We start from the raw sequence: 144,179 nt of genomic DNA, 5'->3' as shown, positions 1-144,179 counted from the left end.
AAGTTTCTTTTGTAAAGGCTCTTTCTTCAGATAAAACTTTTGATTATAAAGACAAATTTCAAATTGTGGCTCCCTCACAGCACATTCATCTATGCATTTCATTTCACTTAAAAACATATCATCATCTACCTCAATAGCCTCTTTTTATGCATCTTTCAAATTTTGTATTTTCTTATGCTTCAACTGGAATTTAATTTTAGTTTGCAATGCAATAATAAAAACACATAACTGATTACTTTCAGTTGGTTGGCAAGCTTGAGGAATTTTACCAACACATCTATTAAATCTATCAATAAAACCTCTCATAGATTCATCATTTTTCATTTGAATTTGAAAGAAATTCAACAGTAACTTATAAGTATCAACCACGGGCTGAAATCTTCCAAGGAATTTTACCTTTAAGTCATCCCAGCTAGTAATGCATCCATCTTGCAAATTTTGAAACCATTCAGCGACATTTCCAACAAGGTTTTCGAAAAACAGTCTCACAAAGATATTCTCTTCTTGCAGTCCAAGAATACCATAGGTAACCATGACTTCTCTAATGTGATCATTAGAATCTTGAGTCTTGTCTCCAACAAACTTTGGAAAGCATTCTCATGATCCTTTAGGAAGGGCTGAATATTGGGGCAAAGCAAAAGGACCAAAATGAGTCCCCCATGGCTGTGTTACAGCCAAAGCCATGATTTCAAACTAGAATTCTTAAACTAGACATAAACAGAGTCGCCAATCTCCTTTCACACAGATATTTCTTTAAAACATGGGAAAAAAAAACAAAAATGACTGATCTTTTGATTTTAAATCCCCAGCAGAGTCGCCAAAAAGACAAAAACAAGAACCAACAGTTGAGTCACTTGCAATGGTGAGTGCAAGTGCTCTCTGAATTTTGATATGGAGGTGCAACTCCCTTCGTTGGATAAAAATGTATATTTTTTTAATATGCTTTAAATCAAAAAGTAATAAAGGCAACTAACATTTGCTCATAGCCATGACACAAATGCGAATAGCAGATTTATAATGAAGTGAATGAAGATAAGTAAAACACAGTTTAATTACCCACACCCAAGAAAACGCCATTTTAAATAGATCAAAATGCTTTGGACTCTGACCAAGTCTCTCTCATGCCTCAAAGGACAAGGGAGATAAAAAAACCCAGACAAAGAGCTAACAACACATTTCTTTCCAACATACAAATTATTTTTGAAATCAAAGTTTCAGAATTAAATGCATATACAGTTTAATGTAACAGAAAAGGCAATGAAAGGTAATCATGAGAGAAACAAAGTTCATTGTAATCAAAAGAAAATATTGACAAATCCACAGATCAATAAAATCTTCTTCATTCCATCAATGCCAAAATGTGAGCTCGCAGACTCAACTTTTTTGAAAAATAAAACTGTGCAGTCCTGAAAACAATGTTGCCCCCTCTTTTTTACAGCAAAAAGATAAAAAAAAAAAGAACCCTTGATTTTTTCCTTCATTGCATATATATAACCTCTTTTTTCTAAAGAGACTTTTAGTTATCAATAACTGATTCTTGAAAAGATTATTAATTAATCTTTTCTTTTATCTTTTATCTTCTTCCCGACAACTTCTTTTTTTTTTAGCTTCAAATCTTTTATCTCAAAATTTTTTATAGACCTGTACTCATAGATTAATAACTTTTGAACGCGATAATATTTTACCAATCTCTCTAATGAGGATTTAGAAAACTAGGTTTTCTAAAACATATCAAAAATATAGTGCGATGCAACAATTCAATTAATAGTTATGTCCCCCGCATCAAGACTGGTTTTTTTGTCTCAAAATAAAGACTCGGAAAATTTGTGGTTACAGGCTACATTGAAAAACTATAAACAATATACATGTCAATGTTATTGGATTATTGAACTTGTTGAATTTTAAACCCACACACTCTGAACCTTCATCTGATGAATCTCTGAACTCTAAATTCAAACCTCTGAAATTGAACCTGCGAACCCAAACTTTGAAACTTGAACCTGAACTTTGAACCTTGAAACCTTGAACCTTGAACCTGCGAGGTTCAATCAAAAGGTTCAAAAACACACATTGCACCCACAGTATGCTTCATTGATTGCTTTGTCTTTCCATTTTTCTGCATATTGAACCTTTGAACCTTGAACCTTGAACCAAAAAAATGTTCGAAGTTCAAGTGCAATGACCAAAAATTACAAAGAATTTACACTCATTAAAACTAAAGCTGCGATACAACCCGCTCCAGTTGAACTCAAACTTTGAACTTGAACCCGAACTTTGAACTTTTTGAAAAGGTTCAATAGTTCAAGTTCAATGAGTATTTATAGTATCACTATATTCTTTTGTATTGGTTTTAGTGATCCGAGAAGCTTAATTGATCATAACATATGATCTGGTTTTTCAGTTTGTTTATCTGATCAGTGGTTTGTAAAGTTCAATATTTTCTTCGATACATTCCGGTGCGATCAAATCTTGAGCTATGTCTTTGGGAGATTGTTTGAGATGGTCTTGTGTATCTTCATTTCAAATGGTTTGTGGTTTGGTGCTCCACAAGTTATCTTTCTTCGTGACAGTTGTTGTTGTTTGAGTGTTCTTGAAGTTCATATGTTGATCGATGAAGATTTGATAAGTGGTGTCGGTGCAGCTATTGCTAATGATTCGAACATGTTTGTTGGTGTTTCCTAAGTATTTTCTATTTGTTTTGGTGATCTGCATTGATCATTGTGCGATTTTTTGGTGGCTTTATTGAACCAATGATGTTTTTCATGTTATGTGGTTTTTTTGGTGGTGTAGCATGTTGTGGTTGATCTTGGCATGAGATTAGGTGGTGTTGCGCATTTGAAGATTTGATTTGGGTCCATGCTATGTCATGTATATCATTATATTGGTCCGGTGGTCGATCTTTGTATCGTGTAATATAATTTTGTAATTATGAGTTGAGGTTTTAGCAGACCTTGTTATCAAGGTTGATGAATTGTATAAATAAGTGATATTGTCTTGTAATTTAGGTATTGGGGTTGTGTGTGCATTATCAGAGAGTAGTGTATGTGCAAACAAGTGATTCATCCTTCGACATTATGATTGAGCAAAGAATGGTGTTGCAGAGCAGAAAATTATGCTTAATCGGAACTATCATCAGGCATTTGCAAATGTTATTATTGCAGTTCATTCCTTCTAGATTGTAGTCCAAATCTTGTTGTAAGTCCGTGAGACTTCCTTGAGGGTTGTAGCCTTCCAGGTTATTATCTTTTGAGTAGTGAGATCTAGGCAATGTGCCTGGATGCATGTGCATTCCCCATTGTAATATTTTCACATACTACTGTAGAGTATCATCTTATTGTGGGCAGGTTCCCACCATGGTTTTTTCCTTAATGGGGGTTTCCCTGTCAAAATCTTGGTGTTGTGTGTTGTGCTATCAATTTGCTTATCTTTTTTATTGTTGTAGTTTATCGGTTTTGTTTTTGTGATTAAGTTTGAGATCCAATGAAAACTGATTCACCCCCCCCTCTCAGTTTTCCTTCTTTATTGTTGCCTAACAGAGGCTCTGAATGAAGTCTCGGATTTACCATGTGATTCTCCAAAATTGATCAACTCAAGTGTAGCAAGCTTTGCAACCAACATATCTCTAGTCACAGTAGTCACACTCTAGATTTCATCAATAGCAGCTAATTTATGCTTGTAAGCAAGAGACAATGATCTCAACACCTTAGCAACAATACCATCTTCTTCAAGGGTTCCATCAACACATCTAATGTTCATGACAAGCTCATTCAACTTAGCCATAAAGGATGTTATGTTTTCATCTTCTCTCATCTTCAAGGCTTCACACTTCCCTTTCAAACTCTGCAACTTAGCAACTTTAACTTGCACATCTCCTTCATACAAGGTCTCTAGCTTCTCATAGATCTCATGTATAGTCTTCAAACCCATCACATTTGTCATCTCTGAATTAGTCAAGGCACTCAGCAATGCTTCCTTAACTCTTATGCTATGTTCAACATCCTTGATATCAACAGTAGTAACCGGTCCATTCTAAGGAACATTGTAGACATTCTTTGTAATCTTCCAATACTCATCTCTAAGACACTTCAAATGAACTTCCATCTGGTCCTTCCAAACAATATAATTGCTTCCATCAAATCTCATACTTTCCTTCTTGAACACATAAGTTGCCATCCCAGATCTCCTCAAGTGGTTAAGCTTCTTCCAGAGGATCTATCTCTGATACCAATTGTTGGCAACAACAATGAAGGAAAACTGAGAGGGGGGTGAATCGGTTTTCATCGGATTAAACCAATTAAGCACAATCTCATATTTCAATCAACTGCAACAAGAATAAAGATAGAGACAATAACAACAACACACATAACACCAAGATTTTGACGTGGAAAAACCAGTTAAGGGAAAAACCACGATGGGAACTTGCCCACAATAAGATGACACTCTACAGTAGTATGTGTAAATATTACAATGGGGAATGCGCATGCATTTAGGCACACTGCCTAGAGCTCACTGCTGAAAATATAATGACCTAGAAGGCTCCAAGCCTCAGGGAAGGTTCACTACCTTACAATAATGATCGGACTACAATTCGGATTACATGAACTACAAAAATAGCATCTGCTAATGCTTGATGACAATTTCGGTTAAGCTCATTTGTCTGTCCTACAATAATCTTTGCTCAATACACCATACCAAAGGATGAATTTTCTTATGTGCACATACACCACTCTTTGATAATGTAGATTCTAGAACCACCCTCAAATTACATGAATCTAACACCTATTTATACAATTCATCAACCTTGATTACAAGGTCAGTCAAACCCTCAACCCTTAATTACAAAATTACATCACACGATACATAAATCAATCACTAAACCAATATAAGGTCATAGACGACATAGCATGGATCTAAACTTAATATCCAAACACACATCACCACCGAAAATCTCGCCAAGAATAGCCACAACACGTTATACCATCAAAGATACCACATAACATGAAGAATATCACCAAAACAACAAAATCACCAATATCATGCACAAGGATCAATGTGGACCACCAAAACAAATAGGACACGATCAGGAAACAACAACAAGCACATTAAAACCATCTGCAATAGCAGCACCAATGCCACTTATTCAAATCTTCATCAATCAACACATTAACTCACAAGAACACTCAACAACAATAATTCAAACTAGAAAGATAACTTGCAAAGCACCAAATTATGGACCATCTAAAACAAAGCTACGCATGAACATCCAAAACATTCTCCCAAATCCGTAACCAAAGATATGATCATACTGGAGCACACTGGATCAAATACCAGAACACTGCAATACTCAACACATAAAGACTAAACTTCAAACCAGATCAAATGATATGGTCAAGTAAACTTCTGGATCACTGAAACCAATAGGGAATGAAGTATTCAACATCCCAAATAGATAAACCAACTAGATCATCTCACTGCAAACACTAAAACACCAAACAACTCTCTGCAACACCAGAACATAGGAATATGTTGACATCAATGACAACAAGATATCCTAGCAGCAACAATATCCAACAAACCACTCTTCCAATCCACATCGCTATATAATAACTTATCAGTCCTCTTCTTGACAACAAAAATATCTTTGATCTTCAAAAAGGCAAGTTGTTGTGCATTCAAGGTTCTATGCAAGGGTCAATCCATAGAAGGTAGAGAGTCTCCAGGGCAAGATGTGACAACAATGGCTAGGGGAACAGAGGGCAAAGAAGGAGAAAAAGGCACAATAGGGGAGGCAAGTGAAGAGAGAGAACTAGAGATGGGGCAGAGCCATCACCAGAAAGAGAAGATGCGACAGGGCCAACAACAAGAGGACATTTATAGGGACTAATTTTGGATGGAGATAAGAGACCACCCTTTTTTGTCTCAAAAGAGGCCAATTTTTCCTTGTATGCCCTTCCAGCCTACAAAGAAAACATGCATTTATTCCTCCCAAGTACTTCAAAGGGTAAGAGACTGATTCATCTCCAAGATCAAAAACAATTTCATTAGGTAAATCCTTCCCCGAATTATTGGAGAGTAATAATCTAGCATCAAGGTAAGGCAATAGTGAAGGGGAGTCATCCATCCTTAAAACATTACCCAAATTTTTCATGGCATTAGGGATGAAATGCCAAAGATACGAGGACACATTATGAATAGAAACCCATCTAGGGGCAAGAAAGAACAAACACCTTGTTACTATTTGCATCGGGAGACCAACCTAGGACCCTAAAACAACCTTGTCCAATATTCCAAAATTGCCTTTTAACCACTTCTTTTTGGTGATTAGCGTTTTTGATAAAAATTATAAACGAACCCCTTTGAACCATTCTATAGAAAGTAAACACAAAGCCAAGTTCTCCTTATCTCATCTGATCTCTTGTTTTAAATTTATTTTTCTCTTATATAAATTGTTAAAAGGGTTTTAATTTTTAATTTTCATGCCGAAGGCATTCATTGTATGAAGTGATCCACCTACTTTTTGAAATCAATGGTTCAAAATTGAGGAGAATGATGCAAAACTATAAAATTAATCTCAATCGTACGCTTAAATTTATATGAATTGTTTAAAAAAACTTTTGTCATAAAAAAATAAGAAAATATATATTTTAATATTATTAATTAGAAAAAGAATTTTCATAAAATAAAAAAATCTATCTTTTGTTATCTTCTTTTGATAAGAATGTATTTTAATATTATTTCTTTTATTATCTTGTTTTTTAAGTTTCTAAAAGAGAAAGAAAAAAATATTTAAAAAAAAAAAAAGAATTAGCTTTTATTCTAATTATTCTTTTTCTAAGTATTTTTTATTAAGTTTAAAATTATTTTAATTATTTATGTAGAGTTTAATGAAATTATTAATACTAAAAATTATTAAGATAATTTATAGTTATTGTCTTATTTCAATTTTTAATTCTTGTAGAATAATTATATTTTGAATTAAAAACTTTTTTTATTATTATTTTATTTTGATAATAATATATTTTAATATTGCATTCTTTTATTAGATATTCTATCTTGTTCTTTAATGTATTCCAATTCTTCTACTTTTTCTTTTAAGGATTGAGTTTTATTAAGTTAAAATTTTATTTTAATTATGCATGTCTTCTTATGAAATTACAAAGAATAATTTAAAGATATAAAATTATTTTAGTTTATATTTTTTGTCTTAGTAAAATTTAATTTATTGTAGAATAATTATATTTGAATTTTATTTTAATTTATATAATAAAATAAATTTCAACTTAAAACCCACATTAAATGTTTAGAGTGAGAGAGCAAGAGAAAACAAATAGCGTTTGATTACTTATTTCATGCCAATAATTTAAGGATAGCATGTGTCCTTGGGCAGTTATACTGAGGGTAGCATGTCATTTGATTATTGTCTCCATCGAGCTATCTCTTTCTCCTATTCATACTCTCTCTCTCTCTCTCTCTCTCTCTCTCTCTCTCTCTCTCTCTCTCTCTCTCTCTATTTATATATCGTTCTCCCTCTTTATATCCATCTCCATATCTCTTTCACTCACACACAAATTTCCTATTTCTCCCTCCTTATCTATATATCTATGTCTCTCATTCACACATACACACACTCCCTCTATCTCCCTCCCTAACTCTATCTCCATCTCTATCTCTATCTCTGTCTTTATCTCTATCTTTGTCTTTATCTCTATCTCTATCTCTATATCTCTAGATCTTATACACTCCTCTTCTTTCATTTCTCCCACTCTCTCTATATTCCTCTCTAGCCCTTCATATATCACTTCCTATATCTTTATCTTTCTATCTTTCTATCTCTCTTTCTCAAGCCCTCTCATTGTCACCCTCTTTATATCTCTATTTCTCCCTCTCACTCTTTCTCTCTCCTTCAATATCTCCCTCTCTTACCCACTTTATATTTTACAAGTTATATCTACTCTCTCTCCTTTCTATCCCTATATATTGCTCTCTCTCCCATAGGCACTCCTTGTTTCTCCATCCCTAACTCTATCAACTACATCTCTCTATCTTTCTCCCTCTCTCTAAAGTCTAAACCTTCCTCTCTATTACTTGTCTTTGCCATCTTCTTTTTCCCTCACTCTTTCCACCCCCTCTCTTTGCATCTCTCTTGTATGGTATCTCTTTTTCTCTATTTATCTCTATCTCTTTTATACATATATTTCTATCTCTCTTTATATCCCTCTCTATCTATCTATATTCCCCTTGTATCTCTCCCCCCCTCTATTTCTCCTCATCTCTCCCTCTCTCATTCCCTCCCTATCTCCCCATCTATCTCTTTATCTCTACTTCTCTCTTTTCCTTTTTATTCATCTCTCTCTCCCTCCCTAAATATCTTTATCTCTCCCTATATCTCCCCCCATTTCTCTCACCCTCTCTTCATCTCTATTTGGCTATCTCTAGTTCTCTCTATTTGTCCATGTCTTTATCTCTCCCCCTCTCCCCCTCTCCCCCTCTCTCTATAGATCTTTATATCTCTATCTCTCTAATTCTATCTCACTATCTATTTATATGTGTCTATCTCTCCCTCTTCCTTTAAAGATCTATCCATCTCTTACTTCCTATCTCCCCATCTCTATCCCCCTACCTTTATATCTTTATCTCTCCCTCTACCTTTGTCTATCTCTTTATCTATTTTTTCCCTCTTCCTCTCCCACTCTATCTTCATCTCTACCTATATCTTCCACTCCCCCCTATACCTCTAGATATGCCTCCCTCTATCTGTCCATTTATCTCTCTCTCTCTCTCTCTCTCTCTCTCTCTCTCTCTCTCTCTCTCTCTCTCTCTCTCTCTCTCTCTCTCTCTCTCTCTCTCTCTCTCTCTCATGGGTAAAAGTACAATACTATGTCACATTTCAGGCCAACTTATCAGCAAAAGTGAATTTAAGTTTTTCTAACTAAAAATTAATTTAAGTCAAACATATGGTCTATATATTCATTATAGATAAGTTATATATGAACCATAACTTTTCCAATTGGAAGTCTCTACTAAATGTATGTATTTTATATCACTTTGGGTCTAATTACCAAAACAAAAACAAAAAATTGAAAAACTTGACGTTTCAACAACTTCTACTCTTATAAATAATTTTTTTTTGAAATGTAAAAATACCCTTTTATAGATCTACAAGTGAACATTCCAAAATATATCTCTTTTAATATTTAAATTATTTTTTATATTTTACTTTTTATTTTTATTGAAATTAGGTCATTGACACTTAAATATAAGGTTTATTATCTTGACAAGGAAAAATAGTAAAAAAATATTTAAATTTTTTTAAAATTATGATGCACTAGAGAAAATAATATATGCTATGATGATATAATTATTTTCTAATTTGTATAAATAATGAATTAAAAAAAGTGGCGACAAATGGAAAGAGTTATATTTTAGTACACACAACTTTTCAAATTTATTGAAAAATATATATTTATAAAAAATAGTAAAAAGTATATCCATCCACTAAAGTTTCAAGTTATCAATATACACAAAAAGATTGAAGAAAAAAAGGTGAAATTTATTAAATAAATTGTGGCGGCTTGTGTAACTTCAATTTCAGCATTTTATCAGCAACTAAATTATAGTGTTTACTTTATACAAAACTATATTCAAATAATTTTTTTTAATTTTTATAAAAAATACAAACATAAAATACACAAAAGAATATACATTTTATTAGTTTACATCATTCTAAATTCAAAACATATATTTCACTTTCTATTGATTCAATTTAAAAAGTTGAATCAACATTTGACCATTTCCTTTAAAAAAGTGTGGTACGGCTTTGTACTTTTACCCCTCCCCTCTTTCTCTTTATCTATCCATATCTCTCTCCTTCTCTCTGTCTTCCTCTCCTCATTCTCCATCTCCAACTCTATCTATATCTCTATCTTCTTCTTTATCTCTATCTCTATCTCTTTACCCATCTCTCTCTCGCTCAAATATAACATGAGCCTGTTGGTAGTGAAACTTGATTATTTTCTCAATTTAAAGGTTTTTTTAAGTTATGATTGGATCCTTGTAAGTGGATACATAGTTGATTTGAAACTATCACTTCTCCATTAAAAAAATTGTTTCACAAACAAAATCATGGCCTACCATTTGACCTCTTGTACTACCCAAATTTATGCAAAAAATAGACCAAATTTTTTCCTAATCAGCCTTCCACACCTCTTCGGCATACCCGTTGCACACAAAGGTGCAATTGCTAGTTAATTATGTTAGAGGCATTTTCATTATATGAAATGCATTGGATGACTTAGAACAACAATGGTCCATAATGTTTCTCATGAGATGCAAGATGATTTAAAGCATCGCGACCATCAGATTTTTGCCATTAAAAAATTCTATTTTTATTCGCTTTTTCCTACGGTCAAACCCTGCAAGGCTTTTAATTCGTAGGCATCAAATTACTAGGTGTTTAAAACAGTAGTAAATTCTTTGATTAAAACAAAATATATTGAAATTCACTCTCATTTAGAATCTTATGATTTTGTTGAAACTTGGCAAGTGAATACCAATTTACTAAGAAAATATCTTTAACTCTCTTCAATATGTTGTTATCGTGTAATATTGATTTAATAGCTTTTAAATATATAAAAAAGACTTAAAATGTCCTAACCCTCTTAGATAAAGCAAAGTGAAAAAGTTATAAATTTTAATATAATTATTCTATTTTTTAATTTTTTTAAATTATTAAAAATAAAATTAAAATATATAAATTATACTATAATAATTATATATTTTAAAGTATTAAATATAATTTAACAAAATTTAATTGAAATTTATTATTATTATTATTATATTTTTTTATTTTTATTTTTTATAGATAAAAGGCCAAAGCCTGAATTTTTTTATTAATTAAAGAAAATGATTACAAAGTTCATTCAGTGTGGGCACCAGTAGGAAAGAATAGAGGAAGAAAACCTCTGGTCTCACCCAGATCCCATAAAGGAATAGAATCTAATGATACCCATAAACAAGAAAGAGGCTCTGATACAATAGCCCCTGGGAAAATCTCATTCGATAGAGCTATATGACAGAGAGATATCATTCTAGAAATTTAGAAGTTCTGAAAGAGTTGCTCCAGCCTAAAAAATGATAACTGCTTCGCCCATGATAGCTTGGATGAAATCCTCAGAAGCAGGGTACAAATGATCTGCAAAGATCTTTCGGCCAAGATTAGTGTCAAAGAAAATACTACAAAGCTTAAATAAGAGAGCAATGTCAAGAAACTCCCTAAATGAGTAATGAAGCACCCAAAACCTCAAGGGGAAGGCCCTGCAAGGCTTATCGTGACCAAACATCCAGACTAATCTTACAACAAGCACTTAACAAAATGTTATCCCGGAAAAACCACATAACTAGTGGTGCCAAACCTTCACAATTAATCTGCAACATCCTCAGAGACTATAGGAGATGTTAAGAATAAAAGCTCATGCCATAAAACGCTAAAGACCTTGAGCCAAGTTATAGGAAGAAGCTCACATAATCATCATAGAAGCTTACAATAGCAGATAAGGACAATCACCTTACTGAATCATACAATAACTTTTAAAAGAAAGCAAAGGCCAAGCACTACTTAGACAAAACCAGACAAAAACCTCTATACATTTATATAAGAAATTTTACCTATACAAATCCATCTCCAGAAATACTGATATATATATATATATATATATATATATATCAAAATAAATTTAAATTTTAAATTTATCAACTAATTAAAAGCTTGGAACGAGCTGAAATGAGCTATCAGACATCAAGGGCCAGCAATTCATCCAGGATAAGTAAATACTGCTAGAGTAAAAACGATAAACTTAAGCATAAACATTTTTCAAAATAGTAAGTCTGACTTACAAAGGAACGACTTAGCTAAAGGAAAAAGAAGCAGAACTATAGTTTAGAGTAAAATATCTTCCTTAATAGTCATATGTCTAAAAAAGTATTGACTATTCTAGGTCGAAAGCAAACTATAAACACTTGAGAGACTTAAGGAGGTGGGAAGCTTGAAACCATGACGAGCCCCTCTAACCAACCCGACCTCTCCTAACCCGCTCCTGTGGAGCCTTTTCTCCAGAGATGGCTGGCAAATTAGCAGGGGGGGAAGTAGGGGAAGGAGGAATTGCCACATCGTCCGGAACCACTTTGATAGTCTTAGCTTCTAGATAGTTAGCAAACCATCTGTTGCACATCGGTTTCTTAACCTACAGAAGCCACATAAGGAAGAAGAAATTCCTTCGCCTAATTGGGTTATAGGCTTCATAAGCTATCGAGTCCTCTATTGACAGAATTGGGTATCTCGACACCCGATTATTCATCCTGATGAGAATATCATAGTCATGAGGCTTCGGGGCAGTGAGCTCCTCGTCGATATTGACCACCACCCTCTCCAATTCACAAAGCAGTTCCTTCTTGAAGACCTTTATATAGAGTTTCATTACAACATTCCTGTCATTCTCAAAATGCATAGCCACTGCCAAGAACATTGTGACAATGTTTGAATTGGCTCTAGTGCGGTCTTCATTCATAATATAGTCATTCCCAAGGGTTTTCAAAACCGCCATGATGAACAGAGGGTTCAGATGGACCAGGATGCCTTTCAATCTCTCCTCCTTAATTTCTCCTACAAAAGCCATTTGCCGCTTGAGCCCTATTAGTCTTAGCAGAGTATCCATCAGAGTTTTTTGAAATAAACATATAAGCCAAAACCCAGGCAAAATAGACTTAAATAGAGCTAGAATTAAATGTATCAAGAAATACAACTCATCTTACCATAGAGGGATGATATATACTGATAGATGATAGAGATCGGAGGGTCAAGATACGATGAAATCAATCTCCATGATCATGATAATTATTACCGTTGCCTCTACACGAACGAGCTATTAAGCAATTGCTTGCAAACACAGAAAGGGGGTCACATCAACAACACAAGAATGTCATCAAGTTGGTACTAATCAAGGGGACTTACTGACAAGAGATGTCCCAAAAAAGGAATTACCTGCCTCTAAAAAATGGCTAGAAGCTATAGGTAAATATGATCTAAATCATTGCTAAAAATAGAATAATAAAGTAGATAATACTAACTCTTGAAGCACCATATTCTCTTATTCATATTAGTATACATTATATCTATATGAATATTAATACATATACATCCATGCAAATATATATATATATATATATATATATAATTAATTGTATGCATGCATGTCTATATAAATATGCATACTAATGGACATATAATCTTATAAGGCTCTAAGAGGTGATCTTAAGAAGATGTATGAAATTAAGCTTTCCACGAAATGACCAGAGAGCCAAAAAATAAAAACTGAGAGCTTAGAGACAAAGCTCGCTAAATTATTCGATCTCGGGTTAGCCTCCTAAGGGAGCAAAGACTCTCCTCCTCCATAAGACCACCCAAGATGACCAAGGCCAAAGGGCTGGGATAACCCAATTGGCTAAAGCAAAGGAGGAGGACCCCCTCCTAACTGATGAACTGCCCATCAGCTCCTGCATTAGCTAATTCATCCACTCTGGAGTTTCCTTCTCTATAAATATGGTTGAACGTTTTTTTCTTGAAATCTCTAAGGAGACCAAGAGCTCTAGACAAGAGCGCATTCAGCTTCCAATCAGACAAAGAACCTTTTCTAAGGCCATTGATAATAATGATCGAGTCTCCTTCAATGGCCAGTTTGCGAATACCTCTATTTTGGCAAAGAAGGAGACCTTCAATTAGGGCTAAGATTTCAGCCTTGTTGTTGGATTCAAACCCTATGGGTTTTGCTACCCTAGCCAATTCCCTCCCACCCTCATCATGCAAACAACATCCGATGCCTGTAGGACCTGGATTCCCTCGAGAGGCACCATCAAAGATTAGCTTAACCCAACCCCTTTTAGGGGCTTTCCACTTGCAGGCCATTCTTAACTCCTGATTGTTAGAGTTTCCAATTCTAATAAAGGGAGGGATCCTCAAACCAGACCACCATCCCCTCATCTTCTCATCCTAGTAGGTCATCTCTGAGAGATTACTAGGAAATTTAGAGGTTCCACTATTTAAAGTCTCCACTATTGAGGCTTCTATTTTATTCACTAGAAGGGTCCACTCCATCTTCTGCTCCTTGAAGAGTCTCCTATTGCGTTCCTTCTAGAGTTCCCAGATAACCAAAGAGGGGGCTAGGTTCCAAAGCTCCCCATAAAAGGAGTTCTTAAAAAGGATTGGCCATGCTTGAAACATCCTAAGGATGGTATTGGGAAAGGCTGAGAAACACCCTAATTTGTTGCACAACCACAACCAACACTTAGAGGCATAATTGCAATTGAGAAGGATGTGGTCTTTGTCTTCTTCATCCTCTTTGTACAAGGGACATTTGCTAGGGCCTACATAACCCATCTTTCTGAATCAGTCTGCTATTAAAATCTTATTTTGGAGAGCTAACCATGAGAAAAATCCTGCCTTTGGTAGACACATCTTGTTCCAACACAAGGCTGCAGGGACAAAGGTGGAAGAGGAAAGTTGCTAACTTGGGAGGAGATTATAACCATCTTTTGAGGTATATTGTCCCAATTTTGACCCATCCCAGACAAGAGTATCTAACCCTAAGTTGAAAGTGACCATCCTTTTCTTAAGGATGTCTTGAAGCAACAATTTCTCCCCGACAGGGATGTTTACTTGATCAAGGGATCTCCAAGACCAACCCTTAGCTAAGTCCCCCTCAGAAGGTGTGATGTAGTCCTTGACATACCTACCCCACACATATTCAAGCACTACTCTTGACGATTCCAGGTTAACTTTTTGCTGAAGGACTGGAAAACCTCCCTAAGAGTCAAACCAGAAGAGGGCTTTATCCCCCTTTCCCAGATTCCATGATAATTTGTCTAAGATGATTTTCCTACAATCCAGCATAAAGTTCCATATACACAATCCTCTTAGAGGGGAAGAATCCCTGAAGAGGCTCGTATGGTCCCTACCTCAGAGACATTTATGATAGAGGATTTGGGCCCACTTAAGATGAGGAGATCTGAATAGTCTCCATACTAATTTGTCCCCTAACGCCCTGCTCTGGACCTTAATGTCCTTAATCCCAATACCCCCTGCCGACTTAGGCCTGCAAATCTTGTCCCAGACCATTAGGGAGATCCGTTTCTTCTCTTCCGCCCCTTGCCAAAAGAAAGATCTTAGATGTTTGTTTAGTACTTCCTTTTTGGACTAGGGCAGGTTAAAACATGAAAGCTGGTAGATAGGCATAGCAGCCAGAACTGATTTAACCAAAGGAGCTCTGCCCACAGAGGATAGCCACTTACCCTTCCAGGTTGCTACCCTACTTTTAATCTTTTCTACTACTCCATCCCATATATTAGATGACGTAGAGCCCTTATCCAAGGGCAAGCCTAGATACTTACAAGGGAGGCTTCCTAGATTGAAATTCAGAATGCCACATATGTCTTTTTGTAAACTTAACTTAGTGTTAAAAAAGAAGACTTCTGATTTAGCCGGATTGATTTCCTGACCTAAAGCCTTTGAGTAAGAGTCCAAGATTTGCTTAAAAGCCCGAGCCTCACCTAGATCGCTAAGCCCATATAACATAGTGTCATCCATAAATTGCTGATGTGTTATAGGGTCAAGGTTGCTGGTGATTCTGATTCCCGTCACTTGACTATTCTCCCTGGCCCTAGAAATCAATCTCCCCAAGGATTCAACCATAATGATGAAGAGAAAAGGGGATAAAGGATCTCCTTGCCTCAAACCCCTAGAGGAACTAAAAAATCCTTCAGGAGTGCCATTAACCAGTACTGAGAATTTAGGCGTAGATATACATTCAAAAATCAAATTAATCCAAACGGAGGGGAATCCTAAAGCTTCTAAGCATCTGCATAGAAATATCCAATTCACCTTATCATATGCTTTCCTAATGTCAAGATTTAAGAGCATATTAGGATTACCATTCTTCTGGATAGAGTGGATAGCCTCCTGAGCTATAATAACCCCATCTTAAATAGATCTTCCAGGAACAAAACATGTATGTTCCTCACTAATCAACAGGGGAAGGAGTTTCTGAAGCCTATTGGCTAGAGTTTTAGAAAAAAGTTTATAAATAGTATTGCACAAGGTGATGGGTCGAAACTCATCAAAATGCTAAGGTTTATCTTTTTTGGGATAAGGGCCAAAAAAGTATTATTAATTTCTTTGAGGATATTACCTGAGTTCCTCATTCCTTCCAGAGTTGTCGTTACTTCCACACCTAAGAAGGGCCAACATTTTTGAAAGAAGCTAGTTGGAAAGCCATCCGGCCCAAGGGATTTGTCTAGGCTCATTTGTATAAGAGTTGCTTCTACTTCTACTAAAGAAAATTTAGCAGTAAGAAAATCAGTCTGGTCCTTACTCAGAAGCTTTGGGATACACTTAATAAACTTGTCCTGGACAGAGCCATGAGGGCTCTAGTTGGAATTGAGGATAAGAGAAAATAAATCTACATCCTCTGTCGCAATGGATTTAGCGTTAGCCACCTTAGAGTCGTCACTTAACTTAATCTTGGAGATATGATTTATGACTCTTCTCATCCTCACACTATTGTGGAAGAATTTGGTGTCTTATCACCCTCCTCCAGGCATGTCTCTCTAGATTTTTTTTTCTAGAAGACTTCGTCTTTGGCAAGAATAGATTCATGGTCCGCAAGGAGTTACTTTTCTCTAAGAAACAGGACCTCATCCATCCCATGTCTCATCACTTTCTCATTAACTTCTACCAACTCAGCTTCCACTTGGGCTTTATTGTCAAAAATATTACCAAAGTGCTCCTTATTCCAATGAATGAGATTTTGCCTAATAATCTTAAGTTTGCTAACAATCTTAACGATCCCAGACCGAGAGACCTTGGCCGCATTCCACCACTCCTTTAGAAGCTTGATTATGTTATCGTCCTTTAGCCACATATTCTCGAAATTTAAAAGGGCATCATTTTGGACCAACCTCGCCCTAAATGCCAAGTTGAATAGGAAAGTGATCCGATCCTGAGAAAGGTAGAATAGAGACATCCAAGGTATAGGGAAAGTTGATGAGACTACCCAATACATAGAATCTGTCAAGTTTCTTTGCAATGTTACTAAACCTTAACCTACAATTATTCCAGGTAAAGGCTTCCTTAACCATATGAATCTCAATCATGTCACTCCGATGGATCCAATCTACAAAGTCAAGAGAAGCACGAGCATTTATACCTAAGCCTCCTCGCTTCTCATGACGATGCAAAATTACACTAAAGTCCCCCCCTAAGATACATATCTGATTAAGAGTATTTTTGAAATTCTCAATTTCCTCCCATACTCTTTTTTTATCCTCATTAAGGATAGGCCCATACAGATTAATAATGACAAAATCTAGATTGTTTTTGAGGCTAGTAACCCTCTCGCTCATCCAATTATTGTGAGATTCCATAAATGAAAAGAGGATACTGCGTGGGTCCCAAATTATAGCAAGTCCTCTAGAGGCCCCATTGGTTGGGGCCCCTGTAATTTGTCTAAAGCCTAATCGCTTACCGAAGGAGACTAAATTTTTGTTCCCTAATTTAGTCTCCTGTAACAAAGCTAATTCTGGACTGAAAGAGGATAGACCTCGCTTGACTAACCTTAGTTTGTTAAGGGCATTTAAACCCCTAACATTCCATGAAACAACTTTCATAATGCCTTGGGAAGGACCTTCCCCTTCCCTACATGAAACATGTATGTGAGTTTAACCTGACCTTCCGCGGTTCCATCATTGGCTCTTAGCTTCGATAAGGATTTCCTACCTCTCTTTTTGCAAGACTTGGCACAATCCGGAGTGGATTTATCATCTGCCCAGAGTTCAATGCCTAAGGTTTCATTTTCCTTGTTATCTAAATCTAGAAAAAGTTCCTCCATGTCTGAGACCATAGGGGGGGAGAGGGCCAAAATTACCTTTCTAAGCATTTTTTTCTGAAGATCAAGTTCATCCTTATCTATTATTTCACCCAATAATTTATCCATGATTTCCTCAATAACTAAGTCACAAAGATAGTTAATAATGCAGTTAACCTATTCCTCTTTGCAGGCTACATCCTCCTCTTGATCAACCCTTTCCACAATAATGGGGCCTTCCTTCAGATGGGGAGAACCATTAAAGTTGCTTCGATCATCCAATCTAGTAGCCTGATCTAAGGAAAGAGGAAGAGCTTCCATCTCCCTACACATCCCATCTTTAGAAGCCGGAGAAAGTTCCCCCTTCTTGACAAGGGATATCACTGGATTAGTAGTCAAACCTAGCTTATCCAATGGAGATTCCACAAGGGGGGAAGGAGAGGAGGGGATCAGTCGATCATCCCTACTCTGGTCTGCTATAAATTCCCCCTCTTCTATCTCCTCAGGTTGCCTAGGCGACAAAGAGACTTCCCTAATCACAAACCCTCCTTGCTCCAAATTGAAACTAATGTATACCCCAGGAATCTTGCTAGATCTTGATTGAGAAGAGGGGAATTCTGGGATCAATGCGGGAGCAGGGTCTAAGTCTAGATCTCCTTTGTAAAATTCAGGATAGATAAGGAAAGACGACATCCCTAATTTAATTTCAATAGGTTTTAAAGTTTTAACACTAATATCCATGTTAATTATCATTACACAGTTCAAGTATTTCCTATTCTTATCACTAATCTCTACAAATTTACCCAAGTGATTACCTATTTTCCTAATATTTTCGATGTCCATTAATTCTACTCGTAAGTTAGGGATCAAAACTGGTCTATCTATCTTAAAAGATTTCAAATTGCTAGGGTTAAAATCTGAATGTCAATCTAAAAAACTAAAATCAAAACCTTTGAAAGTTGGAGATTTACCTATTAAGAATTCTTCCTTATGTCTTGAATTTCCACAATCAATATACAGAAAGCCCTCAGTCAAGATAGCTATACTTACTATCCATTTGAAGGAAGACATAAACCAGTCTACAATAACCTCTGACGAAATTCCAAGTCCTCGCCATCTAGCGAAAACCCCAAAGGCTTTACAAGACTGTTGAATCCTCTTAACCAAGTTATCATTAATCTCTAAAATATTTGTCACATCTGAATTAGGGTTCCTATTTGTAACCGTCTCAGTCATTGAGGGTTTAAGAGGCATCTCAACTATCTTGCCCTTGCCCTCAAAAGCCCTAGGTCTGGATTGAATATCAACCGACTGTGATTATTATTTCTTCTTCTTCTAACATTATTGGAGTGAGAGCTGACATGGGGAGTTGGTTTTATGAAACCTTCCTCAAGATTCTGCAACTGATAAAACCTATTAGAGATGGTTGACTTAGTATTTATGTGGCAGCGGTCATTGCCAGTCACAACCCTCAGAGAGTTTTTCATAGCTGCCCTGTGTGACCTTCTAAGTTTCACCACTTGCCATTCTGTCTGCTCCTGAGGCAGGGGAGCCCTAATCCTCAGGTTGCAAACCCTAAGTGCATATTTGGTTCTCTCAAAAAACCACTTCTATTGGGTCAAGTCTGGTGATTTCTGCAGAGGAAATCGTGATGGGAAATTCACTCGATATTTTCGCTGCATTTTCCATTTTTATTATGAAAGGAGTAAGTGTGATTATATATTTTATTTTATTATATAATGTAAATATTAAATATATTTTAATATAAAGTAATAAAATTATTTATCTAAATATATATTTAATTTAATTTAAATTAATCTGTATAATATTATATTATAATTATATTTATTATATATTCTATGTGTTTAAATTATTAAATATAATTTACAAATTTTAACTGAAATTATATATTTAGTTTACATAATTTTTTTATTATATTTATATCTATTATTATATATTTTGTTTTGTTTTGTTTTATGATGTAAATATTAAATATAATTTAATATACAATAATAAAATTATGTATTTAAATATGTTTGTTATTTAATTCTATTTATATACAAAATATTATATATTTTATTTGATCAGTAAAATATATATTTTTATTTAATTGAGATATAAGCATTACAACTTCAGAAAGATAATGAACTATCAAAAAGCTCTCAAAACAAGACATCCATGATACTCACATCACCACCCTCCCAAAAGTTGGATTTCAAAACCAGTAACCAACACCCACACATCCACCCCCATACTTAAAAGTACGAAAAAACTTATTACATCTTGCCTGTCAAAAAATAGGCATTTCAACTTGAAGTTTAAAGTTCAACTGTAAAATTAACTGAAAAAGAGAGCAAAGAAAAATGACACCTATGGGTATCGTGCCTGTAATAACCTATTCATGATTCCTCCTTCACGCCTCTTGCAGCCGAGGCACTTGATTCACCAGCCACCCAATTACGGCGAGAGCCTCCTCTTTCGGCATGTTGTCACCTCCTTCTTCCTTCTGCCTTCTTACTCGTTGCACCTCATTGTCTCGGAGAAACTACTTTGCCATCCTGTCCACCTTCTGCATCATCTCCCACCTATTTAGCTACTTCTGCGGATAGTCTCCTTGTTATCTGCCTCCTAGGGCTCGCGTTCTCCACTACTCTCCCGCCACCCTATTGCTTGATCACATCTTCTATGTCCATAATATGGACGAAGATTAAAAGCCCTTCCTAGCCTCTCTTCGCGTCATCCTTGAAACACAATTTAAATTCCTCACAACATCGAAGAAACTAAATGCATGAGTGACGCACCCTCATCTCCTCATTTTCCTCCGGGATACCTTCTGCAAGATTAAATCCCCATCCCAACACTGCCCACTCCACCAGGGATTCCAAATCTAACAGATATTCCCCTGGAATTAGTCTCTACAACACTTTTCGCACCTCTTCAACCGTGTGTCCCAGCTCTAGACCCCAAGCCATGAGTAGTGAGTAGATGTCTGCTCTACACTTATAATGGTGACCAATGACAACCACCTCTTCTCCTAAAACCAACTAGACTACTTTTAAAAGCAGCGAGTCTTTAACGAGAAACATTCTCTCGAGTTTCTTTGGTGAAACAGGACCACAAAATGTCGGCATCAGTTTGGAAGATTCTAAGGTGAAATTAGCTTCCATTTTTGAGCTTTCTGAAAAATTATAGAGATTTTTAATAAAACCATATTTAAAACTGGTTTCACCAACTTGCCAGGTCTATTCATTATCAGTGCGGGCATTACGAAATTGTCATTTAATGCATGGCTTTCCACCATCGTCGCCAATTCAGAGCATGTCGCAATAACTACTCATTAACTCACACTTGCACAGGAAAAAAGCCAGCTTCTGACAAGGGATTTGAATTTAATGTCGTACCAACTTGGCAATGTGTCTTAACTCCATTTAACGGTTTCATTTATGTCATTCTGCCACCTCACCTCCCCTAGCTCGAGGCCACATGCTTCATTTGACAGCTCATCTACAAGAGTGTTTCCCTCTCTTTTCACATGTGAGATGCAATAATTATTGAACATTTTTAGTTTTTCACTTATTATATTTACATATTTGTTTAATTTCCAACACAGAGTATGTCCTTTAACCAAAGCCTGGACAACAATTTGGGAATCACCCTCTAAATGTAATTTCAGCACCTTCAGATTAGCTGCTAAATCAACTGCAAGTAGAGCCGCCTGAACTTCCACTTCATTATTAGTGTCGTCTTGAAGTCTTCTAGCCCCCTTGCACAAGACCTTTTCCTCATCATCACAAGCCACACATCCTGCTCCTAAGATCCCTAGATTGCCTTTTGATGCTCCATCAAAATTTATTTTCACCCACCCCTTCTCTGGTTTTGACCATTTAACCGTCTCTCTATCAAGACGGTCACTAGTAGGATTAACCTTGGGGAACCCATGAACGGGTCATATACATAATATTATATTATTATTATACTTATTGCATATTTTATATATTGTCAATTCTTAAATATAAATATATGTATAATATTATTTGAATTAATAGAAAAAAATTTAACAATTTTATTTGAGAAAATATAATATTAAAATATTTTTAGTTTATTCATTAAAAAAAAGAGAATTATGGTTTGAAGGTAATGAAATCTTCAAGAAAACTAATTTTAAAGTAATACAAAAATAGTAAAATTTAATTTTTAAAACATTAAGTGAAATTGAAAAATAAAAAAAGAGTTTATTTTCAGAGTACAAAGATGTAAACAACCCTCTCTATTTCTCTTTCCATCCCTCTATCTCTCTCTATGTATCCCTCTACGTCCTCTCATTATGTATAACTTCTTATTAGCATCTTTATATCCCTTCATCTCTCCCTCTTTTTATCTCTCCCTCTTTCTACCTCTGTTTTTCATTCTCCCTCTTTCTATCTCTATTTCTCCTTCTCCCTCTTCCTATCTCCTTCCATCTCTCCTATATATTTATCTCTCTCCATCTATATCTCTATCTTCATCTATATTCTCCCCTAACTCTATCTCTCTACCTCTCCCTACATCTCTCTCTTCCCCCTCTATCTTTCCCACTACTATTTCTCTATCTCTCCTTTCTATCTGTATCTCTCTTACTCTCTCCCTCTCCTTAGCGCTCCCTCTTTCTACATTTGTCTACTTCACTATCCTCATTTTTTCTCCCTCTCTCCCTCTCTCTTAATATATTTAGATCTCTCTCTCTCCATCTCCTTGTCTATCTCCATATCTCTCTCTTTCACACATACAATCTCTCTATTTCTCCATCCTCATCTCTATCTCTACATCTCTCTCTCCCTCACACACATGCCCTATTTCTATTATCTCTCTATCAATGACCCCCCTCTCCCTATATTACTTGTCTTTATCACCTCATTTATCTCTCTCTTTCTCTCTATATCCAGGGAAAACTTTAAGAAACCCCCCCCTTGGACAAGGTGTAAAAACCTGGCGAAAGTTGTATAATTCCTGAGGAAAATTTTAATTTTACGAGCGAATTTTTGCCGTTTACAGAGAAAAAAAATAATCTCCATTGGCGAATTGTAATGTTTTTAAAACCCCAAAAATATTTGCATGGGTGAATTGTAATGTTTTTAAAACAAGAAAAATATTTGCATTGGCGATTTCAACCTATTTTCAAACCATTAAAAAAAAATATTGGCGATTTCAACCTATTTTCAAACCATAAAAATAAAAATATTGGCGATTTCAAGCTATTTTCAAACCATAAAAATAAAAATATTGGCGATTTCAACCTATTTTCAAACCATAAAAATAAAAATATTGGGAATTTCAAGATATTAACTTTGAGTCATTAAAACACGTGGCACACAATTGTCATCTCTCTGCCTGGAAGACTGCCCATTAGGGAAGCTCATGACCTAGCGACAAGCCCTTACGACTCTCTCTATCTCCAACTCGCAAGCTGAAAATGCTAAGCCTTCATAACCTCGAGATCTAGCGATTGAGGGAAACTGAACTGCCACTCGCCAATTCTCGACCACAAAATGTTAAGTCCTCATCACCGCAGCAACTTGGAGATAGTGGTAACTTTAACCCTTGTCGCGTACTCGCCAACATAAAACTGTTTATCTCTTAACCGCTAGCAATTAACTCACAAGCTCGCGGCTTGATCAGGTCTTCAGACATTTAACTTCGCAAGCTGGCAATAACCATTAAACCTAACCACAAACTGTCTAGTCGCTAGCTCATGACCTAAAAAAGCTAACATTAAACAAACATGAGAGCTAGCGACAACTATATGAAATGAGTTACTCGCTAACTCTCGCGGCTATAATGTATGACATCAGACCAACTCGAGACCTCGCGACCAAAGCAATTTCACTAACAATCTATATTGTTTTATTTGCTAAGCTCGGTGACATAAAACGCTAACACCCAAAAAACCTGAGACCTCGCGATGTAAACCCAAACCAACTTGTCGCCAGCTCGCGGCTTGATCACATCTTCAGACATTTTACCTCACGAGCTAGCGATAACCATAAAACTTAACCACAAACTATCTGGTCGCTAGCTCGCGGCTTGATCACGTCTTCAGACATTTTACCTCGTGAGCTAGTGATAACCATAAGGCTTGGATGCTGACTCATTCCTGAGGGACTAGTTTGAGTCGAGGTTGATTAGACAAGTGAGGACGACGGTTTCAGAGGCATAAAAGGATTTGATAGCTTCTGAGTTAGAGATGGGAGATCACGGATTTCTCTGAGAAATAAGAGCTCAAGTTGCTTGTTGTTAGGGATTTTGAAGCAGAATTTGTCCAATCAAGGAGGAATAAAATCAGAACAAAATCATTCACAATAGATGAGCCTTAGCAGGATACAATGGATTAAGGATTTGATAGGCATGATGATGACTTCTAGAGTCTACAGTCATGTTGGAAACCACCAAAATGATAATTTTTCACATGAATGCAGAACGAGCATCACCAAATGAAGTGTGAAAATGTTATAAATACAATGGAGTGGTGACTTAATTGGTAGAAGAGAAAATAAACCTTTTTCATTTTTTGAGAGTGGTGTTTTTCCTCAGAAAGGAAGATGATGTTTGAGCAGGATCGTGCATGGAGTTGCACTTGTTGTGTGCTATGTGATATTGGATGGGTGTTTTTTTGTTTTCTGCTATGTGAGTTTGTTTATTGTCAGAGGGGTTGTGAAAGTGAGAAGGATTGCTAGAGGGGGTGTGAAACCCTTTTCTTATCAAGAAAGGCCATGCATGGCACATCCTCTGCTTCTACTCTGCCACAGGATGGCAGGGAGCTTGAAGAAGGAGCCCGCAGAGGAATGAAAGAAGGATTTGTTTAGGTGGGGAGTGGCAGCCAGTCATCTTTGTGATGACATGGAAGCTGCAACCCCTCCCCAACATATTACATTTACCCTAAAGCTCCTCTTTCCACTTTTCTTGATTGTCGGCATGAAGGCTCGAGCTCATCTTTCCATTTTCTCTGTTCTTGGGCATGAAGGCTTCCTCCTCTATTTGGAAACGATCTATTGGACAAAACGTAACATCTCACATTCCATCCGAAGGCATCAGGGTGATAATGGCATGGCTCAAGCAGTTTTGAAAGTTGTATAGTCATTGGGGTTCCTTTTCTAGTTCCAGTAGTGATTCTTCATTCTAGACTCTAGGTGAAGGGAGCAAGTTGTATACTGTATAGTCATTTATATAGCAAATGAAAAGCATTTAGTGTCAAGCTTTGTGCAGGTTCTTGAAGGAGTTATATATAAATTATTAAATTTATTGTGTATGATTGTATCTCTTTCAAATGATCAGAATCATGAGATTTAACTTTTTTCATTTGTTGCATTGTTATGGTGTATGTAATTTTTCATTTGAATTTTCTGTTAGTCTGGAATCATAATACATATTAAGGATTCACCTCATTGTAATTGGTGGGCGGATTATAGATAGGCATAGAACAACTCCATATATATTACATAAACATCCATATCATATAAAATCATAAGACTCAAGAGTATTAAGAATGAAAGTATTACTATTAATCACCACGATAGATAGGAATACATTATACAACATAATTAGTAAAACTATTAAACACCACAATAGATAGGAATACAACATATATTACATAAACATCCATAGCATATAAAATCATAAGACTCAAGAGTATTAAGAATGAAAGTATTACTATTAAACACCACAATAGATAGGAATACATTATACAACATAATTAGTAAAACATCAAGACAACAGACCAGTGCCTTATCCTAGGGCATAGACTCTAGAGTCACTTTAAACTTACAGTTCAAGACAACCTGGTAATAAACTTCAATAATGAATAATGCCATTACATACACAACCCAGATTCATATGTAAACTAAAAAACCCTTGACCATTCAATTCACAGTGAAAACATAAATTCAACACAAAGACAATTATGTGAAGATCTCAAACTGCAAATGATATTGATATTATATTCATAATGATATCAGAAAGTAAATTAACAATGCGATTCAAGTTTTCAACTATGCACTTATCAAATTCTTGAACAGTTGAGCTATTATAAATTTATAACTATATAAGAGTTTTCAAGTTCAACATCAATAAAAGTGGCCAACTGGTCATCCCTCTCTACCGATCGAAAATAAAAAGATTACTGTGAGCAATCTTGGGTAGCAACCTTAACCTGAGATTTCTTCTTTGCCTTTGGCTTTAGCATGGCTTGCCACCTGTCCACCTCTTTGTCTATTGGCCAACTGAATGCCTTTACCTCTTCCAACTTTGCAACTGAATCTGTCCATCTAGCATCTGTAACTGCCTTGGACTCAACAATAAATTTTGCATGGTCAAACTCAACCTTGAACAGTGAATCAAGCAGACCGTTAAGGAAATCAGCATCAACCTGTTCATTTACATGCTTGATTATTTCTTCTTGCTCCAGAATCAAATCAAATTCCCTAGTCCAATCAGAAACTGATTTCAACTGTCCATTACTACCATAAATTGAAGGCACCAATTTACTATAACCTTCCCCAAATGTCTGCAATTTTTCATTTATAAGCACATCCTTCCTTGTGAAAAATGCATAAGCTGCATTCATTACCTCCACCATGTCTTTGGTGTCACTGATCTTGGGAGGGAACTCATCACTATACATCATTGCAGTATCTAGCTTATCCATTAATTTGCTTCTTCCTAACCAAACATTGAACAAAGGTCCAAGAAAAGAGACAACCTCTGAGGATGTTTTACTTGCCTCTATCAAAGAAATGTGCAAATCATGCACTACCATCAATTTTCCTTTCAATACATTAATCCTATGTTTCAGAATTCCTGACACAACAGAGATAGCCTTGACATTTTTTTCCTTTTCAAGCTTTTCAATTTTCCCTGTGTATTCCTCCATTTTTGCTGTCACATCAGCTGGTATTTCTTGTACTTGTTCTGTAATCTGTATTGGAAGGGGCTCATTTGCAATTTTTTCTTTCAAATCCACTAACTCTTCCTCCAGAGCACCCTTCTTCATCAGTGTCTCTTCATATTTTTTATTCAATCTAATCAATTGGGTATATGTTTCTGTGTATCTTCTTGACAAATCCTTTGTTTTTTATAAATCCATGAAAGAAACTTGAGTCAAAAAAGAGGCAATCTCCATGTCAGTTGTGTTTTGCAAGTTCCAGATCATTCTGTCAGTTTTATTTTCTACTTGGATATTTAGAAGGTGGGGCTTTTGAGTGGAAGGGGCCAAAGACCAAGCAGCAAGTATCTTTGACTTAGGATTAAATCCTAATCCTCTTATTACATCTCCAATTTCAAATTTAGTTTTGAACATTGGGTCCTCTTGCTTCCTATTGATCAATAATAAAAGTAGACTGGATATCCCAGTCAGGCATCATAATCATACCAGTACTCTTAATCAATTGTCTTGCTTGTTCCACAGATATTTGCTCCCTGTCAGGATCATATTGTTGTAGTGCCTCGATGATCTCCTGTTTCTTTTCTTCATTTGCTTCCTATATGATCAGATTTTGTCTTAATTGTTTTTGTTTCAGTCTTGACAAAAAACTTTTAAATTCATCTGACTTAATAAATTCATCATCTTTCATGAATTCATTTGACAACATCATAGGCTCATCAAAGCCTTGAGCAAGGGCTTTGTTTGTTTCTCCCTGTTCTTCATTCTGCCCTGCTTCTCTGAGATGTGTCCTTATTTGATGAAAGTATTGTCCTTGTTCTGTAACAATTGCTCTAGCAGGGTTTCTCCTCACAATTGTACTGACCTCACTGGTTTTTTGTTTCTTTGCAACTGGGGTAGATTGAACTTCATCCCCACTCTCTACATCATCAGCATGAGCACACACACTAAGTGGCCTCTTGCCATGTGAAGAATGTACATCTTGGGGGTCTTGCTGCTGAGCAACCACTTCGAAATCTAGAATTGGAGGCATTTGTTCCATCAGAGTTTCATATAAACTCAACATTTTGTTAATCCTCTCCAGGTACGAGCTATCAGGGCAAAAACCTGAGAAACTAGGGTCAGTAGCCTTCAATTCTGCTTCAACTCTCATCAAATTTTTCTATTTTCTTCTCCTTTCTTGTACTTCATCTTTTCTCAGCAAATTTCTAACCACATCTTCATCATCCAATGGTTCATGGTCCTTTATTGCAGCCCAAGGTGTCATTTTTGGCATTGCAATTTTAATAAATTGTTCAGGATCACAGAATCTAGACACAGCATTAACCAACCTATACTATTTAAGGAAATTGTTTACTTCATCAAAGCAACTCCTACCAATGGTAAAATCAGACACAACCCAAAGCCTAGGAAGAAAAGAACCCTTCCTGTGTTTATCAAGGTATTCTTTTTCAACTAGGGTCAATTGCCAGATAAACTCCATAAAAGCAATCCTAATTGGAACAAACTTTGGTAAAATATGGGGAGGCTGAGGACACCCATAGACTCTGATCATAGAAAAGTTATCAAAAAAATAAAAGTCCCCCCAGTTATGTGAAATAGACCAGTTTGGAACAAACTGGTAAGGTCTCAAAACTCTCCTAACATCAATTGATAATCGTTCCCTAGTTATTCCTAGCATTTCCATAAATAGCAAAACAATCCAATTTTCAAAGAAAAGGAAAGAAGAATGGGGAGAACTACTATCCCAAACCTAGGTCCATCTTTGTATTGGCATTAAGACACCGAGTTCTTCTTTGAAAAGCTCCAATTCTTTATCCAAGAACTCAACATTATAGAACAAGATTAAATGCATCAACAATGAATAATGCTTGAATGTAGGGCTGGGTGCACCACTCTGAATTTCAACTAGAGCATTATGAATGTGTTCAACCACATAGCCCACATAATCGTAATCTTTGTTAACATTTGGGTGTTGAATGTCCATGGCCATCATCAGTAATTCAGCTGACACTGTTGAATCTCCATCAAAACCCAACACTCCGCATAATCCATAAATTGTACAATGCATATAATGGTGGAAAGTTGTGATGTCAAATGGTGGTTCGATACTCTCTGGAATTATAACCGGCTTCCTATCCACCCTAGGCATGTATCTAGCGATTGCATGCTTCTTGATAACACCTTTGTATTTGTCATAATCCTCTGCAATCCGCTCCAAATCTATATCTGTACATGCAGAACCAGTAATCTGGAAAGCTTCAACAAAGCTAGCTCTGTTAATTGAAACTAGGGTAGACTGGTTCTTTCTTCTGATTACCCTAGATACTGGGCAATAGAGTTTGGCCAACTCTTTGATCAAATCCACATCAACATACACATCCGGCACAATTAACTTTGCCATATTTAAATCCCAAGGGTTTGACATCGGGACACCCTTAACCCTATTATTCCATAAATACTTAAACAGAGCATAACCAGTCATATTAGGCATGGTAGGGTTTCTGCATTGGCTAAATAAATCTCTCCATGCCAAATGATTTGTATTCAAAGCAACGAAAGTCCCTGGCATCAAATCTACAAATTCCTCTTTGTATTTCTTAACCATCATTTCCTCAGTGGCACTGGCCTTGGAACCTCCAGGTTCTCTTGCTCCACTTGTCGTGGCCTTGGGCTTGGGCTTGGGCTTGGGCTTGGAACCTCTAGTAGCACTCGTCGCCTGGCTCATTTTAGCTGCAGGAGAAAAACTTAACCAATTTTCTAAAATTTTCTGAGTTCTCACACCCAACACTCTGAATTCTCCAACGTTGTTGCAGAGCTCAATTCATTGGATTACCTCGAAGATAGAATGCATTGATGCAATTATACAAAACCTCAGCTCGATCATGCAATTTATGGTATTTACTATTTGGGCACCGTCACTTCTCTCAAGTCTCATTAATTGCCACACTTGCATGAACTAGCTAGTAGCTACAGTCTGTGGCATTAATTCAAACTTCAAACTGAAGTACTTGAGCGAAATTTGAATTCATGCCCTTATATTTGATTGGCGATTGGCATTCAAAACTTTTACAGAACTCGACAAACAAGTCCACGTGTTAGCGAGTTAGCGACAATGCTGCCAAATTCTCTTAATCGCAAGCTCGCAACCCCTTTTACGAATCCTCAAAGAATCTCACGAGTGAGTGACAACCATTGATCTAACAAAACAACTTATTTCATCACAAGCTCGCAACTAGAAACTTAACTTGACTTAAACCCTTGCGATCCCATGATAAGAAGACACTTAACCGCCATCGCATGCTCGCAACACTTTTTGACTTAAGACTTACAAACCTGCAAGCATGTGATGACCACAAAATCAGACCAAAACTAAACAACTTCAAAACCTACGAGCAAGCGACTTAACCCCATTGCATGATCGCAAATTAAAATGACCTAACCGCGAACACCTCGCGACCTTGCAATAACATAAAATCACATCTAGTCGCAACCTCGCAACATAAAATGGTATTAGGGAATGGGCGTCGTCATTAATGCAATTGTACAAATGTCAAAATCTAACAAAATAGCTTATTTCATTGCAAGCTCGCAACTCGAAATTTTCAAGTTTCTAAGATGATCTGAATTTAAAATTCCTTCTATTGGTTGTCCATTGCAATATGCATCTTTTGAAAATGTCAATATCAATTCCTCTAGTTTTTTATGATACATCTTTGCGTCATTTGGATTATCTCCAATTGAATGCCAAAATTGAGGATACACACAACCCATGGCTTCAAGTATTTCTTCTCGAGGGAATCTTTCACGAATCTCAGTTGAAAGTTCATATGCAATAGACTTCAAATTATCACTAACAGATTTAACAATCCTGTCAAAATCTTCCTTTTTAACTAGTAGTGCTTTGCCTCGCTTGCTCGTCTTAGATTGGTGCATTGGTATCTGAAATCCTTTTACAAAGACACATAGCTCATTTTTGGTATTGAAATGTAAAAAATTTTCAGCATGATTCAAATCTGTAATTATCTGCCACCTAAAAAAATTTGGGCTTTGCCCTGTTAGATCTGAATATAGACCATCCAGGCTCAAGCATGTCATTTTACGTAGAGTGCTATACTCATTAATATACATAGTTCTGTCTTGGGCTTTCTTAACAAGTTTGTTCATTGAATCCAGCATGGGGAGAAGACTAGCTAAAGTTAACAGAGTCTCTATATCACTTAACTTATGTAAGAGATCAGGAGCTTTGTCTACTGTGAGGCGTTGCTCATACATTAGATCGATCAAGGATTGATATTCTATTAGAACTCGTTCCGCTAGTCCATGCAAGAAGATCCATCTGGTCTCAACATCCTTGAGAAGCTTGTTTCCTCCTGTTACTCCCTCAGCAAAAATCTGAAATTCTACAAAACGTTTAGGACTTCGGCAGAAGTATGAGTGGATCTCGTGGACCAGATCTTCAACTTTTGACACTGTAGGGAAATTGCTTACAATTCTATATGCTAAATTCATTCGATGGGCCATGCAGTGAATGCCAACCATGTATGGTGCAATACTAGTTTGTAATCTTGCACAAAGACCGATCCTTTGACCTTGCATTACTGCAGCTCCATCAGCTCCAACACACACCAACTTCTTGGCAATTGTCAAGTCATCCATACCAGCAATTTCATTCAAAGCTTTCTTAACTTCCAAATAAATTTTTTTTGTTGTTGAATTGCCCCTCATTTTACGAACACAGAGTAGATGAGCTCGGCAGACGTGTTCTTTTACAGTATACACATGCATACAAACCCAAGTAGTGTTATCTACCGCAGTAACTTCATCTATGGATAATGAAATGAAATTTGACTCTTTTGCACTCTCTTGTAAATTTTGCTTTTCCACCTCAGCGAGACAGTTTGCCATTTCCCATCCAACATTTATTGACCAATGTGACATAGGATAGTGAGGAACATTCAAAAAAGATAATAAATTACTAAATTCTGGGAAATCTTTCATAGGACGCCCTCTCGACATAATATGAAAAATAACACTCATCTGAACAGTCTTTGCCAGGTTTGCATCTTTCGCTACATGTTCAAGCCCAGCCTTGATTGTATTTCCAAATCCACTATTACCAATCACTGTCATTTTGTCATTGTGGTTATGCTCTTCATATTCCGCGGCATACTTAACATGAAGACATTCTTCCTTTGATTTCCATCTTACTACTCGTGTTTCCTTTTTGTCTATGATATGTTTTTCATAAACCTTACCAAAATGCTTTTCTATGGTGTCAAGCTTTAGCTGCATCTTCTTCTCTCTTTTTTTTTTCCAGCTACAAATATTACACCTGCATTTTGTTGGTTGTTCTTCATTGTTTGGGACCGGTTCAATGAATGGGTACTTTGCTACCCAATCAATCTTAAAACTCCTTGTCATCTCCCACTCTCACCCCAGTTTTACTTTCCTTTTTCTTTTCTTCCTACCAACATCATCTTCAGTACTAGCATTTGCATCCGAGTGAATTACCTCATTGTGTGTATCCCTTACAACATCTTTTACCGTGTTGGTATTGCCATCCTCATTTGATGCATTTAACTTAATGACAATCCCACCTTGTGGTGGTGGTGAGCTACTGTGAATGGCTTCTGCAACTACAGAAGTTGATGAACCAGAAACTTTGCCAATTCCAAAGAAAGACTTTATGGTAGTATCTTTAAGTTTAAGTTTTGGGCATTTTGATGGCCTCTCAATCCCTTCAGTTTCACCGCCCTGAGGAGTCTTACCCTTTTCTGACATCTCAATCCCTTCACCACCCTAAGGAGTCTCAGTCTCACCCTTGTGTGACATCTCAATCCCTTCACCACCCTGAGGAGTCTCACCCATGTCTGACTGTGACATCTTGAGTCTTGACCTCTCACTACGAATTAAAAGTTAAAACTAATACTATCAAGTATGAAGAAATGATTACTCACCTTTATGCCTTCTCAATTCTCTGAATCAGGAATCAGGAATGCCTGGGCCTGTGTTGCAGGATTGTAACTCTGGCCCTCTGCTCTACAATGTGAATGAACTTCAACTTTCCAACTCAATTTGCGTAATGCGAATCGAGACTCGAGAGCTCCCAATTTACCAATCAGACACGAACAAATTGTAAGAAAGAGTGTAAGAAAGAGTGTATTTATAGCACTCCATGATTGCATTTTTGGCGAATTGCGCGGGGCCCGGGCGTCGCAATTGCCAATAAACATTTAATTTAATTGCATTTTTGGCGAATTGCGCGGGCGTGCAATGAAAATTTAATTTAAGCGGGGTGAAATGGCCCAATGGGTCCTCAAATGCTTATAATGTTTTAATTGATATTGGCAAATTTGGCCGACGCGTGCAATGAACATTTAATTTACCATTGGCGAATTAGGTCCTCGGTACATGGTCGTTCTACTATTGCTGGCGAATAACGGAGGTGATCTAATACCCGTGTCCGAGTGATTTCAGGTGAATATTACGGGCATGCACGTTGACGATGTGTGGTTAATGGCGAAGCCAGATTCTACAGTGCACTGTTAACCCCGAAATTCTGGGCGATTTGACCACGATTTTGCCCCAGACAATTCGCATGAAATTCGCCAATTGGCGAAGAATCGCCACTAAAAAACTCTCTGTCTATATCTCTGCCTTTCTTTCTCTCCCTCTCCCACTACATCTATATCTCTTTAGCTTTATATTTCTCTCGTATTCACTCAATGTATCCATTTATCTCTCCTACTTTCTACATGCCTCTCTTCATACCTCTCTATATTACTTCTCTTTATCACCTTTCTCTCTTACTCTTGGCCCCTTTATCCTTATCTTGCTACCTCTCCTCATATCTATTTGTATCTCATTATCTCTACCTTTCTCTTATTCATTCCATCTCTCTCTCTCTCTCTCTCTCTCTCTCTCTCTCTCTCACTCAATCCCCTCTCTCTCTCTTCTATTCATATCCTCTACATCCCTATTTCTTTATCTCCCTATCACTCTCTATCTCTCTATATCACCATTTCTCATTCACTCCTCTCCCTTCATCTCTCCTACACACACACTCTCTCTCTCCATATCTTTTTCTACCTTTATTTCTTAGTTTCTCTCCTTATCTCTTTATCTCTCTATTTCACCCTCTATTTATATCTCTCCCTTTCTCCCTCTTCCTCTCTTTGTATATCTTTCTCTATCTCCTCCTCTTTATCTCTCCCTCTCTATCTCCCTATCTCTATCTTTATCTCTCCCTCTATCTCTCTCTATCTCTCTATCTATTTGTTTACATCCTTTCTCTCTCTATCTTCATTTCTACCTCTACTTTACTCTCTCCACATCCATTCTTCCATCTCTCCCTATATCTCTATCATGTTCTCTTCTCTTCTCTACTCTACATCTCTCCCTCTCTCTACTTCTCTCTATATATCACTCCGTATCTCTATCTTTCTCCATCTCCCCTCTCATTCTCTCCCTTTCTCCCTCTCTATATATTTATCTCTTCCTCTCCTTCTCTCCTTCTCTATCTCCATCTCCATCTCCACCTCTCTCTCTCTCACACACACACTCTCTCACAGTCTTGACCCCATCTCTCCTTCCCTTTATTCTTATCTCTCCCTCTCTCCCTATCACAAACATAACATGAGTTTGTTTACAATAGAGTTTGATTCTCTTATGATTTCAATTTTTTTTTTAGTCACGTTTAAATCCTTATAAGTGGATGCATAGTTGATTTGAAGCTATCAATTCTTCATTAAGATTTTTGTTACACAAAGAACACCATTTTTCTAATGACTTAACGATTGATCTCATGTATTGTACAAATATATGAAAAAATAGACTATTTTTTTTTTCTAACTGACCTTCTACACGTCTTCGACGCACACATTGCACACAAAAGTGCAATTGCTAGTGACCACAAACCATAAACCTCCACTCCCAAATGAAATTCAATCTAAATTTCCATAAATCGTTGGCAAAATGAATGAATGAATTTTAATGGCAGACGTTAGTAAACTTGTCGAATACATTGATATGAAATGTTTCTGATGGCAAGCGTACAGCCGTGCTCTAAAGCCCTACCAAATCTCTGGGCGAAAAAATCCTAGAGCGCCCTCGAAAGCTTAAACCCTAAACCTCTTCAGAAAACACATTGAAAATAATGAACATAATCATGAGAACATGGACAGCCATTGCCATGGCTGAGAAAAGTAAGAGGAAAGAATGGCAATGGCAGGCGTGGCGGTTGAAGAGCAGCAATAAATCCAATATAAAATTCCGCACTAAAGATCACGCTTTCGATGACTACATGGAAGTGTGCAAAAAGGTACGAAAAGTGGTGAAATTCCAGAGCATAATTTTGGCTCAACCAGAGCAGTCCATCTGCGTGGCCAGGCTGGACACGCTTGGGCGTCGGTTGGGTCTCAAAATGTACGAGTCCGGCCGCTTCGTGCTCAAATACCCCCACATCTTCGAGGTTTTTGAGCACCCAGTTCAGCGACTCCTGTGGTGCAGGTTGACCCCCAAGGCGATGGAGCAGATCCAAGAGGAACGGGCTGCCTTGATTGCGCTCGAACGAGAGTCTGTTATCAGGTCGGTTTTCTCTGTTCTCCGCATGACTATTTGCGCTGTGATTAGAGTTCTGTGTGTCGAATTTGGGGCCGATGAGGAGGCCCATTTTCAGATGCCGTGTTAGAGTATACCTGCATTGGAGTTGCTTTTTCGGTATTATTATCGATTTGGAACTCGAATTTGAGATAAGGTATATTTGTTGCCAGCGTTTTTTGTGAGTCCTTTAGTATTTTAGCATAATTGGAGTTATGTATGTAGATAGGAAATAGAAAATCATCAAAGCAAATAGAAATTAGACTAGCTCAATCACAAAAACTAGATTGCAATGATAAGAAATCCTAAAAACATTCAATAGAGATATTGAAAATAAGACATTCAAACCAAATGTAAACCATTACAAACGCGAATATCTCCTTCAGAATTCTCCATTGTCCTTCTTTCTCCTTCAAATTAGTGTGTTTGTGGATCTCACCTACAAGTGCACAAGTATAGTATGAAAGCAAGATTGACAAGATGAGATGACAGCGTAAGGATACTAGAAGTGTGATTGATTCGGATCCCTTGATTGAAGAAATTCATCCAATTTATAGACAAATTGAAGAGAGGACAAGATTAGCATGAAGAGATTTGAAAGGAAATTCAAAACAAGAATAGCAAAATTATGACAAGTGTATGACAAATTGCTATGCAAGGTGTTATGACAAATTATGACAATTTATGACAAAATATGACAAATTGCTATGCAAGGTGTTATGACAAATTATGACAATTTATGACAATAATTTGAAAATAGAAATAGAAATTAGAAGAAATTAGAAAATTAGGTGAGAAATGATGAATTGGAAATTAGGAAATTAGAAATTGATGAAATTAGAAAATTAGTTGAATTAATTAATAATTTTTCATTCATTAATTAATTCACAAAAAGAGGGGGAATTAATTAGCCAATTAAATAAATATTTAACCTAGAGGGAAAATGACAAACAAGATTAAATGAATAAATCATAAAATCCTAGAAGATGAATTAGAAATGCAAGGACGACAATTAGGTTTTGACAAAAGATAATTGATGTAGGGTCGATTTGATCATGATTCTGACTGACAAAGAACCAGTGTTGATAAATGATTGAGATTGGTTGACAAAAATCAATGACAAATTGACCAAGATTGACAAGGAGATCAAATTGAAAAGCGCCAATTGACATGATTAAAGAAGACAAGGATCGATGACGAATCGATCGCAAAATGACAAGATTGGCAAGGACAAGGATCGATGACGAATCGATCGCAAAATGACAAGATTGACAAGGACAAGGATCGATGACGAATCGATCGCAAAAATAACGATATTGACAAGGACTAGGATCGACCAAAATCATGACTGAAGATTTGTTATCGATAAGACCTAATTCGAAAGCGATAAAAATGAGGAATGCAGAAGAAGGACTCGATGCTCGCAAATGATAAAGACCAAGTGCGCAACATAGAAGAAATGTTAATGCGACGCAAGAACCCTAAAATAAGGCAATGCGCAAATGTTAAAGTATGACTCCGCAAGCGTTGACCATTTTTAGATGTCTACAATGTACATCAAATTAGGGCCAATAAGGCCCAGTTTGAGTTTCCATGTTAGGGTACATTAGAGTTACTCTTTCAGTATTGGGTATCGATTTAGACCTAGAATTTGAGTTGAAGTGCTCTTGTTGCCAGTGCTTTTTTCGTGTGTCTTTTAGTTTGTAGTATATTTGATGTTATCTGGCAAATTAGGGCCAATAAGCCCCGGTTTTAGTTTCCATTATAGGGTATACCTGCTGTGGAGTCGCCTCTTCAGTATCGATACTGAACTAGTGCTAGAATTTAAGTCAAGGTACTTTTGTAGCCAATGCTGGAGTTACTTTTCCAGTATTGGTATCGATTTAGAACTATAGTTTGAGTTGAAGTACTCTTGTTGCCAGTGTTTTTCCTGAGTCTTTTAGTTGTAGCATATCTGGGGTGATGTATGGCAAATTAGGGCCAATAAACTCGGGTTTCAGTTTCCATATAGAGTATACCTGCTGCGTGGTTGCCTTTTCAGTATTGGTACCAAACTAGTGCTAGAATTTGAGTCAGGGTACTTTTGTAGCCAATGCTTTTGGTGAGTCCTTTAATTTTGCAGTGTATTTGGTGTTGTGCATGTCAAATTGGGACCTAGTTTTTGATCTTGATACTGGTTCATTCAGTTTATAGATTTAGTGAAAAAAAAACAGGGGGCTGGGTTCATCCCCACACACACACAAACACACACGCATTTGCATGAGGCTCTCACATTCAATGCATACAAATAGCACATAAAGATATGTCATGTCCCCGCCATGTAGAATAATCGCAGCTTTAAACAATTAACTAATTAAGTATAGGCGTTAAATGTATGCAAGGGACTGACTAAGGGTTAATTATAAGGAGGTTGACTTGGGATGATTTAGATACAGCAATCCATATATAAAATAAATAGGCAGCGAACAAAATGGGGGAGGAAAAAGAGCAATTCAGCAAATTGTAGGGAAATATCCATCCATAAACAGTGATCACAACGACTGATTAAAGGCATTGTTTTAGATAACACTGAACAGCAATTGGAATGTTAGAATATGCAAAGCAAGCAGCAGTGGTTAATTAGGATTAATTGTAGGAACTAAGATATTAGTGTAGAAGGAACAGCAATCCTTCATGAGGCCAGCGATTCAAGCATTTAATGGAATCATTTGTGATGAATAATAGTTATGAAGGCGCTTCACTAACAGTCAGATCCAAAGGACATGACCCCTTATGAAAGGGCAGATACTTCTAAAGAACACATATCTTCAAGAAATGATAAGTTATAAATGGAGAAGGCCATGAGGAGAAAAGGGGGAGACATATTGAAGAAGATCAACCAGCACTCAAGCCTATACAAGCTACAAACTCAGAGATTAACACACACACACACACACACGCACATATATATCACACAGCAGTTACATAACTAGCAGATTTTGTGGTATGAATATAATGCATTATCATATGATTTAGACAACTCATTAAATGTCTTCATTTGATAAGAAGTATGAATATTTGCAGAGATTCTATTGCTTCTAATGTATGATTAATTTGGATAAGAATTCTTTAAGCTTATAGCCAATCCACCATCCCATTATGGAGGGGAGGTAGGACATATGAGGAGGGCAAGTAGCCAAAAGGTCCATTTGAGTAGTGGCAACCCCGAATGGGGCTAGGAGGCCGGATGGCGGGTGCCATTAACGAGCTCCTAGGCTTGATGGATAGGCTCAATGTGCCTTGTATTATCCTTAATCATTTAAACTTTTGATAAACTTTATCAAACTTCAATCTGAAAATTGAAAGGAATTAAAACTGAAATCAGAAAGAGATGCAACCACACAATAAAACCAATGCACAAAAGATACGTGGAAACCCAGGATGGGGAAAACCACAGTGAGAAATGCTGCTAGGATCTACTGTTCTTGTCCAGCCTCACAATTGAAATGTTTACAAAGTTTTAGGGCACCAACCCCAAGGAATCACCAAATTCCTTATTAGAGCACCAACTCTTCCCGACTTTCCACTTAACAACTTGAGCACCAACCCAATATTCTTAAAGCACCAACTTTAAGAATGTCACAATTACAAATCACAACTGGTTTCAATCTCTGAAGTTTCATTTTACAACATTTGGAATATGTAAACAAGCAATTACAATCTGAGTATAAACAGACTTCAGATGTCTTGTACAGTTTGTTCCTCTATAACAATAATGATCTGCAAGAACTTCTCTGCAAACTGAATATGATTAATCAATATAAATCTGCAAATATAAATTGAATACTGATCTGAATCACAATCAAATTTGTTACCAGTCACAGCATTTCCACTTTAAAAGCACCTTTCTCCTTTATGACAGCATCTCACCTTCAGGTCTTAGAATATGTCTTCTTAATAATTCTCACAACTTTTCTCTCAGAATATTTTATACATATCTGTTTATAAATGATGCCTCCTTTCAATCTGAAAAAAAAACTCCTTTATAAACAACTCACATTCATTGCATTCACTGCATACAATTCTTCATATTCAGTCAGACACACATCTCAGAATAAATATTTTATTTGCTGCATATGATTCTCCACATTTGATCATACATCCTCTTTAATTGAACTCAAGTAATATAAATATAAACTTCCTTCTATCCATCGGCAACAAGAAGAGGAAGTTCTTAACTGACTAAGCAGTTACAGTTGGTTTGGAAGTTTCAACTGTCGCTTTACACCTGTCACCGACCGTACTCTTCAGTTATACATGAACCGAAGTCGAAGTATCTTTCATTGTAACTTTTTAATAGCAATAAGAAAGTTACGATAAGTTTGTTATTATCTCTCAACTACAACATAACTTCTCATAACCGATATACAATCTTAAAGGTTGTAATCAAATTTCAGTATGCTTTGAGATTAAAAATTGAACATGATCTCACCTGCAAACTTGTGACACCATCGATGGGAATAATCAAAGACCACAGTCTCAGATCGAATGCAAGGAACATAAACAAGATCATTATCACTGCATCAAGTTCAAAAATCAACATCACTGCATTCAGATAAATCAAGTTCGACATATATATTCTGTACGTGCCCAAGTCCAAATACGTTCTGTATGTTGGCAGAAGTAACCCTCACCTTTCTCTGCAAACCACATGGCTTTCATACATATGCAGCCTTATATATTGCTGTGCATAAAGGCAAAGTTCAGACTTCTTCTAACAACTGATCCAATGATGAGAATAAGAACATGATGGATGCCATTACCACTTATCATTTTATGATCATGTCTGAAAACACACAGAATTACAATGTATCGTTTTGGGACATCAATGACAACTTAGACTAACATGTCATGCTTCTAATCCTCTTCTCAGTAAAGGGAAAATTCTTCCTTGCCTTGACTCAAAGAGATAACCATGATATCATATGAGCATTGGGCCAACCAGTTCAATTTCCTGTACATACGATTGGTGATACTTCAAGGTGACCTTGTTCCTTCTCTTAGAAGATGAGAGAAAACTTGTCTTAAATTATACCTTGCTAGTTTCCAACTATTGATCACATATACAGCTTATGATATTATTGGAGTAGCACAGTGAAAGGCGGATTACGAATTAGATTCCATGATCATTCAATCATTGCCTGAGGACAATCAATCTCAAGAAGGGCAGACTGTCATGTCCCCGCCATGTAGAATAATTGCAGCTTTAAACAATTAAGTATAGGCGATTAAATGTATGCAAGGGGTCGGCTATGGGTTAATTATAACGAGGCTGACTTGGGATGATTTAGATATAGCAATCCATATATAAAATAAATAAGCAACAAACAAAATGGGGGAGTGTTGTGACGTAATCACACATCATGCCATTGCAAATGGGGACCCCTTGGTTTTTTTTGCTTCTAGGGTAGTGTTTGGGTGTCTTAGGTTTTGTCTCTTGTCTCTTGCCTTCGCAAATGAGTCCAGTTCTTCAAGTTTTGAAGAGTCATCAAATCAATAAGGAGAAAGAATGATCAAAAGAATGTTCTGATGCTACGGATGTGTTCAGACTAGTCGAAGGAGTAAAAAGACAATTTTTTGCGATTAGTTCTAACAACTTCCAATTTTTTAGGAAAGTTGTTTTTTTCTGCCTTTTGCTTTTTCATTTTTGGCATTTTGGGGTCAATGTGGGAACTTGCTTCTTATTCTGCTTTTTCTAAAAATAGAAAGTTGTTTTTTGCTTTTCTCGGGATCACAGGTAATTACTGAGTTAGAAGAAGTGTCAAGCCAAGAGAATTTATTGTCAGGAATGCTAATGGAAGATCACAAGAAAATGGCTAAGTATGAAGTTTTGTCCAAGAATCCTTAGTTCCATGGAAAGTCTGCCCTTCTTGATCTCAAGCCAAGTCCGCTCCAACTTAGAAGAAACTCCTTGTTCTCCAGTGAAGTCTGCCCTAGGAATGATGAAATTCGTTGACCTCAAGCCAAGTCCACCCTAGGCATGGGAAAATCCTTGTTAAACTATGAAGTCCGCCCCTTGGGATGGATTCCTTGACTAAGTATGAAGTCTGCCGTAGTGAGGAATATCCCCAACCAAGTGCCAAGTCCGCCTAGACATCGAGGAAATCCTTGAATAAGCATGAAGGCCACCCTCTATACATAAGGAAAATTCCTCAAACAAGTAGCAAGTCCGCCCAAGGTGGATAGAAATTGGTTGTGTTAATGAATGTGAAAAATTCAAATCAAGACATGAAGTTTTTCATAAAGAGAAGGTTTAGAAGAAAGCATAAGAGATGTCTTTGAGATTATGAAAGCAAGAGAAGGTTCAACTTGGTGTTCAAAACAAGACCAGATTCATTTCCAATAAACACAAAAACAAAAACAACAAAACAAAGCAAGAGTTTGACCTCTCTACAAACATGAGCATTGGCATTTCATTCACTCGCAAATTACTTCCCAAGGATGAAAGTTGAAGCTTAGTGTTGTGACCTTTTTCACACATCGCCCCATTGCAAATGGGGACCCTCTCTTTTCCTGCTTTCTAGGGTTTTGTTAGTGTCCTGTGACCTTTTGTTGGAGTTTGACCAAGCCTTGTCCAGTTCAGAGCATTTCAGGCCCTGACGATTGAAAGTTAGTTTTTGCAAGTTATGTGATTCTGAAGTTTTTGCAAGTTATGTGATTCTGAAGTGTGAACACCACCAGAGTGCTTAGAGAGGCCAAAGGACGAAGATCGCAATTGATTTGGACGAATTTGGACAACTTTCTATTTTTAGAAAGTTTGCTTTTTTGCTTTTTCCTATTTTTTAGGAAGTTTCGTTTTTGGCATTTTCAGCCCGATCCCCGGTATGGCTATTTTTAAAAAGTTTTTCCTATTTTTTAGGGATGTCTGCTTTTTGCTTTTTCGGGATGCAAACCTAGGGTTTACACTTGTACCACTAACCAGCTTCGACCGGAACTCGAAAATTCCAAGTTTTGACCTAAAAAAGCTAAATCCCTAGATTTTAGGCTTTTTGCTTTTTCGGGATGCAAACCTAGGGTTTACACTTGTACCACTAACCAGCTTCGATCGGAACTCGAAAATTCCAAGTTTTGACCTAAAAAAGCTAAATCCCTAGATTTTAGGCTTTTTGCTTTTTCGGGATGCAAACCTAGGGTTTACACTTGTACCTCTGACCAGCTTTGACCAGAACTCGAAAATTCCAAGTTTTGACCTAAAAAAGCTAAATCCCTAGATTTTAGGCTTTTTTGCTTTTTCGGGATGCAAACCTAGGGTTTACACTTGTACCACTGACCAACTTCGACCGGAACTCGAAAATTCCAAGTTTTGACCTAAAAAAGCTAAATCCCTAGATTTTAGGTTTTTTGCTTTTTCGGGATGCAAACCTAGGGTTTACGCTTGTACCATTGACCTGCTTCGACTGCGATCCAAAATTTTCAAGTTTTGACCCAAAAAGCTAAGTTCCTATATTTTAGGGGGTCATGGCACCTTCAAAGGATAATCAGCTCGAAAAATCATCCTGATCCTCAAATGTCCTGAAATTTGGCTAAGTCTGGAATGTCATCCTGATCCTAAAATTTGACTAAGTCTGGAAAATTGGAGATTCCTCCAAAAACTAGATTTTGCATTATTAGTCCTAGAGGCCCGAAACCACTTTGAAACATCCTGACAATATAACTTAAAGTATAAGAAAGAGAAAAGACATATTGAAATACCATTTATACTTAAATATTTTATTTCATATATAGTCTGCCCTCTTGAGAGCCTCCAAAAGTCCGCCTTGAAGAGCAAAGGTCTAGAAGTCCGCCCATGTTGGAGATGTCTAAAAGTTCGCCATGTTGGGGACACCACCAAAGTCCGCCCAAGATGAGACACCACCAAAGTCCGCCCAAGGTGGAAAGCGCCTCAAAGTCCGCCCAAGGTGGAGAGCGCCTCAAAGTCTGCCCAAGCATGTGGGAGCACTCTTCAAAGTCTGCCCACGCATGTGGAGAGCGCCTCAAAGTCCGCCCAAGGTGGGAGCACTCTTTAAAGTCCGCCCAAGCATGCCAAGTGATGGAGAAGCCTTGTCCAAAGTCCGCCCAAGAAGAGAGGTCATGTGGGAGCTAACTTCAAAGTCCGCCATGCCTTAGGAGAGTCATGAGGAGGGACCTTCAAAGTCCGCCCCATGCCTTAGTCAAATTTACACCTTGATGGAGGCCATGAAGGAACACTCACCAAAGTCCGCCAAGGCTAGAGAGGTCATGGGGGAGCTAACACCAAAGTCCGCCCAAGGTGGAGAGCCCTCCAAAGTCCGCCCAAGGGGAGGTTGCTTGAAGTCCGCTTAGGGGATGGGTTTGAAGTCCGCCAAGGTTGGGAGGCTAAGGAGGAGGAGTGATAGAAGTCCGCCCAAGTTGGAGCCGCCACCAAAGTCCGCCCAAGATGGAGGTCATGTAGGAGCTCTCTCCCAAGTCCGCCAAAGTAAGAGAGCAAGGTAGGAGGTGCCAAGTTTAAAGTCCGCCAAGGGTAAAGAGAGCTATGAGGAGGGACCTTTAAAGTCCGCCCCATGCCTTAGCCAAAATTCCGCCTTGATGGAGAGCCATGAGGAGAGACTTTCAAAGTCCGTCCCATGCCTTAGCCAAAATTTCACCATGTAGGAGCAAAGGCTAAAGTCTGCCCCATGCCTTAGCCAAAAATTTCGCCTTGAAGAGAGCCATGAGGAAAGGTCTCCAAAGTCCGCCATACCTTGGAGAAGATGGAGATGAATTTCAAAAGTCCACCTACGCATTGAAAGTCAAACAAAATCAACAAGATGCCAGTGATGTCACAAAATCCACTGAGATTTCAAAATTAAATCCAAAATGAAGAAAATCTCTAAGGATTATTAAAAATCCTAGAAATAAATCCAAAATAGAAAGTTTTCAAAAGGAGAATATTGGAAGATTGATAAGGATTTCGAACTTAAATCCAAAATGGAAAGTTTTTTTTAAAGAGAATATTGGAAGATTAATAAATATTTCGAACTTATAGCCAAATTGGAAACTTTTGGAAGATATTTTCTTTGAATTTGGAAACATGACAACACTTTCCAAAAGAATGAAGTTAAAATTGGAAACATGATTTGGGAGATTTTAAGGGTTTCTGATTGAGGATTTAACTTTATTTACAAATACTTCGTTGTAAACTTCATTTCTACATCAAGAAGTTCGAAATATTAAGGAGAGCATAGTAAAATACTTTCAGTTTGGAGTTCATCTGGAGAAAGTTTTGGATATTGCTGGAAGTTGGATAAACTTTTTTGACAAAAGTTTCACAGATTTTTGGAGAAAGACAACTAGTATAAGGACGAATTATTGAATCTCTCTTGAATTTTTGAGTATTTTTGAAGGTGAAATTAAATTCATGATGCAGATTTATGTATTTTCTGAGTTTTTCTAGAGTTTGAGAAATGATTTTTAGTGAATTTGTTCGAATTTCTAAGGGAGGAAAATCATTTTTTTGTCTAAGTATAAGAAATTTTTGGAGTTATAACACTTGGTGTTGGATTGTGATCACAATTATCTTGAAGGTTGGAGAATTTACATGTGAAAATCCCATTCTCATGGCTAAGTATGAAAATGAAGTGAAATTTTCCAAACACTTAGCCGTTCGCAGCCTCGATTTTCTTTAATCCAAGATAGATTTCTAACTTTTTTTCTTTGGTTTTACAGGTCGCAGGAGGAAATAGAAGCGGGATCATCATAGAGATCGCAGTTGGAGTTTCAAGCCAAACGAAAGATTGAGGACAAGTTCACAGGCAAGGTTCATCTGAGCGTGAAGATAGCCAAAATTTGGCTAAGTATGGGAAATGTTTCACAAAGAAAATTCCAATTTCCTCAATTATGATGAAGGCATGTTAGGGTATCGAGAATAAGGACATGATCACAGCGAATGCCTGAATAGCTTGATCCCATCATTTCATATTTGCAAGGGGTTACCCAAAGCTTTTTAACCCTCCTCCCACGCAACATAAATTGGCAGTTGAAGGCAAGATCGTCACAGAAAACACAAATGGAGTTTCGAGCCAAATTCAGAATTGAAGACAGGACCACGAGCAAGGTTCGTCCGAGTATAGAGAGGGCCAAAATTTGGCTAAGTATGAGAAAAACTTCATGAGGGGATTTGTTCTCCAAATTCGAAGCACTTGAAAGAATCTCAAGGCATCAAGAAAGAAAAGTTCTCAGACTTGGTGAAAATATGGAAAAGTTAGATAAACTTCCAACTTCTTGAAGAATTTCATCTCCTGAAGGAATTAAAAAAAAAAAGAGACAAGCTCCCAAGCAGAATCAAATGGCGACAAGAAGGAATCAAATTTCCATACTTAGACGATTTCTTGACAAATTGGAGAATTCAAGAAAGACATCCAACACGTTGAGGTGGCGCCTCGTCATTTTCCAACCAATCAGATCGCTCCAAGTCAGCATGTCCAGGTTTGATGAACCTGACTTATCCAGAAGGGCACACTTCACAATGCAACAACCTTCTATTTTCATTGATGGTTCATATTTAGCAAGAAGGACAAGTGTCCCAAATGTAATTGGTCGGGGGTAGTTAGTTTTGGGAAACCCTAATTAGGGTTTATAGCTTTCAATCTGGGCCCTTGATCACTGTTTGATCTCGGCTGTTCATTTATTCTTGAAAACTATATAAGGCTACCTCCTCTCATTTGAAAAGTGTGAGGTTTTTGATGTATTGTTGCTTAAGGTCATTTCCAGATAATATATTGCATGTGCGTTGCTTTGTAATCTCTATTATTTGAATGATTTGCATGGTTTCAATTGCCTCAACACTTAGTTAGAATTAATTTAGATTTGCTTTCGTTGTTGTTAATTTGAATGAAGGATTTGATAAGTGTCAATTGATGGTGTATCTCCGCTCATACTTTTGGTGTATGGATGATTTCCATCTCACCGTGCAAAGTTAGTCTGAGCCCATCCCCTGTGCATCCCAACATCTTGATCATAAGCACAAACCATTGAAGATTGCACCGGCCTTGTGTAGTTGTCCCTAGTGCGGTGAAGCGAGATTTGGTTTCTCGAGAGCACCCAGTTGATACCGTCTCCTGAATTCGTAGGATTAGATTAGCCTTCTTGAACCCTATCTCTTTTTCCCTTTCTTTTGAAAGTCTAAATCCCAGAAAATTTCCAAAAAAAAAAAGAGCCTAAATTGCTAAATCCATCTAAGTCCAGCAGTTCAAGATACTTGTCAAACGTAAGTCCCCCTTGAAATTTCAGCATACACTACCCAAGAAGCTATTCCACTAAAGTCGCTTGTTCGCACATATAGACCTTGGAATCAGTAGTGATTTTTCAGGAGAGGATAGAATACCTTCGGGTAACCTATCCTAATGTTTGGTAGATGATAAAACAGACACCAACACTTAAGGAAACAATTTTTTTTCTAAACTTCAAAGCATATTGCAGGTACAAGGCAACTTCTAGGAGAATTTCAGGCCACCTTCTGCACTTGGAGAGAAAATTGAAAGCGATTCCTTAAAGCAATTTAAGGGATTTCATCAAAATTCTCAGGTTTATTAAGGATTGAAGGCAGATTTTCATTTAGAATTCCAATTTCTTTCAGACTTCAAGACAACTTTCAGTCAGAATTTCTAATTTTCTAGACTTGCAAGAGAACTTTCATTTCAGATTCTTCAAATTTTACTCAAGACCATCTTGTTTTTTACGCTTTTATCCAGTTTTGGAGGCAAAAATGTCACAATCAGACTTAATTTCAATTTCCAAAATTTCACTAAGTCTGATTTTTAGTTACAATTTCTAGAATTTCATAAGTTAAATCAGAATTATCCTTTGAAACTTGTTGTGACGTATTCACACATCGCCCCATTGCAAATGGGGACCCCTACTTTTTTTTTGCTTTTTGGGGTTTGCTTTCTAGGTTTTTAGGGTTTTGTCTGTTAGCCTTTGCATTTTGAGTGTCGCCAGGGGGATCACTATGATGGCAGGCTCTGCTTGAGCCAGGGGAGTCAGCATGTGCTCCAGGTTAGGGTTTCTTTGAAAGTTTCCCTTAGGCCTAGTTTTGCTCTTGTTGCTAATTGTGTCTTGTTTGAGTTTGAGGGGGTCAATGAAGCTTGGTGAGTGAATATCCTCTTTGAAGGTCTAAGTTAGGTCAAGTTGGTGAGTGATGAAGTCTGGAATGTCATCTTGATCTTCAAATGTCCTGAAATTTGGCTAAGTCTGGAATGTCATCCTGATCTTGAAATTTGATTGTCTGGAAAATTGAAGAATCCTCCAAAAACTAGATTTTGCATTATAACTCCTGGAGGTTCGAAACCACTCTCAAACATCTTGACAGTATATATGGAATATAACTTAAAGTATAAGTGATATTTCCTTATATCTTCTTATACTTAAATGTTATATTCCATATATGAATCCTGATAGAGAGACCAAAATGTCAAATTTCGCTCCTGACCCTTCCAAAGGGTCCAAAGCGAATTTCAATTTTGCTTTTGACCCTTCTAGAGGGTCCAGAGCGAATTCCTCTATAGGACATTCGACTTTGATCCAAACTTAGAACTAACTCATTCCCAGGCATTATTGAGGGCAAAACACTTGTTTGGAGTGAAGAAATGTGAGAGATGAAGTCAAGATTTGAGCCTAAAAGAAATTTCGCTCCTGACCCTTCCAAAGGGTCCAGAGCGAAATTCTTAGAAGACACCTTTTATCCTCCTTGTTTGCACTGAAAGCCTTGTTCCTTGGTCATGGTGGGGGTAGATGGATATGTTCTTGCCTTAGGGAGTGACTAAAAGTGAAGGAGTGAAGGATTTTAGCCTAAAATAGAAATTGCGCTCCTGACCCTTCCAAAGGGTCCAGAGCGAAATTCTTCATAAGCCTCATTTGCTTCCTTGCTTAGACTACCAACATTGTTCCTTGGGCGTATTTGGAAGGGAAATGATGTGTCTTTGCCTTTTCAAGTGATAGAACGTGAAGGAGTGAAGGATTTTTGACCAAGACAAAAATTTCGGTCCTGACCCTTCCAAAGGGTTCAGAGCGAAATTCATATGAGCCCCTTTTTTCTTCACAAAGCCTTGAAGTGAATGCTAACTTGGATTGGAGGATGATCAGGAGGAGCCTAATGAGTTATATCCAAGCCAAAGAAGGGAGGAAAAAAGTGAAAATGAGCCTAGAAGGAGAATTTCGCTCTTGACCCTTCCAAAGGGTCCAGAGCGAAATTCACTTTTTCTCTATTTTTGCTCTTTGATATGGCCAAGTTTTGGATTTTTGAGGCATAGTTGAGGAGACTTGGATGCATATTTACCTTGGAGAGGAGGTTTGAGGCGATGAAATGATGGAAATCAACTTGGAAGGAGAATTTCGCTCCTGACCCTTCCAAAGGGTCCAGAGCGAAATCCTCCATTTGACCTTCTTTTTTGCCTTAGGCCCTAGAGTGACCTTGTCTAGAGCTAGTTTGATAGCGAATTGCCTTGATTAGGATGAAAGGAAGTTGAATTGATTGCGTTTGAGGAAGAATTGGATGAATGAAGTGCAAGATCAACCTGGAAAGAGGATTTCGCTCCTGACCCTTCCAAAGGGTCCAGAGCGAAAATCCTTATAGCTCTTATTTTCTTCCTTGTTTTGGCTAGGCGTTGGCATGTTGGAGGGTGAATTGGTATGTTCTTGCCTTGAGAGGTAGTTGGACGCTTTAAAAGATGAAGATTTTCCCTAAATCATGAATTTCGCTCCTGACCAAAGGGCCCAGAGCGAAATTCTTTATTAACCTCATTTGCTTCCATGCTTGGGCCTCAAACCTTGTTCCTTGGGTGAAGAGTGATGGAGTTTTACCTTGCAGATAAGATTGGGGTTGAAAAGATGAAGAGTCAAGTCTAAAATGAGAAATTCGCTCATGACCCTTCCAAAGGGTCTAGAGCGAAATTTCACAAAACCACTCTTTTCCCTCAATTTTATGCCAAGTCTAGGGTGGTTCAAGGTGAATTAGGATTGGAAGTGTCCTTAGGTGTGACTTTGACTTGCTAGTGATTATCAAATTTGAAGGAATTGAGCCAAATCATGAATTTCGCTCCTGACCCTTCCAAAGGGTCCAAAGCGAAATTCCTAAAATCACCTATTTTCCCTTCAAAGCAAGTCAACTCCTTGGTTTTTATGGCTTGGATGGGTGTGAAGTGGCGTGACCTTGCCTTTGAAAGTGGATCGCTCCTGACCCTTCCAAAGGGTCTAGAGCGAAATTCCTTAAAACTACCTTTTCCTTTCATTTTTATGCCAAGCTAAGCCTAGACCAAGGTAGGAGAAGTTGGGAGATGCCCCTAGGATTGCCCTTGAATGGATTGTCGCCTCCAAAAATGAAGATTTTAAGCTTGGACAAGGATTTCGCTCCTGACCCTTCCAAAGGGTCCAGGGCGAAATCCTAAATAGGTCCTGTCCTTGGCCATGGTTTTTGGCGAAATTCTCTTTATTAGCCATTTTTGAGGCCAAGTGTTGTCAAGTTGAGAGAAGGATTCAAATGGAGAATCAAGTAATAACAAAGTCAGAAGAGTGGAGCCAAGTAAGAGAAATCAACCTAAATCAAGAATTTCGCTCTTGACCCTTCCAAAGGGTCCAGAGCGAAATTCCTCAAAGCACCTATTTTCTCCTTGTGTCAAGCCAAAACATTGATTCCTATGTCCAGAGCGAAATTCCTCAAAGCACCTATTTTCTACTTGTGTCAAGCCAAAACATTGATTCCTATGGCATGCTTGAAGGTGGAGTGAGGTATTCTTGTCTTTTAAAGTGAATTGCAATGAAGAAAATGAAGGATCAAGTCAAAATCAAGAATTTCGCTCTTGACACTTCCAAAGGGTTCAGAGTGAAATTCTCAATTTCACCTAGTTTGCTCATGATGAAGGTCAAGAGATGGATTCCCAGGCCTTGGTGAAGAGAAGACTAGTGTATGCTCACCTTGGAAGACATTTTGGAGTGGAGAAGTGATAGAACTTGAGCCTAAATGAGAATTTCGCTCCTGACCCATCCAAAGGGTCCAAAGTGAAATCCTTAAAGACTCCATCTTGCTCCAATTTTACCTCAAACTTGGTATTGGTTGAGATTATAGGGATCCTTAGGCATGCATCTAAGCAAGCATGGTCACAAAATGAGAAGAATTTAGGCCAGGAATGCAAATTTTGCTCCTGATCCTTCCAAAGGGTCCAAAGTGAAATTCTTATAGGGCCTGTCCCAAGGGAGAATCTTGAGCAAGCTTCATTTTAATGTCTTCTTGTTGATGATTTAAGGTAGGAAATGCTATGTTAGGATGAATTCATTATGTGTCCTTAATCACCTTTTGGTTGGTTTTGCAGATGGAAGAAGACCAGGCCAGGGCAAGGATGACCTCCTCCAGTCCATCATCATCAAGGACGTTCCACATGCACAAAGGGAGGACTCAAGGTGCTCTGAAGCGTTGGAAGACTAGGGGTGTTCAAGGAGTTCAAGCTAGCCTCAAGACCTCATTCTACCACTAAAGAACCACAAGTTGACAAAGAAAGGCTTTGCCAACACTTCAAGGCAAGATATGCTACTAGAGAAGGAAGACTTGACAATAAGGAAGCCTGGTCAAGCAAAGGAAGTACATCATTCATCATATCAAAGACAGAGGAGGATCAACCAAGTCACAAGCATTAGGCAAGGTGGCATCCCAGTCATCATTCCTTCGGTCGGATTGGTCCACCTCAACAGGACTAGATCCAATGTATCTAATCTATCAGAGGCGGCACAAACTTCGGTGTACCTACCCATGCTTCCTATTGGTCCTCACTCTTGGAATGTAATTTTCTCATTGGCTAGAGGAAGTTTGTTGTAACAAACCCTAATTAGGGTTTCTATCTTGTAATCTTAGCCATTGATTCTAAGACAATCAGAGTCGTCTGTTTGTAAGGGGTTCTCCATATAAAGCCCTGGCTCCTCATTTGTAAAGGGTTAATAGTTAATAGTTAGCTAATCCGGAATAGTCAGAGAGTAGGAAATAGCTAGAGTAGAGTAGAAAGAGAAGGCAAAGATTGTTGCCAAGACATTGTTGCAAAAGACTTGTAAACTTCATTGAAGAAATGGTGAATTCTATGGGTCGATTCAACAATTTGCATGGTCTCTATACTTCTCAAATTTGATTTCATGTTATTAGGTGAATGGAAGAAATTTGTATGATCAACGGTGAAATTCGTATATCCATACTACTAGCGGTTTGTTGATTGCAGACTTGCCTTGTGTAGTCAATTGGAATCATTCAGCTTAAGCTTAATTTCAATTATGGCTTCTTCATTGATATGCATCAACTTGACGGGGTCTATGCTTGTAGCGGTGATCTGAACATCATAAAGCCATCCTTAGAAGATCGCACTAACCTTGTGGAGATGATCCTAGCATGTCAAAGCAAGACTTAGTTAGAATTTCATCAAAGGTCATTCATTGTTCTTACGTTCTTAGTGTTAGAAATAGATCCTGTTCCAACCCTTATCCTTTTTGCTTTTTTCGAAATCAAGGGCTGATGAAATTCTACGTTCCAGTAATATCCAAAGCAAATCAGACGTTCAGGTCGTCGAAAGTAAGTCCCCTTGTGATTCCAGCAAAATCACATCGTACCGCAAAGAGCTTATCCACACGTAGAGAACCTACATATCAAAACCTTGGAGTTACTTCGATTGATCCTTCGGCAAGATCTTCAACAGTCGGGGAACTTTGTTCAAGAGAGGATAAGGTACCTTTAGGTATTTTATTCTATGTTTGGTCGTGTACAAAAGACACATCAACAAAACTCCATCAAACTTTGTGCTCCAAGCTGGAAACAAACGTCAAACCCCCTATTTTTTTTAACTTAAAATTTTTTCATGTTTTTCAGATGGTAGATGTCAACTCAAGGAGGGATTTCTAGAAAGGTGCAGCTGAATTTCAATAACTGGAGTCCAAGATTGTGACAAAATGGAAGAAGGTTGGAGATACCAACCTTGGCCATGTGGACCTCGAAGACTTCAAGAAAAGAATGTACAGGCTCGATGAATGCTTTCCTTCACCCTTAGCATGCAGAATGATGAGAAATGGAATTGTCCAAGCAGCTGGATTTCCTTTCAGATATGCAATGCAACGAGCTGATAGTAGAATGTGCCATACATTACAACATCCAGGAGAGACAAGTTGTGGCATTTGATGGCAGAGTGCTGGCCTACGTTGGAGAAATGGCCATCAAAGAAGCATTTGGTATTCCAGATTACCATTCCACCATATACAAGACCAAAGAGGAGACCTTAAGAATTTTTGAAGCAAAACTTGACTCCTGTGCTGAAGTAATCAACAAGCAATGGTTGCAAAAGCCAAGGACCTATTATACCAAAATGCCTAAGAAACTTTTTAGGACAGATTTCAAAGAAGAGTGTGGAGACTTCATCCTATTGCCAAACATAGTCATGGGAAGCCCTCAAGCCTCCCTATTCGAGCCTTGAATGTTCTACTTCATCGACGAGGTCACTTCCGGTATCAAGATGATGAATTGGGCAAAAATAATCAATATTAGCATAGATGAGCAGCTGAGAAATATGGTGCAAACAAAGTCTTTTTACATGAGTTACTACATCATTTACATGGTGGCAAGATGTTATAGATACAAGGGATTGATTTGCAAAGGCGTTGTGGGAAACAAGGATGGTCAATTCAAAGCATATGACTGCTATCTGCAATTGCATATATTGGAGAAATCCCATTTCAAAAGAGTCAATGATGCATTCCTAATGTACATCACTAGGATATTTCAAGGAGCCACTCATCAACGATTGACACGGGAGGCCAAGGATTTGATAGGCAAGTTTAGATCTTGGTATATTCAATTCCCTAGATTCACATACCTAAGGGTCCAAGGATTTACAGGATGCCCATACAAACTTCCAAGATATCCTACACATAAGATGATGCTACTAGAAGTCATCAGACAATTGGAAACATATGAGAAAATCCAAGGAGGCAAGAATAAGGTTGGAATATCTTTTCCCCTTTTCATTGGAAAGATGTTAGAATCATGTCCATCAACATAGGCAGTTGATAAGGTAGATGTGGAAATGCAAGGGTACCCATTCTCTTTCTATCGATCAAGGTCCAACTTTGATCCCCATCACCATATTGGGATGGTAAACATAAAGAAGTATAAACATAGAGTTGATCTTGAGGATTTCTAGGCCAATGCGGTTGATGAGTATGAAACAAGTAAGAGAATGTGGTCCATGATATGAGTGAGTATGATTAGAACAATTGAGCTTTTCCCCATACCCGATCAATTGGAAGATGATGGAGATTACACCCAACCACGCTATGAAGAAGAAAAAGATAAACCTCTTCCTGCAACAGATTGGTCTGAACCCGAGCTCTTAGATTTGGATACATTGATGAGGCTAGTCATGAAGTACACTAAGTGGTGGGTGGATCAGCAGACTCACAAATTGAAGGAGAAGAATACTGCCTTCACCTATGATATAATAGGAAGCATGGATTCTTGTTCTTCTGATGAGGATGAAGTGACTCACAATGCTGAGAAACCAGAAAGTAGAAATTCTAGGAAAAGGAAGGATACAATAGAGAGCTCACTAAGGCCAAGAAGAAAGAGGACTTTAGATGAGGAAATAATACACAATAAGCAAAAAACAAACAATGCATCTTCCTCTACCAACACTTCTTTGGTTGATGAAGTTTCTCATCTACATATAGGAACAAAGCTCCAGTTGCAAAAAATCTACAAATTGAGACGAAGATTCCTCCTCCAATTTGTGAAGAACCAAACGAAGAACCAATCCATCAACAAATTGTTCCTGATAGCCTTGATAATCCAGTAATAGTAATGGATGAGGAATTGGAGAATATTGAAGTTGATATCTTAGAAGGAGATTTTTAGGAGGGAACGATTTTCGCACTCAAGGGAAATGAAGGAAATAAAGGAAATGAAGAAGGTGATGGCATTGAACAACCAACAATATCTGATTGGTTAATAGAAAGAATGAAAAAGAAAGCTATTATAGAAGTCCAACCTGTGGACGATTCAGTAGAGTTCTTAGCTAGATTGAACCGGCCTATGGAAAAGAAGAAAGTGAAGAAATGTTCCTTAATCCATAAAGATGGCACATGATCTCATTTAGTATAGGTGGCCATTCCAAAAGTTGACAAAACAAAAGAGGACATCACTCTTGAAGATTACAAGCTAATGACTGTGGACTTTGGTCCTGCTACAAAGGTATAGGAAGTCCAGGAGTTAGATGATTTCATGGCCGATTCAATCATGGCCATCAAGGAAAGACTAAGGAAAGAGAAAGAAAAGAAGGACAAACTCAAAGTGGAGAGTGAACAATTGAAGTATTATATCCGACATTTGATAAACCCTATTAGAAGAGAAGAGGCAACAAGCACTCCACCTTTGGCTCTTCCACAAGAATTAGTTGAGAGCTTTGAAGGAATGAAGATGGAAACCAAAGAAGCCGAGGAATGGATTGCAGAAGTTGAAGACAAGGCCATCAAATTTGTGGAAGAAATGGCATAGGTCTAATGGTTTGATCTCTTCATTCGTATATAGAATCCAAAGCATAGCTGAGTTTTGGGAAGATTTTCAAACTCTTCAAGAGAAGACTCCCATGTCTAAAGGTGCTGAAAGGAATCCCTGAACAAGACTTAGTCAATGGAAATGTAATTGATGCTAGGGCATCATATGACTTCAGCACATGGTATCACGTCTTGGTGGCTAGAGGAGAAGTCTTGGAGAAGATGAAGATTGATGGTGCCAGAATAGAAGAAACAATCAAAGTGGTTCAAGACAAGGTCTTCGTCACAATCTCCGATGTGCTTGAGCAAGAATAGTCTGAAACAAGGACATGGATGTAGAGAACTTGGAAGCCAAAGTTCAAAGCAACTTCTTCATTTCTACGAATCCAACCCAGAAGCAACATTTTAGCAAGGCACCCTCATTTCTGTCCATTGAGGATGGTTTTCGTAAACTGAAAATAGATTGGATAGCCACTTTTGCCACATGTGAAGATGATATGGACCAGATGGAATACAAGATCGACATTATGCCAAGTGTCCCAATGGAAGAGCTAGACCCCATAGTGATCAGGTTCATTGAATATGCTGCCAAAGAAAAGCGTAAGGGACACCCACTTCTAGAAGAAAGATGGATTTAATAGTCTTTTATTTCTCATTGGTCCATTTTGGATAATTGTTGTAACTTGCCTTAATTAGGGTCTAATATTTTAATCTTGGTCATTGATCTTAAATTAATCCTAGCCCTTTTTTTATTTTGTACTCCTATTTAAGGCTCTTCCCTCTCATTTGTAAAGAGAGATTTCAGAGAAATTGTTGTAGTGATACTTCTTAAGTAATAGACATAATTCATAGAAGTTTGGTGAATCTTTGTCCGCTTTTGCAAGTTAGCAATGTTTCTTGGCTCTCATTAGAATAGATTTAATTTCCAAGTTGATAGATTGAATGAAGGATTGATAAAATTGCTTAATGTGGAGTTGGTTTGTTCACACTTTCTATAATTGAATGATTTTCAATTATTTTACAAAGTTAGCCTGACCAAGTAAATGAAAACTTAACTTCTATTACTATATTCATTGTTCAATATGTTGGTGAATATAAGTGATATGAAAATCTTTTGAATACCTTAGAAGATAGCACTGTTCTTGTGTAGTTGTTGAATTTGGTGAAACAAGAATTGGTTTAAATTCCACTTTTGCAATTTATATCTCCAGAGTGCAGAGGATTAGCTTAGGATTAGAATTATCTTCCTATATCCTCCCCCTTTTTTCCTTTTTTTTGCAAGTCTTAGTAGAAGTAGGATTGGAAAGAGCTTATTGCAAAATCATTCCAAAAAAAGAAAAAAAAGCTGATTAACTCCTCAAACCATTATGTAAGCCCCCCTTGAGATTACCGGCGAATCACAACGAACCAACTGAGACTATCCGTACGCATTTGGGAACCTTGGAGTCATCATTGTGATTACACAGTTCAGCTGTTTAGCACATAGTAGATTTTGATCAAGAGAGAATAGGATATCTTTGGGTATTTTATTCTGTGTTGAACGTGCATAAAACCACACCAACATGAAGGAAAAACGGCAATTCAATTAATTAATACAAGCAACAAATTGCAGGGAAATATCCATCCATAAACAGTTATCACAAAGATTGATTAAAGGCATCGTTTTAGATAACATTGAACAAAAATTGGAAAGTTAGAATATGCAAAGCAAGCAGCAACAGTTTACTTAAGGATTAATCATAGGAACTAAGATATTAGTTTAGAAGGAATAGCTATCGTTCATAAGGCCAACGATTCAAGCATTTAAAAGAATCATTTGTGATGAATAATAGTTATGAAGGGGAATCACTAACAGTTAGATCCAAAGGAGATGACCCTTATGAAAGGGCAGATACTTCCAAAGGACACATCTTCAAGAAATGATGTCATAAATGGAGAAAGCCACAAGGAGAAAAGGGGGAGACATATTGAAGAAGATCAACCATCACTCAACACAATACAAGTTATAGCTAATCCACCATCCCATTATGGAGGGTAGGTGGTACATATGAGGAAGGCAAGTAGCAAAAAGGTCCATTCAAGTAGTGGTAACCCCAAATGGTGTTGGGAGGTAGAATGGCAGGTGCCATTAACTAGCTCCTGGGCTTGATGGATAGGCTTAATGCACCTTGTATGATTCACAGGTGCTTCATAGCGTGGATGGAATGATAAGAAAAGTCTCAAGCAAATCTCATGTACATTAATAGTATTATAATGATGAGTAGAATTCCATTTGGAACATTGTTGAAATATGTGTTTATTTTTTTATTGACGACTAACCTGGCTGAGGATCTAAATCAAGGCATTAATCCAGGCTTCAATTAGGAATTCTAGGGCAAATTCAATAAAGTCCCGATAGGGAACATTACAAGAAACCACAATTCCTCACTAGGATCTTGACATTGTACTATATACATCACACCATAGACAAAACCAACGACTGCCATGCAAAGGAACACCATCTCTAAACATATAGTTAGACTAAACCCATGTCATTATATTTATTAGATTTGCCAACTATAGTTAATGCATTAGTGTATTGGCATTATGTATGGCACGTTGAATTTGGGTTACAATGTTAGGTTATACCTGTCTGGAGTTTCCATTTGTACCAATTTTTAAATAGAGTTTGCCTCTATGTTACCTACCTTGGATGAGCCTTTTACTTTTTGTCTTGAGCTACTTGCCTTGGATATGTCTATATAGTATTTGGTTTTGATCCAAGTTTTTGATCTTGATACTGGTTCATTCAATTTATAGATTTAGTGAAAAAAAATTGGGGTTGGGTTCATTTTGGGTTTGTCCACACGCACGCGTGTGTGCACACAGATACGCACACATATTTTCATAAGGCTCTCACACATTCATTGCATACAAATATCACATAAAGATACCACAATTCCTCTCAAGGATCTTGCCATAGTACTTTACTTATCACACCATAGACAAAACCATCAACTAACATGCAAAGGAACACCATCTTTGAACATATAGTTAGACTAAACCCATTTCATTAAATCCATACAATAAGTCATTTGGAAAATATGCTGATCAATGCATAAAGTGAAAAGGTGACATACATGCATTGCACTTCATACATACATACACATACATATATATACATATATATGCAGTGTTACCCATAAACGCGTTTCCGGCCTTAAGGCACCCGTTTTGGAAACGAAAACCATTTTCAGGGACTTGGGGACGGCCGGAAACGTTTCCAAGCCGTCCTTGATCCCCAAAATTTTTTGGAAATCATCCCGAAAACTGTCAACTATTTTTCCAGGGACCGTTGACCATCCTCGGGACAGCAGGGGATGTCCAAGCCGTCCCCTAGCCGTCTTGGGGACAGGTAGCCGTTTCTGGCGCTAAGAGCAGTTAAATTTTTTTTTTAATAAAAAAATTAAAAAATATTATTTTTCAGTTTTGAAAGCAATTAATTTTTTTTTTTAGGAAATCCAGATCCCTGATTGCAGCCAGTAAAGTTTTTCTAATTTTTAAAAATTAATCTCTTGTAAATTATTATAATATTTATTATTCATAAATAATTAATTAATTATTAATTTAATAATTATTAATAAATAATAAATATTATAATAATTTACAAGCGATTAATTTTTTATTTTTTCAAAGTTTCGTTTCGTTTTGACTTTGTCACTTTGAGTCTTCTCACTTCGACATTATATGATACATTGATACATTATCTTGATATATGATATTCATATGATACTTTAAGTCTTAACTCTTTATCTATTACTTTAGCTTTTCAATGTATCATTTTGTTGAAAGTTGAAACTTGCAGCCTTTGCTTATTTAAATATTTTGATATATGAATCTATGATATGATACTTGATAGTGATACTTCTCATTGTTTCAATGAATTATATCTATGAATGTATGAAATTGAAATTTGAACTCTTATTTGATTAATTTGATCATGATGCTATCCTATGTTCTTAATCTTATTCAATGATGATTCGATTTGATTCGTTTGATGCTATGTTCTTAGTTCTATGATGATTCAATGAATGATCATTGATTCAATGATATTAAAATTAGAATCAAGACTCTAATTTATAAATGTTATTATGTTGCTATATATATATATATAGCCGCCCCTTGTTCCAGGGAAAAAAAAAGTCCTGGAAACCCGTTTCCCCGTCCCCCCGTCCCGGAAATTCGGGGTAACATAGTTTATATATAATGTCCCCTATTGAGGGAGTACCTGAATTTTGCCCAAAAAATAACAAATCCAATAATACAATTTATTTACAAGAGTATTCTTTACTAAATTACACAATAGCAATTGAATTTAGGAAAATAATAAAAAATGATAATGAAGATTCCCATTATAAACATGCACAGTATAGCTTATTCCTAATAACCAACCATATTAGAAACTTGAGGAAAGCACAATAGGGCGCCAAGAGACTGTCCTCCACAATTAAGCCCAAGAGCACCAAACAACCAACCAAGTCAATCCAACCCCTTGGCCCACAAGCATCCCAACTCAATGGGTAGTCACTCCTGCATCTCCCTATTATGTTTCCTTGCCAATTCCTAATATGATTGCTTTATAAAATCAAATGAATAATTAGTAATTTTAAGATTCTTGATGGATTGGCAAGTTAAATAAATAAATAAATAAATAAATAAATAAATAAATATGTTCTTTACTAAGTTCACAAACTAATCAATATTGGATTTAAACATATGGCATACCAATTACTTCAACAATATAATGATCCATTGTATCCTACTACCTTATAATTCAGATTATTACTGCTTATTAATTCCAACTTCTTACTGCCTTATTATCCAGATCAGATCTCTATTTCTTATTTGTCTGAATTTCTGATCTCAGATCAAATGTTGTTTTCCAATCATTCCTAAATTCATATCATAGACAACTTACTGATTCACAAATCAGATTTCTGCTTTTTATTTTCTATTTCATGATTTCTCATCCAAAACAATCTCCAGATCAGATTATTTATTTTCTGATCTCCTCCTTATTCCATTCCTTGATCCCTTCTAGATGTCTTTACCAAATGAATGGATCTTCCTTTTATACCTCATCGTATGCCTTTATGAATGGAGGTGTTGATTCAAAGGAGGGACGACTTCTCACCAAGGGTGACATCCCTTTGTTAACAACCCTTAACAAACTGAATGCTTATCGCTGCCTTCATAACAAACGCCTCTAATCGCTGCTTTAAAACTCCTTTTATATTTCTTTAACTTGGGCACTTATGTACAAGGTTTTTAATAATATTGGCATCATAATGATGGCCGGATAAGGGAGATGGTGATTCCGTAAGTCACCCAAGCATTATAAATGTGATCTATGATCTGTTTTAGTCCTGGGACATGACCATATATATATATATATATAACCTAAAAGTAAGAATTAATATTAGAATATCACATAGGATTATATAATAACTAAATCACCATAAACTTGAACAATATCATAAATGAACTTTCTATAAACATAAATGATGAATATTATAAAATAATTGTTGTACAAACTTCAAGTCCATTATTAAAATAATAATTTCAAGTTCAGCAATTAGTTTTAATCATCATGAATTTTCTAAACCATCAATATCATTGTCATCATTAATGTTAGATGATGTAAGAACATTAGATGAGCCACAAGTAGTGCTATTGCGAAAGCCACTCACATTAAAAGTGTGCCAGCTTTTGGACTCCTCAAGTGCAAAATGTTGGGAAGCACAACCATCCAAAATAGTATGCTCTGGCTCTATGTCCCTCAACTTCGTGTCCCCTTCCTTGTAGCCATGTTGTCAGTACAAAAGGATGTGCAAGTTGGAATGCACATACACTAAATTCTCTTTTCTATTTGAGTGTAATCTATTGCACTTCATTGAGTGGATGAAAGAATATGTGCTCCAATTCTTCTTAGATGCGAATGAACTAGCAACCTATGAAGACAAAGTAAAGAGATAGACTTATACATTATAAAAAAAATGTAAAAAACTATAAACGAAAGTTGAAGCTTTTAAGACTAAAAATAAAAATTTATTTAACTTGTGATAAAATTATAATTGCAAGGGGTTGCAGGTGTTGGAATTTTTTGCTATGGAAGTTTCACCAATTGTGAGCATCCTTTTTAATCCTATAACACAGTTTTACTTTGACCATTTGAGTTTACAAAATCAATGAACTCACTCATGACTATCTTGCAAATTAGGATTAAGGAAGAGTTTACAAAATGTTGTCTTGTATTCTCCAACAACTTCAAATTTCTAAATGGGGCAGCCTTTATTGACACAAAAAAAATCTCAACACTATATTATTTTTGACTCAATGTAGGGGCAAGAAGATGTAGTGGAGTGCTCATTGTGTTCCATCTTTCTTCAATAATTGTGCACTTGTTTGAAGAAAGTTTCTTCAAGGTCTCGCTTTTTTCGCATTTATGATGCTCTTCATCTTCTCAATCATTGAGTTGATGCCATCATATATCTCTCCCAAGCAAGGATTATCCATGTTAATATAACAAATCATGCTCAAAATGAGCTGACTGAAATCAAGGAGATGTTCCACACAATTCTACCAAGAGCCATCTAGGATTATCCACTTAACGTTTGTTGCCCTCTCGATGTTACTTTGCCTCCATATGGATCAATTTGGGCTAATCACCATGTTAGAAAGTGCCTCTCAAACATTCTTAAGTTGTCTCAAGACAATTGTGTTAGGAAAAACATGTCTCAACAACCTGTTAAAAAATAACAAATAAGATAATTAAAAAAAACTTTAAAGAAGAATTAGAATAGATGATGAAATTAAGACTTAAGTAACTAAGTTTAAAAAAACAAAATTGAAGTAACTAAAGTGAAAGTAAAATATAAAATTTTACACTACTCCACTTACGTTCAATAGTCAAATTTTGAAAATGATCCAAAAATGCCTTGCAACATGTGGTTGTTGGTGATGAACATTTGAATGTCCTCAACCTTTGCATACAACGCTTTTACCCTATCAATTCCAATCTTTTGTAGCACAAGATTGAGAGAGTGGACCTCACAAGATGTTGAAAAGATATGTGAATAGCGTTCCTCAACCAACAACTTAGCAGCTCTGCGATTCTTTGCGTCTTAGCAGCCCTATGATTCTTTGTGTTGTTTGTTAGGACTTTATGATTCTTTGTGTTGTTTGTTAAGACTTGAATATTGTTATAAAGTACCACTTCCTCAATGGCTGCTGTGAGAATATTAGCAATAAAGGCCATCTTTCACTTGCCCCTCACAATCCACGACTCTTTAAAATATTGCTCCTTTAGGGGACATTGCAATAACATTTATGCAGGGCTGATTTTCAGCATCTTTCCACCCACCGGAAACAATAGACACCCCTATCTTGACCCATGAATACCTTATGGGCTTTAATGAATCTTATACAAGCTTGACCTCTTTTTCCAATAAGGTGCCACACACCTTATAACTTGAGCCCTTGTACCCTATTGGAGCCTCATTAATTTTTTTCACTATTTCTTGTCAATATGGTGATTGAACAACATTGAAAGTCAACCCATTTGGGTAAATACATCTTGTTATGTGTTGATGAGTAATGTGTCAAGTCTCATTTTGAAATGCAATTCCAAAGGTTCCTTTGGTGTTTTATTTGAGTGAGTTCCTCACCTTAAACAGTGGCAAAAAATGGGTGGTTTGTTGGCATTTGGCATTATAATAGACAAGGAGAGATTGTTGGCATTTCATTAAGGATATTGAGAAGGTTGTTGATGATTATGGATAAAACTGATTAAGGATGTTTACTGTCTTAATATTATTATTTTGTCATTGATGTCAAGAAATTGATTTTCTAATTTAGTATGATGTTGCAATATCTTGAGAAGTATGATTTGATGAGTATAAAGATGTCGGTAAAAGACATAGAAAGAATATGATGAATAAAGGGAGGAATAAGTTATTCAATGGGCAACTATTACCGAGTTAGACAATGATGAGATCATGATGTTTAGATTGTTTTGATATCATACATATGTTATTGATTGTAAGGTTAATACTATAATATGTTACCGAGCAAAGAAGCTAGTCGGTAAACCCTAAGGTTATTGCTATCTGTTAATGAAGGCAGAATGTCTACCGAGTGAAGTTTAGTATTTATCGAGTTGCAACCGAGTAATAACAGAATGCATTGAATGAATAAAAACATTATTTAATGAAGGAAGCTGATGAGCTGACTATGATTAAATGATTGATATACCGTGAATGAAGTTTGTTAAAGAATCTATGGCAAAGGAAAATCGGCAGGAAGATCTACAGCTTAGATTGAACCGCAATACCCTAGCACAAGTTCCAAGGCGGGGTAAAACGTTTTCAGATCGAAGGATACATTGAACCTAGTCAAGTTTGAAGATCTGATGGCTATGATTGATCATGGGAAATGTGATCAAGGAGATTAAGCAGTTGGCGAATTGTTTATAAATAAGGAACTGTTGATAAACAATGTATGCGGACAAGTGTATGCACAGGGATGCTACATAGTGATTACCGAGCATAGAAGCTTGAAGACCTGTTTGAATAACAGAGTATAGAGCCCAGCAGATGGACAAGATAAGTCTTATATTGTATTGAGCGAATAAGAATCTGCTTTAGCATTTTAGATGTGAAGTTGCAGATAGATTTTTATTACTGTTATTTTGTGAAGTGATAGAAAATCTCTTAACCGAGTAGACTTAACAGTCTTATTTGTAAAACCCTTTAGCAAGGTGACATTCTGATTGAGTGTTTGAAATCCTTTAACAAGGTCACTTCTAACAAGGTGAAGATCCTAACAGATTTGAGGGAAATCCTTTAACCGGGTCACATCTAGTAATGTGTTTGTAATCTTTAATAGGATTTGCTTTTAACCGAGCATACTCTAGAAGAGTATATTTCTTAGTGGGTCCGAAATCCCACAGTGGTTTTTCCCTATTTGGGTTTCCACGTTAAATCTGGTGTTATGAGTGTTATGATGTTTATATGCTTTTGAGTTTGCATGTTTAGCAGTTTTGGTTATATTACTGAAGTATATGTTACCGAGGTTGAATCTGTTGTTTTTATGGAAGATTAAGTTTGTATGATTCACCCCCCCCTCTCATCTTATTAGCTTGGCATCTGTACTTAACATTAAGTATCAGAACTATCAATTGGTATCAGAGCTATCATGGTTTTCTACCATAACATTGGGATTAGATGAGGGCATTGGCGGCTTCATTCCCTTTGATCTTCATTTTGCTAGGGGATGGTTTACTCTAAATCTTGCTAGTTCATCTCCTTGCCCATTCTCCATAACATATATGCTATCACTTATTCCAATTGCACAAGTACACCATCTTTTCAGGGCAAGCTTTGATGCCTTGTCGAGATATCACACACAAATAGGCTTTCACCCCATTATATGGCCTTGAATATTTAACATCACATTCTTGGCATATCCAAATATACCTCTCACCACCTAGAATTGGTTGTATCATATCAACATACCTCTATAGAGGAGAACTTGGACGTGTTTTTATTTAGGTTGGGCTATGGAGTTAGAACTAGATGCCATTGTGATTCCTATGGCCAATTTTTTTATAAACAACACATTCAAAACAAATAAATTTAAAAAAAAAATAAAAATTTAAAACCTAGCTCTTTTGATACATTCATAGAAGAATGAAAGAAACCTAGAAAAACAAAGGAAAGAGTTTGTTTCATGTTTGTAAAACAAAGATGGAGAAAAATAAAACCTTTGCAAAAATATTCTTCTATGATCTTGGCAGTCAATGGACACTTGCAAATACGTAGGAATGCCACAATGGAATCGTTGTAGAACATTCAGAGATCAATCTTTAGCTCTTTTTGTTGATTAAACAAGCAAAAATGAATGTTCAAATTCCTGGAACAATATTTGTTTTTTGCTATAAAAATCAGATAAAATGACCCTGTTTTGGTGTTTGATATGTTTTAGAAGTGACTTTAAGGGTTTAAAATCTGTATTAGGGCAACCAAGTCAAACTTGAAGCAAAAAATAAAATTAAAAAAGCATAGAGGACAAATGGGTTTGCTTGAGTTTGTCCTAGATAAACCCAACCCCAAAATGCAGGTTTCTATACAAATCCATAGGCAAACTAGATTGGATCATGGATTCGGTTTGAATTAGACTCAGTTCTGATAACATAGTAAGAACTTATAAAAATCATAAATGTTAGATGCCTCTAATATTTTGAATGTTCAAAACTATTTACAAGCTTTATACAATATTAATAAGTTAATGTATAATATTATAATAATCTAATAATAAGTTAATATAATTATTTACTATTACTATTAATAATAATAAAATTTGCCAAATGAAATGTTTGGCTTTACATCTTCAATTGCATTTCTTAATGTTTCCAAGGCCCTTTTTGACAAATTCTTTTTGTGTACGTGCTGCAGACATGGCATTCCAAGAGACCACATGTTATTGAGGCGTTTTGTCAAACAATTCACATGCCTTTTGTATGCTTCCACACTTGGCATAGATATCTTTTAGGGCATTCACAAGTTGTAATACTTGATTAAAATCTTCTTTCTATTTTGCTTTGATGGATATCCATACCATAGTTCACATACTTGGGCTTGACTTAGGCTTGGCAACTTAAAAAGTACTCAATTTTTTTAGAAAACTATAAAATTTTATGGAAAATACAATCACAATATGTATCAAATGAGTGTGGTAAAGGTTTGGGAGTAGTTCCCTTAGTAGGGTCAAGGGGCAACACCCTTGGTGCATTCCTTGTCACAATATGAGGCGACATCTAGGGGTGGAGCCCTTGCCACCAAGCCCAAAATAAGGCTTTCAAAATCACACAGACCGGTATAGTGAATGCCATTTTTAGAATTTTCAATAAGGCAAAAAATCGTGTTTTTTGAGTGTAAAAATCATATTAGATTTGCATCGATTGGATTTCTTAAGAAGTCTTGAAGCTTCACCAAGAAGACCGTTTTATGTATATTATGCAATCGTTGTATTCCATGATTACGCTAAAAGGTGTTTACAATGGAAACATGGGGATTCAAAATGGATGTACATAATATCCAACTTTTTCTCAAATATATGGATAAAGATAAATATAATAATAATATAAAGTATATAATATAATATACTTTTTTTTGCATAGATAAGGATAAATATTGAAAGGCGTTTACAGTGGCAGCATGGGGATTCAAAATAGATGCACATAAAATCCAACTTTTTCTCAAAGATAAGGAAAAGGATAAATATAATATAATATAATATAATAAATATTAATATATAATAATGATATGATTTGATATAATTCAATTAGGGTTACAGTTATGGTTCAATTAGGGATCATTTAGGGGTATGATAATGATTACGGTCCAGTCATGGTAAGGATTAGTACGTTAGGGTTAGGGTTCTATTACAGTATTACTATTACGATTTGGATTGTTAGTTTAAAATATTAATAGCATAGTAAAATATTAGGGTAACTTTTAGGTGTAATAATGAACAAATAAAATAGCTGCCTCCATAATGATATCTTTTAACATCTTTTACATAATTGTTTTTAAAATATAGGTATGCTAGTACCACATTTTTGAGGCATTTTGTCAAACACCTCATGTTCCTTGTGTATGTTTTCACATTTTGCATACATATCTACCTGGGTATTTCCAACTACAATATTTGATTAAAAACCCCTCTTTCCATTATGGTTTGATAGATGATCATATTGTGATCCAAGGCTCTTATCAACACACAGGCTGGAGCATGCTGGTAGAAGTGAACTGATCGGTTTAGACACCTGTGTTAAATTTAAGATCAGATTATATTAGAAAACAAAATTCACCTCAAACGAACAGTATGAACACTAAGTTACCCTGGGAAAACCTTCCTTATGAAGGTGAAAACCCAGCCACAAAAATTAACAGTTATTTATATAATCAGGCCTGAGTATGATATTCAGGTAATGGCTTCACTGCTTGAAGCTTTATGCACACAACAATTACCCACACAAGGTAATAGAGAAATTGAACTGTCAAAATTCAATCTGCTGAAGGTACGTTGGATCGAATTCTTATTGCTGCAGAATGGAAACTCTTTAACTTATCAGATTCACTGAACACAAACTGCAGAAGGATAAGTCGGACTGCTACAGAAGATCACGTTGGTTTGCCAGAGAATATGTAGTATGCTTACTGATATCTATCTTAAATCCGCCTCTTGTATATTTTGATCTGAGTATTAATTTCTATCTTCCACGATATGCCAATAAGAAGGACGTATTCTCCATATATAATGAAATCCGATTTCTTTCCAATAGAAGACGTGTCTTGTCATAATTGCCTTTCAACAAACCGATTCATTAATAACACCATCTGTTAATTAAATTGATTGTCTAATGTTTATATAACAAACCCGATAACTTACTTTAATGATTAATTATACAAACCCGATGAATCAATAGGTTCGATATTAATGCATAAGTAAATCAGTTTATTAAATATGTAAGGCCGATAGGCCATTCTCATATTTGATATCTATTTAATGGCCCTGAAGGATTGCTTCTGACGCTATATCATCAACAACCTGTTCATTGCATTTGATAAAAGAGTGTCAATCCTCACGAGGATTCCTATGATTTATGTTAGCTGCAAACAAGGTATTCCATAAGAAGTCATTTCATTCTGTTATTTGGAAATAAGCCTAAAAACAGCAAGGATGAATAATGAATTAAATGCCAAATCAGAAAAACAGAATAAATCACAAAAAAAGGGGTTCCTAGGAGCTAGAGTAGAAGGAGGTGAAATTCGGGACATGTTTGCCCAGGTTCATCCTGGACAACCCACAAACCTTTTTTTGTAGAGCCCTGGCTGGATCTCCTACTGAACTAAATAAAGCCCAGATTTGTATCGGGACTGGATCAGACCTGAACCAGCAGGTTCAAGTGGCTGAACCAGTAACAAAGGTTTTGATGTAGAGTTCAGAGATTGAGTTGCCTGCCGTGGTGTAGCTTTTTTCATATTGGTTTCAATATAGACTTAAGAGTTAAATTGACATTCCTTGGAGTATCCTTTTTGGTATTGATTTTGATATAGAGATTGGATTTGAATTGCTTGCCTTGGAGTTAGCCTTTTTAGTATTGACTGTGATTTGAATTGGAAATTGAATATGGTGCATCTATTAGACTATTACCATCGATTATCTATCATACTTCAGTCTCTTCCTTAGTCCATAGGTTTTGATCTATAGGAGTGTTTTAGTTTTGATTTATGGTCTTTAAATTTTATAGCTAATTATTGCATTGGTCTCTCACGTGTCAGTGACCTTAAAAAATATCTTTACCTTTATTGTACATAGATGTATTCACCAATTGCATTCCTCACTGGCATTCATATATTTTCTTTCTCTTTTGCTACCGTACAACAGTAAACCTGTGTTAGATTAGCCTTTTGGATATGATTTTCTTCTAGAGTTTGATCTTGAGTTACGACACATTCATATAATTTAAAATTCTCTTTCTTCCTTTCTACAATGTTAGGGTATACTGCCTTTGGAGTATCCTTCAGCTTTGGTTTGATGTAGAGTTGGGTGTGATTTACAGGACATTACTTTTCCTTTATTTCTTCCTATAATGTTAGAGAATACCTCCTTTGAATTGGCTTTTAAAAATTGTTTTCGATCTTGAAGGTTAATGTGAGTTTCAGGGCATTAATGTACGCTTTCCCTCTTTTCTTTCTTGCTATGGAGTTATCGTATTGTTTCTTTGTGATCTCCCTTTTGCCTTTCTTTTGATCTAGAGTTTGAATTTGAGTTTCTAGACATTCATATAATATATTTTCTTTCTTGTTACAGTGTTAGGCCCTCTTTGGGTTGGCTTTTAAGCTTTAGTTTTGAGCTAGAGTTTGAATTTGACTCTTAGGCATTCTTATGATTTTCTGCTTCTTTCTTTCTTTCTGTTGTGTTAGGGTAATACAGTTTGGATTATCCATTTAGCTTTCATTTTGATGTAAAGTTTGAATTTGAATTGCAAGACATTCATATAACTTTCCCCTTTCTGTCTTTCTTGCCGTGATGTCAGGTTCTACCTGTTTTGGTTGGCCTCCATTTGGAACCAGGGTTTGAATGTGAGTTACAGTATTTCAATTTGTATTAAGATTTGTGTACTATACATGGATCTTTTCTCAGTCCCATTCTCCCAACTTGATCACTCAGGGAGTTTAATATAATATCTTTTTTCTTTCTTGCTACAGTGTTAGGGCACCTGCTTCTGTTTGCCCCTTTAGCTCTCTTTTTGGTTTAGAGTTTGAATTGATGCTAGCGTGCTTTTGCTATAACAAACATGTGTATTAAACTGGTATGTATGTTATGTTCAATTCGTCTTTTTTGGTCAATCATAGACATTATTGATTTAATTATAATGCAATTGTTTCCTTTTACTACAGTGCACTACGGTATTATCCACTTTTGATTACCCCTTTAGCTTTTGCTTTGATCTAGAGTTTGAAAATGTGTTTGTGTACTTCTGTAATTAACAATGGTACATTATTCTTGGAGTAAGACTAACCTACTCACAAAGGTAAAATTAATTTTTTTTTTTTTTTTCAGGCTTCAAAAGCTCATAATGATGGCTGCTGGAGGAAGGGTCTGCTTGGAGCATATTTATCATGCTCGCAAAGATTTAGGGCTACCAGATGATCTAGAAGTATCAATAATTCTTAAATATCCCCAATACTTTCAGCTCACATGTCCAAATCCAAGAGATAAAAATGGACTGATGAAGTATGTGGAGCTTGCCAATCGAGACCCTAGTTTAGCAGTCTGTGCAATAGAGAAGGTTCGAGAGAAGGAATACAGAGATCGAGGCAGCAGAAGAGAGGAGGATACCAGGTTCTCTTTTCTTATCAATTTGCCACCTTGTTTTAGGATTTCTAGGGCTTATAGAGTTTTTTTAATGAAATGGCAAAGAATGCCATATTGGTCCCCCTATGAAGATATTAGTAGGCAAGATCTTAGAACCCTAGAGGCTCAGAAGCGTTTGCAGAAGAGAGTGATTGCAACACTCCATGAATTTTTGACTCTCACTGTTGAAAAGAACATTACATTGGAGAAGATTGCCCATTTTAGGGAGTGTTTTTATTTACCCAATAAATTGAAGGATTTTCTCTTGCAACATCAAGGTATATTTTATATATCTACTCGTGGAAACTATGGCAAGCTTCATACTATTTTTCTCAGGGAGGCTTATAGTAAGGGGGAATTGATAACCCCTAATCCCGTGTATCTTGCCAGAAGGAAGCTGGTGCAGTTGATATTGTTGAGTCCCAGAAAGGCTACCCTTGATCCAAGCTTGACTTTTTATAAGAATAATGATCGAGATGATGAGAAAATGATGAGGGAATATTTTGAAAGTAGCTATAAACTGGATGAAGATTTGTTGTCCAAAAAGACAGAAGATTCAGATCACAATGACTTCCGAAGATCTCAGCAGATGTCTTTAGGTCTCAGTGGATGCAATGCCATGGAGTCCAATGATAGATTAATGAACAATATGGATATGCAGTCCCATGATAACTTTAGAAAGGAAGTTGATATGGTGACGAGAAGTCCATAGAACTGAGTAGCAGGCTCCTTGTTTCTTTTGTTGGGTGAGGAATACTGAAAAACAGATTTGGAAAGGTGATTTAAAGATCAATACGGGGACAGATTGCAATGGTAAATACTTATTCTTTTGTGAAGAATAGTATTGATTGGGAAAGAGATAAATGTGGCACCCCAAAATATGAAGTATCATGCTATAAGGTGCAAGGACCAACAACTTAACAATGTAGAGAACTGAAGATGATATCATCTTTTTCTTCGGTTGCCATTTTGGGCCTTGACATCAAATGTTGCTCATGATATTCTGGCCAGAATTCAGTATTGTAACTTCTGTTTTTGGTGAAGTATTAGGGCAAGTTTTCAAGTGGAGTGGGAAATCATTTGGAAACATGCTTTCCCAGCTTGCTGTTTTTATCAGAATCTCAACATTTTGAATATTACTCTGAAGTCTGAACAACCAGGTCTCAGGCTTTGTGATAAGAGGTTCTAACATTTTTGTTTTACAGGCAAGATTTCTCAGGATTGATATTTTTTATACGCTTTTGCATAAAATAACAATATAAAGATTTTCTCCCAAGAGTATATAAGTAAGGCAAAGTCTACCCTTTTCGTGTATGGCCAGACTGGAATCAAATACGTCCTCAGAATCCTTGCTGGACACAGAAGAAGCTTATTGTTTACATTTAACTTGCCAAAAGATGTAAAAATTGGATAGAAAATTGTATGCTTCCATACCTAGATGAAGCATTCGTACACAGCAATTGTCTTTTTCTTGTATTGTATTAGAATTCTTATCTTGGAAACAAAACCAATCAAAAGTTAAATTCAGATGGTACCGAAAAAGCAGAATTGCAAGACCGAAACTCTTGACTGCATCATGCCTACGCTTTTTTTGTTCAACAACTATATAAAGACTACTGTCAGCAATGACAGAGATCTCATGAACCGTGTTTTCATGGAACATTCAAAGTTCTTGTCATTTTGAACTTATTTTAAATTCAGTATGGACAGAAGGCTGAGATGAGTAAATCTTAGTTCATTTATGGTTCATGGATCAATTTCTCCGGGATGATGCATGCAGAAATTTAAAAATAAACAAAAAATTCCTTTATCAAGTAAAGCCTGCATCAAATTATTCTTTCATAAGAAATGGGCACAGTTAATTATCAAAAAATATCTGCACAGATTTTTTTTTTCACATGTTTCCCAACTTGTACTAGATGTTATTCAGATATTTGAGTTTGCTTAGTTATAGTCTGGTATCCAGATAAAACTGCGTCTTTCCTGCTAAAGACGTTGTATGCTGGTCAAGTTAGAGGTCTCTTGATTTCTGATAGTGAGCCTGAGTATGGTGAAATTGCAGGGTGTATGATTAAATTCTTCTTAGTAAAGAAAATTCTCTACAGGCATTGCAGTACTAAAGACACCTGACAGCATTTAGGTTACCAAGCTAGGCACAGATATTTAAATTAGAAGACTGGTACGAACTCATTTAATTTTAGCAAGGATATTTTTTCTATGCTTCTTGGTGATATCTTTTATGATAGTTTGTTGTAATTATATTATCTTGATTCAATAAAAAAAATAAAATCTTTTTACAATTTGAACCGTGAAGTAACCGGATCGCTTGCATTGGTGTAAACCTAGTTTTGAAATGGAAATTTCTATCGTTTCTTGTTCATATTTGGTTCCAATGTTATTGGATAACATTCAACCACTTAAAACATCTTTACCGAACCCCTTCTGACTCATGCAATTTACTTGTTTTGTCAGAACACTGGTTATTGCAATTCTAAGGTTGCAGTGGAAATCTTAATGATCTACAATTTCAAATTCTTCAATGTAAAACACATTCAATGGTTTTCTAAAACTCATATTCTTTCTCGTTTGAATAATGGAAAACATTTTCTTTTCCTACAATATGTAGTTATTATCATTAGAGAGAGAGAAAGAAATTAATGTCAACGAATGACCTGTTAGGGTTTAGGCAGATCCAAAGCAAATGCAAATTAACAATTATATGTAGATTTAAATACACAAAGATGAAGAAAAATACACAAAGATGAATAAAAATACACAACACAAATAACACAGAGATTTAATGTGCTTCACCTAAGGTGGGCTACATTAACAGATGACAGTGATCCAATCTTTTCTTATTATCCAACAATACATTACAACACCATTACAATGCTTTTTACATTCCAATCGCTTATAACATGCAATTTTTAGGGCAACTTACAAAGTCAGTTTTTTTAGGGTGTTTTTTTTCTTAGACACCAATTTTTTTTCCTCGAGGGTTGTGTCCCCAAACCCTTGCTTTCTTGGGGGCTGCACCCTCGAACCCCTGCTCTCGGGGGCTTCCGCTCCCAAACCCCCTCTCGGGGCTCGACCTAGCCTTGAATGTCGACAAAGATACATTATGAGTGTACAATACTTGCATGATCAGTTGCCACATACTAACATGACCAAAGGTGGGGCAATGGACTAGAGAATACAACAATTAATAAAAGAGAGAACCCTAGAAGCAAAATAAGGGTACATAAAAATAAAGCATTTTGCCACTAACAAATAGCAATGAAGGGCAAACAAGAGCCCCAAAAGTATGCGCCGAGGGAGAATGGAAAGAAATCTAATTGAATATATCCATGTCTAAAGGGGTGGAGTGGTATGAGCCATCGTTGATCCCTGTGAAAGATTTGATATTGTTTCTTAGGGAGTGTACACAATTAGAGAGCCTTGGTAGGAGCTCATAGGAGTAAGCAAAGAACTTCCATTAGATACTCCCCTAACATGTAGGCCTAGTGTACTTTTGGAAGTAGAAAAGAAACTCGTAATGCAAGTCTATCCTTGTGGTCTAGTGGGTTGCCAATAAGTAATAGATAAACCTCTCTTGAATCCACTTTCAAGAAGACATCAATCTATTCTCTTATTCGAAGAAAGAGGTAATTCCCTAACACACTATAAAGATATATTCAATCATCATATTTTGTTTTTGGCTCTAACATCTATAATCCATGTAATATGATGGTGAAAATGACATGTTGTGTACTTTTCCTCTTTCTTTTGGGCTCGTTTTTAATCGATTACTCTCTATATAATGATAATTGTATAAATGATATGATGTGTGTTGAAAGTTGGCACATAACATTTATTGTATCTACACATTCCTACAAACTAGTCTTGATCCTCAATTTATCCATTTCCTATGTATATTTAGATTTGCAATTTGTAGGATTGAAGTAGGTCAATCTTACTACTTTTAGAAATGAACACAAAACTCGCAAAATTTAAATTTAAATTTAGGGTGGACTTAACCCTTCCAACTATCCATTATGTGTTGACTTAAAAGCAAAACATTTCACATCCCACCTTTGTTATTATATACAAGGACTAACATTGATTCATATAAAAGCATCTATAAACCATTTGAGTGTATCATATTATTATCATTGAAGCATTCATAAAGTTTCATTGTTGCATGACTTGCTTGCAATATGATATTCTCCATATGATTCTTTGTTGTCTTCAATCTTTTCATAGTCTTTAAATTAGTATCATAGGGATTTGACCAAAAGAGAATTAATCCATGCTTAGCTAGCTTTCCAAAAGTGTTTCCAAACATTACCAATTAGTTGAAATGGATCATAGACATCAAGGCGAAACGAAAAGTATGAGTTTAACAAAGATCAAATATGCAATAGCTCATGTAAGTGATTGAGATAGTAAAATGATTCATTTTAATATTTTGAATCATTTTTTTGTCTACTCCTAAATTTCTTACATGCCAAAAAATCAACCAACACCTTGCATTGCATTTTTTATTGAAAAGATTCTAGTTATTTAGTCTTTATATTTATTTTAGTGTATTACTCTATTTAGTTACATGATCTAGCAATTTAGTCCTAGGCCCATTATTTGATTATTATTGTTAAATTTATGTAGGCATGATTTATTCCCTTTCATGAACTGATGATTTCAACTGCACTTACAACCTTGTAGGATTTGTATTCTAATTTTTATTGTTGACTTATTGACATGAAGTAGGATTTAGATCAAAACGAGGGAGTGAATGAGAGATAAGAGAGCCATGGATAGAGAAGAGGAGGATGGTGAAGCTTGTTTCAAGAAGAACTTAGATGAAGATATAGCAAGAATCTCCAATGTAATAGGTAAAATGGATAAGATTGAGAGCTTTATGCAAGCATTGAAAGAGAAGCTTGGAATGTCCAATCTCTTTGAGAAGGAAAGTGGACTAGAAGGGTGAAGTGAAGATTGATATACAACCATAAGATACAAAGATTGGTATAATTAGGCCTCCATAATCTCACTTTTCATCAACAAATCTCATCTACTAAGCTCAAGCTAGCTGACATGCACTCGCTTGGTATGATAGCTATGCTCTAACCCTTTAATTTCAAAACTTACCTCCATTTCAAAGTGGGGTGACTTTAAGAAACTAATGAAGAAATGACTATACCCCATTTTTTATACTGACTTAATCTTGGATATGCTGACTTATTCTTGTCCAATGCATCTCAATATTGTTAGTGTTTTATAGCTGTGGGAAGTATTTCCATAGGCAAGTTGGCCAGATTATTACCAAGGCAAGTTGGCCTATGTATCATCTCCATAAGAATAAATAAGTAAGGCAAGTCGGCTTAATCATGTTTTTTATATTCAGGTTGACCCTAGAAGAAAGGTCACCTTGCTTGTATATATAGGAGAAGGTGTCTCCTCATTTGATAATCAATTCAATTCATTCCAATTCGCATCTTCTAGCAGCAACAACAAGTTCGCCCTTCAAGTGCAGGAGATTTGACTCAAGGAGAAGAGCTATATATTTTGTATTCAAGAAATTGCACCATATATAAGTGCAGATCCATTGTATTGTATTCGGCCTTTCTAGGGCTTGATATTATTTTGATTTATAAGAGAATATCTTGCTGGGTTTTTCTCCCTCGAATAGGAGGGTTTTCCTAGGGTAAATATTGTGTTCATTGTTCTCTGTGTTGTGTTTTTCTGCTTACTGCATCTTTGATTTGAAAAGCTAACATGGTATCAGAGCGGGTTCAGGAAATCTGATCAGATTTGTCTAAGAAAACATTGCAGGTTGAGGGGAACTTCACAAAAAGTCAGAATTGTATGAAAAGCAAATTTAAGTTTCATGGCAATCAGAAGCTTAAGTTAGATCGCCGCTAGAAGACAGATATTCAAACATTCGTTATTTGCAAAAGAGCATGAGAAGACTTGGGTATTGATTTAGGAAGAAGTCGAATTCAGAAGAGACAAAAGATGTGATTAAGGGCTAGAGTAGAAACGAGTCTTTCCTATTCGCATCATCCTATGCAAGGAGTTAACGAGTATTATTTAGCACTGACTATTCACTTGTATCAGTGAATCTCTAGTGATTGTTAGTGATGAAGACTTAAGGGAATTGTAGGAAGCCCGAGTTCATTCATTGTTTCCACATATTTAAAGGAGGATTATTTGACGATGTCGTGCGTTCAATAAGGAGTTTGTGTATAACCTCTCTTCTCTTTTCTGGGAATATCGGGTGTATTGAGCTGTTAGATATTTTTGCAAACCGTCATGAAAAGATACAACCACTTATGCAGGAAATTGTGGCAATCAGGAGAGAACAATATAATATAATTCAAGGGAGTTAATGCGAACAATGGTTCAACAAGCGTGGCCATTTTGACAATCGAGAACAATATCTAGAGTCAACCGCAACTTCTTACATAACAAGTTTACCAAAATTGGAGCTCGATATCTCTTTATTCAGCTATTACATATCAAGGGAAGTGGTTACATCGTGCGGTTGCATTGGAAAAGTGAAGGAGTTAGTATCGTAGTGAAAGAAGAACTTCATAAGAGTTGGAAAGAATCGGTAAGGGATCGGTTTTCAAGTGAAGCCGTCTCATTAAACAGAGGAATGCCATTTTCTCTTGGTGCCAATTAATAATCTTGGATACGTGGGTAGTTAAAGGTGGAGAGTTGATCAAAAATAAGTCAGAGTATTAAATATTTTAATCTGTAATTAATTTTTGTCCTCATATAAATGTAATAACCTTTCAATACTAGATTGTCTTTTCGACTTCCAATGAGGACATAAATGTGGTGGCTGTTCAGCTTCTTTGAAGGCTTATAAATAAGCCCAATTTGAATCCAATTGCAAGGAGTTGGAGAGTTACGGAGTTACAGAGTTATAGGCATACGCTCCTTCACAAGATTGCCTAAATTGTACAAGCTTAGGCATACAACTCTCTTTTACAGAGTTTGCCCAAATTGGATAGATTCCAGGCATACAACTCTCTTTTATAGAGTTTGCCCAAACATGATAGATTCAAGGGCACACAACTCTCTTTCATAGAGTTTGCCAACAATTGTATGGTTCTTACATATTTTCGATGAAATGGAATTTTATATGATTTGTTATGTGTTTACAATACCGCAAATTCTGCTTTGGGTATTGTCCTCTGAATTGACAAAATAATTCAGATCAGTGGTATCAGAGCCATTTTCGATCACTGCAGGTGCATCTACAACCAATGAGTTGCTGCCCATACTACGCCAAACACTTCCTAGTCTTCGTCTTCAGTAGAAGGAAACAAGGAAGCTACTACAACATCTACCAAGGAACCAGTAGCTGCTACGCCTCAAGCTGACCATGCTCCCGCTGCTACAACAAATCAGGAAGAAGCGATTATTCTCTCGAGAGTCTCACTAGCACTTTCAAGTTACATGGCATAATTTTATTTGGAAGATGATCGAGCAATGGGGCCCATTGCCTTTCAAGAAGGGAGTAATGATAAGAAATAAGTTAGAGTATTAAATATTTTAATCTTTAATTAATTTTTGTCCTCATATAAATGTAATGACCTTTCAATACTGGATTGTCTTTTCGACTTCCGATGAGGACATAAATGTGGTGGCTGTTCAGCTTCTTTGAAAGCTTATAAATAAGCCCAATTCGAATCCAATTGCAAGGAGTTGGAGAGATATGGAGTTACAGAGCTATAGGCATACACTCCTTCACAAGATTGCCTAAATTGTACAGGCTCAGGCATACAACTCTCTTTTACAGAGTTTGCCCAAATTGGATAGATTCCAGGCATACAACTCTCTTTTACAAAGTTTGCCCAAATTGGATAGATTCCAGGCATACAACTCTCTTTTACAGAGTTTGCCCAAATGGGATAGATTCAAGGGCACACAACTCTCTTTCATAGAGTTTGCCAAAAATTGTATGGTTCTTATATATTTTCAATGAAATGAAATTTTATATGATTTGTTATGTGTTTACAATACCACAAATTCTGCTTTGGGTATTGTCCTCTGAATTGACAAAATAATTCAGATCAGTGGTATCGGAGCCATTTTCAATTGCTACAGGTGCATCTACAGCCAATGAGCCGCTGCCCATACTACACCAAACTCTTCCTAGTCTTTGTCTTCAGCAGAAGGAAACGAGGAAGCTACTGCAACATCTACCAAGGAACCAGTAGCTGCTACGCCTCAAGCTGACTAGGCTCCTGCTGCTACAACAGATTAGGAAGAAGCGATTATTCTCTCGAGAGTCTTACTAGCACTTTCAAGTTACATGGCAGAATTTTATTTGGAACATGATCGAGCAATGAGGCCCATTGCCTTTCAAGAAGGGAGTAATGATCAGAAATAAGTCAGAGTATTAAATATTTTAATCTTTAATTAATTTTTGTCCTCATATAAATGTAATAACCTTTCAATACTAGATTGTCTTTTCAACTTCCGATGAGGACATAAATGTGGTGGCTGTTCAACTTCTTTGAAAGCTTATAAATAAGCCCAATTCGAATCCAATTGCAAGGAGTTGGAGAGTCATGGAGTTACAGAGTTATATGCATACGCTCCTTCACAAGATTGCCTAAGTTGTACAGGCTCAGGCATACAACTCTCTTTTATAGAGTTTGCCCAAATTGGATAGATTCCAGGCATACAACTCTCTTTTACAGAGTTTGCCCAAACAGGATAGATTCAAGGGCACACAACTCTCTTTCATAGAGTTTGCCAAAAATTGTATGGTTCTTACATATTTTCAATGAAATAAGATTTTATATGATTTGTTATGTGTTTACAATACCACAAATTCTGCTTTGGGTATTGTCCTCTGAATTGACAATATAATTCAGATCAGTGGTATCAAAGCCATTTTCGATCGCTGCAGGTGCATCTACAGCCAATGAGGCGCTGCCCATACTACGCCAAACTCTTCCTAGTCTTCATCTTCAGCAGAAGGAAACGAGGAAGCTACTGCAACATCTACCAAGGAACCAGTAGCTGCTATGCCTCAAGCTGACTAGGCTCCTGCTGCCACAACAGATCAGGAAGAAGCGATTATTCTCTCGAGAGTCTCACTAGCACTTTCAAGTTACATGGCAGAATTTTATTTGGAAGATGATCGAGCAATGGGGCCCATTGCCTTTCAAGAAGGGAGTAATGATCAGAAATATGTCAGAGTATTAAATATTTTAATCTTTAATTAATTAATTTTTGTCCTCATATAAATGTAATAACCTTTCAATACTGGATTGTCTTTTCGACTTCTGATGAGGACATAAATGTGGTGCCTGTTCAGCTTCTTTGAAAGCTTATAAATAAGCCCAATTCAAATCCAATTGCAAGGAGTTGGAGAGTTATGGAGTTACAGAGTTATAGGCATACACTCGTTCACAAGATTGCCTAAATTGTACAGGCTCAGACATACAACTCTCTTTTACAGAGTTCGCCCAAATTGGATAGATTCCAGGCATACAACTCTCTTTTACAGAGTTTGCCCAAACGTGATAGATTCAAGGGCACACAACTCTCTTTCATAGAGTTTGCCAAAAATTGTATGGTTCTTACATATTTTCAATGAAATGAAATTTTATATGATTTGTTATGTGTTTACAATACCACAAATTCTGCTTTGGGTATTGTCCTCTGAATTGACAAAATAATTCAGATCAAGAGTAGTGTTATTTTTGCAAGCCAGTTTTGTATTAAGGGAATGTGGATGATAAGGTGTCGCCTCAACAAGGAATGGTTGCTGGGTCATTTGATGTGGAGCTGGTGTGGGGTCCACAGGCTCAATAAGAAGCAAACTATTTGTGAAGCTAGCAACGAACTCTTTCCATCTGAGGCATCGATTTCTTTGAAGATAATTCTTGTATGGTGAAAACCGGGAAGCTCGGGAATATCAAAAGACATCAAGATTGGCGTTGGAGTTATGAAGAGAATACCTCTTTATTGAATTGTTGACTATTCTACTCAATAAAGAGATACACATTTTTTTATGTTTGTACCTTTGAATGAAATGAAATTGCATTCTTTTGAGTTGAAATTCAGCTTGCTGAGTTGTGAAGAGAGGATCTGACATCGATTATTTGGATCGTGTGATTTTTAGCAGAGGTCATGATTTCTTTTTGAGTGGTGATCACTGGCATGAAATCTTTTGGAGATACCATTCATTCATTGCAAATTGTTTCATGCTAGTTGTGAAGCCTTCTGAGTGTGGCTTTGTGAACTGCAATTTTGTTTGGTATTCTGAATGAAGATTGGAGATGTCTAAAGTAGGTTCTATAGGAATGTTTTTGTGGTATTCAAGGTTATTACAAACCTAGTAATCACTTTGGTGCTCAAAGGTTGTGATTGAATAGTTGCATAGATACCATTCCCTATGTGCATGAATTGTGATGGTATCTTGATTCAGTGAGAGGCCAGGTTCTATACTGAATATGTTGGATGCATAATGTGTCTGAGAAAACTGAGTTGAGCAGATTGTCTTTGTAATATGTAGTGTTGTGATTAGCATTTCCAAGAGCAGAAATAAAGTAAAGACGAAACAAAGATATATCATAATCAACAAGATAAGTTGGATCAAGGAGCAAAAGGATGATGGATTAATTATCAGAGATTGCATCAGGAATTCAAAGGAGGAAAATATTGAGGCATTTGGTGAGGAAGTTATGCCAACTAGAGAAATGAACAAACATGAAGACTTAGCTTGCAACCGTGCGACTAAGTTGATGACAAATAACTTCACTAGAGATATTTCTCGAGGGCCCAAGGTTGGGTCAGCGTTAGATGGAGAGTTTGTATCAGCAAAGATGATTGAGAAGGATGAAGACATTAAGCATCGATACGACATAAATCCTGTCCTTCTGATAGCAGTCTATGGCTCTTGCATGATCAACTATTGGAGCCCTAGAAATAATTATGGAAAACAGTGAGACTCCTATCAAAGATCATTAGAGAAGTCATGCTATTGGATTGAGAAGTCGTGAAAGCGAGTTCGGTAAAACAATGATATGTCCGAGAAGAGGACTAAGGTTCTAAGATTCTTCAATGGAGGAGTTTACTTCCAGAGGATTTTTGTAATCTCTGTATTGAGGTAGGGATCAAGATGGAGTTCTATATTCAACAAAATGGAGTCCTATGTCTCGAGGAACTAGAGTGACTTATTGAGGAGAAGTGAAGGTGTCAGCTAAGTGGGTTGTAGTGTTCCAAGGTCAGGTGCTAAGTTCTTGAAAGACCTCTTCAGCCATAGAGAACAAAATTGCACAAGATAGTCAATCTAGATTTGACATTGGTAGCTCCGCAAACCTATTCAGAACAGGGTGATCTGGGATGAGGTCGAGAAGGACAATCCTGAACTCTTGCAAGTCAGTAGTGCCGGAGGTGTGTGTTGGAAACCGTTCCTCTAAGGCAAGCATTGCAGAAAATCTTGGACGAGGAGGTTAGGAGGTTGATGCAAGTATTTGGAGCTTTAGAGGGAGTCACATCATCATGAAGATTTGTTGTAATATATATTTCTTTAAGACAGAAAAATATGAGGTGAAAGCCCTTGTAATGTATATTTCTCTGATATGGAGAAATATGAGGTGAAAGCCCTTGTAATGTATGTTTCTCTGAGATAGAGAAATATGAGGTGCAAGCCCTTGTTCATCTCCGAGACTGAGATGGGACGTCATGTTGAGAGACTCCATGACGAGGATATCATGTACATCTCTGAGACTGAGATGAGATGTCATGTTGAGAGACTCCATGATGAGGATATCTTGTACATCTTTGAGACTACGATGTGTTTCTTTCCACACATGGGAGTAGCCATTGTGGACGACATGTTGAGAGACTCCATGACGATGTGTTTCTTTCCACAAATGGGAGTAGCCATTATGGACATCACGTTGAGAGATTCTGTGATGAACCCTTGTACATCTCTGAGACTAAGATGTGTTTTTCACAAATGGGTGTAGCCATTGTGGACATCATGTTGAGAGACTCCATGATGAACTCTTGTACATCTCTGAGACTAAGATGTGTTTTTCCACAAATGGGTGTAGCCATTGTGGGTGTCATGTTGAGAGACTCCATGACGAGGATATTTGAGAATACCTCCCTAGCTAAGAGGGAGTGTTAGTGTTTTATAGTTGCGGGAAGTATTTCCATAGGCAAGTCGGCCAGATTATTTCCAAGGCAAGTCAGCCTATGTATCATCTCCATAAGAATAATTAACTAAGGCAGGTCAACCTAATCATGTTTTTATATTCAGGTCGGCCCTAGAAGAAAGGTCACCTTGCTTGTATATATAGGAGAAGGTGTCTCCTCATTTGATAATCAATTCAATTCATTCCAATTTGTATCTTCTAGCAACAACAACAGGTTCGCCCTTCAAGTGCAATAGATTTGACTCAAGGAGAAGAGCTATATATTTTGTATTCAAGAAATTGCACCATATATAAGTGTAGATCCATTGTATTGTATTCGACCTTTCTAGGGCTTGATATTATTTTGATTTATAAGAGAATATCTTGCTGGGTTTTTTTCCCTCGAGTAGGAGGGTTTTCCTAGGGTAAAATACCGTGTTCATTGTTCTATGTGTTGTGTTTTTCTGCTTATTGCATCTCTGATCTGAAAAGCTAACAAATATAACTTTGTTGGAGTCTCTTCTGAAAATTATGTCATCGACTAGGACATAAGGGATGGACTGCAACCTGAAATGTCTTTGTTTGGTCCTATCTGGACCTTGAGGATATCTACCTTCTTGCAAAAAAGTATATATATTCACCCAACTGCTTTGAGTGTCAATGTTGGCTAGCTGGTCATCTCGTAGCATAAGAGTAGCATTTGTAGGAGTCTCAACAGATGAGACAAGTTGCTCACACATTCCCTTGCCTCTCATCAACTCGATGATCTTAATTTCTATGTCATATTCCATGACTTTGTAATCCAACTCTCTTTTTACTAATATTCTTTGATAAAAAGGAAATCCTTAATTCTAGCATGTGAAACCATGAGTTGGATCCCATTGTTGGACAACATATTTATGAATTTTTTCAATGCCCTAACAATAGCAAGGGTTCGCTTGTCCACATAGCTATACTTGAGCTCATAATATTTAAGCTCTTTAGTGAAGAAAGCAATGAACTGCTCCAAATTGTCATTGTTCACTTGTGTTAGAACAACTGATATGCTTGACTCTCCTCCAAAGGTATAGAGGATGAGATCCTTGACATAATTAGGATTGACAACAATAGGCACTTGAACAATTACTTGTTTCATGGTCTCAAAACTGGCCTTCCTTGCTTGGTCCAATTGAATGTCATATTCTTCTTTAGAATAGAAGTGAGAGGCTTTACCATGGTAGCAAGGTTAGGAATGAAACTTCTCACAAAATGAATTCTCCCAAGGAAGCTTTGTAATCCCTTTTTGTGGCTAGGATGTGAGAAGAGATAAGATAACCTTTACTCTTTCTAGATCAATGGCTAGACCCTCTTTAGATACATGTCCCAACAACTTCCCTTACTCTGTGGCAAACACACAATTGTTTGGAGTCAAGGACACATCATGTTCTTTGCATTTTTTGAATACCTACTCAAGATGGTCAAAATGCTCATTTGCATGCTTTGAGAAAATGGTAACATCATCAAGGTAGATGAGCACAAATTCTGCCAATACACTTTTGAAGGCCATATCCATCACCCTTTGTAAAGTAACTTCAATATTAGTTAGTCCAAAAGGAATCTTATAATAGGCATAGTTGCTTCATCTGGTAGTGAATGCCATTTTAAATTGGTCTGATTCTTGAAAAAAATCTAACTGTAGTTTGAGATCCATCCAATAAGGATAACCTTTTTGAACCACTTACCTTTTGCAAAAATTGTTCCATAGAGGGGAGGGGATAATTATCTTTAAGAGAGGCTCTGTTGAGGTCTCTAAAGTCTCAAACACAATATTATCTCCCCATTTTTCTTCCTCACAGAAGAATGTTTAATGGGAAAAATATATTCGATTCTATGAGTTTGGTCAATTTCTTCCTCATTAAGGGCTCAATTTTGGGATTCACACACCTTTGTTTTTGTCTAGCAGGCTTTGCATCTAGGTTTAATTCAATAGTGTGTTGGGCTAAACTTGTGTCAAATCCTTTCAATTATTCATAGGTCCATGCAACTACATCGTCATAATTTTGATAAAGCTTAACAAAAATTTCTTGTCTAAATGTATAGCATACCTTTCCCAAGTTTAAAAACTTTCCTTTAGTTACAACAACTGGTTTGTAGACTGTAGTCACCTTTCTTTGTAGCTAGGTTCATCTTCTTGTCCTTTAATTGATCATCAAATTAAATGTCTTCCAAGGTGATGGGATCCTTAGGCAACTCGTTGGAGTTGAGCTGCATGATCTAATCTCTATATTGGTCTTGCAACATAGTGATTTTTAGCAAAAATGTCTACTCCATTTTGTAGGAAGTTGACAATATGTTGATTGTTGTTAGATACTTGCCAACTTATTTGATTATCTAGGATAACATGCCTTACAAAAAGCTTGATATGTTTTTATTCTTGTTTGTAAGATGTGTCAGTATGTCGAATTGAGTGCCAACTGTTGCAAGTCTATCAACATGCTTGTTCTGATTTCTAGGAATACTTAGAATGTCAAAGCCCTCAAAACCTTCAATATAATCTCAAACCCCATGTTTGTATGATTGGAGTAGGTTATTCTTGGATATTCTCTAAGCTTTGATTTGGTTAACAAACAATTCATTGTCTCTATTGCAAATATGCGTTCTTATTCTCATTGATGTCAAACTTGTTGATCTATATGAGCAACTTGGTTATAGTCTTTGGTCCAGATGTGGTTTGGTGTAGTGGAGTAGCAATGTGATCTTGCTGATGTGTGGAATCTATTTGTGGTTGTTCCAAAAAGCCTATAATGATGTATCATGATGTTTTCAGATCTTTGGTGTTGGTTATTAGATTCGTAGTTGGTGTTTAGGCAAGTGTAATTATTCAGTGTTAATGGTGTTTGTTGATGGTATCTTGGGCATCCACAAATACCCTTAGTGATCCGCATTGAAGTTTGTGCAAAGTTTTGGTGGTATTTTTTGATAGTTTTATCTTTTGCACCCGACCAATATGTTTTGGTCCATGCAGTTGCATGTGGACCTATGGGTGATGATTTAGGATGGATTGGAAGGTGTGCCGACTTGGTGTGAAGCCTCAGACGCCTCATTTTCCCTTTCACATTGCATTGGAGGTTTCTTTTGGGCCAACAATTATGAATTTACACATTACACCTAATTAGGTCGACCTAATTGGAATCCTTGAGGTTGCAGTTGTTATATAAAGGGTGAAATCATTGTGGAGAGATACATATAAGTTGTGTGCATTGTGCAAAATAAATGTGAAGTAGTACAATGGTCCAAAAATATTATAGAGCAGTGCAAAATATATGTGAAGTAGTATAGTGGTCCATAAGTAGTATAGTGGTCCAGAAGTATTATAGAGCAGTGACGAAGACAATTTCTGATATGTTTTGAATTGTGAACTATGATCAACATTTCAATGGATGCAGTTCTTTCCTATTGATGTTATTGTTAGGATTCCCACAGATATTGAGGGGGGGGGGGGTGAATCAGTATTTAACCGGTGAATTTATTTTCTTGTCTTAAAACATGTAAAGCATATTAATACTGTATACCGGTAAACAAGAAATAATGCAATGAACAGAGATAACAACAACCACGTGAAAAACACACCATAACACAATAGTTTAATGGGGAAACCCGGTGTGGGAAAAACCTCGATGGGATTTGTGACCCACAATATTCACTTACTGGCCAAAAAGAGAATATTACTGCTACAAGAGGGGCCTGCACATGCAGAAAGGCCAAGTGCCTAGAACTCACTGCTCAATTACAAAATGGGAAGTCTCACTGACTTACAAAATGGATTATATAAATCCAATGTCTTGTACTACTTCAAAATAGCATCTACTATGCCAGATCCAGTACCGGTTTATAGCCCTGCTTCATACATAAACCCTTAACCTATAATTCGCATAATAGGTCTGCCTTATTTCGCCTAATTACATTCCTCCATGCATACCTAATTGTTCTACAATGATCTCTTATATATATGAGTCATTTTACAATTTGCCAAGTCGGCTTACAATGATTTTACAGTAATAAACAAAATGAATTACAATCAAAATTCCTGTCGGCTTCTTTGTCGGTATGCTTCCTTTCACTGCTGGTGCCGATGGTCTGTGTGCCGGTGTAGAATCTGACTTTGCTGGTGCCGGTGGATTGCCTTGCCGGTGTAATAGGATTGTAAGGTTGCCATCAATGACAAAACCTTCAATCACCTACAATGCCTCATTGGAGTGTGCATTTGCCAACAATCTTCCCCTTTGGCATTGATGACAACACTCATGAGAAAAATTCATAAGTGTATCCGAAAATTGAAGTCCAAAATTTTTTACAAAAAATGTGTGCTCCCCCTGAGCAGATGATCCCTAAGTTATTGGATTTTTCTCATACCACTACTCCCCCTTTGGCATCAATGACAAAGGTTGTAAAAGTGTCAATAGAGTGTAGTTTCCTGTTTCAACCCTGTAACCGGTTGGTTACAATCTGAAAAAGATCTGCCAAAACCAGATTCAAGCTCTCAATGAACTTTTTACTGTCTTTTTTTGTGGCCTCTGTCCTCTGAACTGTACCGGTGAGGTGTTGCATTTGCTCTGCCAGTGTTTTCTGTCCTTGAACTAGGGCATTAGATATTTTTTTCCTTAAGGTGGCGAGGTAGTCTAGTTGTGGACTTAGTCTCCATTTAAGATCCTTAGCCTTAACTTTTATTCTTTCCTTTTCTCTTTCCATCTTTAATAGTTCTTCCTCAAAACCTGTTATCTTCTGCTCAAAAATTGACAATGAATCAGATGAGTTAATGAAATTGTCAGCTAGTTGATTTATTTCCTCCTGTATCTTGCTGATCTTCTTGTCTATATCAACTGTAAAAAAGTTAGTCTTACAAGTATCTCTGTACAAAGTTTTGAATTCCTTTAATGTGCTACATAATTCTGGTAGAAGTGTGTCAAATTGCCTTGTACACTTCTTTATTTCTTCCTCAAATAATTTGTGTTTTTTCCTTCTCTAATCTCTCCTTGAATGCTTCATCTTTTATTTGTTCAACTGTCACAGTGTTTTCAGTAATATACTTAGACAATGTGTCAAGTTGACTCAAAGAATCTTTATTTTCTACATTACATTTTGGAGCTATCATCTTCAGAATTGGAATTGTATCATCTATAGCCTTGTATGCTTGTGAGCTACAATCTGTTATTTTCTTTAAGGAGTCCAAAAGAACTTCTCTTACATTAGTTGATTTGAATCTCACAGTTGAAGTGCCAACACTCTGTATCCTGCTGGTGGGAGCAATATCCTTGCTTGTGGTGACCTCTAGTAGGTCAGTTTGTGTTTCCATTTCTTTGAGCAAAGGTGCCGGTGGTACTGACTCTATGTGAACCTGTTGCTGTGATGGAGCCTTTTGCTTTGCTTGTTGTTCTGTGTTACCATCTGCCGATTTACCTTCTGTGTTATCTGTTACCGGTGACTCACTAGCCATATCCGTCTTTCCAGTTGTGTCCTTATCTACCACAATGTTAACTTTCTGAGTATCAATGTCAACTGTGTATAACACCTCAGAGTTTGGATTTGTGTCCTCTTTTGGTATCTCCATACTCTCATTAGCCGGTTGACTTTCAGTTGTAACTACCGGTGGAGTATTCAGAGGCGATGGGGATAAGTTATCTTTTATTTTTATGCTCAGAGGTCCACCAACCTTGCCTTTACCCTTATCCTTATCTTTCTGATATACTTTGATAGGTTTAGGATTTCTATACTCTTCCTGCTTTTCTTTCTCAACAAGGAATATGTCCCATGCATTAGCAGTTTCCTCTGTAACCTCATTTACTCTACCAACCATAAGTGCTACATGCCGGTGTGCAGTTGAGAATATTGTCCAGTTAGCCTCTGAGATCATATCATCTATCTCCTTTGGTGAGTTAACAGGATAAACATCAAGTAGTTTCTCAATTTTTATTTTCTTGTCAAGCTCTACAACAACTTGCCTTCTAGCTTCAAGTCTTTTAAACAGTTCTGCCGATAATTCATCTACAACTTGCATCAAAAATTTCTTATAGATATCCAAGTGTAGAATTACACTATTTTCAACTTTCTCCTTGTCATCAACTGATAATGTATCATATAATTTGTTGATGTTTTTCAGCTATCCATCCTCTGTTATTTCATCTAGTAGTTTGTCAATTGGAGCAATGTTTTGTTGAGTCTTTTTCTTTGGTGTTAACTTTTTCTTCTTTGGAGTTGTCTTCTTAGCCGGGGGCCTTACTGCCTGTTGTTTTTGTCTAGTTCTTCTAGGCGAAGGAGTGGATACCGGTGAAGGTTCTCTTTTCCTCACAACTCTTTTAAATGCAGCTGGCATGTCACTTTCCAAAGAAGTTGCTACCAGTGAAAGGTGAGTTTCTGGCTGTTGTGCTTGTAACTCATCTTCAGTGATACCAGTTTGTTTAAGTACATCTTCTTTGATAGCCTTTGCTTGCCTAGATCCTCTTCTTACTATTGCTTCTACCTTCTTTACTCTTTTCTTTGATTGAATTTGATTCTCAATAGCCTCAACACTGCCAAATACCTCTTCTTTTGGTTCCTTAGGTGCTTCCAGAAGGGCTTTTGCATATGTTTCAATTATGTTGTCATCGGTTTCATATGCCATTTCAGTAACCCAAATGGTTCTTGGGACAACTGCCTCCATCCGAATCTCATCCTTTTTAATAACAAAGCATATTTCATCTTTATACTTATTTACAATTGCTTGTGAAAGTCTGACTCTAGTATTCATCCGGGCCTTTAATGCCTGAAAGTACTCATTTATATTCTTTTCTTTGTTTTCACCCATGTTGTGCAGTAAATTAGACAATTGTTTTCCTACAGGTATGTCAAAACCTAGATTTTTGTTGCCAATACCGGGCACCTGTTTTTTTATGTGCAACATTAAACAGACAAGTAGGTTACCAAATCTAAATGTCCCCTTTTTGTCTTTCTTTATCTTTCCAAGATTATCAATCAGTTCATCCTTCAACCATTCACACACATCTATTTTTGCATTATCCTTGATCATATCATAAGCACTCTTTATGCATAAACTAGAAACTAGATATAACCTGTTTGCATGTGTGTTTTATACCCTAAAATCATGCTAATGAATTTGACATTGATGTTGGTTACATCATTCACTTTTAAAGATCTCTTGTCAGATGTTGCTCCTGTTAGGTTGGTCACTAGGTCATTTGAGACCTTCTTTGTCTTATCAGGTCTGTTACCGATGGAGGGTAACCCTGTCATAGCCTTTACTGCCTCTTTAGTTATTTTGTGAACTGAGTCTAACCAGAAAAATTCACCATGAACCCTGCTTAAAACTATCCTTATAACATCCTTAGGGAATTCCAGAATACTGAGGATTTCAGTGAATCCTAGGGTTTCGACTATTTTGTGTTCAGGTTTCACATTACCGGAATCATCACAAATTACAGTCTTATACATGTTCTTAATTTCCTCATCACCTAATTCTTCTATGTGACAATGAATGTACATTCTAGGGTCTTCTGCAAAAACTACTCCTCTGGGGATTTGAGAAAATGCACCAACATTATCATCCTTCTTAGCTATTTCAGGAACTAAATGAAATACGGGCCTAGGGCGTTTGATTACTTTGACTATAGTAGGGTTTTCTATGAATTCAGGTATAGAAGAAGATGCCATGATTATAAATACCTTTCTCTGCCTTAGGAATGATTGATTGTTGAATTGCTTTGCTACTTTGCTCGAAATGTCTTTGCTCAGAATTTTCGCGCTCTTCGAATGTTTGAATGCTCGGTGAAGTAGAATGGAGCCAAAAACACTGATTTATAATATTAATTTTGCCAACCACAACATTTAATGCTTGCTGGTTAAGTAATGACTTAACTTATCTGCTGGTATAGAAGTAATTTCAACTTCTCACCATCAACCGAGGGAATAGTAGCATGTTTCAGATTTGATTTGCCAAACCCTCAAAGAAATTTTCTTCAGTTAGATGAAGACTCTCCTGTCGGTGGAGTGTTACTTTCTTCTGCCGGTGGAGCGTTACTCTGTTCTGCCGGTGGAGCGTTACTCTGTTCTGCCGGTGGAGGAGTATTCCTATCAACAGTTAGTTCTGATTTCCTGATCCATTGTTTTGAGAATTCCTGCTTTACTTCTTCAACCTTTTCTTTACCTTTCAAACTAGCACCATTGTTGTTTACCGGTGAGGACTTGCTTCTACAAAATTTTGCAATATGTCCAATCTTGTTACAGGCATAACAAGTCACATTATTTTTCTGAATAGCTTTCCCATAACCTATGCTAGTTTGTGTTCTGCACAAACATAACATCTCACATTCATTCTGCAATTTTTAGAATTATGACGAACTTTGTTGCATTTTGAACATTGACCTGTGGGTGTATTGGTATTCTGATAATTTCTAGATCTACATTGATTTTCTCTATGACCATACTTGTTACAGTTAAAGCATTTGCCATTAAATTTATAAGCAGTCGGTTGTCTTACCGGTTTGCCATGATCTTGTGTGTTTGCAGTACCAGAGCTTTCACCAGTTTCAAAGCCAAGACCATTAGTGTCACCATTAGGTTTTTGATTCTTCAACAAGTCACCAAGTTCTTCTGAGATTTTCATGAATTTTTCTTTATGTTGATTTGTAGCAGCCTGTTCTCCTTCCAAGATACCTTTTTGTCTCATGAGTTCATTTGAGTCATTTTGTGCATGCATTAGATCTGTCTTCAACATATCATTTTCATAACTAAGTCTTGTGTTTTCATTTGCAACATCATTCAGTCTTCTAGTCAAGTCTTCTTCATTCTTCTTTCTATCTTCAATTTCTTTACAAAATCTCATAGTCATATCCTGCATCTCATTCTTTGTTGTCATGTTTTCTTGTTTCAACTTATTCATCAGATCACTAAGAGTTTCCTTTTCATCATTCTCATTTTGCATCTTTTCACAAAGTTCTCTTCTCTTGTTTCTTGAATGGTGAGATTTTCTTGAAGTGCTTGAATAATATCCTGTGCAGCTTTTAGATCATCTTCAAGTTTGATATTTTTCAGTTTTTCTGCATCATAGTTTGAGAGAGCTGCTTCTAATTGCTTCATCAAGTTTTCCATCTCTACCGGTGTCAAGATCTTCCTCAAGCTGTTAGGCTTCTGAAAATAGAGGACCAAGCTCTGATACCAATTGTTAGGATTCCCACAGATATTGAGAGGGAGGGGGGGTGAATCAGTATCTAATTGGTGAATTGATTTTCTTGTCTTAAAACATGTAAAGCATATTAATACTGTATACCGGTAAACAAGAAATAATGCATTGAACAAAGATAACAACCACCACATGAAAAACACACTATAACACAGTAGTTTAACGAGGAAACCTGGTGTGAGAAAAACCTTGGTTGGATTTGTGACCCACAATATTCACTTACTGGCCAATAAGAGAATATTATTGCTACAAGAGGGGTCTGCACATGTAGGAAGGCCAAGTGCCTAGAGCTCACTGCTCAATTACAAAATGGGAAGTCTCACTGACTTACAAAATGGATTATATAAATCCAATGTCTTATACTGCTTCAAAATAGCATCTACTATGCCAGATCCAGTACCGGTTTATAGCTCTGCTTCATACATAAACCCTTAACCTATAATTCACATAATAGGTCTACCTTATTTCGCCTAATTACATTCCTCCATGCATACCTATTTGTTCTACAATGTTCTCTTATATATATATATATATATATATATAATTTTACAATTTGCCAAGTCGGCTTACAATGATTTTACAATAATAAACAAAATAAATTACAATCAAAATTCCTGTCGGCTTCTGTGCCGATATGCTTCCTTTCACTGCTGGTGCCGATGGTCTATGTGTCGGTGTAGAATCTGACTTTGCTGGTGCCGGTGGATTGCCTTGCCGGTGTAATAGGATTGTAAGGTTGCCATCAATGACAAAACCTTCAATCACCTACAATGCCTCATTGGAGTGTGCATTTGCCAATGGTTATTATATCAGAAGTTTTGTATCTTGCCCTGAAGAAGCGATCTTCAATGTTTGCAATTCATCTCAGGGGCAGTAAGCTCCTTGGCCTTTGGCCTAAACATTGTAACCATTTTATCATATAATGAGATAGTTCTCATCGTGGCTTTTCCTAGTTTGGGTTTCCACGTAAAATCTTGGTGTCCATGTGGGGTTTCTTTTGTGATTCAAGTTATTTACTTTCATACATATTTTTGATGGAATGAATGTTGAGATAAAGGTTAAAATTGATTAAGTTTTTGTATATGCTAATTCACCCCCCTTCTTAGCATCCGGTTGTGTTCAACAGTCTCAAAATATGTAGCAATTTTATTTGCCTTTTTGTGCAATTTGGAGACCTTGAATAAGAGCCTCATATTCAACCACGTTGTTAATGCAACTAAATTGAATCCTAAAGGAGAAATAGTATCTTTTTTTTCTAGGAGACACTAGCATTACACTAGCACCGATACCATTCTTGTTTCTTGATCCATAAAAAATAATTGCCATAACACCTTTGGATCTTCTTGAATTTTTATGTGGTTAGGTATAGGAGCATTTTACTCATGAATGCAACAGGTGCCCAACCTGGTCTCTTCTACTTTATTTAATGGATCAAAATGTAAGGTGTTTCCCCACTCATCTAGCAAGAAATCAAGAACCTCCTCCAATAGAGTAGTAGGTTTATGAACAATATACTCTTCCCCTTCTTCATGTAAGGTGCAATTCATATCTATGAGGCTAGGAGTGTTGGGATCAATATGATCTTTTAAAATAGGCTTTGCTTTGATGGTAACCTTTGTACCATACCTTGTTCTAAATAGAACATGGGACCAATCTGAAGATAAGTACCCACCAATATTAGCTGTGAATTCCCTAGATAATAATATAGCAAAGGAAGGGAGGCCTATGATTGATATATCTTGCAATAGTGTAGCTAGGACATGCATGCAAGGTCCATTTTAAATCCTTAATGACCACTATTATCTTAACAAGAGTGCCATCTAATTGCACAACTCCTTTGGTCATAGGTTCATATTGAATGCCAAGAAAGTCAACTACCTTCTTAGGCATAATAGATCTACTAGCCCCCAAATTAGTCATACATCTATGAACTATATGATCTCTAATAATTAAAGACATATAAAAGGGAGATGCCTTGCTAATTTTAGCCGAATCATCCTCCTTAGGTTGAACTAAGCTAGTTGGAGTTGTCCTGTTGTTCATCACTACCTCATTTGGATGATTGATGTCCTACAATTCTTCTTGGAGAAAATCCCTTTGAGATGGAATGTAAAGAACCTCCCACATGGTCACATTTAGGTTGGCCTTTTTCATTTGATCAACTATGTTGAAAGGAACACCCCTAGCTTTTGAAGAAACCTTTGGGATAACAAGGTCCAACCTTGTTGATGGGTTGCCTTGAGGTTCACCTTGTGTCTCTTTGACTTTCCTATCAGCTTGATTTGGTTGTAGGATAATTTCATTACCTATTATGCTAGGAACCATGGTGTCTTGGGCTAACTGCGAAGTTGATGCTTGACCAACTATGGAAGATGTTCCACCTTTCATCGTCCTCTTCTTTGATCATGTGTTTTGGGCCACTACATATTACTTGGTTGTTTCAAACCTTAGAAGTATTCCTCATGCCAATTGACTCAAGAAAATATCTTGACACGTGATCTTGCCTATTAACAGTTACTTGATTTGTATCTAATTTTTGGCCTAAAATTAATGGTTCATTTTGTAGCACTAGAGATGGAATAAGTTCTCCATTTTGTCAAGAATTTTGATTATGCGACTAGTTGCATGGGTGAAACCAATCATGCTCTCGGGCTAGGTTGTTCTATATGGAACAAGTGCCTTTGAATTATTGTTAGTGGATGGTTTTACACTGTTCAAGGGCCTAGCATAATTGCATTGGTTTGGCCCTTGATATGGCTACTTATTTTGTTGGTAATTTTGAATCTGAGGATAATAAGTTTTTCTACTTTGAGCTTGTTGTCTCTTTATTGTTTCTAGTTCATTTACCCAAATTTCTGTAATAGAGCTTTAACCTTGTTTAGATCACACAAAGGTATATTAGAGGCAGATGGCTGACTTGTAGATGCAATAGGAATAGGTGCAAAAATGGGTTGTTGGGTATGAATATTTGGGAATAGGGGCATTGGTGGCCTTGGAGCTATTTTTCCAGCTTGTATCTAACAATTTTTTGCCTTTATGGCAACGTCATATGCATTTGGTAAAGTCACCCCTCCAATGGATTGTATCATAACAACCATATGAGTTAAGGAATCTTAAATAGATTAAGAAGGCATGATTGGGAGATGGCTTTATCAAAGCTGAGATTCTATTTGAGGTCTTTTGAAATATGAAGTTAAAATCTCCCATGAACTCATGGGGAGCTCTCTTGATTGTTGTCAACTGCTCAACAAGTGATAGATGATCACTCTCATCTTCAAATTGCTCACATAACTTCTCATTTACCTCAGCCCTGTTGTAAATGGAGTTTAGTTTTGTGTGATTAAATTTGTGCTCAATATGTGAATGATTTAGCAATAAAACCAAACAAAAGACAAAAATCAAATACTCAAGATAAGGCAAAAGAGGTTAGACAAGCATCTAATTTAACAAAATGAAACTATATAAAACTCCTTGTATAGATCTTTCCTTGATATTCGATTTGGATGTGCACTCACTAAAGATTTTAGTAGCATAACGACACTCCGATGTAAAATGGGCAAGAGAGTTGAGAGATTAAGAGAAGAGGAATGGCTAAGGGTTTGATAGATGTGATTTGGGATGAAAAGGATGAATGGTTGAGATTGATTGATGAAGATCATAAAACCAATTTAGAAATATCGAGAGGGGAGGAGGTGAATCAGTATTTCAAAAAACTTTTTGAAAAAATAATCCAATTGATAAGAGTTGAACATATAATCAAAAGGACATAGTAATTATCTCGTGGAAAACCCTTTCGGGTAAAAAACCACGACATACAAAAGTTATTATAAAAAATGGGCACCAACCCAACTACACACAAGAGCGCCAACTCTTAAATGAGAACCCACTCAAAACAACAAAGGCTCCAACCTCTATTTGAGAACCAACTCAAAAACACAACTAAATGGTTTGAGAGCATAATTAAAAAAAAGGTTTTCTGTCTTAGAACATAGAAAATGAAGATAAACTTCAGAACATTGTGCACCACCCTATCATTATACACCAAAACTTAGTTTCATTTCATCTGCGTAAAGAATATGACATCTTGTTTCTTAAGTCTATTGGTCATCTCCAACCATAAAGCCAAACAAACAATGTATATTTGCAACATACTCTCTGGTCTGAAAATACATACACTTCTATATATTTCATCTTTCACAGATTTGAGATAAAGAACCAACCACTCTTGTTGTTGAATTCAATCTCAACATGCTTCACAATTCATCTTTTTAAGAACAAAAACTTTACCAACAATCCTCACTCACAAATTTCACTCTTTGCTGGGATACATCTCATAAATATATCTGCCTTATCAAAATTTTTTCTTTTTACACAGGTGACTTAAGCACCCAAAAAAATATCATCAAACTTCATTATTATTTTTATTGGCCAAGACGAATGTGTTTCTAATATTGCACTTACTTTCTGGAATGGAGTCAACACCTGGATAAAAAAAAGGTTGCACTAAGCAGCTTTCTTGTCATGAAAACCCAAAGATAGAAAGCAAAAAAAAAAAAAAATGAGATTAATTTTTTTTACTTCCATCATCAACATGACCTCAGATTGCAAGAGAAAAGAAAATGGCTATGCTAGCAATGCTAGAAAATGAATTTTAGCAGCAAACATAGTTGCTCAGCACACTATCAACACATACCCCACTCTCTATGCACTTCATCACAAAAAAACTGTATCAACCCACCTCACATATGGATATAACGCTTTTCGTTACAATTCCAACCATCCACACAAAAAAGATATTTTATATATCCGCATCCAAAAATGATCATCCTCTTCTTCCCTGTTGACAAAGACAAATAAAACAAAACAAAACTGCACTGCCGAAATTTGCCAACAAAACAAGATGAATACTGTCAATGATTCTCGGATCATCACACAACACGTAAGAAAAAAACATAACATTTCAATGATTAAAATACTCCCTTTATCGACCTGACACACACATAGGTAGCTCAAGAAAGAAAACGTTGTGAGTTTTTTTTTAAAACTATAAGAAACCCCAATACGTGCACACCCTAACTTACGAGGTCCACGGGGCACGTCATGTGGACCCCAAAGCCTTTTTTTTTGCCCTCCAACTCGACCGCTGAATGGACAAACCGATGGTAGTATTTTTTCCCCCTTAGATGCATTTGCTACGTGTTCCAACCCCATTTTTCCAACGTGTCTGAAAATGCCCCAAATTGTGTGTTGTTTGAAATGTGCATGCACCCGCCTCATCAGCTTGCCCTTAAAATATCTCATATCTGATAGGGTGGCCGTGTGCAATCCAATCACATGGCTACCTTATTGACCAACTTGCTTGTTTTTACTACCCACCGCAACCCTACATTCTTTCTCTTACTTGCATTAACTCCGCGTCGCTTCACCTTACTGCCACGACATAGCTCAACCTTCTCGACTAGGACGACATTGAATGTACCAACTTTTACGCCTTTCTTCGCAACTTTTCTTTTGTTTTCTCTAGCTTCTTCTCAAGTCTTCGAGAGTTTATAGACCAGAACGAGTTCACCCAACCATCAAAACATGCTTGCCTTAACACCTAGTCTGCGTTATTCACCTACGTTGGCTACCACTCTCCCTACATGTCTGCTGAAGGGTTTGGCTCCACTGAACGACATTTCTTTCGCACGGTTTTGGAGAACCGAGGTAACCAAGCACAAGTGCTTTCCCTTAAATGTTTTTTGATGGGTTTTTTGGATTGTATAACTTGCAAGTGCATGGTTACTTCCTTGTTTTCACCTTGCAGGTAGTCGCAGAGTGGCTTGAACGCGACCATCTAGCTCACAAGGGTGGATTTGGGTTCTTTGTTTTTGACCTAGGTAAGGAATACTCCTCACTAAGGCCTTCCATTGTCCAATTTTTTCTTATGTTGTTCTGTTTTTGGTTTCGTGCTTCTTTTGTTTGTTATTTCTCTGTCTTTTATGTGCTTTGGGGTTTTTGTTAATTTTAAAGATGCTTTATGTTATCAAAATGTGCTCTATATTTTTTGATACTTCATTTGTTTAATTGTAAGACATAGGTGATCATAATGTGCTATATATTTGTGGGTTTTTTGTCTATAATATGTTTTGATGCATAATGTTGTATTCAACCATAGTGATGATTAATCCTCACTACGACCTTCCAATAGCATTATTCATTTAATAAGGTTTTTTATTGTACTCTCCAATCCAGATTTGGACACTTTGTAAGTTGTAATGTGCTCTATATTTATGGGTTCTTCGCCTATAATATGTTATGATGCATAATGTTTAACGTTTTATTGTTTACTTGGCCATTGTTCCATATTGGTTGATTTTGTTGCGAGGGTTTGTGTTTTTGAACACTAAAATATGTGTTCATGAACACAAATATCTCCAAAAGGGAAATGTGGTCTTCGGTTAAACCTCCTATGTTGTTTCACAAATGTATAAAATTGGGTTATTTGTTTCTGTTAGTTTGTAGAGGGGTTTTATTTTATTATCTTCTAAAACACAACCTACTTTTGATTTGTTGTATATGTGTGGCATAATTTCAAAGGCCTATTTTACATGATGGGGTAATTTATGTTTTATTGGTTTATGAATTTTAAATGCAATTTAATTTCTTGTTAATGGTGAATTTATAATTATACCATGTTGGCAATTGACACTCATTGGATTCATATGTTGTCATTGATGGCAACAAGATTCAGGTTTATACCGGTAGATACCAACATTTGGAGGCATATACTGGCAAATACCGACATCGACACTGACACCGACATCCAGCACTTCAGTGAATATGACATCAGTCTGGAATCTGAAAGGTTTTATTTGTAAAATCATTTTGTAATTATTGTATAGGGCGGACATTGAATATCTTTTGTATTGTAAGCAAACATAAGGCATATTGTTTGTAAAGGGTATATAAGTCAGTCTGTTAGGTCATTTTGATATATGAAAAAGATAGCAGAATAAGGTGATGCAAATGATATGTATGTAGGTCATTTTGTATGAGAAAGTAATATCATGCTATGATCAGTAGATGGTTTGTAAAGCATTCTTGGAGGAAAGGAGATATCGGTAGAAGGGTTCAGGGTTTATGAACCAGTACAAAACAAAGCTATAACCGGAACTCTTTTTAGCATGGCAGATGCATTTTGTGAGTTCACCATTACTGTTTTATCTTAGCAGAAGCTTGTAGTCAATGAGACTCTTTTGTGTTGAGCAGTGTGCTCTAGGCAGTGTGCCTTCCTGCATGTGCAGGCCCCCATGCTATGTAATATATTTCATATGGCTAGTGAATTGATATTGTGGGTCACATATCCCACCATGGTTTTTCCTCTTTGAGGTTTTCCACGTATAAATTCTGTGTGTTATGGTGTTCATTCATGTGTCTAGTTTGTTTACTTCATGTTATATGTTTCTTCATTTACTGGTTTATGTGTATGTTGCAATAAGCTAAAATCTTGTGTTACCGACAAAACACTGATTCACCCCCCCCTCTCATTGTTATTGGATTCATTGTATTCTAACAATTGGTACCAGAGCTTGGTACCTTGGAGGAAGTTTAACATCTTGAGGAAGATCCTGAAACTAGAATCATTGAACATGGCTATGGAGAAGCAACCTGAGATGACACTTGAGGATTATGATGCTGAAAGGATGAAGAACTTAAAACTACAAAATAAATTGAATTCTGCTAATGAATTCATTCTTGTTCTGTAAGAAAGGTTATCATCTGCTCAAACTAAGAGAAAGGAACTTTTGCAAAACCAAGATGATGAAGAGAAAAATGCACTTAAGGAACAATGTCAGAAACTAAGTCAAACAAACATGCTCATGAAGAATGAAATGCAAGACCTGACTATGAGGATGTTAAAAGATATTGAAGATAGAAAGAAGAAGGAAGAAAATCTTGCTATATCTCTGAAGAATAAATTTGAAGAATGTGGCAGATTGACTCATGAGAATAATCTGTTGAGAGCTGATTTGGTACAATTTCAGAATAATGAACAAGAGCTAGAGTGACAAACAATGACTCCGAGAGATGATATAACTACTCCAAGTAAGTATAAAGAAAAATTCAGGATTAGTGCTGCACAGTTGGATGATTTATTGAAAAGAGAAAGGCAGAGTGAAGATTCTAGAGGACTTGGATTTGTACAAGGCGAAAGCTCCGGTATTGTAAACGAAGATTGGACAATCGGTATGCAGAACTCATCAGACCAGAGGAAATCGATAAGGCAATCTAATGCTTACAAATTCAATGGTAGATGTTTTGTATGTAATAAATTTGGGCATATGGCTAGACAATGTAGAAATAGAGCAAACCAAAACTACAATTCAGTTCCTGGTCAATTCACAAATTGCAAGAAATATGGTCATAAGTCAGAACATTGCAGAATGAATGTTAAGTGTCATGCATGTGGAAAGTTTGGACATTTGGATAATCAATGTAGGTCAAGGAATGACATCGAATATGCCAAAGAAATTCAAAAGAACAATGTTACATGTTATGCATGCAACAAAATAGGTCATATTGCTAAGTATTGCAGAAACAAGACTACACCAATTAGCAATGATAAAGCAAATGAGAAAGGAAAGCAGAAGGTAGATGAAATACAACAAGATCACACTAAGAGATGGGTTAGAAAATATGAAGAACCAAGTGGAGAGGCAACTACATCGGTAACTGCACCATTAACTCCACCGGTAGACCAGAGCATTCCTGCACCGACAGGAAATTCAATTGGTAACTGAGGCATATGCCTTAGGGGTCGGCAAATTCATTGCAAATCTTGCATATTCCCTGGAAGAGATCTGGAGAGTGGTATTGATCATTGATGGAGGTTTATCTAGCATAAAATTGTGAAATCGACATTCGGTAGGGCATATCGCTAAGCATTTATGACAGTGATGAAATAGGGTTTACTCGCTGATAAAAAGGGAAAATGGACTCATTTTCACTCACCCAACATTCGAGCAAACCAGATTGAAGCAAAGGCGAATCATAGGCGATCAAGAGTGAGCAAAGGCATTCCAAAGAATTTCCAGCAGTTATCTGAGAAGTAATCAAAATCTTTCAACCGACGATTGTTATCTAGGTATTCCTTGGAAATGGCATCTAGATCATCATCTGCTTCTACTTTCATCACGGATCCCACTATTGTTGAGGTTAAGGATAGGCTTAGACCTATTTTCAAGGAAGTTCCCCAAATTGCTATGAAGGAAGACTCTACTGGCGCATTTTTGAGGGTTCCCGATAGCATGGTTTATGTGGAAGATGTGAGGGCCTATATTCACTGCACCTTGGAGGATTTAGGCACTGAGGAAATCAAGGGAATGTATCAATCTGAGATACTAGGCAGCTCCAGAACAATCAACCTGGAATATCAAATCATTGAAGACATAGGGTTAATTGGAATCCTGTATATACTGAAATTTAAGGACAAAGTGATCAGATATGTTCTGAGCAGGATCCATAATGAATTTATCTAGCTGGACCAGCCTCACATGATCACCAAAGAAGCAATTCAGGCAGTCACTGACTTACCCAAAGTTGGATAGGAACCAGGAATGAAGATCTCCAACACTGCGGTTGAGAAGCTCACTGACGCAACCCATGATGGAAGATCAATGAGGGTTAGCACCATCAAAGATACAAATGTGAAATTTTCCAGCATGATCATCAGTTACAAGGTAACTCAATCAAGTCGATTGAACTCTGTTGCCAGTTCCTGTATCCATGTTGCATATCAAATGATAAAGAATAATGAAAAGTATGACTTATGTGAATGGTTAAGGAGTGAATTAATGTTAAATCTTGGCAAGATCAAAGGTGTGAAGAAAGGAACTTTCCGGTTTGGCAATCTTATTGTCTGCTTGATGTTATACTTCATGAATGAGCTATCGGGTTTGGGAAAGAAACGTTGGGCTCATGACATACCGATAGGTATGCAGATCAAAGATGTAGTCATCGGTCTTGGTAGTAACAGGGATGAGAAGCTTTGGGGCTACTTTAAAACTTTTCAAGAAAACATGAGACTGAGGGAAAGAACCTCCAAACACATTATGGAGAAATAGTCCATTGATATTTGCTTCATGGTAAAAACAGATGAGACATTGATGGAAGCAGTGGAACCTTGAACAATATGGGTCATTGAATTGGGGTATGAAGTAGATGACAACATCTTGGAGCTATATGCTAAAATGCTGATTGATGCTCCTTTGGATGATAAGGCTGGACACTTTGGCACTATAGAAGAGAAGGCTCTTGAGATTAAAATTGGTTTCAACAAGAAAAGGAGGGAAAAGAAGATAGACAAAATGTTTGCATTTGTTCAAAATGTAATTCACATGATAGATACAGAACTAGGTTCTGGATCTAAACTGGTAGATCAATCGACAACAGTTAGTGCTCCTGAGGTAAAGAGGCCTAAGAATTTAATTTCTTCTATCACTTTTGACTCTGATCTAGAGGATAATCATCCTCTTGCATTCAGATTGGTACAGAGGAAGAAAGCTGACAAGCGTCCGGTAGAAGAGAAGGTGGAACCAAGGAGGAAGCTAGTAAGAAAGGTAACAACGGCATCCACACCTCCAACAAGGAAACCTACTCAAAAGAGGCAACTTTCTCCATCCACTCGTGCAACCCCCAACAAGAAGAAAAAGAGTGCGATAGATGAAGCAATTGAATCTGGTAATGTTACCATCATCCCCCAATGACTTGTGCAAAATTGATAGATGAGGTAACTAAAGATGGAATCTTGAAGAATGTGTCAAATTTCTATGAAGATTTAGATGATAATGAGAAAAATAAAATGGAAGAAGCAATTTTGTTACATTTAGATATATATAAGAAAGCTCTGGTAGAGATTTTGAAGGAAATTCCTTTATCATTGTATAATAAGTTAGATGCAAGGAGATTATATGCAATCAGGAGGGACAAAGAGATTAAAGAAGTTGAACTTTTGAGTATGTCTGGTTCTATAAATAATGAGGAAATGAAAAGGTGTATAGAAGTTGCAAATAGAACAATCTTTAGCAGCAAACCCCGACCAATAAGCTTAATGATGGGTAGAGTCAATGAGATAATAAATGAAACTAGAGATGGTTGGGCTAAATTCTTCCAAAAGAATCCTGATTTTCTCACTTCTCAAGAAGAATTTGCTAAGGCAACAACTCCCACCATTCTGGACAGATCTAAAGGGAAAGGAATTTTGGGAAGTTTGGATCAAATTTTGAATGAACCAGTAGTTAAACCTAAAACTGATGAGAGTGAATAGACTAAACCGACAGAGACTACATTTGTATAGTCTAAGCAAGGTAAAATAGATAATGTACAAGATACTGATAACATTGTGGATAATACTCCACCGACAGTAACATATATTGCACCAAGTGGCGAAGCCACTGGTGCAAAAGAGGATTTGAAAAGGGATACACCGGGAGAGGATAAGGTAAAGGAGACTGATAAGACACCCAATACCATATCGACAGTTGATTCCCCAACAAAACTTTTGGCAATTGACACTTCTCAAGTTAAGAAGAAATCAATTACAGAGATGAGTCCCATAGAGCTAATGATGATGACTACTCAAAAGATAATGAAGGAAGGATCTGCAGACAAAGGAATAATAGACCAGTCAATAACAATTTTGCATAGATTGATTCTTGATTGTATGATTGAAAATGAAGCAAGCCCTTCCAACAAGCTTAAGGCATTGACAAAACACATATCTAAAAACTTTCAATCATTGTAGCAAATTTCTGACAAGAAAGCACCTGAGAGATTTACTCTGGCCAAGAAAGCCACTTTTGACCAGATTATTGAGATAGAGAAGATGAAGGTTGAAGAGAAACTTATACTTATTGAAAATTCTTTGAAACAATGTACTAACATCTACAAGGTCTGTTGTAATATATAAACTCTTACAACAAATGTAGATAAGCGGTTAAAGGAGTTACATGAACAAATTGCTCATATTGCTAATTCTTTTGATGGACTAACTTCACTTACAACATCCATTGATGGACAAATTTTGACCTTAGAGAACCGAGTTTTTGCTTTTGAAAAGGAAAGAGACAAGATTATTTGGAGAGAAAGGAGTCTCAAAGATTTGGTGAGTCCAAGATTGGATTCACTTGGTGTACATAAGAGGGAATGTATGGATATGCTTGCGAAGCCCACATCGACAACAGTCACTGAGAAAGAAACACTTGCACATTTACTGAGTGGACTTGTATCCATATCTAAAACATTCAAAACCACCTGGGATACCTATTTACAGTTGCTAGAGAAATCTTATCCGAAAATCTTGAGATTGGTCAAGCTCCGGTAAAGTAATCTGTAATTATTCTTTCAATTCTTTCACCGGTCTTTGGCATTGATGCCAAAGGGGGAGTGTATATTATGTTAAAAATATGTATATGTATATAATCCTAGGGGGAGGATATCAGACACAGTATATTGCAGACAGAGTCAATTAGCTCAGGGGGAGCATGTTTCATATTTTAGTTGAACCGACAAGGAATCCATTTTTCACATGAGAGTTGCCATCAATGCCAAAGGGGGGGATTGTTGGCAATTGACACTCATTGGATTCATATGTTGTCATTGATGGCAACAAGATTCTATAGAAGGCTTATACTGGCAGATGCTGATATTTGGAGGCATATACCGACATATACCGACATTGGAGTAATCAGGGTCATCATCGACACCGACATCCAACACTTCAGTGAAGTCGACATCAGTCTGGGATCTGAAAGGTTTTATTTGTAAAATCATTTTGTAATTATTGGATAGGGCTGACATTGAATATCTTTTGTATTGTAAGTCAACATAAGGCATATTGTTTGTAAAGGGTATATAATTCAGTCTGTTAGGTCATTTTGATATATGAAAAAGATAGCAGAATAAGGTGATGCGAAGGATATGTATGTAGGTCATTTGAAAAAGTAATATCATGCTATGATCAATAGATGGTTTGTACAACATTCTTGGAGGAAAGGAGATACCGGTAGAAGGGTTCAAGGTTTATGAACCGGTACAGAATAGAGCTATATCCGGAACTCTTTTTGGCATTGTAGATGCATTTTGTGAGTTCACCATTACTGTTTTATCTTAGCAGAAGCTTGTAGTTAGTGAGACTCTTTTGTGTTGAGCAATGTGCTCTAGGCAGTGTGCCTTCCTACATGTGCAAGCCCCCATGCTATGTAATATCTTTCATATGGCCAATGAATTGATATTGTGGGTCACAAATCCCACCATGGTTTTTCCTCTTTGAGGTTTTCCACGTATAAATTCTGTGTTATGGTGTTCATTCATGTGGCTGGTTTATTTACTTCATGTTATATGTTTCTTCATTTACCAGTTTATATGTGTATGTTGCAATAAACTAAAATATTGTGTTATCGATAGAACACTGATCCCCCCCCCCTCTTAGTGTTCTTGGATTCATTATATTCCAACATACCATCTGTATATACACACAGTTATAAGGGTTAATGGTTATGGTTAACTATTTTAGTAATATGAGAATTACTATTAACATAGTTAACATAAATATACTTAACTGTTGTAGTAATATGAGAATTACTATTAATAGTTTACATAAACATAGTTAACTGTTGTAGTAATACAAGAATTACTATTAGTAGTTGACATAAACATAATAAGGGTTAATTGTTATGGTTAACTATTGTAGTAAAATGAGAATTACTATTAACATAGTTAACTGTTGTAGTAAGTTGAGAATTACTATGGTTAAGTTTACATAAACACAATAAGTGTCTACCCCAACTTTAATGACAATAATAATACCTCTAATTGAAATCTCAATCCGAAGTTTGGACATTCATATGGTAGAGTTTACTATTCTCATGGCTGGTGTTCATTTAGTTGTCAATCCAGGAATGTAAAACTTGAAATGGGTCTGCAATATATATGCACTAAGCTCCTTAACTGATTATTCTGAATTACTACAGGAAAGGTAGGAATGGAAATCATAAAGGCTAAATGAAAACTTTACAAAACTCTGCTGAAATGATCTAATGAAAATAACAGGAATCACACCGTTCTGCCTTAGCTGCAAGAACAGTCAAAGGATCTATTTCCAGTGGCTGTAGGAACAACCCAGTCACGAACTTCTACTGCAAATAAGTAAAAACTAACTTCAATAATCATAAACACGGGATCACTCACCAAGTGGGCCCCCTTGGATGAGTGATATCAAACTCTCAGCAAAGAACTATTAATAGATCAGAATAACATATTTTTATTCATTTCTTCCTGAAATATGATTACATATTCAAAGAGAGAAAATTCAGAATACTTAACAAAAAACTCTACTCAATCCTTTTCCATTTTGTCTAACTCTTAGAAAAGAAGGAAGAGCTTATTATAAAGAAAAGATAGACTACAATGGACAACTCCAGTTACACCCAGAAGAAGAGGCGAATAGCTGTCAGATGAAGGGGATAACAGAGAGCTTGGCTGCAGGAACTGTGGATCTGAAACCGAACCACAGTCTTTGCACGCCAAAGAGATATTTTGCAAATTAAACATGCATTGGAGTTAAACTCCAATGGTGAAGTACAACTGCTCTGATTATGCCATAGATTGCGCTCGCTTGAATCTCTTTCAACTTGACCTCCAACTATCTGAACGTGGTTCTCCAGTCCTTAGGCACGAAAGAGAATTCTCCACCGTAGCATCAATTATTATCTGCACTAAAACGTAAACAATATACAAGGACATGCATATGTATCTTACTTAACTAATACATTCATTAACTCACATATGAAATCATCCTAAATAATCTGCATATCACAGGGACAAACCATTTGGCTGCAGGAATAAATTGGCATGGCTGTAGGAATTAACAGACAAGGTTCAAACATGATTTCTTCAGTTCAGTTTTAAAACATGGATTACATATAGTCAATTCACAATATTTTACTATCACAATGCAATCCAAAAGATACCAAAAACCTAAGAGTCCTGATAAAAAAACATGTCAATACACCGACTTATCATGCCCCCCAACTTTAAGGGTTTGCTGCTCTTGCAGCAAAAGGAAAATTTCTGATTTTTGTTGATACTCTGAAATCACCAACAATGTCCTATCCGGTTCCCTTGGAAGGCAAATTCCAATAAAATCCCCTCATTTTCTCCAACTTGGACCATCTAGCTGTTTCTTCCACATCTACATCATAATTATGTTCTATTGGTTGGCATGCCAAAAGTGGCAACATAAGGATAGGAGGCTGAAAGATTAATGGAAACCAATTATTGGATTTCTCCCTTCCTAGTTGTATGTACTTGGAGGCTCTCTGTATAGCGGCATGAAAATTCTATAATGAGTAGGGTTCTCCCAGTTTTAAATGATCTGGTAGATGATTCTAGCGTTGAGTTAGTCCCTCTAGTGTTGTTGTTCTTTGGGTCTGAACCAATTGCTCATATGCTTGATAGAATTCCTCTATCATTGGAAGTACTATCTTTCTAATATCATCTCTTATTAGCAACTTTTGCCAATCATAATACAAAACCTTGGGTTCTTCTGATTCCCTCCTCAATGGCAATGGACAGTCAAGTTCCAATTTTTCAAACTCTTTGGTTTGTGGTCCTATAATCATTTCATATTGTATCCAAGACATTAGAGCTCTGAGATGGATATCCCCAATGTACAACAAAGGATTCCATTCTCTATCCTGGGGTACAACATAATTATGTAAATATAATTCACATAACAGGTTCCTTACAGAATGTGGGGAGGTTCGATAAGCATGATAGAATTCCTCAGGTGTTTCCAAAGATGGATTAAGGTCCCTTACTATGCGGTTTAATCTAAAATTCAGATACCATTCTTTCAAGTGCATTGCATAAATTCTTGGGGGAGCCCTAGACTGCATTATCTCAGGAACCATACCATAAATCTCTTCTACCTTCGTCTCCAATTCTTTAATTTTATTATCTCTCTTGTCAATCTCTTTTTGCTACTTATTAATTATCCCTTGCAACCTATCCTTCTCTATTTCCCATTGCCTAATGTTAAAGCAATTGATAAGCTAGTTAGGGATGAAGGAGTTCTTATGGGTCCTACCTTAGACCGTGGGATTTCTTCAATAACTTCCTCATTCTGGATTGGCATATTTCCCACATTTTCTTCAGGTTGTTGTGGAACATCATCAATAATCTCCTCACATTGCAATGCCACTGAAGCCAGATTTGCAAGCTTATCCATTACAATTTCTTCCTGAATTTCTTCTTAGATTTCTTCTCCTGCAGGATTTTCTTGCATTTCCTCTTCTACAGGGTTTTCTTGAATTTCCTCTTCTGTAGGGTTTTCTTCTTCTGAAGTTTCTACTGCAATCACCTCTGCTGGATTACTCACCAGTTGAGTCTTCTATGTCCTCCTTCTTGTTCTCCTCACATACACTTTTGAAACAGACGTAGGAGTTTTTGTTTTTGTTCGACGCCTCTTGGCTGCAGGAGGGATATGCACTTCCTGCGGCCGGATAACAAATTCTTCATCTGACTCCTCCTTTTCCAATTCTTTTCCTTCTCTCTGCAAAACAGGTGAACCTCCTTGAAGAGAGATAGAGGGTTGTCTTTCGATTGGCTTTGCTTCAATATTTTCTTCTAAAATAATTGTAGCTCCTTCAGCAACCAGCAAACCCTCACCTTGACAAGAAAGACCTTTTGCAACTATCTCTTCTTGAACCGACAGATTATTTTCAATAGGGGCTTCATCTACCCTAAATTGCAGAATATCTTCAAACACACCCCATTCCATCTATGAAACATCTCTCAGGGACCGTTGTACCAGCAACTTCACCAGTCCATGATGGCTAACAAAGCGATTTCCATATTTTTTAGTCTCCTTAGCACTTATAGAAATGAGATGATACAAGAAATTTGGGACATTAACTCGCCAGTCATGATGCAGATGACTAAGTAACTTGAAGTGAGGCGAATGGAGATTTGAATACCATCCTTCATAGGTAATATATTTCATAATATACAGAGCTACCTGAGGCCAATGTGCTGGCAAAGAAACCCTTCTAGTCCCTTGCCTATCCACCATTAAGGGTCTGTCAGTAGAAATTATGAACTCTGCCCTGGCACTCCTTGCATCCTTTGATTCTGGAAAGAGTTCTCCTTCCTGCAACAACCCTGTGATCTCTGCAATTCGTTGCTCTGTACCAATTACCCTCAACCCCTTAATTGTAGCTTCTCCTTCGTCAAAAGAATGCATAAATTCCACAACTATTTCATCATTGAAATCCCTGATTCTTAAGAAATAATCTAGCCAGCCGTGGTTTTGGAAATAATGCACACAAACAACATCCTGCAGCAACCCTTCATGAACAGTTGGTTCATGGTGAATCAGATCACCACCCATCTTTTACTCTGATACTTCCGCAACTTCACCAAAATGTTTGACAGATTCACAAAGGCTAAAATCTACATATCTTAAATTTGGCGGCAGAACTTATTATTCACTCACGTGAAATAATAATCATCATAAGTAATGTCAGTTAGGAAATCAGTTCAGGATAATAAATCGTACTAGGAAAAAGGACCATAAAGTACCCCCCCCCCAACTTAACCTAGCACGTGTCCACACAAGCTGACGAGATTTTGGGTTTGAAACGGATTAAAACAAAACTAAAATCATAATGAACTAATTAATGCATAATTAAAACAAAGTACAATATACACGTACTTGCAATTGGGTGAAAATGATGGCAAAATGAAATGAAGTGACAGGTAAGAAAGTGGGATGGAATGTAGTGGATGAAACTTTATGTACGGAGAACAATATTTCACATGGAAATATCTTATTATGATACGGTAAATAAGTTCACTACAGAGGCTGCAGGAACATCACCTTTATCATCATGTTCAAGTGCAACAGGAAGCTCATGAATTGTTGCCGAATCATTGGTAGTTGCTGCAGGGACAACACCAGTTGCTGCAGGAACTTGTATTTCATTTTAAGGAGTAGATTGCTGCAGAAATTTTTCTCTAGTAGCTAGCTTGTGATAAAGTCGTAGTTGGTGTCCATTCACTAAGAGTTTAAATCGAACAGGATCTATTGTGGATAACCAAACTGCTCCATTGTGAAAAACTTCTTCTACCTCATAAAAACCCAACCACCTTGTTTGAAGTTTTCTCATAGCATCCTTATATCTGGAATCATACAAGAGTGCCCAGTCACCAACTTTGAATTTCTTTTCTTTGATATATTTATCATGCCATCTGGCTCTTTGGTTTTGAATCAACTCTGTCTGTTGAACAACTATCTTTCTCCATTCATCAAGAGCATTTAACTGCTAAATGCATTCCTTCTGTGCTTCAGAAAATGTCATATTCAATTGTAGAGCTGTTCTCAAGGTTTTATGCTCAAATTCAATAGGCATCATTACTGTTTTGCTATAAACCATCTCAAAAGGTGTGAATCCAATTGGTGTTTTCCATGTTGTTCTATATGCCCAAATTGCCTTTGAAAGCCGATTAGACCAATTTTTCCTGTGGATAGACACTGTTTTTGTAAGAATGGCCTTAAGCTCTTTGTTGGTAACTTCTACTTGGCCATTAGACTGTGGATGGTATGGAGTAGATTTCCTATGTCTTATGTTATATTCATTGACCAAAGCTTTTATCAATGTTGATGTAAACTGAGGTCCCTGATCTGAGACAATTTCCCTGGGTACTCCATACGTTGTAAATATTTCTTCATAGAGAAATTCAGCTACCTTATTATCTCTTTTTTTTACAAAGCTCTAGCTTCTACCCATTTTGTCACATAGTTTGTATATACCAAAATATAAGATTTTCCATTAGAAGGTGGATCAATTGGGCCAACAAAATCTAATCCCCATTTGTCAAATGGTGTAACAGATATTTGAGGATATAGTGGCATCTCATCAGATTTTGTAGGTCTTCCCATTCGCTGACACCTGTCACACTTCCTTGTGTACTGAGCTACATCCTTGTGTAGTGTAGGCCAATAATAACTAGTATTGAGTATTTTCAGTGTTGTCCTTTTGGCAGCAAAATGACCTCCAGATGGTTCATCATGACATGCATGCAAGATGTCATATGTTTCATCTTCTCTGATACATCTTCGCATAACTTGATCAGGTCTAGTATAAAATTGACAATCAGCAATCCATGAAAAGTTAAAATTTTTTTCAACTAGCAACCTTCTTTCCTTAGGAGAAAAAGAAATTGGCATCTTAGCTGTAGCTAAATAGTTGGAAATATTAGCATACCAAGGAGTATGAGCCTGTATGAGAAACAAATGCTCATCTGGAAAAGTGTCATCTATCATTGTAGAGTCTTCCTGCAATTGAAGACATGAAAGATAATCTGCAACAACATTAGACTTCCCTGACTTATCAACAACTGTGATATCAAATTCCTGCATCAACAATAACCAGCAAGCTAATCTACCGGTGATAGATGGCTTATTCATAAGATATCTAATTGCAGTATGATCTATATGCACAAATATTGGATACCCTGTAATATAGTGTCTAAACTTGTTAAGGGCATATATGACAACTAACATTTCTTTTTCAGTAACTGTATAATTCAATTCAGGTCCTTGCAAATTCTTGCTGATATAATATATTGCATTTTCCAACTTGTCAACTTTTTGTCCTAACACCGCTCCTATAGCATAATCAGATGCATCAGTATGGATTTGGAATGACAGAGATCAATTAGGTCCTTTTAGAACTGGTGCTTGAGTCAAAGCATGCTTAAGCTTTAAAAAAGCTTCATTGCATGTTGAGGTCCATTTAAATTTTGCATCTTTAGTAAGTAGTGTATATAAGGGACTTGCAATTTTGCTAAAATCTTTGATAAAACTTCTGTAGTATCCAGCATGGCCAAGAAAACTTCTCACATCTTTCTGTTTCATAGGGTCATTAATTTGTTGAATAACCTCAATCTTTGCTGGATCCACTTGTATGCCTTGTACAGATATATGATGACCAAAGACTATTCTTTCTTCCATCATAATGAAACACTTTTCACTATTTAGAGACAAGTTGTAGTCTTCACACCACTGCAAAACTTTCTTCAAATTACCCAGTGCTTGATCAAATTCAGAACCATAGGTTGTAAAGTCATCCATGTAAATTTCCATTATGTCTTGAGAAATATAAAAAAAAATACTGATGACTGCCCTTTGAAAAATGGCTGGAGCATTACACAACCCAAAAGGAAGAACAAAATATGCATAAGTGCCCCATGGACAAGTAAATGTTATTTTCTCTTGATCCTCAGGAGCTATTTGTATCTGATTATAGCCACTGAATCCATCCAAAAATGAAAAATATCTCTTACCAGTAAGAGAATCCAATACCTGATCTACAAATGGTAGTGGAAAATGATCCTTCCTTGTGGCTAAATTCAAGGCTCTATAATCAACACATACTCTCCATTTGCCTCTCTTTTTAGGAACTATCACCAAGGGTGATACCCATTGACTGTCAGAAATAGGATAGATAAATCTAGCTTTCAACAATTTCTACAATTCTTCTTTAACTATCTCCTTCAGGGCAGGATTGACTCTTCTTTGAGGTTGTCTGAGGGGACAACACTCATCCTTTATGTAAATGCGATGAGTACAAACTGCTGGATCAATTCCATTCATATCCTTGTAATCCCATGCAAAGACATTTCTATGGAGTTTTAGCAAGTCCACCAGGCTATCCTTCTGAGTATCTGCTATATTCTTGTTGATGTTCAAATATTTATTCAATTCAACCTCTATCTTGATAGTAAGATCAATCTGATTTATATCAGAAACATGAGAATATGACGATTCCTATGGCAACAAGGTATGCAAGATATCAGTGGCTGCAGGAAAATCCAATCCTGCAATATTTGGAACCAATTCCTGCAATTCTTGGTCTTCTATTAATTCATTTGTCAGAACCTTATAAAGGATTGATTCTTAATCATATAACTGCATGAGTGAAACTCGATTAATCATCATAAGGTGATTAATAGAGTCAATTTCTTCAGATTCCTCTCCCAAAATAGGCCAAACAGCTTGCTGCTGCTCAAGCTGAGGTTGTGCAAGGGAATACAAGACCAATGTTTTTGTGGAACTGCCATCGGAAATAGTCGTGTCACCTGATCTACACCCAATATATGCATCAGCTGTTGCAAGCCATGGTCTTCCCAAAATGACTGGATATCCCCCCAATGTTGCTTTTGGGGATAAAATCATAAAGTCTGTAGGATATTCCCAAGAATCTAGAATGACCACTATATCTTCTATCATACCATCAGGTCTCACTGCAGAGCCATCGACAAGTTGAAGAACTGTGGGTGTAGCCCTTAAACTATCTATCTCTAGATGTTTCATTACTTCCCTTGTCATTACATTAATGGCTGCCCATAGGTCAACTAAAACATTCTTTATTTGACTGCCATTAATGATTATACTCACAACAGGACTACCTGGATTAGAATACTTTGGAATAACAATTTTTCCTAACATAATATTAGCCAATTGACCCATAACATGAACTGTTTGTGGATCCTTTTTCTTTCTGCCAGGTTTCTTTAGGCATGCCTCTCTCAATGCTTTACCATATATTGGAACATCCTTTATTGCTTGTAGCAATGAAATTTTAACACAAATGTGCTTCAGTTGATCAAGAATATCAAAGCTTTGTTGTGGATTAGTTGAAACTTCTTTGTCTTTCAATCTTTGGGGAAATGGTGGTAATATTTGATTCTGAGGTATCACATCATTAGGATCAGAGATTGGTTGCTCTTTTTGTACCTCAGTAATAACTGGCTGAGAGGGATTAGGTAGTGTTTTTCCAAATCGGAGGTGAATATCATCTAGTGATAAAGAATAGGCTGGGTATTGATTAGCATCAACTGAATAAGCTTGTTGTTGTTGCTGAGATTTAATATTTGGATTAGGCAACAGTTGAGTAGGCAACTGTGTTGGCTTGGGAGGTGGTGCTATGGCTACAAGAGGTGGCATTAAAGCGGAAGGTTGTGGCTACTGAGGAGGAGGCTGATATCCAGAAGATTGGGATGACCATGATGGGTTTCCCCTCCATTGAGAGGTAGGTTGCCAATTCCCTTGAAACTGGTTTCCTGTACCCTGAGGTGGATACCAATTTCCCTGTGGCTTCTGCCACTAGGGTATTTGATTAGAAAATTGCTGTCCTTGGCCTTGTGATCCATACCAATGTGGATAATTACCAAAATTTTGAGAATACTATGGTTGCCATTGGTTATTTGGGGCATAAGAATTACCACTATAACCAGAAAAGGAAAGTGGATCAGGTGGCATACCTTGTCTCTGAAAATTTGGTCTTCTCTGAGCAACATAGAAGACTTGTTCATCCTCCCCTTGAATTGGTTTGAAATCAGGTACTTCAACATTTGCAACCATCTTACATCGACAATCTTTCTTCCGCTACTTACAGTGAGGATAGAATTATGCAAGAAATGCATCAGCTTTCTCATGCTTCTTCTTAGCTGCCAATGTATCTAACTGAGTAGCCATATTGTTTATAATGTCCTCCTTGAAATATTTTAACAAATGACTAAGTTCCAATCTAGAAACTCCAGTTCCAAATGATGATGATGATGCTCCTGGCTTAAATCTCCTATTCTTCTTAGAAGTAGATCTAGAATACTTCTTGCAAATTTATCCTATTTCAGCCCAAGTAGATTGTGTAATGTCACCCCCCCCATTAGATCTAAGGAATCAGTGCATTCATCACTGACACCCCTCAAGAATATCAATTTGAGGGAATCTTCATTCAGAGTACTATGCTTGGACTTCTTGACACTAAACAAAAACCTTTCCAGATAATCCTCAAGGCTCTCATCTTCAGTTTGTGTCATTCTAAAGATATCATCCCTATGCCGATTAGTGCCTGTACAATAATCTTTATATTTTACAAGAAACAACTGTTTCATCTCATCTCATGTATTGATTGTGCTACTACCCAAACTCATGAACCATCTCAAGGATGACTCCTTCAAAGTGGCTGGAAAATTTTTGAGTCTATGGGCATCTGTAGTATAGTCAAAACTCCTACAGAGAACATCAAACTCAAACAGAAATGTATCCGAATCCTCTGTGACCAACCCATAGAACTTAGGAAGTGAAGATGCTGGAATGTTCTTGAGGTTAGCATTATCATGCTGGTCAGAGATGGGAAACTCAAATGTTGGACTAGGTGGTGGTGGTGGTGGATTATTTCCACCAGGAGGTGGGTTCCCTTGCATTGGACTTGTGGGGGTTATTACAATAGGCAATTCTTCTTCTTGTGGACCAAAAAGGAACTGAAGACTACCTTCTAGAAATTCAGACTCAAGGTGATTCAAATTTTGTGGGACTTGATATAGCTCAGAAAAAGAGTTTATATCTAGAAAACTATCTTCTGCATGAGTAGTATGAGTGGGTAAAAATCTACCTCTCGTATCTCTTCTTCTATTATGCATGCAGATTCATGAAATTCAAACAATTAACTAGAAACTAAAATAATCATAAAAGGCTCTTAGCTTGACACCATCCCCGGCAACGGCGCCAAAAATATCTACCCCAACTTTAATGACAATAATAATACCTCTAATTGAAATCTCAATCTGAAGTTTTGACATTCATATGGTAGAGTTTACTATTCTCATGGCTGGTGTTCATTTAGTTGTCAATCCAGGAACGTAAAACTTGAAATGAGTCTGCAATATATATGCACTAAGCTCCTTAACTGATTATTCTGAATTGCTATAGGAAAGGTAGGAATGGAAATCATAAAGGCTAAATGAAAACTTTACAAAACTCTGCTGAAATGATCTAATGAAAATAACAGGAATCATACTGTTCTACCTTGGCTACAGGATCAATCAAAGGATCTATTTCCAGTGGTTGCAGGAACAACCCAGTCATGAACTTCTACTGCAACTAAGTAAAAACTAACATCAATAATCATAAACACATGATCACTCACCAAGTGGGCCCCCTTGGATGAGTGATATCAAACTCTCAACAAAGAACTATTAATAGATCAGAATAACATATTTTTATTCATTTTTTCTTGAAAGATGATTACATATTCAAAGAGAGAAAATTTAGAATACTTAATAAAAAACTCTGCTCAATCCCTTTCCATTTTGTCTAACTCTTAGAAAAGAAGGAAGAGCTTATTATAAAGAAAAGACAGACTACAATGGACAACTCCAATTATGCCTAGAAGAAGAGGCAGATAGCTGTTAGATGAAGGGGATAATAGAGAGCTTGGCTGCAGGAACTGTGGATCTGAAACCGAACCACAGTTTTTGCACGCTAAAGAGATATTTTGCAAATTAAACATGCACCGGAGTTAAACTCCAATGGTGAAGTACAACTTCTCTGATTATGCCATAGATTGTGCTCGCTTGAATCTCCTTCAACTTGACCTCCAGCTATCTGAACGTGGTTCTCCAGTCCTTAGGCGCAAAAGAGAATTCTCCACCGTAGCATCAATTATTATCTGCACTAAAACATAAACAATATACAAGGACATGCATATGTATCTTACTTAACTAATACATTCATTAACTCACATATGAAATCATCCTAAATAATCCACATATCACAGAGACAAACCATTTGGCTGCAAGAATAAATTGGCATGGCTACAGGAATTAACAGACAAGGTTCAAACATGATTTCTTAAGTTCAGTTTTAAAACATGGATTACATATAGTCAATTCACAATATTTTACTATCACAATGCAACCCAAAAGATACCAAAAACCTAAGAGTCCTGATAAAAAAACATGTCAATACACCAACTTATCAATAAGGGTTAATTGTTATGGTTAATTGTTGTAGTAAAATGAGAATTACTATTAACATAGTTAACTATTGTAGTAAGTTGAGAATTACTGTGGTCAAGTTTACATAATATTAAATGTTGTGGTAATTGTTGTAGTTAACTGTTATATTAATATGAGAATTACTATGAACATCAACTTAGTTAACTATTGTATTAATATGATAATTACTATGATTAAGTTTACATAAGCATAGTTAACTGTTGTAGTAATATGAGAATTGCTATAAACATAAACATAAACATAAACATAAACATAGTTAACTATTGTATTAATATGAGAATTACTACTAACATAAACATAGTTAAATGTTGTATTAATATGAGAATTACTATTAACATAAACATAAACATAAACATAAACATAAACATAAACATAAACAGTTACATAAACACATTAACATTAACATTAACATTAACATATTGTAGAATTAATATATTGATCCATTCCAAAAACTGTATGCATATTGACATAAACATATTTCAACCATAGACTCCAACTGTTTAAGAAGCCATACACTTCACGACCTACAAAAATTTCTAATATTTCCTTCATAAACTGCTCATAGTGCAAACATGAATATATGACTACCATATTACATAACATATAAAAAATCCATACTTATTACTGCAAGCATAAACATATAACTACTGATAAGTCTAACATATGGGGATTTTAGTGATACAGGTATTTTATGTCGTCCCCTATTTCTTTCACCCTGCTTACCATTTCTTCAAGGAGAACATCTTTGTTTGCTTGCATGAAAGCATCGAACTCATCCATACTATACCCTTTTCCCACTCCATTTTTGGAAAGCCTCCAAGCCTTTTCCACTTTTTGTTTTTTTCCCTTCAGCATTGAGATAAAAATATCCCACCATTACACCCGATTCAGGGACAATTTCTAAAGCCTCCAAGGCCATCTTCACGCCCTCAACATTTTCCTGTCTAACCATATGGTGGACAATGCAAAGCATGTCCCAAAATCTGAACTATGAGATCAAATAGAGTCTCATACACTTGCCCATCATGGACGTGCCCATTTGACCATAAATTTGGCCCCACAATCTCGATCATTGTCATTTTCTCCTTCTCCTCTACTTTTTGAAATAGTCTTTCCCCTTTCTCCTTAGGTGTCTCATTAGTTACCCCCTGTGATGCACATATGCACTTCACCCCAAACACTTCTGTCGTTTCTGTGTTATGGGCTTCTTCACAATTACCCCTACCTAACTTATGTGGATTTCCTCTACTTGTGTCCTAATTTATGGACATGCCATCGCTCCCCTGCCTTTTCTGCACATTTACCTAAAGATGATGTGGAAGGATAACGTTCTGCTCCATTGTCCTCACAAATATCAAATTGGATTCAATCAAGATTTGTTATCAGAATACTTGCTATTTTTTTAGGCCCACCTCTCATGTTTCTAACCGTTGCCTTTTTTTGGTACTTCCAACTTTGACCTTCCATCATGCCTTATTCTTCTCACTATCCTAGGTGTACTTTATCTCTGCATAATTTTGTTGTCATGCAAGGTTCACATGTTATGTGTTTTAGTCATCCCAACCCCGCCTTATTTATGTTTTTGATCTTCAAATGGTCACATGTGATTTTCTGTTAGTAGTCGATTCTCTGCACACCGTGGATCACACACACACATGTATGTATGCATGTATGCATGTATGCATGTGTGTGTGTGTTTATGTATGTATGTATAGACACATACATATATGTATGTATGTATAGACACATACATATACGTATATCTATACACATACATATATGTATATGGATATACACATATGCACATATACACAAATTCCTTGTCCAAACTCAATTGTAATTGGAATTTCAACTAGACTACCAATTCTAATTAGAGTTCCAATTCGACTTCTAGTTGTAATTGGAATTCCACTTGTAATTGTAATTCTATTTTGTGTTGGTTATAAAGGTGGCCATGTGTTCGGATGCCACGTGGCCAACCTGTCACCTACGAGATATTTTAGGGGCAAGTTGACGAGGTGGGCCCGTGCACGTTTTAGACAATGCACAATATCATCAACTTGTTCAGTTGGAGGAGAAATTAAAAGAGAAGAAGATTTACATGTAATAGTAATTGTATTTGTATGTCTATGTATATATCATACATATACATATACATATACATATATATATATGTGTAGTTGTGAACATCATATGAAACCTTGTACACTATTCAATTATGTAGCATTCTTCCAAGTCAGACAAAATTGTGGATATATACCAAAATTTAATTGCAATATTTACATCATATGAAACCATTTTTAGTACAAAATTATGTTGCATTCTACTAATTCAGAACCCAATTGTAGATATGAAACATAATTTAGTACTAAAAATGCTTTCGTATAATGTATTGACTTCCATAATAAAAATGGTTTTTATGATTTGAGAGCCTTTATGTGAACTCCCTATCTTGAAAATTCCAAAAGAACTGACAAATATAGAGAACCTTACCACTTCACATCAACATGATTTATTTAGTTTCTTATAAATTATACATTTATATATATGTAATTTGGTAGTGTTTTACACCCTATCTTGTAATTTGGCAGTGTTTAAGGTGACTGTAATTTGACAGTGTTTTACATCCTAACATAATACGAAACCTTTTATAGTATTCAATTATGTTGCATTGTACCAATTCAGCCTGAATTGTACAAATGCAACATAATTTAATACTATAAAAGATTTCACTGAATGTTGTATGTAAACCTAGTCATAGTTTGTGAGACCCTTACTACTTAGTAATTTACATATTCAATTATGTTGCATGATGTAGAACGATGTTTTACATCATTGCATCATATGAAACTTTTAGTTGTGTATTGAATGATATTTCATTTTATCAATTCAGAGATATTAAGTTATGTTGCACTATGTTACATTTTTCAGTATATTAAGTTATGTTACACATTTGTTTATTAAGTTAATTTACATCCTAATGGTTTATTTACATGTTCCATATCATTCTTTTGCCTAAACATGGGAGCATCTCAATTATATGATTCTTAGTTTGAGACATTTCATAGAAATGGCTCTACAAATCCTAGGGGAGTGGGCTCAATATCTGCATGGGGTCATAAACATGTCAGGTGTAATTGAGTTCAATTACAGTTATAGGCATTTTGACAACACTTATAACATCTTTTGATACTTATACAAAATCACATACCACACTAGTATTCGGTCTTAGCAATGAGGGCATGCTACTATATGAACCCCTTTTACCATTGAATTGTGCTGCACTCAATCATTCAAAATGAATGGGTGAGTCCTACATCACAAGTACAAATCAACACCAATAGACCTTCAAATGGTTGTCTGTTCTCACTGTACTACTAATTCATAATGGAAGGGAGAGTGGTAGCCATCCCCGATGTTGAAGGGAGATCCGTACCTAGGGTGAGCATGTTTTGATGATTGGGTGAACATGTTCTGGTCTGTAAACTCTCGAAGACTCGAGAAGAAGTAGGAGAAAACAAAAGGAAAGTTGGGAAGGAAAGGCATAAAAGAAGGTGCATTCAATGCTCTCCTGATCATGAAGGCCGAGCTATACTGTGGAAGTAAGGTGAAGTGATGTGGAGTTAATGTGAGTAAAAGAAAGAACATAGGGTGGTAGTGGGTAGTAAATGTTGGTAGTAAGTAGGAAAACTGAGAGGGGGGGGTGTGAATCAATTTTCACCAAACTGAAACAAATTAATCCCAACTTTAGATCTGATTAGGAACAACAACGAAAAGATGAACACCACATCAACAACAAACATAATACATGGATTTTTGATGTGAAAAACCTGGTCAAGGGAAAAACCACGGTAGGAACCTACCCACAATATGATGATACTCTGTAGTAGTATGTGTAAATATTACAATGGGGAATGCACATGCATTCAGGCACACTGCCTAGAGTTCACTACTAAAAAAAACAAAGTACAACAACCTTGGGAAGGTTCACTGCTTTACAAAGATCAAACAATAATCCAAATTACATGAACTGAAAGAATAACATCTCCAAATGATTGATCACAGTTCTGGTTAAGCACACTATCTGCACAACAACACTTCTCTGCTCTTCTCCACTACCAAAAGATAAATTCGCTTGTTCGCACATACAATACTCTTACAAATCATAGATACAACTACATACACCCATCATACATGATCACAACACTTATTTATACAAATCATCAACCTTAACCTTAAGGTCGGCTCAACACATAAGACCTAATTACAAAATTACACCACACAATACATAAATCCATAAACAGACCAATACAATGTTGGCAAAGATATAGCATGGACCCAAATCAAATTCTCGAACACACAACACCACCGATTATCTCACCAAGATCATCTGCAACATGCTAAACCACTGAATATGTCGCATAACACGAAGAATGCCACCAGACCAATAAAACCTTCAATAACGCGTACCACGATTAGCGCGGACCACCAAAATGCAAAGAGAATGTTCAGAGAACATCAACAAGCAACGCGAATTCCACCGCAATAATTGCAACAACTCAGATAACAAGAATCATCATTATTCCATCATCAGAACTTAAGAACACCAACTGACAAACTAAAAGATATGCTTGTGAAGTTCTAAATCATGAACCATCTGAACTAAGGATACACATGAACATCCCAAATACTCTCCAAAATCCACACAATAGAATGAATTATTTCTAGAGAAATACAATCTAGAAATCATAACTTTGCAATACAAAACCAATAGAAAAACCAACCATCACACCGGATCACATAACTCGATCAAATCACCTTCCAGAACATTGAAACACATAATGAATCAACTATAGATAAGTATCTCAAAACCCATTAATCTGCATCATGACATCTGCAAAAGATCAACCAAACCAACTCTTTGCAATAAACCAATTCTTTGCAACACAGGAATATGTTGACATCAATGACAACAACACATTCCAACAACTCTAATATCCAACAGTAAAAACATGTAAGTTGGTCAATAAGATGGCCATGCATTATTGCAGTGGTTTGTAAAGACAATAATGTACTATTGTAGTATTGGTAAAGACAATAATGTACTATTGCATTATTGGTAACACATAATTGCATGAGATGCAATATTGATGTTGCATTATTGTAGTAGTGTAGTATTGGTAGCATGTAATTGGATTATTGCATTGTTGAAAATACATTATTTGCACTATTGCAATATTCATAACGTAGGTCGAGATGACTACAATTTAGATGGACTCAGAACACCATGCCTGCACCTGAAATGCAAATATGTATACCCATGGTAGATTTATTATTGTTGATCATGCTAACATGTTCAGTGTGACAAAAAGTAAGAACACCAAGTCAGATCATCTACAGTGCCCATGGATTGAGAACACCATGCCTTTAGTGATGGGATGCCCATTTGCTTTTTAGGTGTCAAGCATCATTTTTTTAGTCCATCTATAGGTTGTGTCATGACAATTTTTAAGAGTATGTTCTTGCATTATTGCAATATTGAAATTACAATATTGTCCTATTCCAGTATTGGTAACACATATTTGCACGAGATGCAATATTGATGTTCCATTATTATACTATTGCAATAGTGCACTATTGATAGCACATAATTGCCAAAATGCAGTGTTCAAAACACATTATTTGTAGTATTGCAATATTGGTAACTCATAATTGCACTATTGATTTTAGTTGTACATATAGACATATTTGCATATACCAATAAAAACAAAAGAAATACATGATGGATATATTGTCCACTGTCCATTGTATGAATCATTTGGACCAAAACAAACAAACTCGTGATAATTACATTGTTGATTACAATTGCTGCCACTCACATCTGGTAGTATAGGTGTTAGAACAAACAAAAAAAAAGATGGATCCGTTGTCCATTGTCCATAGTATATCATTTAAACTAGATGGGAAAAGGAGCAGTGGGTGATGTAGGTTGGACCCTTGGGGATGCAATGGGAACCATGTTCTCAACCCTTGATGCTGGTAGTTGAGTGCTGGATTGGGGTTGGAATGCCATATCCACTACTATTGTGTTGACTTGGAGATGATGTGCATTGTGCACTTCTCATTATCGATGGTGGGATGCCTGCAACAAAACTCATAGGAGAAAATAAGTCAAGGGGTAATGAGCTAGTTGGATAGTTCAATGCGTTTGTAAAGTTGGGCAAGTTCGTGTTAATCGAATCCCACAATATAGGATGGCTTTCAGGGAAGGGAGTGGTTGGAGTTGATGTACTAGTTAACTTCCTTTTCATTGCCAAATTCCTTGCCTTATCGTGGATGGCCCTTTCCTCTGCCTCTTGTTCATTGAGTTCCTTCTCTTGCTCTTTCCTAGCCTCCTCCCCCTTCTGCTGCTCTCTTTGCTTATCCTTTTCTTGATGTGCAATTTCCCTTTCTATTATGTCATGTTCCTTCTTTTCCTTTGCCAATAGATGAGCTTCCTTATTCTGCTTGCTTTGTTCTTTCTTTCGAATTTTAGTTTCCTCATCTCTTTCTTCCTCTACTCCTCTACCATTGCAATGTTCATGTAGTCATCTCATGTGAGTAGCTGAGATTGGTGGTTCAACTAGATACCTTTATCAACCCTCTTTTCATGCTTTTGGTTAATAGTGTGCACAATAAGTTTTAAGAATCTACTGATTAATGGTTCCGATTGAGAAGTCCGAGTGTCATTATCTAGGGAGCCTATGTTGGCCTCCACATAATTGGCACATACTTCTATTTCTTGTTTACATTCTGCATCAAATGCACAATCAACATAGTAATGCACCACCTTAGATGGTAGAGTTGGTGGTGGTGAGGGGAAACTAAAAGTTCCTTATTCATCCTAACCCTCAATGTCAATACCTAGGTTGATGGCACTTTCAACTAACCAAGTAGGTGGTATTGGCTCAGATAGAAGACTAAGACTATCCTTGCTATTATCAACTTGAATTTCCACCATTTGTTGAGGTGTTTCATTAGTGTTTGTTTCTACATTTGATTTAGATTGGGTGTTGTGAGCAATGTATTCTGCAACCTCTTCAGTTGAGACAACAACACCTGATAGGCTAAGTATATTTTGCATTGCAAAAGCTTCCTCACCATCATTTATTTTGAATGTGGTGTTGGGTTGCATGTCCTAAATGAGTGCATGGGGGTTGAGGGGCCATATCCCAATCCTCTTGAATACTGGTTTTATGTTTGAGACAATTAGTGCTTTGACAATGATTTGCTACCTAGTTCAACAAGTTTTGCCCTCTAAATTTCCACATTGGTGTATCTTGCTAGCCATGATGCTCGGTCATGTTTGAAGTATGTCTTGAAAGGGGAAAATACACTGACATATAGGGGCTGAAGTCTATGAGACGTGTGGGCCGATAATGTTAGTAGATCAATGCCTAACATTGTTGCCTCTTGGATTGTTGCAAGTGCAACATGACTACCATGACCATCGAAGATCAATTGAGTGCCTATTGGTGGTCGAGACACCCCTTGGCACAGACCGTGCAAAATGGTGAAGCCAATTGAGGAAGAGTTCCTTTGTCATCCAAGCATGTGGCTGAGATGTCATGCAAGCGCCTAGTTCGCACTTAGATATGTAATTCAATAACTGCCGCTTCCCCTTAAACAAGTAGAATCCTGGAATTCTTTGGCCAACAACATTAACACAACATAGAATGGTGATCCATTCTTGACTCTTGGGAATGATGTAGGATACTCTCCTACTTCCTCTCCTAGACAAAACCATCATGACCCCATTTCTGCCTACTTGGATGCCTGTTTATGCTTTTGAGAGTGTCTCGTAGAAAGAAGAGACAACTACAAGTCTAAGGTTAAGTTCGTTGTCTTTGTCAATACCTTCAACAGTCCGCAAAGTGAGTCCCAAATGTCTTCCCTTAAAACCTGACCACCAAGACTTATTGAGAAGCTCGTTCTTGAAAGGGTTGGGTCTTGTTTGGAAAATTTGAGCCACCTCTGCCTTCAAATTGACAATATCTAGTCCATGTCCAACTGATGTCATCTCCTTGCACCATTCGACAACCAGGTCCTCCTCATAAAGGGGTGAGGATTGTTGGAGGACCTTTCTTGGAGGTGGTTATGAGACCACCCAACCATTTGGAGAGTGTGGCTGTTGGGGTGCCCCATTTTTTAGATGTTGCCCTGACAGACATGTCGTTGTCCTTGACATCTTCCAGTGCCCCTTTCATGTTTTCTGCAGACCATCTCTTCTATGACAATGTAACTATAGGTGGCCTTTAAGATGGTATATCTTCTCCTTGAGGTGGAGTATCCTCCTTTGCTGATGCTATAGGCTATGGGGTTATCACAATTGGGTTGACATCTTCAGTGGATGGGGGAAACCTAACTCCTCTTTTATGGCTCGGCCTCCTTGTTGATGCTATTTTCTTTACAATAGGCTTCGTCCTCTGATCTTCCCTTGTCATCTGCAAACATTTCATAGAATCAGGATGTGGATTATGGGAACTATGAAATGGAACAATTAACAATTATAAGTAACTATTGTGGATGAAGGATGTGAACAAACCATGAGGATGTAAAACAAAAAGGGATTGAAAAGGCAAATAAACCATGAGGTTGCCAAAAAGTAAGGGCTTTCAATACTAAGGAAACAATGGACCACAAATCAAAATATTGGAAAGAATGTGTAAACATGATAATGGTAAGGGAAGCTGGAGAACAGAAAATGTAAAATCACGTACACATAATTCGGTATATATGAAGCAGTTTAAGGTTAGTTGCAGTTAATTGGTGCATGAAACATTCTGAAAATGTAGGCCTTAATTTGTTAAGGTGAAAGGAACAAAATGAATCTGTAAGTATTGGGTGAAGGGATCTAAATAAATCATATGGATATAAAATAGTTACGATAAGCATAATTTGAACAAGAAATGAAATTGAAGGAAACAATGGTACATGAAACAAATGTGTAGGAGAGAACATCAAAACTTGAAAACAGATAGGGTTTACAAAAATGAATAAAAGGGTTTGTAAAATTGAGAAGGAAATGATGAGGAAGGAAACAATATAACATCAAAGGAACATGAAAACATGGAATGACAAAAATAGTGAGGGAAACTTGAGAACAAAAAATGTAAAATAACATACATAGGATTAAGTAGAAATGAAACAGTGAAGGTTAGATGCAATAAATAAAAGAGTGCAGTGTTAAGAAAATGAAGGCCTTAAATAGTTAAGGTGAAGGGAACAAAATAAATTTGTAAGTATTGGGTGAAGAGATCTAAATAAAACATGAGGATGTAAAATAGTAAGGGTAAGCATAAACTAAATAGGAAATGAAATTAAAGGAAAAAATGGAACATGAAATGAACGTGTAGGAAGGAACATAAAAAATTGAAAACAAATAGGGTTTACATAAATTTATATAAGGGTTTGTAAAATTGAAAACAATAAGGGTTTGTAAATAATGTGAGGGTTTGTAAAACTGAAAAAGGAAATGAAGAGGAAGGAAACAATAGAACATGAAAACATGAAATACTGTACACCAAAAAGTAATGGATGAAGGGAACTAAACCCTACAAAAGGAAATGAAGAAAAAACTCAACCATGATGACGTAAAAGAGTGAGAGCTGTTATAAATTGGAAGAAAATAAATAAGAGTGTCTAAAAGAGACATGGTTAACAATAAGAGCAGTTATAAATTGGAAGAAAATACATACTTGGATGCTTGCTGTGTCTTCTTCGAATTTTTTGATGCCTTATGTGTCTTCTTTGTGAATCAAATGATATAATTTTATTTCTCTTTGTATGATTTAAATGTAATACTTGTTTGTGTGGCCTCTTTAATGCATGTACCCTTGCCATTTCAAATTTTGAATCTGGATTGCATTTACAATGCCCATTTGATATCACCATTTATGTTTGAGTTGATTGGTTTTTAATGGAAAATGGTGGTCTTACACAATTTTATTGTGGATGTAGGTGGGAGAGGTGGTGAAGTGACCAGTAGATGTGTGGTGAGGTGACTAGTTGGTGTGTTGGAGAGTTGGACACATGGGACAAAGGGCTCAAAAAATGTGTGGACTTGGACATCTTATCTTATGCATACACAGTCTTAGGTGTAGGTTGTACTTACCCATGGTGGCCCTCTTTTGTGTCGATGGTTGTTTACATGGCAGTCTATTATTGGGACTTTTGTTTGTAAGTACAATGGCAGGCCTCGGATGAACGTAAATCTTATCCTTACATTTTGTTCATGTGGGCACGCATAAGTTCTACATGGGGGCCACTATTGTGCACGTCAGTATCTATCATACTTGTTTGAATCCTTTGTTCGGTACTTAATGTTTTCAAGGCTTGCAACAAGGTTGGAAACAAGACCAAGGATGTGATTGGGTGATTTGATTGAAATTTGAAGTTGGATAGCTAAAGGGGATGGATATGATTTGCATGCGATTACGGATTGTGAGGAGCATTAGGATTGAGGGGATGGATGACACTGGATTGCATGGAGGTAGCCTAGAGCGAGCTACCAATGACAAGGGATGTATGGTGTGATGGAATGATATGATAGGAGGGATTGAGAGATGGGGGATATGATTAAAAGGGATATGTATATGGAAGCATTATGAGATGAGGATTGAGAGATGGAAGATGGTGTAATGTAGGGAGGAATGGAGGAAGATAAGGATTGGGAGAGGAAATGATTGTGGATGAAGGAGGGTAGAATTGGGAAATGAAAGGATTAGTGGATGGATGGTGGGTGTGATAGGGTATCTAAGGACTATGTCACAAATGAAATAAGATGCCCCCACTTGGAATATGTCATGTGTATGATGAGGCATTAGGAGAATTATAATAGGATGAAAGATAGGATGATAAGAGGATGAGGGATGTGAATGGAATATAGTATGATGGGTGGATAAGGAATATGAAGGTATGTGGAAGGATTATATGGATGAGAGGAAGGATGGGTGGATGAATGAAAAGTGTGATGGAGGAAATGGATGCCAAGAGGCGTCCAAAGCATGTATACATGGTGGCCTTTAGTTTTATCAAGATCCAAAGGAGGACCGAGGAAGTGAAATGGATAGGATATGATAGGTATGGTAAGTGGGATGAATGGAGGAAGTGATGGATGGATAGATAGAAGAAATTGTTCTCAATTGTGGAGAGAAAATGGATGGAGGGATTACAAATGACTCCTATTTTCCAGGTTTTCATTATGGTACTTGTCCAAGGTGCCTATTTGCCAAGTTTTCACCATTGGATGAATTTTTCTCTTTTAAATTTTTTTTTTGGATCTTTTGGAGGAAATTTATGGATGGATAAGGATGTGGATAAATGAATTTTGAAGATAGGTGATAAGGGAGATTGATGGAGGACTCAAGAAAGTTCCATATCAAGGTAATAGGAGCCTATTTATAGCGATCATTAGATGTTGGTACAACCTTATTATGATGGGTGGATTATGCAAAGGCATGGATTAGATGGTTTTTGTGAGGGATATATGTGGTGTAAGGGATATGGCATTGGAAAGTGTTTGGAAGGAATGATGGAAAGTAAGTCTGAAGGGGGTTGTTTTCAGGGCCAACATTGGCACATGTTGTGGGGGGTGTTGAATGGGTGGAGGATAAATTATTGGAAGATATGGGGATGATGGAGGAGTTATGATAGGAAATTTGGGGACATAAGGACCCCCCAAAAATTTAGGATATGGAGGGGAGGAATGCTTAGCTTGTGGATTAGCAACTTTGGATGCCATTTGGATCGAATATTTTGTGAAGTTTTCTAAGTGGTTGAGTATATAAATTAAACTTGTCATTCAAAACAAAACTCATATCTAGAGATTCATAAATTACATGGTGGTTTATTTGGGTCAATCCTATTGTTATAAATAACCATAATTAGTAGTTACAACAAGCAACAATTACCTCTATTACCAAACAACCAATTATAATACTTGACTATACTAAAATTACTAACTACTAATGCTGATAATACAACCATAGTGTTACCTCAAGTGGACCCTTTCTTGGGTTTTTGTGCTCTTTGAGAAAATATCAATCAATCCTTTTTTATCATTCATTCATTCATGTCTAAATCAACGTCAACTAATAAATAATTGCTTTGGATTACCATTTAGAAAATTATTCAAGTGCTCTAAGATCACTTCCTCTTTCCTCAAAATATGTAGACTTAGTTTTGACTAACTAATCCTATTTATCCTAGACCAATTGGACTCATAAGAAATTAGATTTCAAATGTCGACTCATTCCTAAAATAGTGAGTGAACTATTTTATTTTAGAAACATAGATGAAAAAAATCAGTATAATTGAATCTTTTAGGAAATAGAGTTCTAATAAAAGTCTTTCAATTATGATTAGAAAGCTAGAATTACCACTATGTACAACTAGATAGAGAACTTTAGTAGAATTAAATATTATAGGAAATATAATTCTAATAAAATTCTTCAAAATGATTAGAGAAATATTATAACATGATCATGTTGTGTCTATAAAAGAAAAGTACATAGTTATGATTCTATCTCACCTTCTCTATCTCATGCTTTATCTCTTGCTCCCTATATTTCTTTATATTTTTATATCTCTTCCTTTCTATCAATTTTACACAGTTGTTATTATATTTTATAAATAAATTAGGTCAAATATCCAAAAACAACTAAAAAAGTGGGAGGTGCAAGACCTCCCACATTCCCCATCAAGAACTAATATCCAAACACGACTAAAATAAAAAATATGAATCAAGAAGATAATTAGACTCCATTATAAAAACTACCTCCCTATCTTTGTATCTTTATCTCTCCCTCTCCCTCTTTCTATCTATTTCTCTCCATTTCCTTCTATCTTCATCTCAACCTCTACCTTATACTCTCTATCTCTAGATACCTCTCCCCTCTCGATTCAATTAAGTATTAAACCTTAACTAAATACCTTGTATCAAATTCATTTGCACATGATTCTATATTTGCAACTTCCAATAAGTTAGAAAATAAATATTGAAGTGAGCATATTTCTATTGCTTGATGGTTTTAGTAAACAAGCATCTTGATCCACGACATCAAATCTTTCTTTGAGTATTTAAGATTTTACAAGACCATTTTTGAAATATGAAAACATCATGTTTCTCACAAAAAGAAACTTAATACCAGTAGTGTTGAAAAATTTCTTGGTAATTTATGCTAGAGATATGGAAGGCTCCAAAGAGATATTATTTGTCTATAGGATACTTCTCAAAAATATTTTCATTCTTTCTTACTAATGAAGAATCGGTCAAAACATTCTCAACTTCATGATTTAGTTCAAACAATGCCTTTATATTGTGCCCTACACCTTTCCATTTAAACTTTTATTTCATCTATTTTAGTGCACCATGTTGTTTGTACTCATCTATTGGTAATAAAGACTCTTTTAAACTAGCTTCATGGATCTTTGATAATACACTAGAAATTCGAGCAGAGTTTCATTGCTTCTTGATTTTAAAAGAACCAAGCTTTTCCAATCTCCTCAACCATAGCGGTAATTTGATTAGGATTTTAATGAACTATTTTTATTATAGAAGATAGAGACTCTTACTCATCATTTGAATTATAAGAAGAACCATAAATGATAACTCTTATTACAACATTAAAACTTAGACACTTTTCCTTTGCACCTTCATGGTTTGTCAAGATAACACAACTTATTATGCATGCTTCTTTCATGACATAAGTCACCTAATAATGTTAACTAAACCTAATATTGCACCACTTAAAGACTAATTTGAGGGTTTAGAACTCAATAGTCATTTTTATAAAAATATTTAAGTCAAAAGACAAATAAGTTAACATTTTGGTAGCTTCTCAAGGTTGTTTTTTGGCTAAATATCAAGGACAAGTAGCCTTTAACATCAATTTGGCATAGGAGTCAAAAGAAAAAACCTAAAGAATTCATTTGAGAAGACCATAGACCCAACCAATAGTTGAAATACCTCTAAAAAACAAGCAACATAATTTCCTAAATCAAAAATAAATTTTTTTTTTTAAACTAAATAATGAACAATCAACACTTGGAGGAATATAAGACCTACAAACCTAACATAAAACTAAACAATAAAATAGTCTAAATAAAACCATTAATTGGTTCCTTTAAATAGCTACCTTTCCTTATCATGTTTGTGAGAAACCAAAAAGGGGTGGAGAAAGAGAAGGCACTTGACAAATGGTTGAAACAACTCTCTAAGAAATTAGCAAAACTCACTCACCCATATGAGTCGGTTGCAAAAATAGCTATCTTGAAATGGATGTATTTTCTGCCCTTGCTCTTCTTGATTCTTATATTTTTCCTTGAATTATTAGACATGGCGATTCCTTATTGTTGGTTTTCAAATATGCTAAGTGCATAATTAGACACCCTATTGTACAAACAAAGTTCAAAAACATATTGTTGGCCTCTTACTTAAGCTTTACTTTCCCTTCATTTTGTTAATTGGAAAAGTCAATTTATTCTGACTAATTTGATTGAAATATTTTTTTTGTCATTATGCTCATGTCGCTCATGTTTTTTCTCTTCAAATGGTGCTATTTTGACATCTAATTTTGAACAAAATTCATTTTATGCATCCCAAAAAATGTCTTCTTCAAAATATCCTTTGTCCCTTTGCATGAGATGACTTATTTTAGCTTTATGATAGCTTCTTTGAAGGTTTATAGAAAAACCAAGTTCACCTTCTTGAAGCAAGAGGTGTGATTTGGTGTAATGTTCAACTTGATGAGCAACCTCATGGACATCAAGCTCTCCAAAATTCAAAACTTGGTTGTCTTCATGTTCTTCTTTGTGAGTCAAGGCTTCATTGTCACACTAATTTTCTTGGACCAATGCTTATCATAGTGTTTAACATCTTCTTGTTGTCCAAACTCCTCTTTCAAGGTTAACATTGCTAGATTTTATTCATCCCTATCAACAAAAAAAGGAAGATTGTCAAATAAGACTATAAAATCCTCATTTCCATCACCTACTTCTTGCTTTGTACCTAGTTGTTCTAGTTTATTATTTTTTTCATCTTCCTCTTTATCAACCAAGTGAGGTAAATAATCAAACAATATAATAGAAACTCCTCATTTTCATCACTGCCTATTTTCTCAATGTTCCAGTGTTTTAGTTGCTCACCCTCATCTTCTTGTACTAAATCTAAAATTTCCATTTCTATGTCACATGAAATTTTTCCAAAAACATATTCTTCCTCTTTTGTTTCAAAAATATCTTCTTTATATTCACAAAACCATCTATCTTGATTGATAATAGGTCCACCTAGGAAAAGACAAATAGTGCTAGGAGAAGAAGGCTCTCTAGGAAGGGAATTTTGAAAAGTTTGTTGAGTTTATTGAGATAGAAAAAATGCTTGAGAAAGGTGTTCTTTAGGAATGATGGATTGATATTTAGTAGGAACATTCTCTTGCAAATGTTTAAATTTAAACTTAGGACACTTACTTGAGGATCCAAAATGATCATCTTGCTTCAAACTTGGGAATTTCTACTTAGAGACCGCCTCTTTTGTAAGTTGATCTACTGTTGAAAGAGGAGCTTATTTGAAACTAAAAATACAAGGAGTTGATTGAGTAGGTAGCCCTTGATTCTAGGCAAGCATTATCCTTATTTGATCTTCTTTCTCTACATCTTCATATCTTTCTAGTGTTGATGTGCTTTATAAGAAAGTTCTTCTTGCTCAAAATCACACACATACTATATTTGAATACCCTTCAAGTGATATTGAAATATCAACATGTTAAATTCAATGCATAAGTGCACAACATGATGAGATTGATTATGAAGACATCCATGTTGGTTTGGAACAAAATAGCCTTCTTGGGGATAATAATGAGAATATATAGGTTTACACAAAGCTTGGGTGGAAAACATTATGAGTCAACATGGAAGAGACCAGTAATAAATCTCAACGCTTTGCATTTTACTCAAGTAGACAACACAAGGCACAACATATAGAAGAAAGGAGATACGAATAGAAGAATGTCACAATGAATTCAACCTCTTTATTACCTTGTACCAACATAGTAACAAAGGTCATCCAAAGAGAACCTAACATAACACAAAAATATATCAAGCAACACATTATAGGGGAAGCACATTACGAACAAGTAAACGCACAAAAGAGAATCTAAAGCATGAATGAAGCTAGTCAATCAAATCATCCGCCTCGTAATCTTGTTGAACATAATTTAGGGATGTTGGAAAAGATACAAGAGGATCCACTTCAAGCACAATAGATGGGGCCACTGCAAGTTCCAAACAAGGACCACACTCTAATGATGAATCACTTTGTTTGTTACTAGGAGCTAGGGTTAATGCTTTTGAAAAATGTGAAGATAAATCATGATTAACATCAATGAGCTCATACATATCATTTGAATAATTAGAATCAACATTCAATTAGTAGTAAATTGGTCTAGCTCAATCACGAAAACTAAAATGCAGTGATAACAATCCTAAAAACATTCAATGAAAACATGAAGACAAGACATTCTAAATGAAATCTAAGCAAACCAAATGCAGATGTCTCCTTCATGTGGCTCCATTGTCCTTCTTTCTCCTTCAAATAGCTTTGTTTTGTGGATCTCACCTACAAGTGCATACGCATGAGATGAAAGCAAGATTGACAAGATAGCATGACAGCATAAGGGTACTAGAAGCGTGATTGATTCGACCAGCGGCTTTGATTGAAGAAATTCATCCAATTTATAGATAAATTGGAGAAATGACAAGATTAGCATGAAGAGATTTGAAAGGAAATTTCAAATCAAGAATGACAAATATGACAAATTATGACAAAATTGACACTTTCTATGCAAAATTGATTGATTGACAAATTATGACAAATTGCTATGTCAAAATTGATTGATTGACAAATTATGACAAATTATGACAAATTGCTATGTCATTCCCATGAAATTAGGGGAAATATTATAAATATAGGAGAAAATAGAAAATTAAATGAATTGGAAATTAGGAAATTGGAAAATTGATGAAAATTAGAAAATTAGGAATTAGGAGAAATTAGTAAATTAGAAAATTAGGTAAATTAACTAATAATTTTTTATTCATTAATTAATTCACAAAGAGGGAGGAATTAGTTAGCCAATTAAATGAACATTTAATTGTGATGAGAAGACTTAGGACAAATAAACTATTTATTAATCCTTAGAGGGAAAATGACAAACAAGATTAAATGAATAAATCATGAAACCCTAGAAGATGAATTAGAAATGCAAGGACGACAATTAGGTCTTGATGTAGGATTGATGCCGATTCGATTTGATCACGACTAACAAAGGACCAATGTTGATAAATGTGCCAATTGATGAGGAACAATGACAAATTGATCCAAATTGACATGATTGAGAAGGATGATGATCGATGACAAATCGATTGCCAAAATGACAAGATTGAAAAGAGAACAACGATTGATGACAAATCGATCGCAAAATGACAAGATTGAAAATGACAATGATCGACGAGAAATCTATCGCAAAATGATAAGATTGATAAGAGGACAAAACCCTAATTCCATCATCGATTAGGATTGACGATGTCCAAAATGAAATCAAATTGATGATGTCAAAATATGGCAAATGAGCATGCACATTGATGCGATAGGATAAGATTGACCAAAATTATGACTGAAGATTGTTATCGACAAGACCAAATTTGAAAGTGAGACAAATGAAGAATGCAGAAGGACTCGATGCTCAAAAATGATAAAGACCAAGTGCGCTATATAGGAGAAATGTTAATGCGATGCAAAAACCCTAAAATAAGGCAATGCGTAAATGTTAAAGTATGACTCCGCAAGCGTTGACCATTTTTAGACGTCTACATTTTGCCCCTCTTTGAGACAATGTGATTTTAAGCGTTGTTTCAAAGAACAATAATGAAAATGCCCTAGACAATAACAATGACGTATGCATGCCCCCTCGAGGAATTGGCCGGAAACATCTAGAAAAGAGGCCAATTGATCGATAAGAATGACAGAAGATGATAGGTTCGAACGGATTGCCAAGACGGACGAAAGAAATGTTAGTAAGAAGAAATTAAACAGAGGACAGTTAGAGATGAAGGAATACTTGCTTTCACAAATGCACATAAGTAGGTGAGAACCTTTATTTAATGTAGCAAAGCAGATGCAAAGCATCATGGCATTGAAGGCCAGAGTTGGAATGCAACCCCTTTTGCAAAAGACAGACACATCGCACACAAGGAATGAGTGAAGCATCCTAGGGTGCATACATCAAGGGTCGAGGTATGTGCGGCGTTCACAAAGCGAACGTACTTATCACAGACACCCAATGATATAGTTGCCCCAGGTTGTAACAAACATTCCACAAACATCAATCACAACAAAAAAAAAGAAAGGGGACCATGAACCATCCCGGTCACTCTAAATCACTCAGTGACATCATCGAGCAACATAGGAACATGATCGAAAATAAATCAATAAATGATAAGACTCGCTAATTCCAACAAGTCAAACAAACATCTTGATCTTCATTGTCAAAAGTTGAAAGCATTGATAGGACAATTATGCTGTCTGGTTTCAGGACATGCGGTACCCCGTCTAAGACAGGACACAGTCTGGTTTTGAGTATACCACACCATGTATAAGACCCATGATAATGGTGACAAGGACAAATGATTTTGAGGTTGATTGATATGACAATTCTGATCAGTTTGAATGTCCAGTTTGATTGAAAAAAGTTCATCTGTTTATGCATGATTTCATTAAAGCGTAGTGTGTGATTGCGTGTCGTTGGATGTATACTCAGTGATCTGTCTATGCACAAGGGGGATATTTTTATTGCAAAATGCTTGTTTTTGGATTTTAATGTTTTGAAATTTTTTTTTGTTCGTTTTTCAAGTTTTTACAAAATTTTTTTGTTCATTTTTTCAGGACTTTATTTGACTTTTTTAGGGATTTATTTCAAGACATTTTTTGATTTTTTTGGATTATTTCAAGACATTTTTCAATTTTTTTTTGGTTTATTACAGGACATTTTTCAATTTTTTTGGATTTATTTCAGGACATTAGTTGATTTTTTTGGATTATTTCAGGACATTATTTGATTTTTTTGGGAGTTTTTTTTCAAGACATTATTTGATTTTTATGATTTTTTTGGATTTACTTCAGGACATTTTTTCAATTTTTTATGTTTTTTTAAGGACATTATATGATTTTTAGGGATTTTTTCAGGACATTTATGTGATTTTTTTGAATTATTTCAAGACATTTTTCAATTTTTATGATTTTGCCCCCAGTGTCTAGCAAGGCAAGGAATATGATAGGTGAATAAATAGGCTTGCTGAAATGATGGTGGATAGAGGGAAGACAAAGGCCTTTTATCATGGAGACAATATAGATGCAATTTTCAAGAGCTATTGCGTGATGGGACAAAAGATTGGATATGACAATGTAAAGCAAAAACATGGCATGAGGGACATGTCAAGAGGTTTTTGAAACCATGTTTAAATTTTGCGTCCTTATGTCAGATCAAGATCAAGGAATGAAAAAGAGTGTATGGATAGTGATAAGATATGGATAGGATAAGCAAGACCAAGAATGGATAAGGGACATGGACTGAAGGTTGGGATTGGCTAAGGGATAGTGGCAGAAAGTTGCAATAAGATAGGGAATATGGATGAAAGGTTATAATAAGCAAATGGATAAATGACCAAAAGCTATGATGGACTAAAAGCTGCAAACAAGATGCGTGATGCTCATGAAGATCCTCAGCCTTGTCAAGATCAAAGGTGGAAAGGGAAACTGGACATGAGGGACAATAGGATATGAAGGGTAATGACAGGGGTTCAATAGGATAATGGAACAATGAAGGACAAAAGGATATGATAGGATAAAACCTGCCCCCAAGTGTGGTGTGTAAGAAGTTCATAAATTATGCATGACGCCTGTTTGCCAGGTTTTCATCATGGTACTTGCCCAAGGTGCCTGTTTGCCAAGTTTTCACCAGTGGATGAATTATTTTTGCTTTACTTTTTTCTTTTTCTTTTTTTTTTTCACTTTTTTGATTTTTTTGTATTTTTGAGCTTTTTCAATAGAAGATGGACACATGATAGGGGATGGAAGAAGGACTCAAGAATCTTTTTGATTGGATAGTAGCCTTGAAAAAAATGGACCATGACCTTTAAAAGTATGCTCAAAGACATTGGTAGGATAAGGACATGGAAAATGAGATGAAATTAAGGCAAGAATTTATGCAAAGGATGGGATCAAAGGGATCGAAGGATGGAAAATATGCATTGGATAATGGATAGGGTATTGGAAGAATTGGGCTTCAGTGGATGAAAATGAAGGCAAGATTGACATTGGCACACACCTTGAGGGGTGATGGATTGATGGAGGAAGAGTGGGTTTCAGATTGTGAGATTTGGATGGAGGAAAGGATAGTGATTCTGGTACATAAGGGCCCAAAATGGATGAAGAAGGTGATGGAGGAATAGATTTGAGAGGTTTGGATGGAGGAATAGCAATTTTGGATGCCAAGTTGGATGTTTCTTTAGGCTTTTGCGCTTCAAGGAGCCGTTTAGGGATCCACATGGTTTTTGATTTTTCATGCTTTTGTGGTTCCTTGGACTGCATTGCCAACAAGGGATTTAGGAACCCATATAGATTTTAACTTTTGTTTTTGAGCAATGGGCCTTTGTGGCCTTTTGGATATTTCTTTTTCTTTATAGATCATATTGTATTTTGTTTTGACATGTCGATTATATTGGACATGTTGATCCTTGAATACATGTGGATTGCTAGACTTATGACGTTTATACTTGGCATCCAAATTGCTTGGAGGGGGAAAGGAATGCATGGATGGATATGAATAAAGTGGACTTCTTTTGGATTGATGAAATTTACTCAAGGATGTGTGCCTTTGCTGACCTTGCATAGAGGACAAAGGGATATAAGGACCTAAGATGGATGGAAGGTATGAAGGGGAAGGGATATGTTTGGATTTTGAAGGGATGTTGGATTTAGTAGGGGTACCCACATCTTGAGGAATTTCACTGAGGCCATGACCCTTAATATTTTCTTTAACATGAAGGGATTCTTGCTTATGGATGTCTACTCCTTTGCCTTTATGAATATCTTGACTTGTAGGATACTCTTTTCTTTGGGAAGAAGACGCGAGTCCATTATGAGGTGGATATGATATGAGACAAATAATGAGATCTTGAAGTGGATCAGATTGCACCAAAGTGGAAGAACCCATTATGCATGTCGAGGGTTCATGAACATCTTGCACTGACATGTTAGAATCATGAAGAGGATTAGGATCATGAGGGCGATTAGGATCATGTAGTGGACATGGTTCAATGACAGGCTCTTCAAGAGATGGAATGGGAGAAATAATGGGATCATCAAAAGGAATGAGATCTTGGAGTGTATATGGAGCATTAAGACACAGAGATGGAGGAACAAAAGGAATAATTTGATCTTGACAAGGAGGAAGATCATTGGAATCCTCTTTAAAGGTGCTTTTCTCTTGACTTTTAATGGGATCATCGGAAGGGATGCAAGGGATATCTTGATCTTTCTTAGGAAGTGGAATGTCAATGGGATTTGAAAGGACATTTTTTTCATGAAATGGAAGGGGATCGTTTGGGATTGGATGGACTGGGATATCTTGATCTTTCTTAGGAAGTGGAATGTCAATGGGATTTGAAAGGACATTGTGTTCTTGGATAGAATTGACAGGAATAAGTGAATCATTGCGAGTGTTTGGGGAAATGGGATCTTGGTCAAAAATTGGATGGGATGATAAGGTTTCAGGATCTTGATCTTGATTTTCTTTAGGAATCATTTCTTCATACTCTAAATTATCCTCTTGACATGAGGTTGGACTTTGGATATGCATGGGGGATTCTGACAAGGAATCAATGTTTTGGCATGAAGGAAATGCACTTTGAACCTTTGTGATGGATTCTGGCAAGGAATCAATGCTTGAACATGAGGAAGAGGAACTTCGAATGGGGTCCTCTAAAATAGGTAATGGCAATAAAGTGCATGGTGGCATTGGGTCTTGTATTTTTGATAAAAGACAAGGATGTGCATCATGAATTGGATTATTTTGGCAATTAATTATGGATAGCTCTTGGATAATTTCGTCCTTGGGTGTATTGTTTGATGAGGACAATATGGAAGATTCTTGTGAAACTTCTAAAGGTGTAGGGATAGATGCCACTGGAGAGTCAATTTGTTTGTGGGGGGATGAGGCATTGCTAGACATAATTGTATTATCTTGATCTTCCTCAAAGAACTCACTTGGTAGTTTCGTTAAGATCATTGCAATAAATCCACCTTTCTTTCGAGGTTTTGACATGGTTGTATCTGGAATTTGAACTTGTTTGGCAAGGAGTTGGTTCTGATCTGATGTCATGTTTTGATATTGGACTTGGTTCAATTGTTCTGACATTTTTGAAACTTGGGTTGGTGTGTGCTGCAACCTTTGTTTTTGAATGTTTGGTTGTGGTTGTTGACATTGATATTCCACCATTGGTTGAACCATTTGTGGACATTGTATAGTTGGTTGGACATATTGTTGAAATTGGACCATTGGTTGTATTGGTTGTATATGTTGAACAATTGGTTGAACCACTGGTTGCATTGGTTGAAAATCTGATTGATAGTAAACACCTTCTTGTTCTTGTTGTGGAGGCACATAATGTTGAAATTGATGTTGTCTCTTTTCTTGAAATTGTTTCATCATCTCTATTTGGGAGAGGAGAGCTGGTATGTCTAATCATTCGATAAGAGATCTTACATCAATTGGCTCAATCTTTGGATTTTGACTTGGAAATTTTTGAAACATTTTAGACATTTGTGATCTATTCTTCTGAATGTTTTTCACTCTTTGTTCCAAAATCTCATTTTCTTGAGCTAGTTTCTCCTCTAGTTTTTGTATTTGGAGACATCATAAAAAGTTTGACCAATGTTGCTTTGTTGTTGGGTTGAATAGAATTGTGATTGTATTGTCGGTTGATATGTCAAACTTTGTTGCATCATTGGTGCTTGGAACCTTGTTTCAATAGACATGTCACTATGCAATGTTTTTGGGATTTTTGATTTTAAAAGGATGATGTATGATATGCAAACAAATGCGAACTAAATAGATGAAAATGCAATCTATGGCAAGGATGCAACCTATGTTTTTGTTGTTTTTCAAGATTTTGACAAACTTTTTGGAATGCAAATCTAAAAAAGAGACCCTTAGGAAATTGAAATGATGTCTAGGCCTCAAAGGACAAAAGGACCAAGTGACAAAAGGACAAAATGACAATGTCTCCCCTATATGCTTGGATACTAAGCTAGGTTTGACCAAATGACATTGATGACAAAAAGACAAAAGTTTGATAAGGTCTAGACTTCCTAACAATGACTTAGGGTTTATCAAAGATTTGCATTACTCAAGTATGACAAAACCTAGTTTTGACACTATATGCAAAGGGACAATTACTATGCAAATGACCCTAATATGATATGATAATGACCTAAGCTTAATGAAGAGACCTAGGGTATGCAAATGTGACCTAATGTTATGAGGACAAGGATGCAAATGCAAATGCATGACAATGTCAACCTAAGACAAAACCTAAGGTTGAATTATGAAATGGTATTACTCTAATGCAAGATGACACATGCAAATGGATGACCCTTATTGATATACAAAGGAGTATGACCTAGGTGAAACCTAACCTTGGTAGTTGACAATGAATTTGCAAAATGCAAACCTAGGATGAACCTAAATCTAAGTGACATGACTGTTGAGACAAGATTTTGAAAATTGTTTGACAACCATGTTTGAAGGTGTTTTGAACTTTGTTGAATGAAATACTCTTGTGTTTAACCTTGTTTTGAATCAATTTGTCCTATTTTTGAAATGAGACACAACTCCACTTTTGACAAGCAAAGAAGATAAGATATTTTAACTTAGACTCAAGACAATCATGCTCATTCACACATTTCTTATGGTAGGCAAGGACAATAGGTACTTGAGAGGTAGACTCGTTATGAGATTCAAGGAGAATACATAGATGCTTGACCCCACGGGATCCCCTCCATGGCACTCACTTCTCAGGGTAGCCAAGAATCAGTCCCCAGGGAAATCTCCCCATGGTGAACTTAGTATCTCTTCCACGTATCCGAACTTGTCCTTCTCAAGCAACTAGAAGGATTTTTGGCCTCTAAATACAAGGTGTTTAATAAGGATTTATGTTAAGCGTTACTCCTTGGTGTCACGCAAGTGTGATTGAGACATTAAGCCCACCAAGATACCAAAAAAATGTAGTCACGCAAGCATGAATTAGACCATGAGGCCCTACTTAGATGTTGATATGAGAAAGAGTTCAAGGGTCATCACTTCCCAAGTAACTACAATTCCCATGTAACCCTTCCTTCAAATCTTTCGCCCATTAGGTATTTATTTATAGTGAGTTAGAATGCCAAGGTACTCTAGCTGTGCTCACTTTGGGTCGTTCCCTTCTCACGATTGTCACTTGCTTGCAAAAGAAAGAAAATGGTCAGGAAGGCAGGCCCTCTAAAGGTAACAAACAATCCGAGCCATGAGAATGGTATCAAAGATCTGGATTTCTGATCACCCTAAGAAGGATGAGAGCATACTCTCCTACTCCAATGTCAAACTCAACAATCAAAGCAAACACATGTTCATTCCATCCTACTTAGCAATCATACTAGGTGCTTAATTATGAATTACAAACACAAAGTTTAGTTGGAGTATAAGGCAACCTGCAAAATCACCAAGTCAGAAGTTTAATTTGTTTAGTCTTTGACTAGCAAACCTGCATAAAATGTGTTAGTAGTTTCATTTTTTGTCTTTGTCATGCGTAATGCCAAGGTGCTGCACAAAGAATCAGTACCAAAGAAAAACCAAAAAAGTAGAAATAGAATGCAAAACAAAGCAATTTGCAAGTAAAAACACTTCTTTTTACCTCTATTTCTGGCCTTACACAGGCGCAGAATGCAGTAACATAGGTGTAGAATGTAGTAACACAGGCGCAGATCCCTTTGACATAGGCGCAGATTGCTTGACACAGGCGCATATTGCTCCTACATAGGCGTAGAAGTTCTCAGAAAACCCTGCATTACCCTGTTTCTTGGGTTTTTTACCTGCAAATCATCTCAAAAGCACTCAAAAGCATGATTAGGGGGTTAGTTCACATAGGGTTCACCAATTAATGTACATAGGAATCTAGAAATCATCAAAGAAAGTATTAAATTGGTCTAGCTCAATCACAAAAACTAAAATGCAGTGATAACAATCCTAAAAACATTCAATGAAAACATGAAGACAAGACATTCTAAATGAAATCTAAGCAAACCAAATGCAGATGTCTCCTTCATGTGGCTCCATTGTCCTTCTTTCTCCTTCAAATAGCTTTGTTTTGTGGATCTCACCTACAAGTGCATACGCATGAGATGAAAGCAAGATTGACAAGATAGCATGACAACATAAGGGTACTAGAAGCGTGATTGATTCGACCAACGACTTTGATTTAAGAAATTCATCCAATTTAAAGATTAATTGGAGAAATGACAAGATTAGGATGAAGAGATTTGAAAGGAAATTTCAAATCAAGAATGACAAATATGACAAATTATGACAAAATTGACACTTTCTATGCAAAATTGATTGATTGACAAATTATGACAAATTATGACAAATTGCTATGTCAAAATTGATTGATTGACAAATTATGACAAATTATGACAAATTGCTATGTCATTCCCATGAAATTAGGGGAAATATTAGAAAAATAGGAGAAAATAGAAAATTAAATGAATTGGAAATTAGGAAATTGGAAAATTGATGAAAATTAGAAAATTAGGAATTAGGAGAAATTAGTAAATTAGAAAATTAGGTAAATTAACTAATAATTTTTTATTCATTAATTAATTTACAAAGAGGGAGGAATTAGTTAGCCAATTAAATGAACATTTAATTGTGATGAGAAGACTTAGGACAAATAAACTATTTATTAATCCTTAGAGGGAAAATGACAAACAAGATTAAATGAATAAATCATGAAACCCTAGAAGATGAATTAGAAATTCAAGGACGACAATTAGGTCTTGATGTAGGATTGATGCCGATTCAATTTGATCACGACTAACAAAGGACCAATGTTGATAAATGATTTGATTGATAAATGTGCCAATTGATGAGGAACAATGACAAATTGATCCAAATTGACATGATTGAGAAGGACGACGATCGATGACAAATCGATTGCCAAAATGACAATATTGAAAAGAGAACAACGATCGATGACAAATTGATCACAAAACGACAAGATTGAAAATGACAACGATTGATGAGAAATCTATCACAAAATGATAAGATTGATAAGAGGACAAAACCCTAATTCCATCATTGATTAGGATTGACGATGTCCAAAATGAAATCGAATTGACGATGTCAAAATATGCCAAATGAGCACGCACATTGATGCGACAGGATAAGATCGACCAAAATCATGACTGAAGATTGTCATCGACAAGACCAAATTTGAAAGCGAGACAAATGAAGAATGCGGAAGAAGGACTCGATGCTCGCAAATGATAAAGACCAAGTGCGCAACATAGGAGAAATGTTAATGCGATGCAAAAACCCTAAAATAAGGCAATGCGCAAATGTTAAAGTATGACTCTGCAAGTGTTGACCATTTTTAGATGTCTACAAACATTATTAGCACAAACAATATTATCATCATCCATATCATCACCTAGATTAATAAAACAGGATCTCTAATACAAAAAGAACTTGAACCATCATTTTCTTAAGCTTTTTTAATCATGGTAATTTGAGTTGCACTTCCTCCCTAAGGTTAGGCGAAGGATAGACAAATGAGATCAAGTATAAATTTGGTGTCTTAAGGGAGGAAATGGTTTGGGAAGCATGCTCATGAGCCTTGGCATGAAGTCATCGTTTAAATTCTCTCGTACAACAATTTATTTTAGTTTTATCCGGGGGTTGTGAAGGTTGAGGATCAATTTACATAGGATTCTTTTCTTCCCTTAGATGGGGAGGAATGGAAGAAACCCCACTAGGTTGAGATATAGAAGATGCCAAGAAATTTCCTTTGTAAGATGGAGGAGGTGAGACTGAGGCATATATAGGATGAATAAAAGTAGGAAGAATACCCAGTTCATTATTATGAGGAGGAATATCCATAGGTATTGGATCTCTAGGCTTACTCAAGGACATGATTCTTACACATTTGGATGTCATTGTTGCCATTGATGTCGAGCCTTTGTCAATCTCATATTTCCCTAGTTGTTATTAGTGAGCCAAATATTGAATAGGACTAGTTGGTGGTTTGGATGATTTGTTCTCTTGACATTATTCTAACCAGAATATATGGAATGATGTGTCAATTTATTTTTGGAGGTTTGGTGTTCTTCACTTGGTCCAGAAATACTTCTAATGATTGCTTTGGAGGAACCTATCGTGGACTAGAATAAATATTTGTATTGTTACTACTTATCAGATTGCCATTAGTTTTATGTCAAAGTTATACTATATACTCTAGTCGGTTATCTATGTCTAGTCGGTTACAGAAGAAAGCAGTCACAGAACACAGTATACACCGAGCTGTCTACTGAGTATCTTTACATGTTTACCGAGTAGCAAAGATTACACACCGAGTTGATTTATACTGAGTGAAACATGTTACCAGATTCATTGAACCTGGACATGCACATGAAAACGTGTTACAAGATCGAGGCACATCTGATCGTTATCACATTGGAAATTGCACTTAAAGATTGTGTATGATTTTGAGGTTATCTAACCAATGAAATATTTTGGATGGTTATTCATTCAATAAATCATGTTTGTAAGATCGAAGCAATGAATTGGATCACCGTC

General features: G+C 36.4%; 1 protein-coding gene across 1 annotated transcript; it reads left to right on the top strand.

Moving 5' to 3' along the window:
* Nucleotides 1–34,777: 34,777 nt before the first annotated feature.
* LOC131046878 (protein ROOT PRIMORDIUM DEFECTIVE 1) lies at nt 34,778–71,676 on the top strand. The gene is made up of 2 exons (XM_057980691.2): nt 34,778–35,409; nt 69,634–71,676. The coding sequence occupies exons 1-2, from the start codon at nt 34,979–34,981 to the stop codon at nt 70,637–70,639; spliced, it is 1,437 nt and encodes a 478-aa protein (XP_057836674.2). The 5' UTR covers nt 34,778–34,978; the 3' UTR covers nt 70,640–71,676.
* Nucleotides 71,677–144,179: the final 72,503 nt, after the last annotated feature.

Source organism: Cryptomeria japonica, chromosome 9, assembly GCF_030272615.1.
Source record: "Cryptomeria japonica chromosome 9, Sugi_1.0, whole genome shotgun sequence".
NCBI lineage: Eukaryota > Viridiplantae > Streptophyta > Pinopsida > Cupressales > Cupressaceae > Cryptomeria > Cryptomeria japonica.
Note: the sequence above shows the minus strand (reverse complement) of the source record. Positions and strands in the feature narration are given on the sequence as shown.

Bases quoted from the DNA above. Each gene is read 5' to 3' on its own strand.
- LOC131046878 (XM_057980691.2), top strand. From the start codon at position 34,979: ATGAACATAATCATGAGAACATGGACAGCCATTGCCATGGCTGAGAAA. The intron at 35,410-69,633 runs GTCGGTTTTCTC...TTTTTTTTTCAG, and splicing joins GAACGAGAGTCTGTTATCAG to GCTTCAAAAGCTCATAATGA.